The sequence below is a fragment of the Populus trichocarpa genome, chromosome 9, assembly GCF_000002775.5.
Source record: "Populus trichocarpa isolate Nisqually-1 chromosome 9, P.trichocarpa_v4.1, whole genome shotgun sequence".
NCBI classification, from domain to species: Eukaryota; Viridiplantae; Streptophyta; class Magnoliopsida; order Malpighiales; family Salicaceae; genus Populus; species Populus trichocarpa.
This window is the reverse complement of record NC_037293.2, coordinates 8,647,479-8,759,439: the sequence shown is the minus strand read 5'-3', so window position 1 is coordinate 8,759,439 and position 111,961 is coordinate 8,647,479. Positions and strand designations below refer to the sequence as shown.

Below are 111,961 nucleotides of genomic sequence, written 5' to 3'. Positions count from 1 at the left end.
TCTAACAAGGTACAAAATCAGCAATCGTAGATTCAGAAAACAAGTAAAAGTATGCAACTACAATAAATTTCAGGGTAACATAATTAAAAGGAGTACATTAATTTAGTCCATTTGTTTCTTATGATTATGTAAGCTAATCGTTTTAATTTTGATAATATAAGTTAGTTCACATCTAAATTTCTCATTCTAAAATAATTCAAATTCTTTTTTTTATTATTATTAATATGTGAGTCCGGATCAGTTTGCGTCCACCTCGACTAATCCCACGAATCCTAAAATTAATTTCAACTTTCTTTTTTTTCTTGTAGCCGGTGAGATTATTTTAGCTAAAAACGAAAAACAATTATTAGATTGCCATGAAATTTCAAACAAGCATAAGAATACAGGCATTCTAGATGAAGTTTTCTAAATTAAAGATATTAATTAGTTATTTTACTAAAAACCAGTTGGGTTAAATAATAATTTAATGCTCAAAATACAGGAGTTCACTGTTTATTCTTCATTTTCACTGATAATACGTATGAGGTAAGGCCATGTCTCCCAGCTGGAAAAAACTACCTTCTGAATCATAAAAAACTTGTATACAGAGAGCATTTTTCTTGTGATAGAAGGTTCTGCTACCTCTGTATTGTTTCATCCCATAAGGTAATGGAAAAGGCACATTAATTATAAATGTGTTTCGAATTATCAAGGACTATATATCCATCACAGTACCGATATGGTCCCAAAAGAACCAGATGGTCTCCTGAGAACTGCGGCCCCTGGAGAGATCAGAAGATAGGCCCCAAAGAAGCAGTGTCAACTGTCTTCCATGGCACATCCATTTCGTGAATCAAGTAATGGTGCTAACATTTCTTCTTATCGTTCCCTTTTATTAAAGTCTCCCCATATGGCATCCAATGAGATACAGAGATCATATTTCCGGTGGTCAACATCTCAGGCAATGCCAAAAATTCACTCCATTTGCAATAAACCATTCCCGAACATGTACAGCCTACTTTAATGTCATAAGACAACCTGACATCGATACAGCAAACATTCAATGAAGCTATTCACAAAATAATTAACACCAATTATGTGGTCCGACCTGTGAATTGATTATCGAACCCAATGTCTTTCACAGTGTTAAGAGGGAACAACTGTTAAATTGTTGTGTTCAATGTTGTGTCCCTTCGATGTCAGCATTGTTGGACTTCATCTAATTTTATTATACGAGAATTACAGAAGTTGGAATCCAAAATAGAAAACGTTGCTCGATATCACCTTGCATTACTCGGTTGAATAGCATCTAGTTTCAGAGCTCTTATGAACTGTTCCATAAACGAACCCATCTAGCATACTAGATGAACTGAGCATAATTTGCTCAAAGCCACGGTGTTTGTTTTGCCAAGTCTGGAGACAGCTACACCGAATAAGCTCTTTAAAAACTAAACAAGGGGGACCTTCATCGATATATAGCTGAAGGAGAGCATAATTTCCCTCTCCACCACACATGTAACTTTCTTGTATTGAGATGCTACATGGGAAGTAGACAAGTAGCATTCAACAGAGGAGTACTGGTAAGATCAGTGTTATGGGTAGCAGCTGGTCCAATGGTAGGTTAAATGAAAAGATAGATGGGTCCGATAGTAACATTCTTTAGGAGGTAAAAAAAATTATTGTCTTAAGCCGTGGAGGTCTTGCTTTTAGGCCTCAGGAGTCTCTTCATATGAACAGTAGAAAAAAACAATAGAATTATTTGACGTCTTCAAGGGCCACGCCTATGTCTCGAATCTGTGGAACTTGGCTGCTGTCCTGCAAGCATGCCTGCTCTTTCAGACAAAGATTTGGGGTATCTTCTGGCAGGCCAGGGGTGACCCAGCTTCTATCATCAGAGTTTTCAAAGGGAGGGAGGGGATTTTAGATGCACCCAAAAGCCAGCTATGAATAAGCCAAACTCCAATGGTCCCTTCTCCCTGTTCCCTTGCCTCTAAACTGTGCATTACTTCTCTCTTGAGTAATTATGCCCACAAATACCTTGACAGCAATACAGGTGGGAGGCTTGGCGCGGGCTTCAAAAACCTCCATTTACACGACGGATAATAACCACCAACCAATATTTTGGTATGTTTGGCAACCAGCAAGTGAAACCATGCAGCTAGTTACCATTGAATTGTGACGTATCCATAGATTTGAATCTTACTAGTGTGAAATTGATCATCTAATTAAAGAATTTGAATCTTATTAGTGTGAAATTGATCATCTAATTAAAGACCCGACTCTAAACAAACTGCATTAATGGTGCTAACCAAACTAGAAAATAGTGTTTGGGGATGATGATATACATATTAGAGGAATCTCCGAGTTGCTCATCCCAACATCCCTGGTTACAGTCCTTTCAGATAGGCTGCTAGTTTAGATATTCTCTTGGTTTGCGGTAGCACCTGAATTAACCTTCTTTTTTTTAACCCTATCTGGCTTCTCCCGTTGTCCGCATCGAATTTATTTTTTAGACATAATTGATAGTACCTTCTCTGCAGAACTATTGAAGATGCAATACTCCGCTCTTCCGTTTCTTGTGATGTGGAGCCCTGCTTGGCCAATATCATCAGGAGCCACCAGTAGCATCTGGTGCTCAATGGTTTTCCCTTCCATGTGACACTGGTAGCTACATACACCTTTCAACAGAGTGACTGTCTATCATGGTTGCTAGCTAATTCAGTACTATGCTAGTACTGAATTAGGTCACTTCCTGCAACTAGATGGGGGGTTAACTGTCCTGTATACATTTCCTTTCAAACGTTCGACCCGTGACTCTACATGATACACAAGTGTACTATGATTCCTAGCTAAGTCGTCGGGATCGCTGTGATCGCACGAGACTGGACGACAAAGAAATTACATCAAGACTGTTGGTTTCGGGTCAACTCGAAGACATTTGCAAGGAGTTGTTGAGATGGCAAATGGGTTAATAAGGTTAACGGACCAAAAATAACAAAATTACTGTAATCGATATAGTGTCGGCCTTTATTTCATGGAAGTTACTTCCTCTGGTATATTCGGAGAACACCCCTGCCAACCGTCATGAGGAATCGTCGTGGAAGTCACAAGAGCCAGTCAGAGGAAAATTTGAAGACCTGAAATGTTCCTGCCCGTTCCTTGCATGTCCCAGTCGGTGATTTTCAGATGAAAACCACATCCGTACTCCAGGCGCCTTAGGGCACCGAAAACAGCATTAGAATTCTATTCAAATGAATCTGTAAACTAAATCAATTTAACCAAAATTTTCATCACCACGCGATAAACTAAACTTCAGCTGGAGGAAATTCTCACGCAGGTTGGTGGGCTATTTCTATTGCTCTACACTTCCTTTCGGTCTCTCTACACATACAATGTCGCCCAGCTTAATCTTAATTGTCATCGATCATCCATAGTCTCAACATCCTTGAAATTTCAAAGTCAGGTACCTACTAGGTATTCCCAGCGCAATGAGGCCAATATATTTGGGTAAACTAAGAAATGATTTGTTGTGGTTACACAAACATAAGCAAGGGATCCACAGATCACAGGATAATTCATGCTAGCACATTGTTGAATATATCCTACGTATGCATGTAGAACATTTTTTAATCCAAGCAAATGAACATCTTAAACTTTTAATCAGAGAGAACAGTGTATGAAACAAAGCAACCTGATCAGGTATGTTGCCTTCTTGCTTCAATTCTATACTATATGAGGCAATACGCATTGATGCATCACCAATATGCATGCAGATTTTTTTCATACTGCTTACCTGTAATGTTTTAAATGAGAAAAAATTGTGCAAAGCAAATTGTCATCCAACAATTTGCCTACCGTATACAATTTCAACATGCCAAATAGAAAAACTATATATATGTTAAGAAGGTCCTCTTTTCACTGCAAGTTCCAAAAAAGCTGGTAGATGTTAATGTCTCATCAAGAAGTACATAACCTAGCAGAAAACAGATTATCATCCATCGGTGCATGACAAGCATGCTGTTAGTACAGCAAATAGAATTGCATAAAAGCAAAGGAAGTAAATTGGTAGTCTAGCCATGACGTGGCATTTACCAGCTCGATCAACCTCCGCGCATGTGAACACCAAGCTCACCAAACTGATCATCGGCTTCAACAGTGTCATCAGAAAGTCGAACAGCATCAAGCTTTTGTTTTAAAATCTCAATAGCATTAAGAACCAACTGAGAAGCCTTGACTGCACCAGTAGATTCCACAGTAAATATGAAACTGTCTTCCTTGGCACGAATATCAATGAGTCCCCGTTTCCCCATAGCTTCTGCTTTCTTAATCACTTCATCATCATAAGTATAGGCCTCAGGATCAACCACTACAACCTAGAAAGGAAATGTTTCAGCAGTAAGCACAACAGTTCGATAGCAGCAGAAAACCAATTCGAATCAACATCAGGTTATCATCATAACTAAAAACAAATAACATATCTGAGTACTTTTAAGTCATAGCTGCTAAAATAACTGCATATTATAGTTGACCAGAGTCAATTTCACAAAAACGCATAATCTCTGTCAATGCCACATTTAGACTTGATAAGTTATTAGGAAATAAATAATCAGTTGTGCTATTTATGAATTGTGATTGGTAAGTTATTAGGAAATAAATAATCAGTTGTGATATTTATGAGTTATGATCAAAATGAACTCAAGAGACTAATTGTGGACAATTGATGAAAGGAAGAGCTGGTCTACAGATGCAATTAATAGCAACTCAACCACCCAATAACTGGCCTTTTCAGCCCAGTGCATGTTGGGAACCTTATGAGCTTGGCTTATAGTTTACCAAGGATATCCTTATCTTTGCATCATAGTTTACTGCATGAGATGGGTTGAATAACACCAATTGAAATCTTAGACACAAGAGTATACTATTTCTACTCTGCACATTTCAGCACCCCTTTGGGCTGGGATAATCTCTTCGCTTGTATCTCAGTTTTTAGTTCAACAGCGCAAGCTCAACAACACACAACAAATACACCATAAGCTTACAGAAAACCAGCAGGGAATCCAAAAAAATGTTGTCAAAGATTGATATCCATCAAGGATTCACATCAATTACGTGTTACAAGCACACATTAGTTGCCATAGGTTTCCACTTAACACTCAAATCTTCCTGAAGATAGTTTTTCAGCATGCACAACCTAGGGCTTCCTATGTAGCATATATCAGCCATATGATCTCAGTGGAATCCACCACTTCTGCAAAACTCTCTCACTTCAAAAGTCATAAAATAATAGTATACCATGTACCAGGTTCAAGGATTCTAACAGAATTGGAAGATCAAAATACAGAACAATCATCATACAACAGAAGAATTTTGCAGGGTTCAATCCAAAGTCTGCATCCTTGGGCATACATGAATTGAATAGATTCATAAAGATGGAAGATAAGTACAGACAAACACCCAAAGTCTCAAACTGAAAACCTTGAGCTGAAAAAAGATGTTCGACATTCAAATCCATTTGCTGTGCCAGAAGCTGTTGCACACACAAATTCAAAAACAAGAATATTCATACTTTCTAACAAAAAGCACTTGTAGAACTTCCCTACTACCTACTCCTGTACCAAGGATACCCTTAGCTGAGTCCCGTAGCATGTGCAAGAAGTCAGAAAACAAGGTGAGAAGCATATGCAGAAACTACCTTTTAACTAAAAGTACCACGTGCCTTTAAGACACATGCATTTGAAGAGGTTGAGAACTAAAGAAAAAAGAAAGAGGATGGTGTTTTTATGGGTAGGCAAAGATAAGAACAGGAAAAACATTCAAACAATTATTTTAGGTAACAGATTCAAGCCTCAACAATGTCCAAGACACTATAAAAAGTTATTGACAGAGACGAAATATATTAGAACATAAAATCAACAACCAACCTGTTGGGTAACTTTGTCAATATCAAAAACTTTGGTAGGACTGCTTTCAATCCAACTTAATTTTTCCTCAAGTGTCAAAGTCTCCATCAAATCTTCATTGATATGAATCTCAGGTTCATACATGAAAGTTACAGTTGCTGCAGGAGACCATTTCGCATGATCTTTCCCAATCCCTTTCCTAGCTATGGCCCTCAGCCTCAGTTCTTGCCCACGGCGCAACTTCACAATAATAATCCCCCTACATAAACACAACCCAAAACAAATACAACAAACTCAGCTCCATTTTTTACAACGTCAAACAGCGCATGAAAGTATTAGTTCATTTCATTCGTTTGTAAATTAGATTCAATACTAAATACTTCACTTTAACAGAAAAAAAATTAAAAATCCAGAGTTTTCCTCTCAAATCATCCAGCTTTTAAGCATATACAAATTAACTGACAAATAAATAAAATTAACAAGAATCGCATTTCCATTTCAACTTACAGCTAAGGAAACAACCACCCAAAAAAAAAAAAAGCATTCCCTAAACCCTGAAAACACAATAAACCTAAGAAGTCCTAACCTTTTTGCCATGCAATAACAAAATTATGAACAACCCATATTTCAATTACATAGTCAACAAAAAAAAAAGAACACGGGTTTCTAACAAAACCCTAACGTTAGCATCAGAAAACCCCACATTACTCTTCAAAAACAACAAAAACTGCCTCTTCTCAGTTTAATAATCAAAACCAACAAACCCCTTAAACCCTAGAATTAAAAAAATCCCCAAAGTACCAAATAAAAACAACAAAAAATACCTCTGCGTCTCTGTATGATCGAAAGGATCATTAGCGTCAGAAGGATCAGAGAAATCAACAGGAATAACGGCATGATCCGAACTGTACAGATCCTTACTGGTAACATCAAGCGTCTGGTCCGTTATACACTTAGCTCTCAAATGAAACTCAACAGAGCAATACTCACACTGGCCGTCACCATCACAAGCGTCACAGTCACGCGAGAATCGCATCCCCATAGCGCGCTCACTGGTGAGAGGAATGAGGCCGAGTCGGTGAGCAATGAACTCGTCGTTTAAGACCGATGAGTTCACTTCGATTTCAACGAGGTCGATTGCGATTGTTGGAACTTCGGCGATCATGACGCGCCTAAGAGCGTTGGCCATTGACGCGTCGGTTTCACGGAGCTCGAATTTTAAGTAGTCATCTTTCATTTCTCGGATTTTGATTTTTGGGAAGCGTTGGTAGGAGACGCTTTCCATTGTTGTGGGTTTTGGAGTTGCCTGTGTGCGTGCGTGAGAGAGAGAGAGAGAGAGAGCACTAATAAACTGAAGAAGAGTGGGTCTCTGTTTCTTATTTGTCTCGTGGGCTGTTGGGTGGGGCTTCAGTTACACTGGGCTTTATTTCTTAGAGAAACTGGGCTTTGATTTTGGGTTTAATTGGCGAAGGCGGCCAGGCCACTGGGGAGGAGTTACTAGATATTCCAACATCAATCTTGGGTTAATTTTAATTTATACGTATTTGAAAGTGTAATAATTTTAATTTATATGTATTTGAAAGTATAATTGTAGTTGCTTCTTAAAATATTTTTTATTTAAAAATATATTAAAATAATATTTTAAAAAAAATCATTTTTGATATCAACATATTAAAATTATCTGAAAACACCAAAAAAATATTAATTTGAAGCAAATAAAAAAATTCATAAAATTTAATTTTTTAAAAAAATACTTTTAAAACACGAAAACAAACAGAACGAGTTTACATTTTATTTATTTTTAAATCCAAATAAGATAAATTCCAAACGGTATCCTTTAAAAAAAATAATAAGAATTTTTTTAAATTCAATTCTTTTAAAATCAAACTGATTTTTATCAAGTTTAACTAGGTTGTATATATATCCGTCCTGTTGATGAAATTTGATCAAATTAAATTTTATTCTAATTTAATTTAAAACTTATTTAAAATCAATTTAACATCAATGACCCGTTAAATAACATTGATTATCTCAATGTTTCTCTTTCTATGTATTCTCATATTGGTATTATTTTAGGTTATCCAACTTGATAGAAAATAGTCTTTTTAATTCCTATAATTTTTAAATTTAATTAAATAAAATCCTTTTAAATAATTTAACAATATCAAATATCCTAAATAAATAAGAAAATCCAAAAACATATTGTATACATTATTTATATTAAAAAATATAAGATAAAAAATGAAAATTTATCCTCTTTTTTTTACATGGTTTACTTTGAAAACAGAGAAAAAACATAAAATATATTTTGAGAATTAAAAAATACAAATGTTAAATTAATAATACCGAACACTAAACTGAGAAGCCATGAACGTAGCTTTTAAACTTTTTAACTATTACAATGGTATAATCATGAACTGATAAAGCAATAATATATTTGATAAAATCAATTGATTGTTCGATTCATTAAAGAAGAAATATCAAATTATTTAATTTTTTAACGAGTTCTGTGATTTAAACTTTCTCTTTATATGAATTTTAGTTGGGTAAATACTTTGCTATTTTTTACGGTTTTTATATTTATAATTTTAAATATAAATATACACATGGTATTATTTAGACTAACTAATAAATTATAAATATTTTATATCACTACTTAAAAACTAAAATAAAAAATTGATATTCTTGTAAGAAACAAAAGTTACGTGCATATGAAAATATTTTACCTCTTTTATCCTTTTAACTTATACCTTCTCTTTTACTTATTTTGAAGGTTAATTATAATTAAGCATGTGTGTGGTTCTTTATTCTTGTAAATGAACCAAAAAATACAACTTATTTATCTCAAATTTAATAGAAAAAATTGAAAATAAATCCTTTGATGTATTACAAAATCACATGAATAATTTAAAAGATGAATCACTACTTAGAAAAAACAAATTATACAATTTAAAAAAAAATAGAAAGAGGATATTAATTAAAAAATAAATTTAGAAAAAACATACTAAAAATTGAAATAACTTTTATGTTTTTTAAATGATTTTTATTTTCAAAATTATTTGCAGGATAATGAAGACCCGTGCTCAACATCCTTTTTAATTAATTATAAGAGACCAAGGAAAGATATACCTTGTTCACAATCAACTTTGATCTACTTATTTTAATTGATTTTTTTTTAAGAAAATCATTTACTTAACATTTGTATTTTAAGAAATTAGATAAAAAAAATGTTTAATTTATAAATGTATGAAAGTCAAACGGAGCATTCTCAACATAGTTATCAAACCCGGCCCGGGGATTGACCCGGTCAAGGGGCCGGGTCTCGGGTTTCATGGGTCAACCCGGATCAATTTAAAAAAAATTAAAAATTTCATATTTCATATGAAAAAAAATCAATGTGAATATAAGCTATACATGTTGTAAATAATGAAGTTTAAAAGAATATTTTAAAAAGTTTTTTATCACACATTAAAAAAATACTATACTATGTTATGCTTTTAAGTTGAAGTATTTAAACAAAAAAAGTTTTTTATCCCACATTAAAAAAAATAACTTTTTTCTTGTGAATATAAAGTATATATATGAAAGGGTTTCAAATCCTATATTGAAAATATATTATTTTAAATTAAAATATTTTAACTAAAATTTTTTTTATCATATATTTAAAAGACATAACTTTTTTATATTGGAAGTGTGAAAAAACTCTTATATTTTAGTTTATTTTTTATTATTATAAACTGTAAAATAAACTTTATACATTTATAATTTTTTTAAATAAAAAAACTAAAATAATTATTTTAATGAATTGAAATAAAAACCCTACACATAGCTTAGACAATTAATCAAGTTATTGATTATAATTCCACGGAATGGATGGGCGTATAAATATATATACACACACACTTATTATATATATTCATTTATATTGCTTTGACATGAATAATTAAATAAATCATTTACTTACCAATAAAAAAGCGTTAACAAGTCAATTGCAAATATAAAATCTATATTACTGTCATACATTACTGTCTCTTCACTTCCCCCCTCTCTCTCTATCTGAAAGGAAAAAAAAGAAAAAAAAATTCAAAGCTAAGCGAGAGAATTCATCAGTTTTTGAAAAAAGATTTAAGAGAAAAAATCGATTTTGATTCGATCAGTCACCATCAGATCCCACCTCCACCAGCGATTGCCATGTCCTCAACAACCACTGCTCAATCCCTTCTTCTCCTCGCCTTTATTTCCCTCCTTCTCCTCTCTCCTGCTCTCACCTTCGACGCAGATCACAGGGTAAACGGAAGATTTGATAGCTCAAACCCTATTTGCTCTGTTTTGTTTCGTTTTGACTCAGGTGTACTCCCCTGAGTCAGTTGTAACTCGCAGATCTCGTTGTTTAGATTTTGTGTGTTTTGTTGCCGAGTTTGACTCAGATCTGTTAATTTTTGCAGGATTTAAATGTTAGGTTGATTGGTGTTCATGGATCGAGTTTTGATTTTGCAAATGGCAGTTGATGCATTACAAATGCCGGGTCTCGTCTGGGTTTGCCTGGGTCGCCCAGGTCATGGGTTGACCCGCCGGGTCGACCGGGTCTTGCCGGTTTTTTACACTTACCGGTCTTTTTCCTAACCCGGACCGGTCCAGCCACCGGGTCGACCCGCCGGGCCGGTTCGGGTTTAATAACTATGATTCTCAACGAATATTTTTAGTTAGTAGCTCTGGGCCAGATCAATGGATTAGAAAAAAGAGCTCAACTTAATGGACCAATAATTAAAATAAATGTACGGGCCTCACAGTAAAAGCCTCCTTAAAGCATAATTTACTGTACTATAATATTTTAAAAATTGTATTTGCACCACGTGTATAAATAGAGTTGAAACTAAAATAAAAACTCAACTAATTCATGTAATATGCAATGATCGGATTTTAAATCACAATTGATGGCAGCATGGAATTACTAGAAAACAGAAAGGAAGAGGATAATATTTTTTTTTTAAAAAAAAGAAAAAAGAATAGGTAAACAACCAAACTGAACTGAAATTAAGAAAGGGAATTTTAACTCGATGTCTGTCTGCAAACTCATATTATATAGTTGCTAACTTTGTTTCGGAGAATTTGTTCCGTTGATGGCTACTTTGTTTCGGAGAATTTGTTCCGTGGATGACTACATTTCTGTCTGACTCTGTTTTGTGCAGGCCGACTTGTCTATTATCCTTGGACTCTATTTTCAACCTTGTCCAGTTTTTGGCATGTCCTTTAATTTGGTTCCGCTCTCATATCAATACAATTTAAGTCCAATGTTGAAGTAATCATGTTCGAGTGTATTGCCACCGAAATTATAAAAAAATAAAAATCAAAGCCCGTTACTTGACCGTCCAGATTTTGGTGCGTGTTTCAACGGGATAAGCATAATAGAGCCAATCCACCAATAAGCTATCTGTTGCGGTGGTTAGTCACCTTGTTGATACTCTGAATTGATATTTACTTGTTTTTTTAAGCATAATAGAGCCAATCCAATGAATTTCGGACTTTCTTAACTCCAAGATCTTATGTCAGATTGTCGGATCAATTGAAACAAATGTTGCAGACAGGTAAAAGACGTTCACAAAGCATACAGCGCTATTAATATTCCTTAGACTTGGATGGATCTAATTTACCTGCGTTCTCTGCACCCTCTGAAAAAGCGTTGGCCTTTATATATGGTTCTTCTGTATTTTGCAGTCCATGCTTAGTTGGAGCCCATAGAATTTTACGACCCAACATGACCATGAACAGAGACCAAAATCTCGAGCACGAAGGAATGAATGAGGATGACGTTTTTTATGCTGAAATTAGAAAGCAGGTTTTGCTTTTGACAGAAGATGAAGATGAAGATTTCCTCCAAACCAGACATCTAAACTCCACAAGTGCTAACAAGCAAAGATTGAAGAGGTTAACAACCACCGTAACCATTGCAGCACAACCAGGAAGCTACTTTAGTTGCTGGGAAAGCGAGAATAGCAGTTCAGTTCCAAAGTGGCTTGGAAGCTTGTGGAGAAATGACAATGCAGGAACTGAGGTTTTTATACCCCAACTTGTCAATCCTAGAACAAGACAAAGATCAGGTATATCCTGCTTAACTCGATGAATGACCAAACTAACTGTCTCGAAGATTTTAATCTTTAAATTGCTCAAGTTTGACAACTGATTTGCAGGTAAGAAGAGAAATGGAAGAAGAACAGTATACAACCAAGTCGAGAGAAAGCAATCATGAATATTTCTCAAGAGGGCTGAAGATACGAAAATATTACTTTGTTCAAATACGTTACATGACTATAAATAATACGTTACGAAAATGCACCAAATTGTACTTCATTCCATTGTCCATCTTAATTCAACTTTTGAGTTTCACTTTATATCCTGCCTCATTAACTCAATTTCAGAAACTTCATGGTGAGCTAAGGCCATCAAAATGTCGAAAATATATTCTATTTCAACATTATTGCTCTGTTTTTGTAAGCCTTGTAACGGGGCTGGCAGCCCTATGAAGTGTTTAGCCATAAAAAAATTTAGAATTATCTCTGCTCGAACTTGCACAACAAATATCTTTCAATGTTCCTGTGGAGATATGTAGTTCTAATAAACAGGTAGATTCTGATAGCAAGTCATTCGATGATGAAGACCCTTGAAAAAGACGAAAATCATTAGAATTTTTATTGAGATTCAACAGAAGAAAATTCAGTTTTAAATTGCCGGAATTTTTTTTTATCAAGACACAATTGATGTCATGAAGCTTTTAAATGTGCAGTACAAGAGGGTTTCTTTTTTATTTTATTTTTGTCCCCAGTGATTTTCAACCTTATTCTTTATATCAATCGTATTAATGCACGCGGCTCATAATTGATTCACAATTAAGCCTATCTCTTGCACACAACTCCTTCACCATCAATCCCACTTGCACATCTCATGCTTGGTAACTCAAGACCCCCCATGTAGCCTGCCCCTTCAAAGCCATTACCACCTCTGAAACGGGCTACAGCACAATCTGGGGTGGATAAGCTTGAAGTCGCAAACTCTTTGTTTCCTCCCATCACAGCCATCTTCGCACCCACATTTACACGACTCACATATCCTGGTCTATATGTTTGGCCCAGCACACCGTCGACTTCGTTACTTAAAGAGTAAAACTTGAAACCAAGATCAAGATGAGCAAAACAATCGTCCTTGGTTATGCCATAATTGTGAATTCTTGAATCCTCTTCAGTTATAGGCACAACCTTTGCTGTGATCTTTAGGAGTCCTTCAACTTCAACTACGACATTATTGCTGTCACTAATTCTAGTGATGGATACCCTTGGCACACTTGTGGATTGCCATTTGGAGCCTTCATTGCCTGGGAAGTTCAGGGGCTCTCCGTCAAAAGCGAGAGAGAGGCGGTCCGCAGAGTCATCCCATGTAGATGCTTTAAGTGCACCAAGGAAGAGTTGGTGTTTGTCGAAGAAGATAGAAATGGACTGGACCCAAGTGAAGTCCCGCGTTAGGTTCTCATTTCGCTTTCCAATGAAATGTGCGTTGATGTGGAGGTTCGGGTCAGATACAAGGCAGAAATCGCGGTCCTTCTTGCCATGGAAGTAGAAGGTAATGCCATCACCACCAATGAAACGAGGGTCTTGGCACACTGCTCCTGGTCTATCACACTCTGCCAAACAGAAAAGCAACTATAATTCGATGATACAATGGATCCCTCGAACCATTTATAAACCAAAAACTTGGCTAAAGAAGCATCATATTTCATCATGTTATGAAATTAAACTAATGGAATTTAAACTTAGATGATTGTGTAAGAATATTAATTGCTTTGAACTACTTACTGCAAACAGGCTTGCAAGTGGCGCAATCAATTTCACATCCACCAGGGCATGCACTGGGACACACATGCTCAGTGTTGTAACATCTGGGGTAGTACTTGTTTTTACACCGGGCTGTCTTGGGTGAGGTAGAAGGAGTCGATGGAGGGGGAGAAGAGGAAGTAGGTGGAGTGGGAGTATGTGGAGATGGAGTAGGAGTTGATGGTGGAGAAGGATTAGATGGTGTTGTAGGAGGTGTTGGAGTAGGTGTAGATGGTGAAGCAGTAGTGTTGGGAGGTGTTGATGAAGATTGAGGCGAAGGCGAAGGTGGAGTGGTAGTAGGAGGTGTTGGAGAAGGTGTGGATTGAGATGGAGGTGAAGGTGAAGAGGGAGTTGTAGTAGGAGGTGTTGGTGAAGGTGAAGATGGAGTGGTGGTAGGAGGTGTTGGAGAAGGTGTGGATTGAGATGGAGGTGAAGGCGAAGTAGGAGTGGTAGTAGGAGGTGTTGGTGAAGGAGTGGATGAAGATGGAGGTGAAGGTGAAGAGGGAGTGGTGGTAGGAGGTGTTGGAGAAGGTGTGGATTGAGATGGAGGTGAAGGTGAAGCAGGAGGTGTTGGTGAAGGTGAAGATGGAGTGGTGGTAGGAGGTGTTGGAGAAGGTGTGGATTGAGATGGAGGTGAAGGCGAAGTGGGAGTGGTAGTAGGAGGTGTTGGTGAAGGAGTGGATGAAGATGGAGGTGAAGGTGAAGAGGGAGTGGTAGTAGGAGGTGTTGGTGAAGGTGAAGATGGAGTGGTGGGAGGAGGTGTTGGAGAAGGTGTGGATTGAGATGGAGGTGAAGGCGAAGTAGGAGTGATAGTAGGAGGTGTTGACCATGGCGGTGAAGATGGAGTGGTGGTAGGAGGTGAGTGTGATGATGGCGAAGATGATGGAGTTGAGGGCGGAGTTACATAAATTGGAGGGGTTTGAGATGGTGGATGATCAGAATTTGGTGGTGGAGGCGTTTTGTGAGATCCTTCAGATTTGTCATGGCCGTTGTCTTCTGGAGGGGAAGGCTTTTTGTTAGAACCTTCAGATTCATCATGATTGCTGTCTTCTGGAGGTGAAGGCTTTTTGTTAGATCCATCATCATGATTGCTGTCTTCTGGAGGTGAAGGCTTTTTGTTAGATCCTTCAGATTCACCACCATCATCGCCGCTATGTTCTGGAGGTGATGGCTTTTCATTAGATCCTTCAGATTCACCACCATCATCGCCGCTCTGTTCTGGAGGTGATGGCTTTTCATTAGATCCTTCAGATTTTGGTGGACCTTTGCCATCAGACTCTGATGGATGAACATTTAGCAACGAACGGGTATGAGATTTTGGGAATTCTAGTGGAAGAAGAGTGAGAGGGTTTGGCAAAGAAATAGAATAGTCTAGGATCGGGCTCGAGTCTCCAACACACATAGGCATGCAAGAGACACATTCGACTATGCAGCCATTATGGCAGAATGAAGGGCAAGTCTGCTCCAGGTTATAGCAATGCCTGTATCTCTTGATCATGCATCTTGCATAACCTGGGGCGCTAGCCATGCCTGATGCATCTGATACAGCGACAAGCATTAGGAGTAAACTTGGCACAAAAAGCAGTTTTGTGAATGGAGTCATTGGTAACTGCAGAACTGTACTCGAGCAAGACCTGAGTTGATTCTTCATAGTTAAAGGCTAGTTTGCTACTTTGGGAATGAAATTGTCATTGATAACAACTCCTTTTATAGTTGTCAAAAACGACCATATATGAGGATTGAGCTAATATCACGTATCATAATTCTTGATCAAGTAAATGTTCGCTTGAGAGTTAATCTTTCACATGGTTCTTCAACAAGTTAAAGTCAGCTCCACCTCCTTTCTGTTTAGTTTATTTTTCCTGTGTAGTTATTTCATACACCTCATCAGTTTATTTGAGCTTCTGTTGCGTTTATCATGAACATAAATAGAATCACTTATCCATGAAGAACGTGAGCAAACTTTCAGCAGATGCTACTCCTCCTTTTAAGAATTGTTCCTTAATCCTTATCGTCGGGTAGAAGGAAGGCTAAGGTGCTAAACCGCACCCCATCATACATGTACGAGGATCCTAAGAGGAAATATTAAAATGTTATTAATGCTTCCATCTTGAAAAGCAAGATATATCTAGCATGCAAAGAAAGATGCTGTAAGAGCTCCTTTCCTTCTCCTGCTCATTACCTGGGTTTCAACGTCACCAGTTAACCTTTACAACCATGCACTGTAGTCCAAAGAAAGCGTTGGAATCACAAGTATTCATGAAATTGATTATCTCTGTTGTTACATAAATTCTGAGTTACTCCTCGCTTTTCAGTGCGTAAGCTGCTATTCAAGTGTAGAGTATTGTTAGCACTTTCATATGTCAATAACCCCATAGACGCTAAAGACTTGATGGGATTCTTGTTTATCTGAAAGTTATTAGAATACCTGGTATATATTAAGCTTTTAACTCGTGGTTTGGATCACGATAATTTGTTGCAGACGAACTTTAAGATCACCTGATCCGCCTCACGCATTCTTATGAGACATTTGAATTGAGTTATGGCTGTTGTTTTTACACGTGCTGTTCAAGTTCAAGGTTGTTGAACGTGCTTGAACCTCACCATAACGAAACAGATCTTCACAGCGTTCAGTTTTGGCTCAGATCTCCATGTAACTTTGAAGGTGTGTTGCAAGTATATGTTATTGATTTACTGAAGAAGTTGAGGCTGATATGGTAACTTACCTTGTAACAAGTATTAATCATAACTTTAGACGTGGATCAGATTTTTCACTGAACATTGTTAAATTATTTTTTGTTTGAAAAAATATTAAATTAATATTTTTTATTTTAAAAAAAATTATATTAATATTTTTTTAGATGATTTTGATATGTTAACATAAAAAATAAAAAAAATAAATAATATCATTTTAATATATTTTTTATTAAAAAACACTTTTAAACACCAGTTTATACTACAATATTAAACACACACTAGGACACATAATTAAAATGGATTATACAAAGCCACAAATTTGATTTTTTTTCACTCAAGTTTTTTTTTTAAAATTTTATCCTTTCAAATTAAAGGTTGATTTGAGATATGGATTTAATAATTTGCTTTAATTAGCTTCGTGCGGGGTTTTACCGGTGTCAAGAAAAAAATCTGACATTCGGTTTATCAATTCGGTAAATTAAAATTTTATTTTATTAATTTAAAACAATTTGAATATTTGAGGATAGAATTTGGAAAAAAAAAATGTTCACAGACTGATTTGAGCAAAAATTAGAAAAGTTGCTGGCCCGCAACGATCCTGATGTAATGTCCCAGACCGTTCTTGGATTCCCATGTGGGCGTGTTAGGATTTATCTCGTGGGTGATATCAAAGACTCTCCCATTACCGTATGCCTCAGCACTCTCTCTTGTCCCATGAACAGGATCATCAGCTGTTGAAAGGGTTGCTAGAGATAGCACGCCAGTGCATAGCAGCAGCAGAAACTGCTAGAATGTTCTCATGTTTTTTATCCAAGGGAGGAATTTGGCTACCAGGGTGCTAATTAAAGTGCAGGCAAAGACACATTACACGTATATATATATATAGATAGGTAGTTGTTTGGACGAATGCACTTAGAGATAAGTCGTGGAGAAGAGCAATTACTGGGTAGACTTCGTCTTCCACCGCAATATCACGTGAGGATCATTATATTCTTTTTATTTATGTGATTTTTGTGTTCATTACCCAGGTTACAGACTTAATCTTCCTAACAATTTTTTTATGCTGAAGGACAAGAATGGGAAATTGATGGAAGTTGCTTTCTTATGAAAGGTCTTGCCTGATAATTTTGCCTTCGGCTTAGATACAGAAATCCAAAACCATAGTTATCATAGTTAGCCAGTTATTGAGAAAAGTTTCATGACTGATGCTGCATATCAGAGTTTTTTTCCAGCTGTCGTTCAATATTGATGCATATGAACATTATCCTGACATCAACATACAAATTCAAAGTTTCACAGTGAACAAGAGAGATGATTCCCTAGGTAATTATTGACTGACAGATATAATGATACTTCACCTTCAAAAATCAAATAACTTGCAACCGTTGAAAAGGATAATTAAATAGCTTACAAGTTACAGAGTTCAAATATCATTTGATAAGAATGCATCTTGCTGGTGATCCATCAGCGTCAAGCATCCTCAGAGGTAAACAATGGACATTATAATGTCCTGGTATAATGTTGTCAAGTTTTAGGCCTTCCACAAGAATGATTTGCTGCAACATTTGTGCACAGTCAATTAGTTTCAGCTTTTGACATAATCTTTAATTTCCATTTTATATCCAGAAAGGAATCCATATTCATGCAAGGCAGTAAGCTGAAAGAGCAGACGGTTATTAAGAGAAAAACAAGTGTTCTCAGAAGTAATTGTAATCAAAATAATTTCTTACTCTTTTTTTCAGAAAAATAAGATGAGGTGGGATTGTATTAACATATGCAGCAGAGGATAAGTAATCAACTCCTGCATTTCATAACAGAAAGACCATCAGTTTTGTAAAATAATGATACAGAGATGTACAGTATCTTACAATGCAGAGAGAATTTGGATACCATAAGCAAAACAGGGGACTAATCTAATCTTACCAACTAGTTTGATGTCTGTGTTCTCAACCAACCATTTTGCCCCGTCCTCCATGAATGCAACATAACTCGAGTCAAATTCCTTTTTATACATAAGCTTCCTGAAATTCGATTAAATCCAATATCTGTAAAGTGCTGTTTCCTTTAGATTTAGCAGCATTTTATGCTATTTGAATCAAACTAATGACAGAAACGAATTAATTTCTATGTTTCTGCTAAATTAGTATAGAAAAGAATCTGCAGAAAACATTTCTGGATTTCGTTATCAGTATTAAAACTTGAGATGCAGAAACTTAATACACGAATTAAGTAAAAAATTACCTGTCAGTATTTAAAGTTCTGAATAGCACACGACGCACTCCCCTTGGAATATTCAAGGACTTCATAACCTCCGCTGATGCAAGAAGCTTGACTTATTATAGCATGATGTATTAAAAAACTATTAAGATAGGTCTTATCAGTCATCATCAATGTAAAAGGCGAGTGGATATTCAAGAATTTCTTTTAAGCAATTCCAAACATTAAAATTGATACATGGGCAAAATCTAACAAGCACTTTGACCTTGTCTAATTAGACATACATGGTTAACTCATTGGCTCTAGAGAAACTAGAATTTTCTAACACACAAACCAATAGTATGGATTGCAGAGTAGAAATGAGTCCAACTTAAACACATACCAGTTATGTTACTATCCCTTGGAACATCAACCAGCAGTGCAGGGCCTGTTGAAGAAAAAGAAACACAACAATGATCGGTGATCTCCAACATGAAATTGCAGGAACTAAGATTGTAAAACACACCTCCAAACCATTATAACCATCCGACTAACACCTTGAAAATCGATATTTAAACACCAGCAATAACACAATATGAGCTAATCTTTAAGGCAAATTTTATTTTCCTAAAATCATCATATAACGTCCTAAGAATATGCTATCGTCTATTTAAGCAATTAAAGTATACAATCAACAAGCAAAAAACAAAGGAAACAGAAGCACGGAGAAATTTGCATTACCATTAAGCACACCCAAGTCAAGTGAATTGACGTTATATCCAGCTTCATAGTATTCCTCGTAGACATGTCCAGGTGCATCAATATGCGTGCCTGTGTGTGTGGACAGCTTAAACTGAGAAGAATTAAGTTTGGAACCGTTCTTCATGCTATCAACAAGCCAAATGAACTGGCCCAGACCGTCCTTGGATTCCCATGTGGGCATGTTAGGATTGATCTCGTGGGTGATATCGAAGATTCTCCCATTACCATACACCTCACGATCTCTGATCTCTCTTCTAGGTTTACGAGCTAGTGAAAGGGTGACTGGAGATAGCAGCAAGCCTAGTAGCATCAGAAGCTGCAATGCCCTCATGGTTTTGTCAAAGGGAGGAATTTTGGCTATCAGAGTTCTTGGTGCTTAGCAAGCAGGTAGATGCACGGGCACATATATATTGACTGTTGGATATTTAGGGCATCATTTTCAAATCAAAATGGTCCATTAATATAGAATCAGATAACGATAACAAGATCTCAAATGGTGAAAGGAAAGATAGGGAAATTGCGGATAAATAATTAAGGTTAAGGGAAATGCTTAGAAAATAGTTGAAAAATGATTAACGGGTGTTTTTATTTGACTCTCTCGTCACTCATCGTCTTCTTTGATGGCTCTGGCTACTTTCTTGATTTATTCGAACTTTGGATCTGCTTCCTTTTGTGATGTGGCAACAATTATCATTGATTGGGATGATAGTCGTAATATAAAATCAACCAATTTAATTATTTTTTTCAACGTTCGGAATTTCTCAAGCGGGTGAATTATCTAATTCATAAACAAAGTTTTCTTACATGTTCTTCTTGACGAGAAACAGTTCCCTCATGGCATTCCGTTACACATACAGCTTCCATAGATTTAACTTACCAGTGGAAAGTTTTCTAGTGTTGATTGCTTTGTTTAATTTGGGAAAATATTTAATTTCCACTCTTAGAGTTCTAATGAAAAATTACTCGTTGGGGTTACAGTGTTATTTACTTGTTAGGGTTCAAACAAGAATTATTGCTAAGTATTATAAAATTAATATTTCAATAAAATTGATGAGTGTCTCTGAAACGTGAAAGTTAAGGCATCTTAGAAAAAGGCAAAACTAATTCAAAGGTATGATTTTATTTTTTTAAGGGAAAAAAAAGATATTGCCGGTTGAAAATTAGTCTCTTGAGATAGAGTTGAGTCATCACAAACACATCGGACGCAAATAAAAAATGTGATGCATGAGATTTTAAAAATAAATATTTTTCTTATTTAATTTTATATTTTTAATTATGATAAACAATGTGATGAGTAGAAAAACAAATATCTTGTATTTAATTTTATATTTTTATTCAGTGTAATTTTCATTATTTGAAGGAAATAGTTTTCCTAGTTTATTTTTTATAGTCAACGTTACAATAACTTTCTAGTATTGTTTTCTATATAAAAGATTATATATTCTTCTAACAAGTAAATTAAAACATAGATTAATATAAATTTAATGTCTTGAATGTCTTTCTATAATTATAATTTTTATGGATTTTAAGAGTTTTAACTTCCATTAAGCTATATTACGCGTCACATTGTTATTTCAACAAATTGCCAGAATATTTTTAAAATTTGGCCCAACAACTCTCTCAACGTAGTTGTTTAGAATGTTACGCTACCAGAATATTAAAATGTATTAAATTAAAATATATAATTATCAATACCACTCGCCTGGTCAAAAAATATATAGAAAAAGTAGTGTATGATTTCACACGGGGCAACTAGGTGTCCATTGAAGTTTAATTAAAGAAAATGTTTGATTGTGTGGTTGTGATTATTTTTTAAAATATTTTTTATTTAAAAATATATGTTAATAATATTTTTTATTTTTTAAAAATTATGTTTTATATTAGCACATCAAAATAATTTAAAAATATTAAAAATATATTAATTTAAAATAAAAATAATTTAAATTTTTTAAAACACAGTGCTAAACGAACCTGGTCAGTTTTCATTCGTTTTCATTGTCAATTCAGTCACGTGCAGCTATGAGAGGTCGCGTTATCTATTTAATTCTCCCATCAAGCACGTGACATTCACATGGTCAAAAAACTGAACTCAAAAACAAAAGTAATAATTGAATTCAATTATTATGTTTGTCTTACTCTTGAATCTAGATCAAAGGGGTTGGTTTTTTTATTTATTTTTATATTATTTTTTTAAAATAAAGTTTATTAGAAATTCAATTCTTAATATTTTTAAATATAATATTTTATTAAAACTTTTGAATTGAATAAAAGTCAAACAAAATACTGTAGGGAAAAAAAATAGTAAATCAGCTCTGAGCAGCCAGCCACAGGCCATGATCTTCTGTTTGGTCCAATCTTATTTTACTCCACCAGCCGACGCCTAGATCACAGTTCATTGCAAGAAATTTAGCAAGTCTCGTGGATTTAGCAAAAACTCAAGCTCGGTTATAAAAGTGAAAAAAAAAAAAAAGGTGCCTGCTTTAGTTCGATCGAAAACTTTCTTTTTATGGAAAAAAAGAAGATGCATTTCACTGGAAGCGTCACATTAATTGTTTATGAGACAGAACCTGAGGGTCTGGGATTTACGCACAAGACACCGGACCCAGAACACATTAATACGAGGCACAACCTATGCTTAAAAAGTAAATGGTCCTGGATTCAAACCCCAAGTGTAAAATCACTCCTCTTTGAGTCCCCGAGTATGATCTGTGAAATTCTCTTATAAATCTAGGTGACGTGGCATAACTTTTTAAAGCCTAGTTTATGCAGGAGTTATTTGAAAAAATAGATATATTTTTTTCATTTTATTTTATTTTTTTATATTATTAAGTTTTCCTAGTTTCTCTTAGAAAGTGACGTATTGTTCTTAGAAATTTTGGTAGTGGAATTCATGATGACATGACCTGCACAAATACATTATATTGGGGATTTACAATGAAACAACCTGCAGAAAAAAATTATGTTAAGGACTCGTAATAAAAATGGACCACACTTAAAAAAATATTCAAGGTGGATCAATGACAGTTTTTTACTAGGGTTTAGTGTGTTTTTAGAAAAATAGATATTTTTTAGTTAATTTTATTTTTTCTTATTCTATATTATTATGTTTTTCTATTTTTTTAATAGTTTTCCTAATCGATTTTTCCTATTCAATATTATTATGCTTTATTTATTCTTACAATAGGAGGATCTCTGACCCCAACAAGTAAATTTGTTTCGCAGGTGCACATAATTTCCAGCAATTACCAAATCTTCCACATCATAGTTCATCGAGGTTTCGTCAAAATAAATTATGATCAATAGAGAAACTGTAACCATGCCAGTGTCACAAATGAAGTCTGAATTAATAACCATGCACATTTATAGAAAGTCTTGGACAATTACAGACGAACACTACAGATAAATACCTTAAGATGTCAGAAACTTATGGTGAAAAATTATCATTTGATGAGAATGCATCTTATTGGAGATGCTTCAGTGCCAAGCAAACCTTCGAGGTAAACAATGGACAGAATATATTCCAGGCTGGATGTCATCAAATCTTGAGCCTCCCACAGGATGATTTAATTTCCAGAAACATAATTAGCATAATAATAATTAATTAATGCTGAAGATTGAGTACTGTTGACACATTTCTTTCCTCAAATCCAAGACCCGTCGTGAATTGAAACTATGATTTTGGTTTTCATTTGAAGGATGTTGAAAATTGAGGTGTAGAACAAAAGGTAGATTAAAAGCTTACCAATTAGCTTAATGCCAGTGTTTTCTACCAACCATTTTGCTCCGTCCAGAGTAAATCCCACGAAGCTCGTGTCAAGCTGATTTTTTAACACAAGTTTTCTTCAGATAATTAAATACTAGCACTGTTCTATTCAGATGTTCAAACACCAAATGCAAAATCCATTTATCGGACCATTATAAAGGTGATGTTTAGTGTAATTTTAAGAACTTGATTTAAGTTATTTTTTAACTTTTAATTCAAAGAAAAGTAAAAAATTATATATCTGGTTAGAAATAACTTTTAACTCCAATCAAAATTTTATCATAAAATTGAGTCAAAATTTTGTTTTAATTAAAAACTTAAATTCTTAACCACATTCTTTCCTTAAAAAAGTTGTTTTGAGTCATTTTTAGTATGCATATTTTAAATTTAAAGTCATTTTAATTCTTTTTTAAATATGTTATTGATGAAAAATATTTTTTAGATGATGACTCATCATCGTTGTAATTCAAAAATCACGTCAAACGAACTCTATATCAACTACTATTATATATGAAAGGCTATTTGATTACCAGTAGCATTAATAATTAATCACAATCATACATAGAACATGCAGTGTATTCGAAGTATAATACCATCTTTATAGCATCTCTCCCGCAGTCAAGAGTCCAAATAGTAGGGCACAGGGGCCAGGTGAATGGTGATCGACTTCTCTTGCACTGTTTTATTCCACTCAGTACCTCCCTGGGGCTGAAATCATTGTTTCCTACAAGAAATCAGGCAGTTTGCATGAACCTAGCAATGAATAAATAAAAAGTAGCAAGTTATTGCATACATTTTACTTGAAAAGGCAGCCATCAATTGTATATATCAAAGAAAAAACGAATCGCAGTCAAATTAAAATGTTAACATGCAGGTGGCACAATGCCTGGATATATATTTCTTTGCGCGGTATATAGATAATCTGTGACAATTATAATCAAGTTTGAAGCTAGTGCTTCAGATACAATAAATTAACTTACAATGAAAAGTTGTCATTTGATGAGAATGCATCGGGTTGGCGATCCTTCAGCACCAAGTATCCTTAGGGGCAAGCAGTGGATAGAATAAACTCCAGGTTGGATGTCATCGAGTTTTAGGCCTTCCACAATGATGATTTCCTGAAACGAGCTAGAATATTCAGGGCTGAATATTGGTGGCCGATGCACTGTTTTCCTTAAATGCAAGAGTCACCGTTTATTGAAACTTATTCTGGGTTCTAGTTGTTGAAGTTAGGAGTGAAATTAGGTCAATTGGCCAGAAAGAAAGGTGCTTTGACATGATCGTTGTCATCTAATCTCTCGACAGTATATCAGTCTCACCCTGCTTTCCAGAAGGACAAGATGGCCTGGAACCACATCACTCCAGGCAGCAACAGCCAAGTAATCGATCCCTACATTGGTCAAGAATATGTGTGCGTATATTTAAGTTTGACAAATATATATATATATATAGCAAAAGAACCAAGTGTTGAATTAAGGAGGCTAACAGCTACCAATAAGCTTAATGTCAGTGTTCTCCACCAGCCATTTTGCTCCGTCCGTGGTAAATCCCACAAAGCTTGTATCAAACTGATTTTTGAACATTAGTCGCCTGAGATTTTTATTTAAAATATTTTCAGTAAAGAAAATAGCTATGATCGAAATCAGCAGTCAGCATATCTGTTCCGGTGGTCTGGGCCCCCAACATACGAGATATTCTTACAGCCTATTGGGTCTCACAATGTTGTCCATGGAAAACACACGACTCTAGTTAAAAGTTTTACCGCTTACCATACACGTATTTTTAAAAAAATATTTACTTTTAATTTGAAAATATATTAAATAGGTTTTTTTATTATTAATATTAACATACCAAAATGATTGAAAAGAATTTAAAAAATATTAATTTAATAATTTTGTAAGATGAATATATTTTTAAAACGCATGTAAATACCAATAAAAACAATGTACTACAAATTAAAATTCATGTTGAGGACAACTACTATAATTTTTGTGAAAATCTGAATTTTTTTTTCAAAATATATAATTTATTTTATATTTTTATATTGTTTTAATGTATTAATATTAAAAATAAATTTTAAAAATTAAAAAATATATATTATTTTAATATATTTTAAAGTAAAAAATATTTTTAAAAGTAAATAATTAATTTTTTAAAAGTAACAAACACTACACAGTAGCCCGACTTTTAAGGCATTAACACCTAGATTGACGCCCTCACAATTAATAAGTTTTTTTATTTTTTTTATTACGGTGTTGGATATTTGGATTCAAACACAATATGATATGACCCGATGAATATAAAGCATCCATCTCGACCCATTGCGTGTGCGCGTGTGTACACGCAAACGTAGAATTACCTGTCGGTATTTTCTGTTCTGAAAAGAACACGACGAACTCCTTTAGGAATACGCAATGACTTCATAACCTCAGCTGTATGAAATAAATTAAGTACCGTTGAGTTTATGCAGGAAAGTAAAAAGCAGGAAATAATCCCAAACAAAAACTATATTGAAAGTTGAAACCATAAAAGGGCCAAAGGAAAGTACATTAAAAAAAACAAACATAAACAAGAAATGTGTTTGTAGCTATAAAATTCATAACTAACTGAAATACATACCAGTTATGTTCGTTCCCCTTGGAACATCAATTAATAGCCCTGGACCTATATATTAAAACAATAGTTAATGTCCAGAAAAACAAAAATAAAAAATAGTTCAACAGCGAAAATTTTTTTCTCTCTGTCTCAGCACTGGCTGTCTAGGACTAAATTGCCCCTGGTTGGGTCTAATATAATCCTTTCAGGTCCAGAAATTCCACTCAAAAGAAACTACTTTAGATATATATCAATTAAATAAAAAGAAAAGGCAAATAAAAAACCAGAAGCAAATCAACTAAACGCCACAATCTTAGTATTTGCTTGTAAAAGAAATTAAAGAATATAATCATTCCTAATGAAATCCTAAAAATCCAAACAAAAAATCCAAGAAACTTATTAACAAGACTTTTGAACTAGATAATCGGTTAATCAATTAATCCTAATAATTTCATTTATTTTTATTAGTCCAAGTGGTTGATAGCTTATACTTGATATTTAGTAGGTTAAGGTGGCATATGGTTGATACCTGTAAAAGATCATCTTTAGTAAAGGTAAGGACTCTCTGATATTTAAATAAATATTTTTTAAAGAGAAAAAATACAATAATATTTTAGAAAGATACTTTGAAAATATATGTGCGTCAAAGAATGAAGATTGTAAACTCTTGTTATGAAAATCTAATTGTGTATTTATAACCTATGAGTCTTGTTCTTTTGGAATTGAAGTATAATTTTACCTTTGTGATATTTAAAATTGTATTGTAAATTATATTCCACTCATTTTATCTACCTAAAAGATGGAGACATAACAGATCATGAAAGATTTTAATACACGTAATAGTGTTAGCAGAATATAAACATGTTTAATTAAATATATTTATTGAGAAATAAATTCACTAATAGTTTATATAAAAATCTAAAAAAATAATGATGTTTGAATATATAGATATAGCAAATCAGGTCATATCCGGTCTACAATAACAAAAATTATCTAGCTCAACATTTAAAAAAAAACACTTATTAGCTTAACAGTGTATTAGGCCAAGCTATCGGGCTTGACAACACTTGTCAAATCTCACGAGCTAGGTCTTGGAGGCACCAAATCTAGATGGTGCTTGGATTTAGCAGGTTCCAAACCTAGGTTGTGCTGGGCCTCATGTATTACCAGACCCATCCACCGGTCTAACACCATCAATCAAATCGTACTGTACTTGGATCTAACCATTGCCAAGACCCAACACGTCTAGAATCGAGACATTGCCGAGCCCGATCTTAACTAAGTAACTTTAACTATACCTAAGCGTGTCTATATTGGGGGCATCTTTATGTTGTTGCAGGCCAGCCCAATGCAGCCAATAATTAAAGAAAATTATATTTGTATGTTTTTCTTGATTTGAAATTTTTAATAAAATATATAAAGATAAAATTTTGTTTAATCAATTACCATTAAGCACTTCAAGGTCAAGAGTGTCCACATCAAACCCAGCATCGAAGTAATGATCATGGTAATGTCCAGGTGCATCAACGTGTGTGCCAGTATGAGTGATCAACTTCATCTCCGATATGTTGGCGGAGGACCCATTCTTCATGCTTTCACGGAGCCACAAGAACTTGCCTAGCCCGTTTTCTTTGGCGAAAACGGCAGGTCGCTCCTGTACTTGTGAGTAATGTCAAATATTCTCCCATCACCATACACTTCACGTCTGATTGGGATAAGTTTACTGTCTTGTGAAGTTGAGACCGAGGTGTCCGTGGTGCCAGGGATGGTGGGGTAAGCGGCGCTGGAGGCTGTGACGGTGGAGAGGAGAGAGAGGAGTAGACCGAGTAGTAACAAGAGGAGAGATGTCATTGATTTGGTTTTGACCATAGATACTCAAAATGTGAGTTGAAAAGTACTGTATCTGAGGAAAGATTAAAATAATAAAACTTGTGGTTGTGGTTGCTTGGTCGGTCCGTGGTTGATATTTCAATGGGTATAGAAGCTTTTTTTTTTTTGGTGCAGATTTATTGTTTTTTTATATCATAAGATATTTTTATGACGTAGTTTTTCTATTTGTACAGCCTTACTCGGTATAAATGAAATGATTCTTTTGCATTCTCACTATTTTTTATTTGAAAAGATTCTATTGTGAAAAATGCATTTTAAGTGTGCTCATTTTATTGACAGTGTGAGAATCATCATGTGATCCTCAAACTATTTCAATTGGAAGGTTTGGGTTGTATATATCATCAAAACCTCTAACTTGGAACCCTTAATTTAGTCATTAATTTTTTTTAATTTTTTTCTAACAAGAATGAAATTTCATTAATGAAGGATATAATGTCCAAATTACTAGCAGAAAGTCTAAAAACAAGGACAATTTGCGATGGAAAGGGCATGAACTCGTAGTCCTTTAAAACCAATAAAGGGCACTATAACAAGTAGTTCATCTAGCCAATCGTGTCAAACTAGAGTCAGTAACACAATGGAGAAGACAGGCAATTCATCTGACCAGGAAGAACAGTAGAAGTAGACCCCATCGGTATATTTTATCACCGTTCTCCACCTCCGTCCACCAAAACACTCTTAATATAATCACCTTGGGAGTGGAGGAATCATCCTTACCATACACGTCGCAGCCCGGCTAACCAAGAAACATGGTGGCTCTGTGATCTCAGGTTCCAAGAGGATTTCAACCTACAAAAACACCATCCAATAGCTGAAATCCATCATTTCTCTCGCGCTCAAATACTGACACCAGTAATTCTAGCGCCGCACTCCTCCAAACAGCTTAACAACCCTCAAGATTTGCCAATAAAAACAGCAAAAGAACTCTAGCCACCACTCTCCATAATAACAACCGCATAGCCTTAAAATTCACATACAAACACAATAATTTCACTTCTCTACTATAAAGCTAGTAGTATACAGTCAGTTTCTCTGCACACTAGATCCATTGATAAGCAAGGAGAAGAGTTACCGAAAGCAAATAAAATAAAAACCATCATCAATCCAAAGTGGCAATTTAAAATATTGGAGAGTACTGTGGGAAAACCTTCACCAAGAAAGGAGCCTGGAGAGGTCGGGGAAGGCCATCCCTAGATGGAGGGATTAAACCCTAGACTATGAAAGACCGAAGGCCTTAGAGAATGATTTTCGACCGGTCCCTCAAGGATAAATTGAAAATGTAAAGAGACTTTTTAAGGACAAAGTTGATGCAATTAAAAGTTTACAAGTAATATATTACATAGAATTTCTAAAATATAAAGATAAAAAATCATTTTCTCTAAATATTTTCTGAGGATTTTGCTACCATGCCATAGTTTAAATGGCATGCGAGTTTTTATTTGAAAAAAAAAAAACATGACCCAAGTTCGTTTCTATTGCCGATTATCTACCCGCGATTGCTGATTAAAAATCTGAAAATTGAAGAAAATGCTATGCTGAGCAGGGAAAATGAAACTAATGGAAATAGGTTTCTGATCACGACAAGGTTTTTTCGAGGGGAAAATATCAGTGGGACTATCAGACATGACAGCTATTTTCTAGTCGTTTAATATTTGCTGTGCAGTAGCTGTCTAAAATTTTATTAAACAATAACCAACCTTTCAGTCTGCCTTACAAGAACACTTAGTTAGGCATCTTTTGAACAGTAAGTATACCTCGACATGGTCTGGCTAGTATATCCATGTCTTTTTAATTTATACTTGGAGTCGTCAACTTCCATGAATTAGTTAGTTTAGTATTGAGCCACACTTATCAAACAACATTCGTGCGAAAATGAGAACACTGTCTTCTAATTGTTTGTTCTGTTGTTCTGTGAAATTGTTCCTCTCTCTCTCGGCCTCAGGTAGCGCCCAAGTCTTCATATGTGGCACCATGTGATTAGTGAATAAATGGGTCTCTTGCACATGCAACCTTGTTCGTGTGTTAAAATCAAGATTTTCACCCTAGTATTTATGATTTATATATCATCGTGTTACTATTATACAAGCCGTTGTACTGCCAAGTGGGGGGCTACCCATATTTTAAAATGATGCTTTGAATATTACAGAGACTTGCATACATCATTTGTTAGAACCGTTAATTCATATTTATAGAGACCTTCGTACGTAACTTCAAATATTGCATTGTATCCACTTGACTCCAGAAAAGTTGTATAGTGGAATATCATTTGCAATATTATATGTATATGAGATATTTTATATTCTCGATGCATATTTACTTAAAAATTTTAATTATACTCCACTTTTGAAAAAAGAAATACTACAAATTATATCACACATGATTTGATATTTCCTAAAAAATACTTAATTAAAAAATAATAAGAATGTAAATGAGATAAAATTTACCCTATATATTAAAATAAAGTTTTGAACAATTACTTACGAGACCTTAAAATGAATTGATCCTGTATAGTAGTCATTTTCCTTGTTTATGTTAAGCAAAAAGCTATACAATATACATTTATAACATGATCTTTTATGTAATCAAACTAAAAATAATTATTAATAAACATGTAGTAAGGAAATTTCATTCAAAGTTTTTATTGTTAAAAAAAAGTTGTGTAATTTCTTTTTTTTTTCTTTACATAATTGATGAACGTGGAATTTACATCTTAAAATGTCCTTAGAAAACTAATCGCAATGCTTGCCTATTTATTAATATATCAAACATTAAATCATCTAGTAGGTGACCTAGTGATAAGAACTTGAAATTATAGGGTTTGTTCCCCCTGTGATCTTAAGTTCGAGCTCTATAGTTGTTAATATGATGATTATTAAAGGTATACATGGTTGTTGACTTCAACGGCTCGTGGAATTAGTCGAGGTGCAAGCAAGCTGACCTGAACAACCACACACACACACATATATATATATATATATATATATATATATATATATATATATATATATATATATATATATATCATACACTAATAAAACTTAATTTGTAGAGATAGATGATAGAGGAAAAGGATCAGTAAGGTGGAGATGGATTTCAACATATAATTGCTATCGTTTTAAACTAATTGCTGACATAAAGTCCTTTTTTTCTCTCGAGAATCTGACGTCAAGTTCTTTGAATGACGAAAACTATGACATGAAACCATGTTTATATGTTTCGAAGTTGTGGGTGTTATCATGGTAACATTAGAAAATGTTAATTGTGTCACTGGAAAACTCGACAATTCCAAATAATTTGTTATGCTCCAAGCCCCAGCAATGCAATTTCTTTGTATTCAAAAAGCCCTGAGCTCAACCAACAAAAAATCACAAATCATGCACTTGGGCATCCTAACAACAGTAAATTCACCCCCACATTATAAATATCTTGATACAAACATGTACCTGTCTGAACATGCACTAACTCCAACTTTTGAAGTGCTCTCCAGCCATACATAAAACTCATAGAAACTCAAATTCCACACGCACAGCCCCCCCAACTTCTCCTCCCTGTCCTCTCGAGTCCCAAAAATCTCTAACCTGCGAAAATGCTGCCTAGCATCCTTCAGCTCCTGCTTACCTTCTCTATTCTTTTCAGCACCAAAAATCTCATAGCTTCGTCTCTCACCTTACCACAAGACATCTCAGCTCTCAAAGCCTTCAGAGCCTCAGTCAAGCCAAGTTCAATCCAACCTTGGTCTTGCCTGGCTTCATGGGACTTCATCGCCGACCCCTGTGCTGTCCCTCGCCGAACCCGCTTCACCTGTGGCATCACCTGTTCCCCTGACTCAACTCGAGTCACACAACTCACTCTTGATTCAGCTGGCTACTCAGGGCGACTCACCCCACTCACTTCCCAACTCACCAGCCTCATTATCCTCGACCTCGCAGATAACAACTTCTTCGGTCCTATCCCCTCCTCCATCTCCTCTCTGATCAACCTCCAAACCCTGACTCTCCGTTCCAACTCGTTCTCCGGCTCGGTCCCTGACTCAATCACCAACCTTAAATCCCTCGAATCTTTAGACCTTTCACATAATTCTTTATCTGGTTATCTCCCAAAAACCATGAATTCAATGTCAAGCTTAAGGAGACTCGACCTTAGTTACAACAAACTAACTGGGTCTTTACCAAAACTACCATATAACTTGCTAGAACTGGCTTTGAAGGCCAATTCTTTGTCTGGATCATTATCAAAATCATCCTTTGACAGCTTAACTCAGTTAGAAGTAGTCGAACTCAGTGAAAACTCGCTCACTGGCACTCTAGAATCTTGGTTCTTTCTCTTACCTGCGCTTCAACAAGTTGATTTAGCCAATAACAGCTTGACACGTCTCGAGATCCCAAAGCCTGCTAACAGTGACCTCGTGGCTGTTGATCTTGGGTTCAATAAAATCGAGGGAAACGCCCCCTTGCATTTTGCTGATTATCCACTGCTGTCATCATTGTCACTAAGATACAACAGCTTACGTGGCACGATCCCATTGGAGTATAGTCGAAAGAAGAGTTTGAGAAGGCTGTTTCTCGATGGGAATTTCTTGATTGGAAAGCCACCACCGGCTTTTTTCGCCGCAGACAGGTCGGTTTCCGGTAGCATAGGGGATAATTGTCTCCAAGCATGTCCAGGTTCGTCTCAGCTGTGCATGCCTTCGCAGAAGCCAAGTTCTATATGCAAGCAAGCTTACGGTGGAAAACCAAGGTCTTAAGGCGTCAGGTTGTTATTTAATATATATATATATATATAGATATAGCGAGAGTAATACTAATGTGTACTGAAAGTTTTTAAAACAGTGAATTAGATATAAAGGTGATGATCATATAATTAGTTATTGATTTTGATTTGTAATAGTTGGGATTTTTCAAGTTAGATTTTCGAAGGTTAATGTCAAATTAATTGATAAAAAATTAAAATGTCAAACTAAGTAAAGGCATTTATTACCTAACCCAATAACTAGACAATGAAATTAGTTAATGATTCTAAAATGGTTCCCTCAATTTCAAGCCAGGGAGTTATAATGTCACATGTGCTTGTCTCAGCAATCTGGCCAGGAAGGGGGGAAACGAAAGGGGTTTTAAATGCAATGCCGACATTGATCACTGTGTTCGTGCTAATTACGTTATGGCATGAATGTAGTTCTTTTGGAAATGAGACTCGCTCGGTTCTAGATTGTTTTCAATTGTTTGACCACCTCGGAAATACCCCTTTTCTACCTTAATACTTTGACAGAGAGGCCATCGGCCTCAAAATTTAATGGCGCACAGGTTTCTCTCTTTGAAAAGATATGAGGGTCAAGTCTCTCTTGCAAAAAGAAAATGAACATGGGTTTTCCAAGTAAACATGGATTATCCAGAGGAACACAAATCACAAATATTCTAATGGAAATTAGCGAAAATGTGAACACGTTTCAGCCGTGTAAAAGGGTATATATTTGGTGGCTGCAGCTTTAAAAGCAGTTCCACCACCTCCATTTTGTTGGATCTATCATCATTACTAGTTTGCAACTGACAAATGTCGGGATAGTTCGGCATATAGCATCAACTACTTTATACTTAACTCGCTTTTTTAAATAATTTTTTTTAAAATATATTTTTATAGTAAAACAAATAAATTAAAAATTAAAAATTTATAAATATATACTATCAAATAAATTGAGAATTATATATATTAATAAAAGAAAAAAAAACATAAATAATAACTAAAGTTTGGGTTGTAGACCAGAGAAAAGTCGTCGAATACAGTTGTTCTGTTTTGGAACGGTCTGGCTGAAGCTGTGTGCATCTGTCGGTGGAGCAACCTGTGCATACACATATACCTTATATGTGTCTTTTTCATTATAATAAATGATCCTTACCAATTAATTGTGCGCTGATGATATTCGTGTTTAACCATTGTAGCCTGTTATGATTTTTATAAATTGATTTCTAATTTATAATTTTAAAAAGTTATAAATATATTTGATTAAAAATAAATCTTGATTTACATTAAAAAATATTATAAAATCGACTCAGAATTTTGATTTAATAAAATGTTAATATTTTTTTTAATTTTTAACTTGTCAAAGGTTTACTACAAAATTGATCGAGATCTTGATTTAATAAAAAAATAAATTTTTTATTTTTTAACTTTTAAATTTAAATTTATCCTTGTTACAAGTTATTTATAACAAAAATAATTTTGTGAGTTTTACCAAACAAAACCTCAAGTTCTTGCGCAAAATCTAAGCATGAGATTTCTACAACAGCAGCTGGTATTGAATAAGAAAGTTGTTAACCATCTACTAATTGAGTTTAAAACTTTAGTAATCTCCCTTTCCGCCCCCCCTTTTCCCAAAACAACACTTACCTCTATGATTAATTAAAAGTTGGTGTGATAAAACGAAAGGAGAGAGGTGGTTACAATGACAACAAAGATGGTGGATTTACCCTCTGCAACATTGTTTGCAAGAGTCCAAGCACACCACCGGACCTTTTACGACTCACCTTTTCTAAAACGACAGCGATATCTTAGTTTCAAGCGCCTGGCCAGGCCCCCAGATGCACATCTCCATGAGATGTATTTTTAAGGAAATATTTTTTAAGAAAGCAATTTAAATGAAATTATAAAAAAACTACAGTTACATCGTAAAGGGGGGCGGGGAGCGATTTCCGGGAAGCGTAGAGAGGGGAAAAGAAATGGCAGTGCATTATTACACGATGAGGTTGGGGGCAGTTCATTGTCAACTTTACCAGCCAGTTGTGAATCACAACAAAAATGCAGGGACCCAACTGTAGGGTCTCCGTTGCTTTTGCAGGTGATAACTTCAGATCTGCTTAAACACTGCTCGGAGGGCTGTTGTTGAAAATGAAAAAAGGCAAAGTACAGTAGCAACCAGGAGAAAAAGAAGAAGAATGATGGGTCATATTCCTATAGGGGTTGTTGCTTATGATTGATTATATATAAGATAATATTGCAAATAATTGATTGAAAACTGTGGCTGCTACGCTTATCATAGTTCATTCTCTTGGATTATTAACAGGAACTCTAAAAGGATTGGTTTTCTTAATCCAGCAATCCACAATAAAATATTTATTTTACTATTAAAAAACAAGTAACACAGCTGCTTCAATAATTTCAGGGAGTTTATTTATCATTATCAAATTTAAAAGTAACAGTTAAGCACTTTCAATTAATTTTTTTTTTTAATTTTACCATTTAATTTTAAATTTGTTAAAAATTTAGCTTATTAACTTGGATCTAAGATTTCACAAGTTGCGTGTTAGGGAGATTAATCTGGGTCTAGAAAATTCACATGAGTTTGCTTTATTTTATTTTTTGTTAATTTTATATTTTTCAGTTTCATCCTTCAACATTTGTTTAATTAGAGATTGAGATCCATTGATTTTTTTTATTTGTTTTATATAGGATGTTTTATTTGCCATCCTTTTTAAATTTATCCTCTACATTTAATTGATCAAATGTAAGCATGAGATGCTCACTTAATTATATTTAAAAAAAAATTATTGGATAGATATAGTTTTATTGGCATTGATAATCATTTAATTAAATAAAGAATTTATTCAAATAAAAAAAATTATTAAACATAACTGAGTAGATGCCTCGTGTTGCTAGATCAAATATTTTGATTCACATCTATCCTTGTCTTTTCTATTTTAATCTTTATTTATTATTAATGATTTTTATATATATATTTACTAACGCAAATAACTCTTATTTTATTAATTAATCACATACATGAGTTTTTTTATTTTTAATTAAGATTTTTTTATGACAAAAACAAATTGGAAAGGTTTGTATATTTTTTTTTTGAAAAATAAAATTATGTGAACTCAACAAATCACGAAAACTCTACGAGTTTTTTTTTCTTCCCCTCGATTTATATATCAGGATTCAAGAAAGTATGATTCGCTTTTATTAATTTCGTCTCCATTTGTTCAGGGTACACCCATTTAATTAAACAAAGTATATATACTGGAATCCAAGATTCGGCGTGAGTCATTCGTTAATTCTTAATTACGTGTTGGTCAACAAGCAACCTGCAGGCAAAAAATCTTAATGCATGTGAACTTTATATATACATATCAAAATCATGAAACGCCAATTGGTTTTCCTAGGAAGAAACTACTGTTGAGCACCGCTGAGCTTAAAACAAGAGGAAATTCTAATTTATTTGCGGGAACATATTGAATATTGAAACGCGGCGTTTTGTTTGGAGGCCTACATGAAAACGGTATAGATTTAAGTTTTCTAGCACGCAATTTCCAATGTAATGAGAAATACCAGTTTGCAAGATGCTTTGGTCCTAACATTCCACAATGGTTAATCTACCTTAATTAATAAAAAGGCCATGTACAATAGATCATCGAAGTGTTGTTTATGTTGCATGCATTATAGATAATAACTAGTTAGTGGCATGCACGTCGCAAGCTCTCCTTTCATTTTTTAAAAAAAGTTGGGTTATAACACTGGCAGAACTCAAGACTATTTAAAGTTAATTTTGGGTCTTACACAGCCAATAATCCAAATGCCACGTATATGTTGGGGTGTGACCAGCCCGCAGGCAGGCACCCCAATGTGTGCAGGGATGTGCCCAGCATTTAGGCAGGAGCCCAAGCACCACGTGTGCGCTTGTTCTACCAACACACATGCAGGCAACTCAAGCGTCATGTGTACGCCGGGGCTGCCCAGAACACCTGCATCTGCTCAAATGCCACGTGTCACCACGTGGTTTTTTTCCGATAGTAATAATAATTTTTTAAAATTTATTAATGATGATAATAATAATATTAATTTTTAATTTTACCTTTCAAATCAAATCTATGGTTGTTTTTCAATATTAAGAATAATGTTTTTTTTCTAATTTAGTAATTATTTTATTAATAATATTAATTATTATAAAAATAATAATATTTATAACACAAAAGATAATATTTTTAATATTAATAATTTTGATTATAGTAAAAATAATAATATTCATAACACAAATAATAATATTTTTAATTCTAAGAATATTTAAAACACAAACAATAATAATTTTTTATATTAAAACTTTGAATTATTATAAAAATAATAATATTATAACACAAATAATAATATCTTTTATATGAATATGTTGAATTATAAGAAAAATAATAATATTTAGAACAAAAATAATAATATTTTTTATATGAATACTTTGTATTATAAAAAAAATATTTACAACGCAAATTATAATATTTTTTATATTAATACTTAGAATTGTTGAATATTTTTAATAATACTGCGTCGCAGGCTCATTTTTTATTTTTATAAAAAAATATCATAAAAATTTATAATATAAATAATAATATGTTTTCAATATTAATAATAATAATATTTTCTCTCAAAATTATTAATTATTTTATTAATAATATTAATAATATTAATTATAATAAAAATAATAATATTTATAAAACAAATAATAATATTTAAAATCCTAAGATTCAGGAACCTTGGGTTTTGATGAAGGATCCAATAGAATTGGGTCCTGACGCAATACTCATTGATCATGGGTCCTGACGCCGGACCCAAACCCTTGGGTCCAGTGTCATGACTCAAGCGCCAAGTGTCCCCAAGTGGGGCGCGGGCATGGCTCCCTCCCAGCGACGCCCGGGCGCCATGTATACGCTGGGGTGCTAGCACCCAGGCAAGCAACCCTAGTGCCCAAGGTTGGGCAGACCGAGCGCCAGGTGTCCGCAGCCTCACAAATGCCCCCACCAAACAGTGCAACCTACAATGAAAGTACTCACAGTGCACAGTACCCGCTCTACAGTACAAAAATAACAGAACAATGAAATTCACAATAAATTCACTTACAGTGAACAGTAGCCCATGCTATCGTGAAATATTGATCAATTTTAGTTATAGTTAACAAATACAATTAAGTTGATGTGGCATAAGTGGAAGAGGCTCTGCTCATTTAAGCTAATTTAAGTTTTTGTAGATTCAATAAAAAAATTTGGGAAAGATTTCTATTTTAATATATGATAGAACCTTGAGGAATTAGTCATGCGCAATAATCTGGAATACCTTAGAGAGAGAAAAAAAAAAAGGAGCTGGAAATGGCAAAATAATCCGATGAAGGCGTTAAAAATTCCAGAGAGAAATTGGAGTTGCGATCTTGGGTTGAAAGGGCCCAGATATCTATCTACCTGATCCATAACTCTTAAAACTAAACCTAATAATCAGCCCATAAACCTAATGGGCCTTTGATGACCATACAACCCGTATCACGTAATTCGGGCGCAATTCTCACGGGTCCGAGGCTACTAACTTGCCTCATCCTCTCTGGGTTTTAGTTTAGTTTTCTGTCTCAGAGACTCGGCAACTTGTGTTCCTTAGTTATATTTATCTTCTGCTAAACTGATAAAACCCTAGACAACTTTAATTTGCTTCCAGACATTAATTTTCTCTAGCGTTCTTTATAATATCTTTAACAACTCTCGAATTGTAACTTCGAACCTTCAGTCATGGGAAAGTCAAGGTGCGTAATTTCCCTTCTTCTTCTTCTTCTTTTTTATTAATGACTGTTGTTCTTTTGATTTTTTTTTATTTTATGTTTGCAGACAAGATGCTGCGTCTAAAGCGGACCGTAAATTCGAGAAGAAGGTTCAGTTCTATAGCAGTGAGTGTTAATTCTCTTTTTTCCTTTTTAATTAACTAATGGTTCCTCTTCTTTTTCCTAGCTCTATCCTCTATTATATTTCTTGTATTTGCTTTTCAATGCAGAGGTCAGAGATGCAGTTGCTGTTTTGACTGCTCAAAAATCTATTACTAAGGTAACCGATTGTAGTTTTCACTTTAGTTGTCTCAGAATAGTATAGTTTTTTCCCGGTTATAATGGGATTTACACGGGTCTAGATTGTGCTTCTGATGCTTGCGTAAATTGCCGAATTCGTAGAAATTATACTCAGAAGTCTTCTATATAACCACGGTATCTCTATTACATAGTTTCAGATGGCTTATCAGTGGAATGTTTCAGTTGTTTGAGTTCTGAAGAAGATTCTTCATGTGCGTTTTTTTATTAGTTGCAATTATGTCCTTTTGATGTTTTTAAATGATGGGGCAGTCTCTAGATCTCTTATTTTCATCGAGGACTACTACTTATGATAACTTGAGAGGTTTGATAAATGTTTGTGCTTGTTTTAATTGGGTTTTTATTCTTGAGCACTGAATGGAATGTATATAACTTGATCTAGTGTTTGCGGCTTTGCAAATTAGTCAACATTGAAAACCTATGTTTCTGCAAATGTCAATTGGAGTTTTTATAGGCTCTTGGTGTCCATGCCTCACTATGGAATGTTCTTCTTTCATTTTTATTGTTGGGATCTTATTAGTTTCTGCCTTATTATATCATGAACTAAACAAACAATTCCTGTTCATTCAGAAGAAAAAGCTTCGGAGCCGACAAAAGAAATTGAAAGCATATGACCTCTCTACCCTCACAGAATTCCTCCCTGAGTTGAAGTCTCCTCAGCAATCAAAACCCACTGCCGAGTTTAAATTGAATTCTAAATCAAGGCAAAAACTAATGTGTGTGCTTCATTTCCTTGTTTGTTATCTCATAGAGATGTTCTTCTTTTCCTTTACGTTATCTTTATTGAATCTGAGCTGTGTGATAACTGGTTTTCTCCTATCAGATTGAAGGAAGGGAAACAATTAAGTATGGTTCTTAACCATCCGGCTTTCCAGGCAGACCCCCTCGGATCCATTCATCAACACTTACTGAGCACACAACCTGTTGCGGAGGAGAAGCCAAAGAAAAAGATGAACAAAAATGGAGGGAAGAAAGTAAAGGGGAAAAAGTCGAAATCCTTAACTACACCTCAGTCTATGGATTTCTGATTTTCTATTTTGATGAGTCGTCATGTCCATATCATATCCTGAAAATTCCTTCTCTCAAAATTTTTGGTTATCGCTGCCCTTGCATGTTTAACTGTGTTGAAACTTGTAATCAAGTGGTCAGTCCTATAGGATGCTCCCTCTCTGGATTGAACCTCCATTTCTGAACTCATTTAACTTAACAATTTGTAATTTGTGGATGCATTTCCTTTTGTTGTAGCCTTCTGCATTATGCCCTGAATAATTACTTTCCAGCTGGAAGTGCAACGATGACACAAATGCATCCGAGCATTCAGATTTTAATGAAAATTGAATGGTCAATCATATTCCTCACTGGCTTCCATTTCTATTTTTGGACCTATTACATTCACAATGGTCATATTTAGGGCACCGAGCTAAATACATTCTGTGGGAATACTGCTTCACAGTGGCTCTTTACAGCGATACTACACTAAAACAGAACATGTACAATGTGCACGAGAAGGTTCTAATGTACTTGATAGATTCTCCTGCCATCTCTTCCTTTTGTAACTGATGAGTCAAAAACAGGAGATTCTGAAATTGCAACTCAAAATAGGTGGGGATGTTACAAGATTCATGTTGAGCGCCCTCTGAACGTGCAATAATTCTGATCTAGCCGATTTGGCAAGGAAGATGATGCTGCAACCTTAAACGTCCCTTCAGTTTTCCTGCAGAAATCGGGAATGATTTCTAATGTTATGCTGCCTTGTTAGAGATATAGTTAGATAGCCAGTCCAGACCTTCGTATAATCCACGTCCTGAAGTGGCAGAAGAGCTTTGAATGTACCTGCAGAAAGTAATCCAAATTACCACCTGTCAAGCTGAGCAATTGTTGGCACGCATGCTACGACAAAGGAGAAATGAGTGAAATGAGAAAAGGAGACAAGCTCCAATCTAAGAACAGGACACATTGACTTGCCAGCGACGCTGTTTAAGAGCAGGTAGTCCAAGCTTATCAGCAACCTCAGAAACAGACATAGCATTCGGAACATCCTGCTTGTTGGCAAAGACAAGCAGGATGGCATCCTTTAGTTCGATCTGCAAAATGAATAGAAAATGTGCACGCTCGTTTAGATTGAACGAGACTACACAGCATATGAAGAATCTCATAGAAAAGGAGTTGCATATATAGGAAATGAAAATCATCTGGATTTCTAAGAATCAGGATCTTTAGTTCATTCTTCTCCTTTTATTTTCTCAATTATCCTTTCGTTGCCTCTCAAAATTGGGAGTTTCTAACACCCAAGAAAAGGAACTTTAATTTTTGATAGATGGATATTACTAACATCAGATAAAATGCGATGTAGCTCATTGCGAGCTTCTGAAATTCTCCCCCTATCATTGCTGTCCACAACAAAGATGAGTCCGTGGGAATTCTGAAAGTAGTATCTCCATAGAGGCCGAATCTGTTTTGCAGCAAATCATTCAAAAAAGACTATAGTTGATGCAAAAAAACATTCAGCAAACTCTCTTCTTTAATTAATAAAATAGCACTAAGCTTGTACCTTTTGTTGTCCTCCTACATCCCATACGGTGAAACTTATATTTTTGTACACCACCGTCTCCACATTAAAACCTGTGCCAAAGCAAATCAAGGCAAATAGGTATGCTAAACAAACTAAGCAAACTCAAAAGTGAAAACCATACTATACATCAAGAGATCAGAAAATGAATCATTCTGTCAAACAAAGAAGCAGCTGCCAACAGAAGATCCTCAAAACACTGCTATATTTTGTTGGAAGTCCGAGGAATAAATGAAACATGAGCAGCAGAATAAGTTGTTTTGAAAAGCTGATTAAAGTATTAAACAAAGGGGATACTGTTTTCTAACATGTGCTGTCTATCTAGTATATACTACTATGCTTCCGGCAGCATTACGAGCAGATTATCAACAGTTGGATTTTCTGGCTGGGAGCACAAGTCTTATGGTCGGCCTAGGCATATGCAGCATTTGAAGGGATAGACAACTGTGAGAGATAGCCAAGAAAGATATTGAATTAAACACCCATTGAAAGATAGATCCAAGCCAGTTTCATCATGGAAAGGGGAGAGTTTATAGGGGTAGATACCAATTGTAGGTACTGTAAGAACAATTTCTCCCAGCTTTAGTTTGTACAGAATGGTTGTTTTCCCAGATGCATCAAGCCCCACCATGAGAATCCTAATTTCAGTCTTCGGAAGGAATCTTCTTGCAAGTCGGGATATGGTTGCGCCCATACTAAAGTTTGTTAAAACCTAAGAAACACAGATGTATCGAGGTAGAAAAAAGTAGTGCTTAATTGTTGCACCGAGGAAGAGATCTTCCAATGATGATAGAAGATGCATGGAACAGTATATGATGAAATATGAAAAGCACTTATGGAAGAGTAAAGAATATAGCAGGAGAGATCTTTTATGCTTATGTAAATAGCTGGCAAGGGATTTTGCATGAAAAAGGCAAAACGAATAAATTCTGAAGAAGTAAGGAATGGAGTTCATTTGCTTTGTTGCTCTTCTATCTGTAGCTGCTGCCATTTCATAGGAAATAACCATATGAGATGAGTGGAGGTGGTTCAGATTCTATTTCCTTGTCATCTGGATGCCGAACAGAATATGTCTGAGCTTTATAAAGACACATATTCACATCTGTTTGCAGCGGACAAGAATAGAATAAAAGAGCCTTTGATAAGCATTGGGAACAGCGCTTCTTTAAGTAAAAAACGTTTATTATCATATAATTGTCCTTGTAACTCGGTCAGTCCAAGATATCCCTTGTATGGAAGCTGATCTGATACCATCAAATAATATCCAGCCAGTTTATTTTCAACTTAAAAGTAAAAACAACGTAATATCTCGGATGAAAATGCTTTGAACGAATAAAGATTGACATGACTTTTACATTTTCAAATATTCAACATTGGAACCAATGAACAAAAAGTGTAACACCAATATCTTCAGAATCACAAGCTTTACAAACACAAAACACAACCCAAGTGTAATCAATTCTCAGAGGCCGATTGGAAGATAAACACAGCTGTCAAAACACCCATCAATCCTGTTACTGCCAAGGCCACCGTAGGCAAGGGGGCTGTGAGTCCAAAATTCTGCAAAAGCAAAATGGACATGGATTTGATAAGCAATTGTTCACGATTACCAATTATTCCATCAATAATTAAATCACGCTTGAATAAATGGGCTCCAAAATTGATAACTGCAATCAGTCATACGTAGCATCAAGCACTTTCTTGGCTCAAGTGCCTAAACCTCTAAGATAAAGCCAAGCTCCATTACATGGGAATCAATTCATAATTACTAGTTGCAGTGTGGAATGTGGTCATCATTGCTGAAGAGTCTGCCAGTGTTTTAACTTAACTTTCATGATCACAAAAGGAAGTTATTTCCTTGGTTTTGAGCAATAGTAGTATTGGATACCATTAGGGAACACTAAATACATTTTATTTCAAAGTTTGATAGTCTAATCAACAAAGTAGAATCATTATCATATAGTATAGGCAATCACAATTTAGTACAAGCTGCATGTCAGAAGTTTTGAAGTCTTACATATTACAGTGTATTAATACTGTGTTGTATAATGAATTATTGACAGGAGGACTGAATGCTTTTTAAAAATGATAGTAAGCCCTATGTTTTTCGAGACATTGAAACTCATAATTAATACATGTCATACCTCCAAAAGTCCCTTTCCTGTAGCTATTTCAACACTAACGACCCCAGCAAAGCCAATCATTGCAAGCCGTCCAATCCATACATCCACACCGCTGCCCTCCTGGGTACTTTTCTCACATCTTACAGAAACAAATGTTGCTCTCCCTGCAGCCTTTTTCTGACGAGAAGTTCTTGATATCACTAAAATAGAAATTGAGTATTAGTTCCCTACACTTTTAAAGTTTCTTTGGTTGCCAATAAGATAAAGGATAAGAAAGGAACATTTGGAACTGCATAGGTACATTCAGCAGTTCGATTAAAAGTTAAAAACTACTCTTGCGGAACGACTTCTTGGCAAAAAAAACACAACAAGAAAAATGGCAAAAACAGACCACATTACGATTTAAATTCAGACAGCCACTAACTTCGCATCCACCCTTAATAACACAACAAAAACCTCATTGCATCTACTGAGGTTCGTTCAAATTTAAAGCTCAAAGCTCACATCTTGTGGATGTCAGGATAATTTCGCTGACTGGGTGAATTATTTCAGATTATCTTGAACATACAGGTAGAAGCAATACATCAAGAAAGCACCAATTTCTTGACTCGGTCACAAACACAAGACAATGATAACTCTACCTGGCTGTTAATTCCCACAAAGCTGTGAATCTAAACCAACAACACCAGGTGTGCTTCCATAAGTACTCTTTAACTTTCTTTTTTCTTTTTTTTCAATCTCTTGCCCAATTAAATTTAAAACCCATTTTGTACTCACTGCGATGGACATCAATAAAAATAAATAAAAAAATGCTGCCTTTTATACTAAATGATGAAGATAGAAGACTGGAACTTTGAACACACAGCTAGCTAAAATAGGGTGCAAATTAAGGAACAAATGCAAAGCAAGTAATTGATGACAAGAGACATGAAACGAATGAAATCCTTACAGAGTGGAGACCCAGTAGCGAAAGCAGTCCCATTTCGTGCAAGACTAGAAGTGGGTAATCGAGAAATGGGAAGGCGGGTTCTTGATGGCCTAACAGCACTAACATCTGCAACATCAACATTTCACAAAGTACATTAAGTTTCATACAACATAAAAACTTGAAGACTAGCACAGAGAAAGGAGAGTGTACCGTGAATGGAGAGGGAGAGAGAAGCAGAGACTTGAGCTAGTGCTGCCATGGTATGGTGATTTTGAGAAGGAGAAAATTTGTGAAGCGCGCCACACTACCTTACTGTAGTAATCTGCTATCCTGCTCTTTAACTTTTAGTGGCGGTTGAAGATGACCAGACATATTTGTGAGACGTGTAACATGGATTGACAAAGTTTGTCGTTGTAGAATTTAACGGCATGTCGTCTTTGTATAGTTCTCATATTCTAGTTACTCATTCTCATGGAAGAATGACACTGTTTGCCAGTGTAATAGTATATTCTCCCGCTATCAATATTTTTTTAAAAAAATATTAAAAATATTAGTGAATATTTTAAATTTTTTTAGCCTAACAATGATATAGACCTAACAGACTTGGATTTAATGGTCATCTTTAGTTAATTTTTTATAAAAAAATATATCATTTATCCTTGAAGTATTTTTAATAATTGTTTTTATAGTTTTTGTTTATTTTTTATATATATAAAAATTAATTATCCTTAAAGTATCATAAACAAAAATTCTAATTAATTTTTTTTATTTTTTTATAAAAAATATTTAAATTATCCTTAAAGTATCATTAACATAAATCCTAATTAACTTTTTAAAATATTTTTGCTATTTTTTATATAAAAAAATTAAACTATCCTTGAAATATCCTAAACATAAATTCTAATTAATTTTTTTTATAAATTTTTTTTATTTTTTATAAAAAAAAATTTAAACTATATCCTAAACAGAAATCTTAATTAATTTTTTTTATTTTATTTTTTATAAGCTCTTAGGTCTGGCGGCCAAGTCATACTTTATAGATTTGGGTTTGGCAACTATGCCAGACCCAAACAAACAGAGAATAAATATGCATTTTAGTTGTCAGAAGAGACAAAGAAAAGAAAAAACACAAACAATCAATCACTAACGTCAATCCAACCATAATATATTTACACGTGCCGCATCATGTGGAAGAGAGCACATTTGCACATCTATCTTGACGACGAATGACCAAATTTAACCACCAGAAGGAGTTTCACACGCCTCTTTAATGGAGCGGGCGCCGTCTATTTGTTGGGGGCGTGTGGAACACGTGCCAGTAGCTCTTTGAATAAACAATAGAAAAGACAACATGACAACACTAAATCGCTCCTTATGGTCCTCTTAATTACACACCATACTCAAGTAAATTTCATTGTCGCAATTCATACTAATTTATGTCTAGAGTTACAATGAAAACCCCACACCATTTAGCTTTTTGGGATTTATGAGGCATTTATTAACACGGTCCAAACCTCATTCTATATTGAAATTTAAATTTTTTTATTTTTTAAAAATTATTTTTTATATTGTTTTAATATACTATGTCAAAAATAAATTTTAAAAAATAAAAAATATTATTTTGATATATTTCAAAGTAAAAAATACTTTGAAAAACAATTATTATCATAATAACAAACACCACGTTATCAACAAAACTTGTAAAAATTGTGTTATAAGGTGAATATAAAAATTTTAAGCATATCAAACTAGAAACGAAAAGATAATTTAACATGAATTCAAATTCAAAGTATATAGAATGGAATTAATATGACATAACAAAAGGCCCCATTTGTTTGTTGGAAAGTAGTTTCCTTTTGAAAAATGAATTCCGGGGAAAGTGAATTCCGGAAAAGTATTTTTCGATGTTTGGTAGTGTAATGAAAAATAAGTTGGAAAACACTTTCTAATGTTTGGTTATGTCATGGAAAATGAGCTGGAAAATAACTTATTAATGTTTTATTTTTCTCAAGTTTATTAAAATAATGAGGAATAAATCTTACAAATTAAAAAGTTGAATGAGAATGAAATTGAAAAAAAATATAATTTCATAGATTATCTCAAATAAAATAAATAATAATCAAAATAATAGAGATCAAATCTAAAAAATTAAAAAAAATGAAAGATGAAGAAATTAAAATAATAATAATAAAAATTTCATAAATTATTTCAAATAAAATAAGTAACAATTAAAATAATGAGGATCAAATTTGATAGATAAAAAATTTCAATAAAAAAAATGATAAGGAAAAAACAAATAGCAATTATAAAAATAAAGAACAAAGTTAATATAAAAATTAAATTTTAAGAGATGAAATTGAAAAATAAATATTCAAAACAAATTATATATGACAATCAAAAGTTTGAGGATCAAATTTGATATAATCAGCAAATAATGACATTTCTAGATTTTTCACAACTTCCGGAAAGTGTTTTTCGCCCAAATTTTCCAGGAAAACACTTTCCTGAAAACCAAGCCAAATTTTCCTTTGACTGAAAAGTGTTTTCCGTTGACCAAATTTTCTAATGGCAAACAAATACAGGAAAGTTTGGAAAATGATTTTCTGAAAACCACTTTCCAGAAAACAAACACAGCCAAAAGGGAAAACATTTTCCTGGAAACCAAACCAAATTTTTCTTTAACTGGAAAGTGTTTTCTGTTGACCGGAAAGTATTTTTCATTGACCAACTTTTTTAATAACAAATAAACACAAGAAAGTTTAGAAAATAATTTTCTAAAAATTACTTTTCAGAAAATAAATATGATTTAAATCCAAACAAGCCCTTTCCTTGTGGACAATAAAATCACTTGCAACGAAAAAAAAAATCCAAATACCGACAAGTCGTTGTATCAGCATGTCTCCTCATTGGATTTTCCACTCCCGTGATGGAATCCTGTCAACAAGCCATTTCGTTTCCATATTATCTAAAAAAAAACAGCTCAAAATCTCTCCCCTCGATGTAACGGGTAATCATTAGCTTTGCACTGAACCAAACACAACCTCTTCCCTTCCCCAATCGTCAAAATCTTGTTCAAAGTATATAGCTTTAATGGCATCCTTCTCAAATGGGACACACCACTTACACATAACAAACCGATTCAAGAAACAATCATTCCATTCTCTATCTTCCACCCATCTATCGTCACTACCTTATAAGTCTTGTCTTGGTTCATCTTTGTGTAAATTAAGAGGTTCAAGAACTCTTGGTAATGAACTACTTGCTAGAGCTGAAGACAAGGCTAAAGGGTCGTCATCATCACCTCCACCTTCTTATCCTTCAAATGAGCAACAAGGTCAACAGCTCAACATCGATAAACAGCTTCAGGTTCTTTTTTATGTTTCATTTTCGTTAAAGTCTCAGTTTTTATGAGGGCCCTTTTACTTGTTTTGCTAGCTGGTGGATTGGAATTTTAGGTTTTGGCATATTATGTATGTGAATTTGGTTTTGTGTGAATGAAGTGCTCTCGGATTACTGGAAAACGAAATTTATAATTTTTTTCCGCCCAGGTTTTGCATTTCTTATGAATGTGTTTGTTTAATCTATTAATATGGGACTGCCATTATTACTGGGAAGTGCTATCGTCATATGTTAATTTTGTCGCGTACAATGAATTTTGCAATGGATAATGAATGGTCTCGTTTTAGCTTATATCTTTAAAGGTAGATGCGGTCTGCAGATTTCTCTTTCTTCGTGGCTAGGCAAGTGGAAAGTTTATTGAAAATGTTCAATGGGCTTTACTTGTACTTGAAATATTGAATGTAGTCTAATTTGTTGCTTTGGATCTATTTTTTTTGTAACACAAGAATCAATATTGTTTTTGTTATTGAAAACGCTGTTATAACTTATTGAAAACGCTGTTATAACTTATCGGTATCTTTTCACATTCAATGCTAACGGTCAGGCTTGTTATTGACCCTTTAGCATGTAATCAGGAGCTGGAACAAATATCTGGATCATGTGACCCTTTGTGCTCACTTGATGAAACAAGCTCCCGAGATTTTGAAGCCAACTACCAGCCAAAAACTGATTTGGTGAAAGCTCTTGCAATTTTTGCTGCAGCTGGAACAGGGGCGGTGGCAATCAACCATTCATGGGTGGCTGCCAATCAGGTTTATCTTTATCTTGTGTACAGGTTTTTTAATTAAATAAAAAATTATCAACATTTGCATCCAGACATATTATGAAAGGTTATATGAAAATGGTAAGCTAGTAGTTTACTTGATGATTTTGCTGAGACAGGATCTTGCTATGGCATTGCTTTTTGGAATAGGATATGCAGGCATTATCTTTGAAGAGTCTCTAGCCTTCAATAAAAGTGGAGTGGGATTATTGATGGCTGTGAGTTTATGGGTAATAAGAAGCATTGGGGTAAGATTTATACTCTTTGCTTATTTACCCAAACTGATTTTGCTTCTATATTTAAGTTCCTTTTTTAATTAGATTCTATATTTAAGTTCCTTTTTTTATCTGAAATGCATGCCTTCTTCATTAAATATTTATAATTATAATCTTGTGCAGGCTCCTTCACCTGATATAGCTGTTTCAGAGCTGACACATGCTTCTGCAGAAGTCAGTGAAATAGTATTTTTCCTGCTTGGTGCAATGACCATTGTAGAGATAGTTGATGCACATCAAGGATTTAAGCTGGTTACAGACAATATAACCACTCGAAAGCCAAGGACTCTTCTTTGGGTGGTTAGTGTTGTATTTCTTCTGTCATGGGCATACTGACAAGTCCTTTGTTTCAAATGTTTGATAGATTAGACATTATTTGATGAGGAGGCAGCTAGTTGCATGATAATTTTTTCTTGTGGTTCAATATCTTACAGTTATATACCAATTCAAAAAATCATTTTTTTTTCCATTTAAGGCAGCGTCTACTCCTCTATTATGTAGTTACTCGAAGGACCAATAGTTATGGTCTAAAATGATTAGTTTTTAGTTCTAATTATTTTTCTGTTTGAAATTTCTCTATTATCCTCATAATTATTGTGTCATGTTTCCATATGAATTGTTTGTGACCAGTAATTGTTGGATCTTGCAGGTTGGTTTTGTGACATTTTTCCTTAGTTCAGTCCTCGACAACCTGACATCTACTATTGTCATGGTTTCTTTATTGAGGAAACTAGTACCTCCATCAGAATACCGCAAGTATGTGCTGGAATTCTTACGAACTTATCCTCTTCCTATTGAGAATATTGTAGAATATAGCTTGATATTAGTCTCTCATCCTGACTTCAATTCCCGGTTTCATATAGCTACCATGATTCGTGGAAAATGTTATTAGATTTTTACTGACTTAGGCAAGTTCTGGATGTTTCCATGTTTAACACCACCTTAACAAAATTAGGATGTGTTTAGTTGTGGCAATTTTTCCAATTTTATAGGAAATTTTCTGAAGATGAATTAATTATGAAAACATGTTCAATAATTAAAATGAGAACTGTTTTCTTTGGGCATATGTGTTTTTTACTTATCTTTCTACAGAGAAATAATTTAGAATAGAGATGTGATGTGCAGGAAAAAAAAACTAGCACACTATTTTCTGAAAGTACACTCCCTTAAAATCTATTCTATTTAGGATGATTAGGATTCTTGTATGAAAAAATTATCAAAAGTTGTAGAAATTTGGATAAGTTTGAACCATTACATTAGATTTAGAATTTGAATAAAGAAGAGACAGACAACTGAGCCTAAAACCCAAACTAGTCGGGGTTGGCTACGTGGATCCTTTTTCCCCTGTGACTAGATGATATTCCAACCGGAAAAGAAAGAGAGTGAAGAAAAGACATGGATGATCCTAGAATGGTGTTGAACCTTGATTTGTCAGAACCTGAATATAGAGTTTCAGCATTTCCAGTAAGAAGAGAAGCCCCTAATGCATCTGCATAATGGCATTGCTTGATAGATTATTGAGATGCCATAGTTAAACGAGAAAAGCTGGGATCTTAATGTACTAGTGATCTTCCCATTCCTTTTCTTTCCATAGAGGGGAAAATGTTGTGTTTACATTCTTACTTCATTGAACTGCCTTTTATTTTTGGGAATTCCTCCTTTTTTTAACTTGGAAAACTTCTTTAGCTCAGTAGAGCTCCATTTACATATATGGGTTGCTTACAGGCTTCTTGGAGCTGTTGTTGTGATTGCAGCAAATGCTGGTGGTGCATGGACTCCAATTGGTGATGTTACAACCACCATGCTATGGATACATGGGCAGATATCCACATTGCCAACCATGAAGGTCTTTTCATTTTCCATTGTCCATCTCCATGATTTGTCTTAATGTATTCCCTAGTATAGAGTTGGATTCAGTGGCAAATAGGCTAAAATGCACCATTGGCAGGGAAATATATCATGCATCAAATGCACACATGATTTACCCTGAAATAGACTGGTTAACTTGAGGGGTCAAATCAAAATGACTGGATAAGTTTTATTCCTTTCTGGTGGACATAATTTTGATACCTCAACAAGGTCTTGTGACGAGAAAAAATGTTTTTCATTTAATCTCATCTTACACTTTTTTTTCTTCCTGAACCAACCTCACATTACATTTTACTTATAGATGGAGAAGCGCTTGGAATTTGTGTTACAATTGATAGATTGACATGCATGTTAATTTAAAGCTTGGAAATGGCATGCCTCAGTTCTTTGAGAAAATTTAACTAAACAAGATCGATTAAAAAACACTTCACCTTTGCTTGCAGGGCTTGCTTGTACCGTCTGCTGTTTCTCTAGCTGTCCCACTGTCTCTATTGTCCCTGACCAGGTACTATTCTTCTTGACGCATTAGAGAAAAATAAGAATTAGAGCTCTGAAAGATTTAGTTTAACTTCACATATTATGGATGACTGAAATGTGTTTCTCATGTTCCATTCAGTGAAGTAAACGGAAAGGGACAGGACTTGCCGAATGTTTTGGCATCTGAGCAGATGGCTCCTCGAGGACAGCTTGTTTTCTCTGTGGGTATTGGAGCTTTAATTTTTGTTCCTGTGTTCAAGGCCCTGACCGGATTGCCTCCTTTCATGGGAATGCTGCTTGGGCTTGGAGTTCTTTGGATTCTCACAGATGCTATTCATTATGGCGAATCAGAAAGGCAAAGGTTAAAAGTACCACAGGCTTTATCGCGGATTGACACTCAAGGAGCCCTTTTCTTCCTTGGAATCCTTTTATCTGTGAGCAGGTATACATGCAAACAATGCATGGATTTTCCGGTTCCATGTTTGTAATTTGTGCTTACAATTTGTCCCGCATTAATTTTACTTTGAATTTTGTGTCCTGCAAGATTTGGGTTTTTGACTGATGTTTCTAAGTTTGATTAGTGACTTGTGTTCTTCTTCATTTTGCAAATACAGTGTTCCGCCTTTCTATATATTTTCTCATGAAAAATCTATAGTGCCACTGGAACTCTGGAAGGTAGAAGGTTGTGGTTTTCTTGGTTATAATAATTTTGAATAATATTTTTTTCGCAGTCTGGAGGCAGCAGGGCTTCTTCGTGAACTAGCAAATTACCTTGATGCACATATTCCAAATTTTGAACTGATTGCAAGTGCAATAGGAGTTGGATCAGCAATTATAGACAATGTTCCACTGGTTGCAGCAACAATGGGAATGTACGATCTCTCCTCTTTCCCGCAAGATCATGAATTTTGGCAGTTAATTGCATTTTGTGCTGGAACTGGTGGTTCCATGCTAGTTATTGGCTCCGCCGCTGGAGTTGCTTTTATGGGGATGGAAAAGGTGGACTTCTTTTGGTACCTGCGGAAGGTATGTTCCGGATGAATGGCATTCCTAGTCAACATATTTTTCTTCTTTTGAGTAAAAGAACTCGTTATCTTCTTTCAGGTGAGTGGTTTTGCTTTTGCTGGTTATGCTGCTGGTATTGCTGCCTATTTAGCTGTTCATAACTTCAGCATCTCCCTACCAACAACTCTAGCAGAGGTTCCTTTCCTCTCAGGTTCATAAACTCTAGTACTCGGGTCTCTGATGGTTCACTGGCTTTAAAGGGATGTGGCCATCCGCATCAGATTAAACTGGTGATAAACCCGAACGGCAAATGGGTTCCCTGATGTTAAAACACTTCTGAGCACTTGAACGAGCGAATATGAATTAGATACGATAAATTGTGTTTTCATTAGATACATGTCGTCGACGGATCACATTATGCTTGCCTTCGACCTGGTAGAAGCCAAAAACATCTTTTGTTCTTTAGAACAATTTCGATTAGATCACACTGAGCATGTGACATCATTTAAATTTCTTTATAAAAAAAAAATGAAATTTTAACCCATGAATTTTGGACTGATTTTTTTTTCCCGTAGGTTAAACGAGTTGGTCTAATTAATCAAAATAATGTTATTATATTTTAAAGTTTTTTTAAAAAATATATTAAAATAATATTTTTTTATTTTTTTAAAAAATTATTTTTAATATAAACATAAAATACAAATAACACCAAGCTAAAATAATATTATAAAAAAAGAAGTTGAAACCATACTAATGACTGATAATATGACAGATCAGAAATATGGCGGTACCATGCAAGTATTATTATGGGCGAAACAATGTCGAGGCAAACCGCAAATCTAAAACGAGAAATAAGCGAGACATAAAACGCATAAGAATCAATAAAACATTTAAGAAACTATTTCATCCATGAAGACATTCAAGATGAAAAGAAAGCTGAATTAAGAGGCATGCTTGCCTCCATAAAGTACATTCACAATCTCAGTCTCAAACCTCTGATTATTCTTTCCCCTCCCCTAAGCTGCCTACTAGGTAACACTCATCAAAATCGGCCACTAGAATGAAGTTTTGCTACCCCTTCGAATAGAATTACTATAAAAAAAAGTAGCAAAATGGCATAGCCACCTATAACTTGAGGAAAACAAACTCTTCAACGGCCGGAATATCACCTATCTTTTTCAAAGTTTCTTTGCTGGGTTGCTCATCAACTCCAATTGCCATGACAGCTTGCTTCCGTGGAGCAATCCTTCCAACACTCATGAAGCTGACATTGACATTCTGCCCTCCTAATACGCTTCCCACCTTGCCAATCATACCAGGCTGATCAACTTGTCGGCAGAGTATAATGCTACCTTCCAAGCTCACATCCACCTCAAAAGATCCAACCCTGGTCAAATGGGGAATTCCATCCTTCACTCGTCCCTCAACCTTAATCTCCCCTGTCTCTGATATGGCACTGGCGAATTTTGATTCCACATTGGCGATTTGAACCTGGATAAAGTCAAGTGGACTCTCAGGAGAACCATCTAGAAGAATGCGTTCTTCACTTATTCTTAGTCCCCTCTGTTTAGCACTGAAATCAGCATTAACCAAGTTCACAAAAACACTGGATATGGGCTCAATCAGACCCTTGGTAATCATGGCACGGAGCACCCTGGTGTCAAGGTCATCGGGAGCCCTAGCAGAAGCATAAGTCACTTTCACATCTTTCACACCACTCCCACCTGACACTAGCTGGACAGCCAGTCTCCCAAGTTTCTCAGCAAGCTCAACAAATGGTTTCAGCTCAGTCAGAACCTGCAAGGGAGTAAAAGCAATGGCAAGGGAAAAGATTGTGTTCCTTAATTTCTTATGACAGCTGTATGAATTAAACAGTGAATTGAATTAAAGATGACCTAAGTTTGTAATAATACCTCAGCAGGCACCATTGGTGCATTGACTGCAGTGGAAGCAAGCTCCCCTTTCAAGGCTCCGACAACAGCTTCTGCTATTTCAATAGCAACCCCTTCCTGCACATTAAACAGGAATTTTGTTTCATACCATGGTAAAGGAAAAAAGCAACATGTTTGTTATTATATGACCAGTAAACACACCTGAGCTTCCATAGTACTAGCACCAAGATGTGGGGTCACAGTGACCCTCTCATGCTGCACCAACTTGCTGTCTTGTGGTGGGGGCTCCACAGTGAAAACATCAAGCGCTGCCTGAGCAACGATCCCAGCATCCAAAGCCCTTACCAGGGCATCTTCATCAATCACTCCTCCACGAGCAACATTGACAATTCTAACTCCTTTCTTCATCTTCACAAAAGTCTCATCATTGAGGATCTTTGCTGTAGCAGGAGTAAGTGGCATGTGCAAGGAGATGAAATCTGCAGTTGCTAAGGCTTCATCAAAGCTCACAAGCTCCACGCCAATTGCACGAGCGCGGTCTGCTGGGGCATATGGATCGTGAGCAATTACATGCATGCCAAGCCCCTTGGCACGCCTAGCAACTTCTGATCCAACCTTACCAAATCCCATGACAGCAAGCGTTTTCCCAACAAGTGACACGCCCACATATTTGTTCCTCTGCCACTTTCCTACATTAATCAAGAAACATTTGAAATAAGTGCTTCTAGACAGTATCAAATCCAATTGTCCCGTTGAAAAAGTTCATACGAATTAACAAAATTTGCACCAGAAACAAATAATAGCATTCATGGAAAAACTCAATAATTGTAATCTTATGATGTCCATTTAATATATCCACTTAACCATAAACTTGTCATAACCATTACGAAAAGATGTTGTGCAGTCAAAGGACATAGTTTAACCATAACTTTCCTTGACCGATATTTAAAGTTATATAATACAAAAGAAACAGCTACCTGACTTATGTCCATGTTTTTATTCGAATCTTCCTTTGAAATTTGTACGACAACAAACAAAATTTACATGTTTCTCTAAAACTCACTATCCTTAAACCCTTCCTAAACCCACCACACCGCTATCTTTCCTGGATATGTAAAATAAACATCTTCAGTTGCGTGCATGTTAAGTATGTTTTGAATCATCAGCTTATTTGATCTTTTAAGAGACTAAAGTATCCATAATAAATCTCTTAAGCATATAAAAAACCACATGCAAACCAGATCTCACCAAGAAAAAAAAAGGATAAGGAAAAAACAAAGCATAACAAACCCAGATCCACCCTTAACCGAGAGTACCTAAAAACAGCATCGCTTCAGAAGGAATGTACTTTTACTTATCAAAGTATCCAAAATCCCAGCTTTTTAATCAAAACCCATATTTTTTAAAACCTTTAACCACTCAACAAACTCAATCAAACACAAAAAATAAAGAAAATGCAAGCAATTGATTACCAGCTTTAACAGAGGCATCAGCCTGAGCAACATTTCTCGCCATAGCAGCCAACAAAGCAATTCCATGTTCAGCAGCAGCAATAGTATTGGCAGTAGGAGCATTGACAACCAAACATCCATGTTCAGTTGCGGCAGCAAGATCAACATTATCAATACCAACACCAGCTCTACCAACAACCTTTAATCTACCGCCAGAAGATTCAAAAACTTCACGACTGACTTTAGTTCCACTACGTACAATAAGGGCATCACAAAGTGAGATCTTGGTACAAAGTTCATCTGGGCTTAGATTGTAAGAACAGTCAACGTTTGCAAAATCTTTCAAAAGGTTTATGCCCGCTTCTCCTAGTTTTTCTGCTACCAAGACTGTTGGTTTTGAGTTTAGGCTTGCGAAGAGGACTATGAAACGTTGTCTGCGTGAGGATGTATGAAGGGGGGAGAAGGTGGGGAGTTTGTTGGTGGAAATGAGAGAGAGGGAGGAGAGATTTTTCTTGGTAATGAGGAGGTTGGAAGCGGCGGTAGGGGTGGTGGCTGCCATTTTGGTGCAGATTGTATAAAGGGAAAGAGGATCTAAGGTGGGATTTTATAGGTGTGGGATTTGGTGAGGGTTTTTTGGGATGTGAAATGCAAAAGGTAGTGCACGCGCGTGAGTGCTTGTGATTGGGGCGGGAGAGAGCGCGAGTACGCGGTGATTGCTGAGAGGGGTTGGGAATTTCATGGAGTGTCGATGAATAGTTTTTTTTAAAAAACAATTAGCACTGGTTAAAAATAAAAACAAAAAATGGTAACAAAAAATTAAGGAACTGCTTTGTTATTGTGGACATGTTTTTTTAAAAAATTAATTATTTTTTATTTTAAATTATATTTTTTATGATTTAAAATATTTTAATATATTAATGTTAAACATAAATTTTAAAAAATAAAAATATATTATTTTTTTATATTTTCAAATAAAAAATACATTAAAAATAATTATTATTATAATACCAAACACTACTTAACACTTATCACATTTAAAGACACCGTGTATGGGTTCCATTAATTATATAATACACGTAGGTGATTTTAATTTTTTAAAAAAATATTATGAGACAATAAATGTTATCCAATATTATCATGTGCTAAGTAGAATGAATTCCCCTGACCAGTAGAAAAACATTGTTAAGGAAATATAGATTAAGGGATGATATTAAGATATGAACGGTTAAATGATCCAATAAAAACAAAATTAAAAGTAAAGGGACCAAATACAACATTAGAGGGTCGTTTCGATGACTGACTGACTAAAAAAAAGAAGTTAGGATCTAAGTAGACAACTAATGCAGTAATTAGTTCTTTGTTTCGTCAGCGGTTAATTTTGTGAAAAGGTTTCAAAAACATCGTCGGTGTAATCAAAAGAGAAAAAAACAAATTCTCCTACTGTTGTGCCGGCATGTTTTTGTTTTAACTATTTTTAGTCGTAAAGAGGAACGAGTGGTGGGTCCAATGGCAAGGAGGCTGCATGTGTGTAAATGAGACGTCACCATTCAAGATTAACACTAAAATCATTCTAATCCTCGTCTTCGTTGTTTGATGTCTGCAGATTTTCTTCTATATTATTACGAAGAAAATTGGATTACAAACACTGAATTAAATTATATTTGTTCCTATTTTAGTAGGAAATAAAAATTAAAATCTAACCTAACTCATTTAATAGAAATAAATATATATTACATTAAAAAATAATATAAAATTATTATTGAAATTTTAATTAGCAATTTCAACTAGTAGTCTAAAGTGTGTTGATTATTTAACAAGTATTAAAATTTTATTAATCAAACAATTATATATTTAAATTTTATTATTTTTATTATATTTTATAAAAATTAAATAAAAAATAATATAAGTTTGTACAAGTTTATCAAGATTAATATACTTATAAAAACCCAATTTGATTCTCGTGTTGAATAAAAAAAAGGGGAAAATTAACAATCAAAATCTGGATTTTATGCCATAAAGTAGAGTGAATCTAGCTGAATAAAAAAACTCGTATCACAGAGAAGTCGAACATGCTCAATGAATGTTATTGAATAATTTAAAGTTAATATTAGTAAAGTTTGAAGATCCAGAGAACGAAGGCCTGTATTATACCAGGAGAATCAAAGACTTTGGAGGATGGTGGGCCCTAACCGCCGTTGGATTTGGGTTGGTGAGACTTTGAACGGATCTGTTATTTACAAACACTGTAGCCCCGGAAGTCTAAAACTAGTGTTCTCTGAGTAGGTGAGCGATTTGGATTGTTAATGACAATACCATGGCTTGCATTGTAACTTGTTTAGTTTGTTTCTCGGTAGCATAGTTTTTCAGACTCGTTTCATAGCATGGTTAAAAATATGTTTGAGTTAGCAGATTATTATATCAATTCATGATATTATTATTATTATTATTATAATTATTATTATTTTACTTATATGGATGTTTAAATCAGCTTACGCGTCCTCACGAATACTATCAATTCATGATATTATCGAGTTAGCTTGCTAGTATTTACTATCAAAACAATAGTATTTTGTTATTTAAAAAAATTATTTAACATTGGCTAGAGTAGATTTAAATTGAATTTTGCCGGGTCAATAAAATCACATACCAATCCATCGGTTTAATATCTTTGAAGTTTTTTTTATATATAACAAGGATAATTTCTTTCGAGAGTACTTATAAAAATCAATTCTACTTAATTCCAGCTCAATAAAAACAAACTCAAAACTCATGAATTGACTTAACCATCGTAGAAAGGTACATTCCAAGAAAAAGAAGAAGCCAAGAAGGGAAGTCCTCTTGATTTGCTGTGACTGCTAGCTCTGCAAAGGCTAGAAAGAGACGTGAGTGAATGTAAGAGATTTTTAAAGGAAAAAGACATTGACTGGAAAAAAAATATCGTTTTTTTTTAACATCAAATTATTATATTTTATTGTAGATTTATATTTTTTTTAAATGAGAAGAATAGAAGAACATTTCACAGCTGGCGGTTCATAATTAGTTAAAATTTATATGTGTTGGCATCTATATATAACACAGGATAAGACCCAATAATACCCCATGATTTTTTAAAAATAAAAAATACCGTGCAAATTAAATTATTGTGTTTATTTATATAAATTTTAGGGTAATGTTAAATCTTTTAACCAAGTGCTCTCGATTATTTCACGATCTACAGTGAGTGACTTTCAAGAAAGGCTCCTGATCTGGTGATTTCAAGTTCTTTTGACATGGTTTTTGAACTGTAATTTTTAATTTTTAATCATAATTTAAAAATTATTTTCCACAAATAACTTATGAAAAAAATGAGTTGAAATAATTTCAAGTTGAGAATATGTTTAATAAAAATAACTCAAAATACTTTTTTTTATAAAATTAATATAATATAATTTATAGTCTATATGTTAAAATTAATTAATTTTTTTTTTTTATTAAATCAAAACTTTCACTCAATTTTACAATAAACTTATAATTTAAGTTAAAAGTTATCTCTAACAAACATACTCATGACTATTCTTTGAATTAAAATCTTAAAAACAACTTAAATCAGTTTTAAAAAATCACATCAAATAAAACCTTAATCATTCATCTTATAAAGAAATATATTATAGCAAAAAACAAAAAAAAATGACCTCTTCCATCCTTGCCAGGTACCCGAAACCGGACCGGGTTATACAATACATGACCCGTACTTGAATCGGTTTTAAAAACTGTGCATGGCGCTGGAGCAAAAATCCATGACCTTCCCTAGTGGGGAGACAGTCTTGAATCGACAAATTTAGGCGTGGGCCCATATCCAATGAAGAATCAGAGACGAGCACACAGGTATACAGCCAATAATGGAACCTGGATTGGGGGTTTTGGTATGATCTGTTAGGCCAGTCTGTATGGCAACAAGGCGTCGAGACATGAAAAATTATTATCTTTTAAGTTATTAATTTTATTTATTATATTTGCCAAAGGATTACAGAAATATATTTTAGGATACAATAAAGCCTTCAAATTTATTGGCAATAACTTCTAAAGGTTTTTTAAAAATTTCTATTTTGTTTTTAATAAACATATTCACAGATTTTGCAGAGAAAAAATAAAAAGAAAAAAAATTGTTTTCTAGTTGATTTTTGTCAATAAATAAAATAATATTCTTTCAGAATAATGTGTTTGTAGAAATTTAAAGGCACACCTCTATATACAAATATGTCTGTAAAATTTAAAAATACATCATTTTCAAATTAAAATAATAACTTGGCAAGAGGTATTATATATAATTAATGAATTAATTTCAAAATTTAATTAATTTAATTAAATATTTCAAATCTTCTCTTAAATATCTAAATTTATTGATTCGGTGTCTCTTATTTTATAAAATACAATAATTTTTTTTTAAATGTGAGATAAATATTTTTTTATTTTACATAATATTCAAGCTATTATAACATGATTTGCCATGAAAACTCAATTTTTTTTGATGGAATAAAACAAGTTCAATTTACCATTCAAATTAAAACAAGTGGTATAAAGTACAACAAAACTCTTTACTTTTTAGTGTGAGATAGAAATCTTTTAGTTTTACTTAATATTCAAGCTATTATAGCATGATCTGCCATGAAAACTCTTTTTTTTTATTTGGAATAAAGACAAGTTGAACTTACAATACAAATTACGAGGAGGGGTGCATGTAATTGTATTACGAAAGATATGATGTTTGAAAATTCAATATGCTCGGTAATAAAGTAATAAAAAATATTTTTTAGTGTTTTAATAGTAAATAATTACATGTTTATATTAATATTTTTTTTTTAATTCACAAAGTTAATGGGTGATGATAAAAAACCTAACACCTATAAAATAATTCTTATTGCTATCATTAACAAGGGATAAATATCCTTATACGATATTAATGATGAATAAATATTCTCTATACATTATTAATAATGGATAAATATCTTTTACATAATATTAATATTAATAAAAATATGATAGGTCATTGATAGATTTTTATACACCCAGTATATAGAAAGATGATTATTTTTTACTATTAATATTTTATATTAAAAACTATAAAAATAAATAAACAATAGCCTTGTTACCCAAAATAAAATCTATAATAATTAGCGGTTTCACATGCATGAGAACCTAGAATGATCCCAAATCTATGAGTGATGGGTAAGGCATCTTGTGAGAGCCATATATGCAGGGCTTAGTGTATAATTGAATTAAAAAATATTAAGTATGACATTTCATCTAATTTATATGTTTTTAGACTCGGCGCGTCTGAATCGAATCTGAAATCATTTGAGATTGACATTCACGTATACTAGGCTATTACCTTGAATTTGATTCTTTATGATGATCCCTCGTAAAAACCATGGACAGTGGTTGCACAGCGTAATCATGGCACGTAGGTTCGCAAGCACAAGCAAGGTGGGAACGCAGGTATACCCCTGAATCACACATTTTAAAACCAGATACAAACCCAGAGTCGCTGGACGTTAACCAAACCGGGGAAGAGCCTACTCAAAGCAGCCCGCACTAGCCCTGATCATCACAAGAAAATAGATTTATAACTAATGGAATTAGACACTCAAGTACGTCGAAATTAAAATATCTACTGAACACAACAGGATTAAGCAATCAATTTTCATTTGGTTCCAATAAAAATTGCTCCATCAGAATCCGGCAATCAGCAAAAACAAAAGGGGTAGAAACAACAAAGAAATCAACAGTACAGTACAGAATCCACTCAAGTCAAACACTGGGCAATCAATTCCCTTTATTTTAAGCAAAGCAAGCAAAGAAGATGCAGAATCCTTGAGGTAAGCATCTGCCAATATGTGGCCCAGCTTAACCTGACTCTCAGTTGTTAATTGAAGATGATCCTCTTTAAGATGCAATCCCTTGGCATCAACGCATACCATATTTGGTAGATTAATCCCTGGTCGTGCTTCTCTCACCTTTTCCACGTACTTACCATCTCCTGATATAATTGCTACCTACAATTTAATCAGAATACACAAATCATCAAAATTCTAATTACCGAAACCCCTTGACAAGACATGATGTAAAGTTAATAATGTAATAAAGCAGTACTTGCCATAATAATTGGAAGTGAAGGTAGACCCAGATCCTCTCTAACATCCTCAATAAGCTTCTCCATGTTCCTCTGGTAAACCTCAGCATCTTGAATATGCGACGTGCCCCTCTCTCCTTGATACCATAAAGTCTGCATTTACCATTTTTAGTGTTAGATGATCATGCATATGAGTTTGTTTGTTCAACTGCTTTTGTGCACAGTTTTAATTTGCCCGAGGATTTTTTAGTCGATATCTAAACAGTGTTGTCTGCAGCAACATAGCAACATGTGATTGGCAATTTGTTAGGGAAAAGGATTTACTCTTGACCGCTCTTTTATAATTTATCCCTTTTCTTTTTGTGGGATGGATGATACTTAAAGTTCTGCCTTGTGCAATTTGCTAAGTTGAAGAAATTAAATTGCCTTTGCAATTTGCCAGGGATTATTTTTGGAAATTCTCCTTTATGGGATATGTTTCGATCAGGGCCACTTGTTTCTTGGACTGGACAGGCTGAAGAAATAATAATAAGGCCTTGAACTCCAATTTTAATTTAAAGAGTGCTCAAATATTTTTTAAATATATTAAAATAATATTTTTTTATTTTTTTAAAAAATATTTTTGATATTAACATATTAAAATATCTAAAAACACCAAAAAAAATTAAATTAAAACAAAAAAAAATAAAAAAAATTTAAATTTATTTAAAAATATTTTTAAAACACCGTAACAAACAAGACCAAAACTTTTTAGTGATTTAATTACTACTCCGTCTGAAAGTTTTCTGAAGAATTTTATTTTCAATCAAATCATTTATACAAAGCCTTTGATCTTCTTCTTCTTCTTCTTCTTCTTGTCTTTCTTTTGCTTTCATAGCTTTTTTCGAGCAAGTCAATTAAAAATCTTTAATGTTATGAAATCCCAATCATCCAAGCCATCCGACACCAACTGCAATCTTCAATTGGACATGTTTGTGATGGAGTATATTTTTTAAAAGTTTTTTTTTAATTAAAAAATATTTTTTTATTTTTAACATTAAAATATTAAACTATTAAAAAAATACAAAAATAATATTAATTTAATATTTCTTTAAAAAAAAAAAAACTTTAAAAAACAATATCTTACTCCGATTGAGATTCGGAATTGCCAAGTACAATAATGAAATTGCAAAGATATAACAATTAACTTAAATTATTCATCATATTATTGCAATCAAACATAACAGGACTTAAAATCGAAATAAGTCTAAGAAATATAATTTATTTATTACGACTGCAAAATCAGTCGTAGACAAATGAAAGGGAACACACTAATCCCATAGGCATAACTTCAGACAACATGAACACAGCACAACACACTGGGAATTGATTCGCCTTGTTTCTTTAAGCAAGGAAAGCAAGCACGTGAAGAACACAAGGTTACTGAGATGCTGCAAAATGTTTGAGGTAGGCATCAGCCAACATGTTGCCCAGCTTGACCTGAGATTCGGTTGTTAGGTGAAGATGATCCTCCTTGAGATCCAACCCCTTGGCATCCACACATACCACATTTGGCAGATTGATGTTTAGCTGTGCTTCTCTTACTTTTTCCATGTAGTTATCATCCAATCCTGATGCGATTGCTACCTACATTACAAAACGTATTTTGCAACTTAATCACGACAATAAATGACTACTTAATAAGACCCTTTCAAAGAATGATGCCAGAAATTAAGAAAATCATAAGTGCTGTAGACCGAACCTGGATGATAGGAAGGGAAGGCAAGCCGAGATCCTCTCTAACATTCTCAATCAGCTTCTTCATGTTCCCCTGGTACGCATCAGCTTCAATCTGGGTGGATGTGTCACTCTCTCCTTGGAACCACAATAAACCCTTAATCTCTCCACCATCTTTCACACTCTCCTTCGCTCTCTTCACCATATTCTCATACAATTCCTCTCCTCGTGCCCACTCTTTAATCGCCGTGCCACCCACCGCACACGGCACCAAACCCACAACCCCGGTGATCCGCTCCCTCACAGCGTTGGCGAACGACATGCCTGGCCCCACCCCACAAGCTTTTTTTGTATCAATATCAGCGTGGATTTGTTCACTTGCCGGTTCCCATTTGAGTTTGGCTGATAAACGGAGGATGTTGGGGTGAGGTTGGCACTCTAGAGGTACCGCCCTGTCCCAAAGCTTCTGGTTGTTGTGGGAGTCTTTGATGACACCGCCGCGACCGGACATATTGCTCTGTCCAGCTAATACGAAAATCGTTTTGGTCGATTGGGCCACTTCTTCCATTTCCAGATGACCAGTGCCTTCGTTTTTCTTTATCTGCTTCAAGAATCGGAGTTGGATCTTCTGGGAAAGGAGGATAACGATACTGAAATAGAGCAGTACGTCATTACATGGAAGGGTGCGGTGATACCGCAGTTACTGTTGTCGTTGAATGTTGTCGATGTCTGGGGTTGCTCGCAGAATCTCAGTGGAAATAAATGCGACGCGCAGGGGGAAAGAGTGGATCTTAATGGGCTAAACAAACTGCTTAGGGTCCAGCTGCAAGTCTCGAGTTATGTCAAAATAGTTTGGGCTTGTTTCTGTGTTTGACTATTAAGCCCAACTGACCCCTCTTGACTAGGAAGTAATAACGAGACTGTCCATCCCCGGGAGGACCATGGCCAAGGGTGTATTTCTCTACTTAATTTCATCGTTACTCGCAATGTTCTGTTAAGAATAGGCATTGTTAATAATGGTGTTTGCGCGGCATATTTATTTTGTAGAAGTCCTTTTTTGTGCTTTCTTTCTTTCTTTCTTTTCTTGAGGTGATCCGGCTCTGTGTTCAATGATAACTATATTTTTTTTCTGTTAAATAACCAATTCAATTCAGTAATTTAAACTGTTAGGTAAGATTTTAATATATGATTTATATTATTTTCTAACATGCTTCCTCAAATAAAAATCATTCAGCTTGAAACTTGCACAGGCCCACATTACCTTGTGCATGATTTTTATCAAATAAATGGGGGTGGTGAGATTCGAACTCGTGACTATTTGGTCATTAAGGCTCTGGTATCATATCAAAGAATCAATTCAACCCAGTAACTTAAACTATTAGATAAGATCTTCATATATGATTTATATTATTCTCTATCATCTTCTACTTTAAAGTGTGAGGATCGAGGGGAGGAGAAATGTACATACATTCATTGAGAAGAAAAGTATAGGTAACCAACGTATTGCTCGGGTGTTAGACTTTTAAATATGCAATTCATCCTAACTAGATATAGCGTGGTATGCGTATTTTATAGCTAGTTTGTTACATGAGTTTTTTTAAAAATAAATTTTATTTTATTTTTTTATGTTATTGATTAATTTTTGATATATTAATATTAAAAATTATTTTTTTAAAAAAATCACAATCACAACATCACTGTAGCACTTAAAAAAAGGACGAGAGTACTTTGAATGGAAGGGGATTGCCTCTCTTTAATTTAGAAATGAGTTAAATCAAAGCTCTCGAATCTTTTGCTTTTCTACGCTTCAAATGTATTATAATTCTAAATACAAGCTTTAGTCATTCATCAATATATGTTGTTGTGTACATGTAACTCTTGAGCAAATATATATTTGTGATATAGTAAATTTATAATCAAAACTATTTACATAATTTAAATCAATAATCTTTTTTTATCAAGTATTTTTCATATTCTCTTTACATTAAACATTTAACTTGTTAACAAGAACACATTGCTTCTATTAGTGACATTGTTTATGTCATGATTAACATAATGATCACATCAAAATAAACATTATAAACTGATTGTTGATTCAATTCTACAAAAGAACTATGATTATATAAAAATAAACCCAATTTGAATATCATATCTATCTCAATTAATAGATTGTCTCGTCTGCTTATGCATTTTAAATGAATTTTCAAAGCTATCCATGGCTCCTCGATTACTTTCTTTGTGTCTCCTTTAGCTCCTCCCTGTAGTCAACTCACATGTTAATTCTACAATTTATCTCTAATATTTTCTATTATTATTTTTAAAATGTTTTTTCAAGAAGATAAAACTTCTAACTCCCCTTCACACAAGTACGTCTTGTTCTATAACTTTTTTCAATCACAATTATTTAATAACTAACCACTCGAAATTATTGGATTTCAATACTAACTAACACGGATAAAAACAAACAAAATGCACAACAAACTCAAGTAATATAAAATTATATTGAATAGAATCACTACATCAAAAATTTAATTTAAATTTTGAATATTGTATATTTTTTTTCTTAGAATAGTACGCGGAAACAATCATATTCATGTTATTCTTGTATATAAACTAAATAAAAAAAAAATTCAAATGTTGAATAATTTCAAATCAAAATAAAAAAAATAAAATTATCAATCATTTCCTATACTAAACAAGAAAACATATCATTTTTTTTTCTAAAAATCCTTCTGCATCATATACTATGTATCACACTAACATTTAAATCCCTTAACATGCAATACCGGTTAAATTGATGGCGCATAACATTGAAATCATAGGATGTGTTCAAAACATTTTAGAAAAAAAAAGAAAAAATAAATTAAATATTAAAAACCGCCAACTTCTTATTTATCTACTACTATAAATTATTTTTAATTTTTTTTATCTACATTGATTTTTTTATAATTTATTTTTAAGAAAATCATTTTTTTTTGCCAGCAATCCCACACTGTTTGTTACAATCATGTACGGCACATAGTCACAAGACAAGCTTCTAAACACAACGCTTATTAAACGACATGCTGTTTATACTTTATATCCAAAAAATCGATTTTTATATACAAGTCTCAAGCAAAGTAGAACTTTCTCGAACTCGTCTATCTCCCTCACTTTCTTAAAAAAAAAAAATAACAATAAAATGCAAACGCTACTCCTGCCGGCGGTTCGCTCTGGCACGGCGTATTCCGCGGCGGTGGGACCAACGCCTCCTCTCGTACACCGCCTAAGTCACCGAGCACTCCCCTCTCCTCCGAATACTCTCTCAACCTCTCATAAATCCACACAACCTCTACCATTATTCTCTTACAGTAGCTCATTATCTAGTTACGATCCTCTCAAGAACGAAACATCAAAACTTTTATCTACCCAAACAAACGCTTCCAATGCAACTGCTCCTGCTTTCAATTCCCAAAACGACGAGGCAGAAAGGGCAAAACTCGCTCAGGTAAAAACCCTCTCTAAATTCTTAGCTTGAAATTTTCTAATTGAAGTTGTTCTTGACTTTGAAGCTCTAATTTACTATCTGGATTTGTTATGTGATTACATCTGCATTATTTGGCAACCCATTTGCGTAGTAAAAGAAAAAAGAGCTATCTCTTACATGGGTATTTTTTTCAAAAGTTATTTTTGTTTTAAGCTCTGATTTCTCTTTGCTTAATTAGGGAAGATTTAAATGGGTTGTTTTGGAAACCCATCTGCGTGTAGAAGAAAAGAGAGCTGATTTTTATATGGGATTTTAATTTTTAAATGTCGGTTTTGTCTTGACCTTTGTATGGTAATTTTTCTGTTTGGCTACTAAGAAAACAAGGGAAATGAAGAGAAATTGATGCAAAACGCAAGTTTCTGATCTTGAGACTCGAGTTCAGAAAAGAGAGGCTGCTTTAAAATGGGTTTCTAAATGTCATTCTAGTTTGCTAATTTTTATGTTTGGTTATTAAGTAAATTTGGGAATTTTTGTCTTGTGAAATGTGAGAATATAGTGAGATTGTTATTATTGTGCATGTGTAGGTGGCAAAGAGATTAGAGAATACATCAAGGTATTTTAAGCGGCTGGGTAATCTAGGATTCTGGGGGCAGCTAATATGTGCTACAGTGGCAGCTGTGATTCTTTCGTTTTCTGTTGTTGTCACTGGGAAGATCCCATCGCCTCCTACTTTTTATGCCACTCTTGGTGGGATTGCAGCTGCATTCATTTCTGTGTTCTGGTCATTTGGGTACATTCGGCTTTCTGAGAAGCTGCGAAAAACTGCTAATGATCCTTCCAAGGTAGGTGTATATAATGTTTTATAATTTTTATAAGCTGGTGCGGACAGTGTTTTTTACTGTGTTATTTCTAGTCATGAACAATGTTATTCTGATCATCCTTAAAAAATGGTTGTTTCCAAGGATTTTGAGCTCAGTCATTGGAAAGGACAGATTACTCATTCAGCCCTTGTCTTTTGGATGCTGAATGAGGTCTTATGTCAAAGTCTTTTATGGATTGAGTTAGAGAGCAACTTGGATGCTGTTTACTTTATGGAAAATTAGGTGTTAAGAGCAGGCGATTATAAATTTATAATCCCACTAAAGAAAGAGAAGTGGAAATTAAAGTTCTCAAATAAGCGACAATGGTAATTACCTGTCACACTATGTTAGAGCAAAGAAAGGGAACCAGCTGTGAGACACTAAGTCTTGATACATAGAGTTCTTGCTAAAATTTATCCTAGGATTGGCCGATTAGTTGATTGATTGACATGGATAATCATGGTCAATATAAGAATTTTATCATGCTCGTTAAACTTGGCCAAAACTACTTTGTTTTATGCTAGTTGCAGTTAGTACAATTTATGCACAATGGAATTGAATGGTTTACATGGTGATCTTATTGTTTATGTATGCCAAAGAATTAATTGGTAATATGGCCTATTCAAGGAAAGGAGCTTTAGGGAAATGGTGAGATTGTCTTCTAATTTCATTTGCAGCAATCTAATGGGAAGTCCGCTCTTGAAGTAAGAACTTAAATGGTTTCACAGTGCCGAGGCATGGGATTTTGTGTAAATGGGCATTCAAATTCAACAAATGTTTTCCCCAATATCTTGTCTCTAAAAGGGAAAGGATGACAGCGGAGCAATTAGAGAATTCAGATCCTTTACATGCTTTACATCTTGAATTGATGTCTGCATATTGTTTCCTTCTTGAATGCATATGACCAGGGAGGTTTATTTTGTAAGGAGAGCATATTGTGTGGCATTTTGATGCAGTCTGACTTGGCATTTTCATTTTTCTGTACTTCCCATCTATCCACGTGATTTTTGTCTTTATTGATGTGACTCATTGGATAATACAAGTAAGATGGACTCTCCATACCGTGAGATGGGATTCTTGAATGCAGGAAGATCATGACACTAGTAAATTGATAATGTTTAGTATTGTTTACTTCTTCATTCGCACAACTGTTCATGCCCATTAAAAGAAACAAAAACAAGAGTAGGGAAGCCATGCTAAACGTGGATCCTGGCTAGGAGAACCTCAAAAGGGTGATGTGGTCAGGATATGGTGCCAGAATTCGACACGTTCTGTTTCTCGAAGGCCCATGTTCACCCGCTACACTACCAGATATATTTTGTATGCCTTATTCTATAATATTTGTTCTATGCTTAGTGTTTCCTTAATTGTTTGTGGTTTTAGGCACCTCCTCGTGCTGATGTTGTGAAAAGCTTGAAAAATGGTATAGTACTGAACCTGTTGGGAATGGGAGCAGCCATTCTTGGCATGCAAGCCACAGTGGGATTGTTGGTTGCAAAGGCTCTAACTTCCTCTGCAAATCCTTATTACCAGCAAATGACTCCTGGTTACAGTCCAGTTCTTGCGCTGGATGTGTTTTTGGTGCAGGTACTCGTTCAGATCCAATTCCAACTTTCAGATATTAAAGTTCTACTAACTACAAGCTCATGAGTGGAGTTGCATATGGAAATCTCGGTTTATCCTGTTATAGAGGCCACCATGGCTTTATCTGTTTTTAACGCACATGCCATTAAAAAAATGAATTGATAACAATTTAAATGATAGTTCTAATAGGTGCCTGTACACACTAGCAAGTAAAAATTTCTTTTTTCCTGTCAAACTATTTGCGTTATTCTATTAACCCAACATCCTGCTAATTTCTCAGCTAAATTAAGGACAAGCAACAAGCAGTTTGGTCCAAGTTATTTGATTTTTGTCTATGCTCACCATTCTGTGTCTCATATGCAGGCGTCAGCAAACACCATCCTTTCGCACTTCCTGGGGCTCGTATTCTCCTTGGAACTCTTGCGCTCAGTGACACTACCACCGTCAGAAAGTCTTCCAGTCTTTAAGGTGGCATAAGTTGTACCGTTTCTTGTCCAGTCAACAGGCGTGTTTTTGTAGCCACAGTTGGAGATTGTGATGTTAAAAATTCCTGCATAATATTTACTCCAAAATGTGTGCATTTCTAAAGGTGATATTTTGTACCCTACCGTCAATGAAATTTAATTGATTCCAAAGCCTCGAGCACTTGATCTCAGGGTATGGATCAATGCTTTCTACTATTTGAGTATAATAATATCCACCAGAATCAGAGTTACAAAGGAGGCTAACACCTGTTTATAAGGTACAGTTGCTAAATAACAGTGAGAATTTTACTCTCTAATGTTTTGGCACTGCTATTTCTTGAAATTTGGACTTGCCTGGTGTCACGGGGTTAATTTTTCGCAACTAAACTTAACCCAATGCGGCAGTCTAGCCCCAACTAGACTCGGCCTTGCCTCAACCTTACCTGGGCTGCCATACTTCTGTTTAACCACAGGCAACCACAATAGAAATATGAAGACGAATGAAAGTAGGATGATCTGCACGACGATACTTGCACTAGTAAAGTATTTCGAAGATGAAACTTCAAAATGCAGATTGAATGAAACGAAAACTGTTGTCCAAGCAACAAGAAAGTTGTTTACGAAGCCAGAAAGATCAAAACACAAAGCAACGCAGTAAAATGACAAACCAAATCTTTAATTACAGTCTCTCATGTAAGAAATCAGCTCTTCAACTTATTGCAAAAGGTTCAAGATAAAAAAAGAGCGATTTGCACAGCAATAACATAAAATTCATTTACGCGACAAAAACAAATACAATGTTCCGACAATACATCCAGTGGCAATCAATAACACATACCAAGAAGCTTTTTAACTCTTCAAAGAAAAGTTTAAAGATAAACTTTCATTAATCAAAGCTAGTTTCCTCCGCCATCGGTGAACATCATCCAGTGGGAATGAAATAGTATAAAATAAAAACAGCAGCAAGGACTGACAAAATTGCAGATCCAGAGGGATACAATGACCTCCTTGCAGAGAAAAAATAATGAAAAATCTAATGTTCTTCATAGAAGGTATTAAGGTCAGTTCTGCTCCTAAAGAGCTACCATGAGTAGCTAATTTTTGTAACTAATATTGACAGCATGCCAACCAAAAAGGCAAAAAAAAAACCCTCAACAGCTTCATATGCTGAAATCCATCTCTAAGCCACGAGTCACTTTCTGCCGAGCAACTTGAAATCCTGTATCCAAAGAGAGTTTTATCATAATTGTTCAAAGAACAAAAACCAGAGAGATAGAGAACAGAATAGACATCAGCGACCGGATCCAGTATGAATTGAGTTGCCAAAATGGTTTTAATTCAGACATTGAAAGGAATATACGGATATCCATTGATCAAATAAAAGTTACAAATGAATGACCAAGATGAAGGTTAGCATGTGCTGAAGAAAGGGTAACTTAAGACATTGATCATACTATGACAATTTAAGACATCTGCCTATCGAGGCTGTCCCTGTAGACATATTTACAGGGAGATCATAGATGATGATGCTGGCCAAAAATTAGAATGAGTGACCAAATGGGATGATGGAAAAATTGGAAAACATAAGTAATGAAGTAATAATAAATCGGAAAAGGAATATATGCAATACAAGAATCTTAAAAGCTTGTGAATCAACATAAGATGAAAATACAAGCCAGGGACCTTCCAACAGTGGGCGCAAGTTTGGAGAACAATATCTGTAATCATACAAATGTTCAACGGGCTCATAAATAATATGCTTGAATGCAAGAATCTTAGAGACCCCTGTATTGGAAAATTTCACCGCAGTCATGCCAATATACCTCTTCATTGCACAATTCATGAAAAATCAATTTCTTATGAAAAATGACATGCCAAGGAAGTCCCAAAGAACACGACAAAAAGAAAAGAAAGAATACCAAGGCAGTCCATTAATTTCTTAACATGTTAAATTACAGGCTAATTTCACCATGGTGACAATTTCAAGCAAGTGTGCCAAGTACATAATTTCAAATCCACACAAAAATGAAATGCAACTCAGACAGGAGAATGAGTATGCTTCTCTCCAATGAGAGTATCCAATGTGTCAAAAATGTAAGGTTAATTTTATAAGAAAGCTAATAGATCCTCATCGTATAAACCACATACTCCCAAGGCCCTTGTCATGAAGGGACCTAATTGCAGCTCATTTATGATGAAGACTGCTAACCTATTAGAGGTAAATTATCAAGTTTTTGTAACAAATACTCTACATGAGCCTTTGTGTACAATATCAGCGAAAACATTATGGTCATTTATCTTTCTACACGAGCCTTCGTCTTGTTGCCTAATCAGTCATTTATCTTTCTACAATATCAGCGAAAACATTATGGTCGCAACAATAATGACATTGACACTGCACCAATGACATTATTAAAATGTCAAACAACATATTAACTGCCACGGCATGCTTTAGCTCCATATAAAAAACACGCCCATAATTTCAGTAACATGTAAACTATTTAGATATAGATTCATAATGCTTGCCAATAAAACAACTCCAACTTTAGTTCAAAATTGATTAACTTTCTTTATATAACGAGAGAGACAGAGGTAGACACTTACCTACTGAGTCTTCTTTTCTTTGTTTGAAGGCAGTGGAATCTTCTTCAAGATGGCATCATCAATTTTCATATACTGTGCTTGAATTATTTTATTGGCTAAACATAGCTTTTCATCAATGGGGTGCTGATACTTGTCATACGCCAAAGGAACTGAGAGAATGAGAAGAACCCCTGCAAATGTAGTCGAATATAATAAATTAATGATTGCCCTCATATTATGGACTAATTAAGAAAAAAGAGAGAGCAGTAAAGAACTCACCAAGGTAGACAAGAGTGAGGAAGTTGCAGAGACTACCAATATAAGATGCTACCCACAAACCAGAAACAAGCTGCAGAACCACATGTGCATCACACATAAATTCCAACCTCTTGCAAGAAAAGATTTTTTTAAAAACAAAATAGCTATATCTTGCACGGAAAGATACATAAAGCTCCTCACCTGAAGGAAAACTTTCAAATTCTTATCAATCACGATTTGGCGTGCAATCGACAATGCATAATTGGAGTACACATGAATCACACCAGCTGCCTTGGCAACAATCTCCTCAGGAATTTCGAAATTTGGAAGTGGAGGTAATGGCCTAAATCACAACTGCTAATCAATATTATCGTTTTCATAAAATCCAAAACCACATATGCACATCATTTTCGATTTTTTCACCCAAAACAGAAAATCCTGGTAAATACCATTAAAATAATAAAAAAAATATCTATGAAATATGTATCTTTGATGTATATGATCCATCGAAAAATTTAAGACAAATCAAAAACAACATTCATAACTAAAATTACGAAATCCGTTACAATTTCACATAAAAAATCAAATAACAAATTAGACAAATAAAATTGAGAGAAGTAAAAAAATAAGTTAGAAAAGGCATAAATTAATTACCGATTGAGAAGGGAAGCAGATTTAGCCCAAGAGAAGAGAATAAAAACAAGAAGGAGCAAGACGTTAGCCACAAACGATAACAAATTGTAACCAGATTTCTCAAATAAGATCCACAGAGTTGTCGCTGACACTAGAACACCAATACTTGCATACCATCTCTTCCATAACAGCACATCAGCCACTACACCAAAAATTAAATTACGAGTTCATATAGCAAATCTATTTGGAATCAAAATGATCGACGAAGGTATGGTTTTAATGCATGTATAATGTATAAAATATACGGATACCTGTGCCGCCACCGAGAGCTTGATGGACGGAGATGCGAAGAGCAGTTACGGGGTCGCCCATTGTGATTGAAGTTGAGGAGTCGACGTGGCTAATTTGATGAGATAACTAAAGAGAGTGGAGCGAGAGACGGAGAGAGGATACAAAAGAAATAACTGACGTGGCCAGCGCAAATTCTTCTACTTCTTAACTAACGTCCAATGAGCACGAAAGTAGAATGGGCCTGGGTCAGCTTGGAATCAGCCCATGGATTGGTCCTCCTTTTCTTTTTCAGTTTTAACTTAAAAAGATGTTAGACATCATTATGTCAATAAAGTAATTTAATTATTTTAAAATTATGACAATGACTAGCGAGCCTCTTGACGAAAGTTTAATGTTATCCCTGAGGTGGTATTAGGTGAGAGGTCGATTGGATTTGGATGTGCAGATCAACCACCACAATAAGAGCACCTACCCGTAGCAGTTAAATACTTCGTTTTTGAGTATCGGATTCCATGGCTGACGACAGAGTACAAATTAATTGCACTCTGATTTTAGCCAGGCGCATTAGGGCCAGTGCCCAAAGGTGCTTGCTGATTTATGTCATCAACACTGTGTTGCAGAGGTTTCATAGCACATTCAAAATTATCGTAGACAAGTAATACAACACCATGCTACTCCTTGTAACATACAGTGCTTTACAAACCTGGTTGGCAATGAAGAAACTCGCTTCGTATGTTTTACACGGCATTTTGATGAAACAACACAATCCACATGACAAGGCCATTTGGGTGGTCCTTCAGCAAGTAATATAGCAAATGAATTCAATCAAAATTAACTCTTTCCTAATCTAATTGCATCTCCCTTTGGAGAGGCACTTCACGAGTGACATGCAAGGGAATCTGACTCGAATAAATTACGAAGTCAGAGCACAACTTCAAAGCTAGTTGAGGTCATTTCCCTAGCTGTCTAAAGATTCTGGCAGGAACCAAGCTTGAATCTAACTTCGGACTAAAAAAATTGGGTAAAAAGCTTGTTATTTTTCTGTTTAATTGCCATCATCAGAGTTCGCTTCATCATCTGAAGATTCTTCTTTCCGGTGCTCCTCAACCACCATTTGGTTCCGTCTTCTTCTCCTTTTTCCTTCGCCTTTTCAAACGCTTTTCACTGTGTGTTCCTCTGCAGCTTTCATTCTTTCCTCCCTTCTCATAGTAAATTCAGCCATTTCCTTTCTTCTCTGGTAGTCTGCATCCATCCTTGCAAGCCTGTCCTGCTCTTTCCGTCTCATTTGCCGATACTGTTGAGACCAAAAAAAATTAATAAGAACAAAATATTGAGTCGCAAATATGCAAATGTATATCCTCACACACACACACACACACATGTTTTGCTGCTTCACAAAATGACATATTTAAATGTTAAACATAGAGCACATGGAAGATACAAAACAACATGGAATTATTTGATAAGTTTAACCAACATGATTCTTCTTTCAATGATACCAAATACAACTTCCATACCATGCATGCAACAACTGATCCTCTATCAAACTCAGTACCCTTCTGAGAAGAAACAATCACATCTAGTAACAGTAACTTTTAACAACTGAATTCTCATATCAATGACTTCAAATAAAAGCCCCTGAACCACAGAAATTTCCTCTGTGAAAAAAAAGAACCTGATATTTGTAATTATTCCCCGGGTTCTTTTGTGTTTATCCTCGTCTTCACTTCACTAAAAGAAAAGAACAGGAAAAAAGAAGAAGAAAAAACTTTTCTTTTTTATGGTTTTTCACTATCAAACCTAGTCAGGATGCAAAACCCTTGTTTGCATCCCTTGGAAGGCAATGATATAATTAAAACCCCACAAAGAGCAAAGTAAAGACCCAAACATGGACAGTTACCAGCAGCAGCAGCAACACGGATACATGAGACCACCACCACCACAACAGCAGCAGCAGCAAGCGCCACAGTTGGCGGTGGATCCTCTGAAGAAACCCAAGCTCCCTCTTCACTAGAACCAACACCATAGACATTTCCCATGTGCGCACATAGCACACACTCTAGGATGTCAGTTTATACCATAACACAAAAAAGTAGCCTAACTATTTGCTTAAAAAGTATAGACAGTCAGCATATCGAATCTCTTTCATTTGATGGTTGCATCTTACAGTGAGGCACTAGGCCACAAGACTACAATGAATAGTATCTTCTATAAACTTCCAAGGTAGACCACCCAAGCAGAAATTCTTCCACCAGCTCAATACCTGGCTCTTCACTTTAATCTTTCATCAATTTAATCCTAAAGAATGCTAGATCATATGCCTTGACTAATACCCCCTTTCACTTTCATTAACACATCATGAAATCACCAACAAATTAATTGTTGTGAGAGATGTCCTGTTCGTTTAAACCTCTGTAGTTCTGCTTTCCTAAATTTATATAAGTGCCAACAAACCATAAATGGCAGGAGAAGACTCCTTTTCAAACAGGAGATTTAAAAAAGGACTTAATACATTACTCGAAGAAAGGCTTTGGACTCAGATCACTACTGCCATTTTGTGACAAGATGTAACCAGTGCTATGATCATGGTGGAAAAGGTTAGCATGAATCCATGCTAGATGCATTCGGTACCAACCCTGCCACCAACTGCTAACTCGATAATGCTAATATCAAGGTTCCAAATCACATTCAGCTTCTACAAAACATACTCATCTAGAAAAATGCAAATCAATTCAGCATCAATCTCTCCTAGTTTCCCTCAAATAAACCCCCTAATCCCCTAATTTTAATCCTGCATTACAATTATTATTCACTCTATCTATTTTAACACCAACAAGAAACACTTAAAAAACTGCAAATTGAAAAAACCAACACTAAACTTTTCGGTTAATAATTTTATAAATTAAAAAAAGGATAAATTACCTGGTAAAAATGACCGGAACCAGAACCAGCAGAACTACCGGAGGTATTGCTAACTCGAACTGGCACGTTCTCAAGTATTCTTCAAAGCTTCACCTCTAGGTCTTCCTCCTCTTCCTTGAGCACAGGCGCCGTGTACTCCACCAACGCCGTCGATCCCGCGCTTGCCGCGAGTGGAAGTGGAGGAATCGCCGGTTTTTTCTTCTCCGGCACAGCTACTACCTGTAATTCACCGTCCTCAGGCCTGCCCGTCGACATTCTGATCCAAAACCCTAATTCCCTGGTTCAGAATTTCTGTTGTTGTTTGAATATCAGTTTAGATGTTATTTTAATTTTAATTAATAAATAACAATTGTTGAAAAAAAATAGATGGATTTAATTTAGTGGCAGTCGCTTGTATCGGAATTCCCAGTTCCGAATTCGGTTTGGTTTTGGAGTAATTTTATGCTGCTCAATCACCAAGCTATATAAAAAAAAATTATTATTATTTTTTTATATAACGAGTCACGATATAAAATATAGGGCAAGAAAAAAAAATTCGAGTATTAATATAGTTTAAAAAAGGTGAGTTAATTTTATTTTTCTCTTGTATATCTACTTATTCATCGTGTAAAATATCAAACAATTATTGACATTTTATTTTGAATACTAGAACCTAAAAAATGTTTAAAACTAGTTTAACAAAAAATGATTAAAATATAAAAAAAAATCAAGTTTTATCAAATTATATCTTGATAACATTTACTCCCGTATTTTTTCTGGATGAAAAAATTCATAATTTTTTTTTGTTTTTTTACTACTGCTATTAATATAAAAAAAAAGATTAAAAAACTCCTCTAAACAAAAAAAAAATCATAAAATTTTTACTCTTGCGTGTATTTTAAATTTTATATTACCGTATATAATTAAATATTAAAAATAATAAAATTATATTACAATTCAGTAAACTATTAAATTGAGCTTTTGTTTTTTTAATTAGAGATCCTTAATTATTTTCCTATGTTATCTCTACTTCTCTAGAGGCAAAAAAACTATATGGTCAAAAAGTAGATAAATTTTTTGTATTTATAACTATATCTATAATATTTGTCTTATGTATTAAAAAGGATGTCTTTAAAATAAATTAATTTGTAAAAATTATAGTACTTATAGCCATGTTAAAATACAGTAGAGCCTTGAATAAAATTTTTGCTCAATGTTATATATATATATATATATATATATATATATATATAGAGAGAGAGAGAGAGAGAGAGAGAGAGAGAGAGATGGTTTTATTCAAAACCTATTCTCATCTAGTATTTTTATTTATTTTCTTATAATTAATTTTAGCATTTTATAAGAAATTATCAATGCATATGCAAGGCATGTGCTAAATATACTTTAAATAGGTGATGATTCCAGGCCAACTGGAATTTTGTATAACGTGAGACTAAAAGGCCCATAAGACGAGGTCCATAGATACAATGCAGAGAGCCGAAGACCATAGACTAAAAGGCCCAGAAGACGAGGTCCATAGATACAATAAAATGCCATGGTGATTAAGGTCTATATGGTGGATTATAGATGGCAATGGGTCGGACAGGGTTCGAGCTTGTCTCCCCAGCTACAGTTTATGTTCTGAACTAGGCTGGGGTGGAATGGATATTGCACAATTTGAAGGGCCAAGTGTCATCTCTGTGTATACTTAGGTGCTGTTACGCATGTATACTCCGGAGTATGGTGATGTATTTATGGTGTTAAAAAACAATAAAGCATGAACATGTTATTGTATCATATTCATCTCGTTATTAGTATTTTAATTTGTTATGTTCCTCTACTGTATTTTCTTGGTTTATCACTATTTTACATGCTCGTGCCACGTTGCAAATAGGATATATATATATATATATATATATATATAAAAGTTATAAAAAAATATTTGATATTATTATTAAACATGGTCTTATGGACCAATCTTGTAATTTTTTGATCCAACTCATTACATAGCCTAAAATTAAAACTAAATTGTGTGGAAGTTGACTCGATGTGATCCATTTGACTTAACTAGTTCAAATATAACTCGGTTGATCGGTAAAAAAATACGAGGAAGAATATAAAAACAAATGATGAAATTAACAGGAAAAAAAACTTCATAACCCAACTTCTCACCTGTCCCAAATTTAAAATTAAATCATGTGAGTTGCCTTGATATGATCTAATCAACTTGATCAGTCAAAGAAAACCTGGTCGACCGATAAAAAAATTATAATAATGAAATTGAGAAAAAAAAGATGAAATTAATAGGAAAAAACTTTCCCATCAAATTACTTGTCCAACTCGAGTTTAAAATCAAATAACATGGTAGTTGTTTCGATGTGATTTAATTAACTTGACAGGTCCTAAAATAACTTGAACATTTATTAAAAAAATATGATGATCTTCTCCAAGTTTTATAGTTGTGTTAGCATAATGTTGGACACAAGGCAATCAATTAAGTTGCCACATTTTAGATTTTGATTTTTTTTATGTCAAGTAACATAAACTTCAAAGAAATAAAAAAAAACACCAAAATAAATATTTAACTACGATAAAAATTACAAAAAAAAATATTTGACCGTATTTTTTATGTTTTCTTCAATTTCTTGCTTTTTGATGATAAAAAAAATATTTCGAGACATAGCAAACAAATTAAGATAGTATTTGGAATCGTAACAGCAATTACTTTTCAAAATATTTTTTATTTAGAAGTACATAAAAATATATATTTTTTCATTTTATTTATGTACTATTTGATTTACCTATCCTTTTATTGTTTATATCCATTAATTCCATAACAATCCAAGCAAAAGTTATTTCCTTTATATTTAGAAGAGGACAAACCTAAAAAAGTATACTCAAATTACAAAGAATGTCTCAATTTTACCACCATACAATTTACAATTTCAGAAATATTCAACTAATTAAAGACTTTTATTTATTCTAAGTATCTAATTAATATAACATTATACTCAAATTTCAAAACATGCTTTAATCAACCAGAACACAAACAACCACCAAAATGACTGATACTCATAAAAAAAAAAAAATCAAATATAAAGGATGATGCATACTGTATATATTCATATTTACAAAAAGAATCGTATTTTATTTCTTAATTAAAAAGTCAACGCCGTTTTTGAGGTTTTTAATGTAACCACCACATCGTTTTAGGCTCTTTATAATAGTAATGAATTTATTGTGAAAAGCACTCTCCTAATATCCTATTTCTGCTCGATTAAATAATCAATCAAGATAAATGCATGATTTACTTCTCATGTGCATTTGAGATCGTTTTAAAAAAATATTAATTTTTCTTTTAATCGGTATAAGTATTCTCGGATTAACTTTTATGTTAATAGAGAATAAATCTTTTTTTAATGATATAAGAACATGCCTTGTACATGAACTTAGTATATTTACAAAAACTTAATAAATATCGTGGATGTTGGTTTAAGAACTTGAACTTAAAATCAACAGCCCCCGTTGCGTGTGGAAATTCCTTTTTATTTCCGTACCATAAGTTTTTAGGAACCCTAGGTTATTTATTTTGGGATTTTCTCTATTTGGATTCAAATTAAATCAAAATAACAGTAAAAAAACAAATATTTATCCTTACCTTACGAATTTACCCAAGGATTAAGGGTGTTTTCTTGATGGTGATTTTTTTTTCTTCCTCTTTTTACCTCTGTTTCAGCCGGCCTTTGTGCCCTTCATCACCACATTTTTATGGTTTTGTATTATCCAATCACTTTTCTCTCGTATAGTTTTGAAACTAGGTCCGGCGGGTTGACTTGGATCCGGCCGACCCAAAGCTAGAACTGGGCCGGGTTGAAAAAAAACAGGAAAAGAAAAAACCCGGTGTGACCCGGCAAGACCCGGTCAAAAACTCGGTTGCAACCCGTTGACTTTTTTTTTACTAAAAACGATGTCATTTTATTTTTATTTTTTTAAAAAAATTGACCCGGGCAACTCTGTCAAAACTTGAAATCCAAGTCTTGGACTAAACCGGGTTTAAAAACTATGCATATAAGTGTTTAGTGCATGTAATATGTAAAAGGTTTTTGGGTGTGAAATGTGTACAAGAGAGGGAGGTCGATTCTTTTTTTTTTTTTTTTTTTTGTTGTGCTAACCGAGTGAGAGGGAGAAGAAAAGATATAAGTTTTCTTCAAGGTATTTATACTTTCTCGTAAAGTGAAGTGGCGGTAGGTCATGTTTGGTTAATGTCAAAAACAATTCCTAGTATCTTCATCTTTTTATATATATTTTGGTCCTTTATCATGTAATTGATTGACATCTCCCCCATCATTCTCACTTTTATAGCATACATGCTAATTTCTAATTTCCACTCCTTTAAAAGGGTAAATAGACTCTTATAAACAAATTTTATTTATTTTAATTTAGTTTATAAGTTTTAAACAATTTTATTCTTCGAATAAATTTCAACTCAGGGTTTATAATAAATAAGTAAATCAACATTGTACCAGAAAACAAAATAAACAACAAAATTTATGTATGATATATACATGTCCAATCGGTATTGTTTGAGAATGTAATGTGGTGTGATTAAAACTATATTTTATCTCAATTATAATTTTAAAATAATTAATTAATTAATACATATCATAATTTTGAATGAATTTTACTAAAAAATCTTAACCAATCAATACACATCATAGTTTTATACGAGTTACAATTAAAACTCACTCTTAAAACCTTGATTAATCAGCATATTAATTATAGCTTTTTTTTAATTTGATTTTTTAATCAATAAATCTGTAACCAAAAAAAAAATTACAAGATGCAAACGCCCGCTTACCCACTGCTTTTCTATACCGAAGGTCTTCAAAAACTATTTTTCTAACACCTCGATCTGCGTTTTTTTTTCTTTTTCCAACAATATCACCCTTAACTTTCTCAGCCACATGAATACAAATTCAAAGTGGAATCAATTAATCACCGGCTTGAGACATTCAAGCATCATCATCACTCTCGATTACAATCAAGATAGCAACATGTGCAATGCTTGGGAAAAGCAAGATCTGTTTTTATTTATTTATTTATTTAACTGGTAGGAAGACATGTTTAATCAGCAAGGGAAACATCCTCTATCCTTCCCTACCATGTAAATATCGTTTTTATAGTTGTTTCTATGTCTTATACCCCACTGTCCAACGCACTTTAATTTAAAAAATGAGAGCATACCTATCTGCAATTGCTTATATTGTTTATATATGCGAGATGGGTACAGTTTTGTTGACTGCAATGTGTCTTCTATCTAGGGAGCTGATGTTCAATATATATATATGGCCACGGGTGATCATATATATTTAATTGGTAAAAATAAAAATTGCAAGTTGATATTAATTGCATAAATAAAATCCCCGTCTTGATTCTTTTCCGACAATTTGCAATGAGTGCAGCAACATGTGAGAGCCCAGAGAAAGGAACACCCACCATTTTGTTCTGAGAATGAAACATCCTTGATTATTCGTTTACACGTGCATATTGCTTGTATGATAATCTAGTTATATCATTGTCCGTAATCCGATGCACTTTGCAATGAAAATACATCTCACTTTATGCAATAAGATTACGATTTCCATCATCGAGCTATGCATCAATCGTCCATTAATTGTCCAGCTCTTCTCCATGTTCATCGGTGCTGCAGCTGGAAATTGTTTGTAGTGGCTTGTGCAATGCTCCTAGGCATTGAATATACAATGCCCTTTATAGCCTCCTCGTGCTTCCTTCCACATTCGGTGACATTAGGATTAATTTACTGTAAATGTCAATGAATTCCACATATAATCGATAGCAAGTCAGTTGATCTCAAAGGGCATTTATATATTTCTGCTGATATTTCAAGCAATTTAAACCTGATATACATTTTACGGTGCATGCAGTGACGCGATAACTTGTTTTTGATTTGTTAACAAAAACAACTATACAAAGCAGAAACTCAATTTTGCATAATCTAAACGGTGGTTAATAAATTATGCAATTGCGTGAGAGTTTACTTTTTTTTTTTTTTCTTTTTGGGTTAGCTTTTATTATTCCCTGGGCGAGTCTGGAGTACTCGTTAGGTGCAGCCAGGATGGAAAAGGTTGGTATCATTGAGGAGCCCGTTGCGTACAAGGTTATCGAATTCCTTTACTTTGGAATCTTTTTTTTTTACGAAAAAGAATCAAGTAACTAATATTGTGTTAGATGTGAGCAATTCGACTTTAAGGCAGTGTGGAAAATTCGTGGCTTGCTTGGGAATCTCACCTTCTTGAAGATCACTTCTCACAAATGAACCATGTAGAATCACTCACATATTTACTCAATAATCCCTTGTACCAAAGAAGAAGAAGAAGCAATAATAATAATAATCCATTTACCTACCAGTTAGCCGTTGCTTGTAACACAAGATCAAATAACAATAACGGATTGCATTAATTATCATGACATAGAATCAATTTCATTTATCCTATTAACCGACCTTTTGAATACTCTTGAGGGATTGAAATAATAGTCAAGGAGATATGTGTTTTCTTTCTTGATTGTTGGAATATTTAGATTCTAGAGCCATTATCAATAAATTTTATTAGATTAGTCTGAATATAAACAAATTAATATTAAGGATGCATCCTTACTATGGTTGGATAAAGATTTTTAGTTTTGATTTACACCAAATTAACTAGCTCAAAGATATATACCTCTTAATATAAATATATATATAAAAAACTTATAATTAAAATATTATTTGATTTTGTACCCAACACTTAGTACAATAGTTGTCAGATTTAATTTAATTTAAGTCACGAGTTTATTGCATAAAATATTTTAATATAAAAAATAAGAGTTAGGCTAATCTTCAATCAAATTTAAAATAAAACTCGACTCAAATTAATTATGCTTAGAATTGACAAATAACTAAATCACCTCGCTAAATCCTAAGTCAAGTAGGTTCAATAACTATGCTTACTATTCACATAATAAATGTCATTCTTATGGAGTAAAGCAGTGCTAGTTTAGACTTTTTTTTTCTGGTTTTAATGTTAGGATTTAGAAGATATGCAAAGAGATCAAGTTTTTTTTTAGAAGATGGTCTGTATATTTGTGTATTAAAAAAATAGCTTTTGTTTTTAAATGTTAATTTAATATATATATATATATATTTAATATATTTAATATGTTTATACTTTATATAAAAAAAATAAAAAATACTTTAATATATTTTTAAACAAAAAAAATATTTTCAGGCACGTTACGGAACAAACAATTAACCCGACCCACTGTTGGTTTATTACAAATCACTATGGAGGAGTACCAGAAAGTCACAGTATGTTTTGTCCACCTAAGTGCACGTGTAGCATGGCACGGTGAACTTAACAGTGATAATCAGATTTCAATGTTAGTAATTCCGTTAAATAATATTCTGTTGAGTCGGTGACCGCTTCGTGTCGGTGACAGGAAGAGCCGTTAGCATGTCCATGATGTGTCAGGTTGGCAGTCTGGACTGTCAATTTGTCAGTAATCATCGCCTCTCCAATTTTTTTTGTCGTTTTCTCCACGTCATCACTTCCGTGCACCCTTACTAACTACACAACCAAACAATACCTAAAAGACGAACAATCAAAATCCCTTACGTAATGCCCTCCAGCCTGTCTAGTCAAACTTATCCTCTTAACCGCCAATATTCGCCCTTTAATTTCTCGTGATATTTTACACTTTCAACTCCTCTTCTTCTCCCTTCTAGACTAATTTCCATAACTAATCTTTTGCCCCATTTGACGAGTGTATTTTTCCCCTACAAAATAAAGGCAATTTCATTTTATTTCCTCAATTTTTTTTTCAAACTAGACATTCTTTTTCCATATAGGATTACACTTGTTTATATTATTTTTTTCTGAAAAAATATCTCAAAGTATATGTATATAATAAAATAAGTTTCCAATATATACCAATTTTATTATTATAAAATGATTGAATTGTCAATTTATTATTCTAAAATTGATTTTTATTCAAATTAACATAAACATTTATATGTATGATTTATAATCATATTTGACGATGTCTCAACAAATCCAAGTAGTTTAGGAATATGGCTCCCGAGTTGAATAATCGGTTAATCAATTAGTCATAACAATCTCATTAATTATCTGTAGTTAAGGTGGTTGATAGCTTATACTTGGTGATCGGTAAACTAATGTGGCTTGTGACTATCGCATGCAAAAGGTTACCTTTGGTGGAGGTGAAAACTCTCCGATGATAAAGTTATTAACTTTATAGAGAGAGAAGATGCAATAATATAATGGAGAGAGATGCTCCGAAAATATGTATGCAGTAAAGATTGTAATATATTGTGAACATTTGTTTTGAAGGTCTCATGATGTATTTATAGCCAATTAGTCTTTTTTTTTTGTGAAGATGAGGGTCTGAAGTGTAATTTTATCATTTGAGATATTTTGAGTTGTATTCTACTCATAACAATACATATCGGATCAGTATAAAATATTGAGGGACTTGTATGGGTCCTCGAAAAAATTATCTGGTGAGTGTTGGGCTCGGACAAGGTGCTAGAGCCAATGAGGAACGAAAGTGGGTTCAGGTATGCAGTTGAGACCCAAACATGTTGAGTTTGGGCGTGACAGCCCGAGTCCACGAAGGATGAAAGTGGGTTCGAGCGTGGTGTCTAGACCCAAACACGCTGGGATTGGACGTAAGAGCCCGAGCTTATAAATGGTGAAAATAGATCCAGGCACGTTGTTTGGACCTAAACACGTCGAGATTAGGAGTGGCAGCCCAAGCCTACGAGGGATGAAAATGGGTTCAAACGCGCTGGTTGAACCCAAGCATGTTGGGCTCGGGGCGCACTCTTGAGCTTGAGCATGTTGGGCTCAAGCGTGGAAACCCTAGCCCACATGGGTGCAGGCGCAGCAACAAGAGTGTTGTGTATATCACACCCACGGTGGGCGTGCGCCCGAGCCCATGATCTATAAGGAGTAGGGCACGGGCTACCACGCTCGAGCCCAATCTCTTTAGACTCCATGATGTATTTTAGGCTCGGGATACTAAACTCAAGCCTAAGAGCTGTTCTCGTGGGGCTTATTTTGGCGGAATTTTTTAGTCTGTTTTGGAAGGTTTTTTGAGTTCATTTTATTTGTATCCATCAATATTAAAAATAAAAGTTGTAACAAATAAGGAGGGACAAGGAAAATAGAAGGAACAAGGAGGAAAGAGGTTTCCATACATGGAGAAATATGGTTTCATATGATTTTTCTTAAATAATTTTTTAATTACTTGTCACATATTCTATATATGACTGGTATATTTGATGCTTAATTAATTTAGATTAAAAAAAAAATAACAGGAAAATAGATTAAAAACTCAATTATGTTATAAGAATAATTAAGTTATAAGAATAATTAAATTAAAAACTCACTCTCCAATTAACTCAATTAAGAATACAAGGAAATATTAAAAGCTCACTTTGCAAACTAAAAACTACAGAATGAAAGTCAAAAATCAGAAATATTGTTTTTCAAGTTTATTTTGATTTCTTTCTCTTGTCGTTTTTATATATTTATTATTCTTGATGATTAAATTTGTTCTTCCAAGAGGCATATTAAAAGTTGTAGTTTCTCTCAAAATAAAAAAAAGGAGTGCCCTAAAAAGCATTCTAATTCTTTTTTCACACGAGACACCTCTCGGTGTATTGAATAATTTTCTTTATTTTCAATTGATAATTTTTCTCCCTCTTATGCCTTTGAAAATAGATAGATAAGAATATTATTTCAAATTCATTAATATCGTATGCACTGGTTTTTCAATACTTGTACAATGAATAGATTTGTCGTTTTTTTAAAATTCTTTTTTTGTTTTGATCAAAGATCCGAATTTAATTGTTAAATAGATAATTTATCATTTCCTGAAATTTATCTTCGGAATCACAAATCCAAATCTTGTTGTTATTTATTATGATGATTGATAGGAAGAATAAAAATGCCATTTCTTGAAATTTCCTTTCTTTTTTGTTTTTGAAATTTCTCTTTTACGATGATAAAAAAATCTATATTTGTTTATCATTTACAGTCATTCACAAAAAGAATAGAATTATTATTTTTTAAAATATCTTATTTGTTTGAATAAAAATCTCAATTTCAACTATTGTTTCACGAAACAAAAATATTTATAAAAACATTTTTTATTTTGATCTACAATTGTTTTAATATATTTACTAAAATGAAATATTATTTTATATGCCACCGTTGTTTTTTTGTTTTGGTTATATAATTCAATTTTAAACTAGATTTTGGTTACCATATTCAAAGAAATATTACCATGGAATGAAATAAATGACTAATAGTTTCTTTATTTATTTTATATAAAAAAACACTTTAAATGACAAGTATCATAGAGACCTTTTAATTTTATTAATGAGATTTATACAACTACAACTAGCCACGCAGCAAACGCCAATACCAAACAGGAAACAACCCATTAAAAGGAGTTATCAGTTATGGTAACTACCGCGAGAAAATTAAAATCCTTCAAATTCCTAAACCTGCCGAGTTTATCCTGTTAGATTCTCAGTAATCCGAGGACCTACGTGGCAGTTATACAGTTGTATAATTAAAACCGGTAACTGAAAAATTCCAGTATCCGCTTTCTCTATATCCACGTATTTCCCTTAACCGGTTTAATCACTTCTCCTAACCCATCCTTATAAAGTCCCGCTTCCTCCTCCCCCTCCTATTCAACACAGAGAACCTCTCTATTTTAAAACCATCGTCTCATCGCCTTTAGGGTTTTTGATGGATAATAATCGGGTTAAGGGACCATGGAGCCCGGAAGAAGACGATCTGCTGAAGCATTTGGTGATAAAACATGGGCCGCGTAACTGGACGATGATAGCAAGAGCAGTACCGGGCCGATCCGGGAAATCCTGCAGGTTACGATGGTGTAATCAGCTGTCACCGGAGGTGGAGCACAGAGCGTTTACACGCGAAGAAGATGAGATCATCATCAATGCTCATGCCAAGTATGGTAATAAATGGGCTACCATAGCAAGACTCCTCGATGGACGTACGGACAACGCAATCAAAAATCATTGGAACTCCACGTTAAAGAGGAAATACGCGGACTTGATTGAGAATGATGGAACGGTTAATGAAGATGGAGTGAAGGAGAAATCTGCTAAAACGGGGTCGTCGTCTTCGGTTCACAAGAGGGCTAGTACTCCTTCGGGATCTGACGTCAGTGATGCTGGGTTGCCGGTGACGTCATCTATGCTGGCAAGCGAAAACATGCCAGTTGTAGAAACTGGAATTAGCAACGACGACGTCGGCGTTTCGACTGAACTTACGTTGTCTACTCTGGGGATGGAGTCTGGACAGTTGGGGAGAGATGGGGTTGGTACTAAAGAATTGTTTACCGGAGATGTTGAGAAAACGATGACGTTTGCGCCGGAGTTGTTAGCAGTTATGCAGGAGATGATTAGAAAGGAAGTGAGCATCTATATGGTCGGGATTGGGAAGAAAAGTAGTGGCTAATTAGGAATATTAATGGAAATAAGATTAATTATGGGATTAGTTAACAAATTAATGGGTTGTTAAGTGAGAAGATTAAAGATTGGATGGACCAATCATACGTGTGTTGAGAGGTTAGGAAGGTTTGAGGTTTGTCAAGAGGGTATGACAGAAGCTGTTTGGTTTCTGGTTTTGTTTCGTCGGGCGTGAGAAAAAAAAAATCTAGATGTAGGGAAAGAAAGGTTTAGATCACAGCAGTGGTTTTACTCATTTGGTGAAAGTAAAAAATCACTGATGATTTACTGGAAATTTATTTGTTTCTTATTTAGCATCTTCTTTTTTCTGCTTCTGAGCTCGCAATAGTTTTGAATTTCAAAGATGTACAAAAATACTGCCCTTCTGGTATGCTGGTCCTGCTGATTAAGATATCACTGGTTTTGAATTTAAACTGCTGGATAAAATATATGCCTCAGAAATTTCTCCTAGAAAACTTATAGGAAAATACATTTAATTAATATATATATATAAATATATAAACTGATTGAGAAATTTAAAGTATGTTCGGGGGTATCTAGAAATTAAAAAAAAAAAAAACAGTGATTTTTTAAACGATTGTCTTCTTTTAATTTTTAATTATGAGAGTAAGCGGTGCATCCTGGGACGTTTGGGTACTATGGCTGTACAATTTTGGATAGTAATGCCGATTGTCTGGATAGTGTTGATATGGCGGTTGGTGACATTGCACCAGAAACACAGCTAATTGGCCAGGATAAATTCCTGTTCTTGTCCCGTCTAATGTGCCCAGAATTTTGCTTAGTTCTGCTGCGTGGCTGTAGCAGTATCCCATTTATTGGCCCAAGGCCTTGAATATTTTTTATTGTTTGATTGAATACAAAATTATTTAGTGCCGGGGTCACTGGTTAATTGATAAATCAAGACAGTCTTGCAGGATTTTTTTATGTTTTGACTAAATAAAAAGGTCACTAATATTTCTAATGATTATGTATATATTTTGTAAATGTCCTCTGAAACAAGGAAACATGTTTGTTCATGGTTTTTTTGCCTAGCGATGTTGGCAAGAACTAGAATTGATGAGAAATTTGACACCGACTGAATTTTTAGTTTGTTTTCAATGCTAGATGAGAAAATACTCACAAAAATATCAGTCATCTTATAAGCAACATGGACTCAGAGGAATGTGAGGGAGTGAAGCAATGAAATGTCAACAGTTTATTGTGTAATACATGGGGCTCTTGTGTTTTTGGAACCCTAGAGAGCTCAGTTCAAAATCTTTCAATGAAACAAAGATGACAGGAGCCTGATACTTAAGTGATATCACAAATGTAAGGTGGATGTTGAATTGTCAACGAAAACTGGGTTTGTTATCAAAGATCATGAAGGATCTATTAACTACTGGGTGTGGTTGCAGGGCAATAAAGGGGCTATAAATAATCTCCAAAAATTGATGATGAAGCTTTAGCATTAAAAGGATGAGTTCTTGAAAGATTACTTGGATTGGATTACACAAATACCATATTGGAACCAGATGCTACATGCTTAGTTAGTTGATGATTACCTGTCTGTTTATACCAATCAAACAAAGTATAGTCTTGTCGTTAAAGATTGTCGGGCTATACTTGATATGTAATTATTAATTTAAAAATATCACCGATTCTTAAAAATATATAATCCTCATGATTATCCCATCAACCTAGCAACTTTTTTCTTCTGAACATGCTTTCAGAGTTGGTTTCAACTTGTAAGAAATTCAACAAAATTGATTATAACACAGGGAAGAAGTGGATTTGAATGTCGTATCATAAAACAAAAATCTACCTCAATGGGTAGAAAAGCAAAATAAAAAACCCAAAAGGCCGAAAAAAAGCCACAATCATTTCTCCGAAGCTTCGAGCCAAAGCCCAGTGTAAAAGCCGCGTCAAGAGTTAAAGCCTTGGCCCAGTTCCCACTTCCTCCTTTTGGCGAGAGAGAGAGAAGACTACCTGCAGAAAGCGGAGTCGTCGTCGTTTTTACGTCTCTTGTTCTCACCATCTCCACAGAAGGCTGTGAGAAGTTCTGCGCAGATCTCCAATCAAGCAGGCAAAAAAAAAAAAAAAACCTGAACTGAAATCACCAAGAAGAAGCAAATCATCAAACATATTAAAAAGAAAAAAAAGATGTTGCCTACAACATCGAGAGGGCGTGCATCATCGTCCTCCACTTCTCGAGCTAACTCCTCCACTTTCCCTCAGTACCTCCGTCGAATCATCAAGGTCCTCTCCTCTCCTCTCTCTAGATCTCACTTCCATCTTAACCTTTCTCTTCGCTCGTTTTCATTTTTACCCCATCCATTCATTAACATTTTTAATTTCACCTTTGAATTTATTAATTTCTTTCACAAATTGTAATTTCCCCTGCAATGTGTAATTTCCGGTTGTGATTGAAATCGGATGTAATGACGTTTGCTTCATTCACAAGTCTTAAACCATACTTGGCACTTGTTCTTATGAATTAATTATTTTTCATTTTTTTGAGGGGCAAGTTTTGATATCTAATTGCGAGTTTAGGAGGATTCATTCTTTAGTTTATGGTGCTTATCAATGTTAGAGAGAAATGCGTGCATCTATCCTAGACTATTGATGTTGCTATTTTCTTCGATGGTGCCTAAAATTAAGTGTGGGTTGCTGCGGCATTTACAAACCCTTGTGTTTTTGCAGTGGCAGCAAATGGACGTTGAATACACTTTCTGGCAAATGCTTCACTTGTGCACCTCACCAAAAGTCGTGTAAGAATTATTTCACTTGAACATTCCTCGTCATTGTCCTTGCTATTTGCTATTATGTTATCTTTTATCGGTGCATAATTGCCAAGATGAGTGTTGCATCGGTAAGAGTTTGCAGCATTGAGACTGTTATACTGCTTTTTTTTTATTTGCCGCAAAACCCGCATGTAGAAGGGGAAAACTTTACTTACAACGCTGGTTCAGATTTTGGATCAAGTGTGTATAATTGTTTTGTTTACTTTCTAGTTGGCAAGTTTCTAATTGAGTTATTGCATTTTGCATGTTGACTTTACATTATACAATGGATGCAGCTATCAGCACACTAAGTATCACAAACGTAAGTTCGTCTCCAACTGAAGAATCTTGTATTTTTTCATCCGATGGTTGATGAAGATAAATTGTATCTTGCTGTGCTAAGTGGTTATTTTGAAATCAATAAATCTTATTGATTTTTCTTTAAATGTTTTTATTTTTAGTTATATTTTAGTTCTTAATTCATAGTCCTAAGATTATACGATCTCTGTTTCGATTGAAAACCAGTGGTTGTTTTTTATGCACCAAATGTTTCAAATGCAATATTGCCAGGCTTGGATTGTATATTTGATCATGTTTATGGTTTGAATTTTACCTATGCACTCATTGGAGGTCTAGAGCTATGAAATTTTCTATAGAAAATCACATGCAAAAACTTTTAATTTGCTTTTATTGGTTTCAGAAACTAAGAATCAATGGGCACGTGACGACCCTGCTTTTGTTGTAATCTGCAGCCTCCTTTTGGTAGTTGCAGCTTTGGCTTATTGTGCCGCGTAAGTTTCCTGCCTTTAACAACCTCTCAAGATTGACTGTCATAGCGATGATAGGAATAATGAATAATTTTCACATTCTTGTCTATTTTTTCATGATAATTGAATGCGTTTAAAGTTTAAACTTGCAGTTGTTAATTACGAGTATGCATGATGAGTCAATGCTTCCAAGTCTAGTAATGTTGCATGTGCATGATTAGGCTGCATTTTGTATGTCTAACTTCTTCAAAGTTAGCTTTGTCATGGCCAAACCCTTAAGTGCAATTTGTTTTTTATCCCTTTTTTACTGTTAGACTATTTTTCTTTCTATTGCTGTATTCAACGAGTTCTTTGAGTGTTCCCTCTAGTTTAAATCTTTGTTGGTCTCTTCTTTTCATTTCAGGTATGACCACAGTGCCGGACATGCTGTTTTTGTAGTTATTTCCGTGTTATTTTTTCATTTTTTAATTTCAGGAGCTGGTCTGGCTACATGTTGTTGGTAAGAACCTCTGTCCACATGATAGTAATATGGTGCTTATCTTGTTTTTCAGCTCTCCCCTTATTTGAATGCCCCTAATGATGGATTAAATTACCATGTAAATGCGAAGTTGGCACTTTAATAAATAGATCTTGTTTATCTTAAAAAAAACTCTGCATTTTAATTTTTGCTGCCAATGCCACAAGCCTTGCACATGACATGATATTTAATTGTTGAAAATTATATGCTGCCAATTGAAGCAGGTGAAAGAATGATATTCACATATTTGTTACTGCAATGGAGAAATTGAGAGATTCTGTACCATTAGTGATTATAAGGGTTTCTGCATAGTTAGATAATTGAAGTACTTGTTCTAACATCTGTTTTAAAGTCTTCATTCTCCAAAATATTGTTTTACCATCTGGAGATGACATACTTGCCTTAGTGATGCTTTCCCTTTTTGTGAGAATTTAATCCTAAATTAAGAAACTAACTCTGAATTTCTTTCATTGATGCTTCATTTTTTCCATCGTCATTCATAATTAGATCTTTCACCTCTTGATTTCCTTCCAATGCTTGTGTGATTAGAGCTTGCACATATGTGCTACACTAAGCTGGCATGATAGCAATTCCCTTTTTTTCATTTCCATACAGGTTCCTAACTAATGCATACCTTCGGGAGGAGGCTCCAAATAGTCATGTTGTTGAGCAACGGGTTGAATGGCAAGTCTAGAATCTTCTGCTCTTGGTTGTTTATAAACTATGTTTTTAACAACTGTATGCATGCAAATTGTTGTTTGGAAATCATTATAGATTCTTGGCCATGTCCGTCTCTGATGTTTCATAGATGGTCTTTATCTCAGTTGCATATTCCTCATTGATAACACTTAGTGCTGACCCTGTTTTTTTATTCTGCTTTCTGGTTGAAGGCTGTATGCATTTGATGTGCACTGCAATTCTTTCTTCCCAATGTTTGTCATGCTTTATGGTGAGTGCTATGCGAATATGTGTTTCAGCTTTTGATTGTCAACCTCAGTTTATGTCAGAAAAGTTTACTGATGTCTTGGTTTGGTTGCAGTTATACATTATTTTCTGTCACCTCTTTTGGTTGCCCATGGGTTCATACCTGTATTGCTGTCAAACCTGCTGTTCATGGTGGCAGCCTCGTACTATCATTACCTCAACTTTTTAGGCTATGATGGTGAGCTGATTTTTCATAGTATCTGATTAACTACTTTCATGAGCAGGGTTTTTTTTTTTTTTTTTTTGGTGTGTGCGTGTGTGTGTACACTATCCTTGAAAAGGAGATCACTAGTATGTGAATAATTAGAGATAACTCAAAGGCTTGGATGGACTGAGGTCCATGTCATTACCTCGATTAAGTGTTTTGAGCAGCGTTTTTAGACAGAATGGACTTGAATGTGAAACCTGGTTGCCTTAAAGTGCCATCTCATCGCCGTCTTATTTAGGGCATCTACCTATTCTTGATCTAAGCCTGAGTTGGACTTTATTGACATGGTCAGACTGGTCATCAAGGTGGAAACCCTCCTTGTTGATGTCAGGGTTCCACCTTATTGTCTCAAAAATTCATTGTTGCATACTATCTTAGAGCCTTGAACCAAGGCTTGGGGAATTAAAGTACTCAAACACTGCTATTAAACACAATGGCACTGTTGCCAAGAGTGTTAAATGTAATCACATCATGTGTTTTTTTTTAGAAATAAATTACACGAGATATTTTAAGCACTTGCAATAGTAAATCGCACATGTGTTGTGCATGAATGAGAGGAGTTAAAAGATAGAAATTAAAAATTGCAGTTGCTTAACTTTTTTGCATGAAATAACAGGTTTATGTGCACGTGAATGACATTTAGGATATAGGTTTAGAACATGTTTGGGAACGCGGTGCAAACCGCGTTCCCAAAAAATTTAATTTTTTTTTTTGTTAAAATTTAATATGGTTTGTACGTTTTGGATCGTTTTGATGTGCTGATGTTAAAAATGATTTTTAAAAAATAAAAAAAATCATTGGCATGCATTTCGGCACAAAAAGTTATTTGAAAAGCAACCGCTACCACACTGCCAAACATCCTTTTAGTTGAATGAGTTGACACAAAGATCTGTGGCATGTTTCTCCTCCAGTGTAATCCTGGATGAAGTTCTGACACCTCGCCTCTGTTCTTTCTGGTTTAACATTGGGTCAGTTTTTGAAACATTGGATTTAAGTGGGAGGAGCTCCCTGCCAGAAATCCAGCTTTTCCACTTCCAGAGAAAAAGAAAGTTGTATTGAAGCCTTTCTTTGTCAATGATGAGTAATAGAAGGTTTTGTTTGGATATAGCTCCAAACTTGGGTGGCTATTGAAATGTTTTGCAGTAATGACACAGCTGCTGATCACCTTGATCAATTAAGATACTGATAACATGTTTATTTACTGCAGTGTTACCCTTTCTGGAGAGAACAACATTTTTCCTCTATCCAATTGGTGTTGTCATTGTCCTGTCTCCTATTTGTAAGTTCCTAAACACAATTTCTGACTTCACCTTCGTATCGGGTTGTTTTGTATATCAACCTCTTAGTTCTTTCAACTTTGCAGTGATTTTAAGTGGCTTCAATCCTTCGAGATATTTTATGAATGTGTACTTTAGTCAAAGGGTGTGATTTACTAAGCTAACACTTCGGATGGCACACATATGAGATGGGGGGAATAGTTCAGAGACCGCATCAACTATGAGATGGCCAAATTTTTTTCACATACATGTAGTAAAACTGAGGGGAGGATTGCAAAATGAAAATCTTTGTAGCTTTATTGTAGTCTTTTTCCCAATTCAAGTGGAAATCAAACCAATTCAAGTCAGGCAAGAAGCGTTTTTTATAGTCAATATCATTGTTCCAGTGGATGTGTTTTCCATGGTCTTTTATTTGAAAAGTGAATATGATAATCCCTTGTCTCGTTGGAAATTGTATGCTTCTTCTTCATTCAAAAAACAGAAGCCGAGTATCTGCAATGTTATCATCAAAATGGATTCAGAACTGTAATCGCCAATTCTTTTGGTGCTGACATTCATGATGAATGTTACTGTGATTAGTAGCCACAATTGTTTTCACTTTTAAACCAGTTGCTTTGTGCCATTAATTCTTATAAACAAGGCTTGGAATATATTTGAGTGCAGAAGATTACACGGCGAACTCGGCTTTTGATTCTCAATCTTAACCACACAAACAATGATCCTCATTAAGATACCACTAGTAGCTTGTATAGAAAATAGCCCTGGAAGATGTTCCATCCAACTAGTAGTGAATTGCTTGATATTAGCCTGTTAGCAATGGTCATCCGGGATTCCGGGGAAGGGGATGCGCGACATTTAGCTACACTCCTTGTATCTGTAAAATCAGTCATCAGCCATGACAATCGTTTTAACTGTTTGCGTGCATTCATTCATAAGGTTTGATTTATGTGCTTTCTGTTAGGTGAAAACTTTCTTGAAACGACATTACACGCGGCAAGATGTTAGCTGTAGTGACAGTTCTGTCGATCATGATTAATTTGTCCACGTGCAATACCTTTTCCCACGTGGAATATATTCCAGGACATCTAAAAACCATACCGGGAAGAGCAAGGAATCATGTGTGAAAAGGGGTTCTATACACGTGGCATCTAAGTTTTGACTGATGACTTAAAGTCGTGGTTTCGGCCTCGACGAGGCCGTGAGGATAAGGTCCATGTCACTGTCGCTTCCACCCAGACTTCAGTTTTTCAAGTAGCACATGTAAGCAAAAAGAAAAAAAAAATAAGCACAGTTGAAAAAATAATTACAAAAATAGTATATTGATGAGTCATGTTATTAAGAATAACACAGTTATATAGATTATGTTTGTAATGCAATTCAATAGATTATGCTGTTAAGAATAATTTACTAATATCATTTTATTCCAAGTTTTTTTATATATATATATGTATAATTATTAGTTAATCACTAAATTAAGGAGTCCAATTAAAATTTAAATCAACTACAACTAATTATTTTCATTGATAATTATTATAATTAATAATAATAAATGACGTTAATAAAGTAGTAGTTTTTTTTTTATCATTCATTGGTTTAATTATTAAATTTTAAAAAATTAATAAAAAAATATATTAAATCCCAATTCCATTGTATCACTGAACTAAACATGTGTTGTGTGTAAAAAAAAAAGAAAAAGATTTTTGCTAAAAGGGCTATTCGTTGAGCTTTTGATGTTTCGAACATTTTGTGTACAATATTCAAAATTTCAATACCATTTTGAAGCAATTTCATATCTTACTGCAGAAAAACCCATTTTAAAGCCAATACTTTTACATCTCTTCAAATATATTTGAGTAATTGCCTTAAGTGATCTGCTTTATATCAAGATTTACTCGTGACGTTATCAATTAGGGTTTAAATTAAAAAAAAAATCATAAAAAATAATTTTTGATCAGTATTCAATTTGGATATTAATAACGTGCTTAAGTTTTTATTGGAGAAAATTGGCTTGAAATACCCATGGTGTCAAGGTTAAAAAAAAAAAAAAAAGGTAGAAATAAAGTTAGATGTATATCGGTGGTTTCATCTCTTTTTTCTTACCTAACATAGTCAAGGATAGCAACCAAATGACAGTGACATGGCATAAACAGGCGAACTAGTTAGGCCACCTACGTACGACTTCTTTGACAACTCAATGTAGTTTAGTCAGATGGTGTTGTTTGGATTTTGGAAATGTTATTATAATTATTTTTTAAAATAATTTTTGTTTGAAAATATATTAAAATAATTTATTTTTTATTGTTTTAAAATTATTTTTATATCAGTTCGTTAAATTAATCTAAAAATATCAAAAAAATAATAATTTATAATAAAAAAATAATTTAATTTTTTTAAAAAATATTTTTAAAACATTAAAAAAAAATCATATCGTAAAATTCAGATCAATGATTACCCAACTTGGTAACTGGATTGCTAATTTTACTGGTCCAGCAACCGCCCAAGCTGGGCTTAAGTATATCATTAGGTTCATTTTCAGTTTTCACCGTCTGCCCTTCTCTTTTCTTGATTCCCCGAGCTTCTTTTCCTCTTCGCTGTTTTCCTTCAAGCTCCTGCCCACGCACCAAAAAACTATTCTTTTAAGGTTCCTTTTCCTTCTAATCAGACTGGCTGGTTGAAAATCAATCAGCATATGAGAAAAAAAAGAGGAGCATTCTTCTATAAGAGACCACAATGTAGTTGCAACCGGCCTCATCCCTAACTAATACAACTTCATCTCCGGTCCCCACAAGAAAATCAAGTCCGAACCTTATCTTTCTTAATTAAAATTCTCTTAAACTTTTCATTCTCGAGCTGCTTTTTGTTCACGAACGATTAATGCGGCTGCGGCTGCGGCTGCGGTATGTCAGATGCACAGACTGCCCCATATAGTGGTAGTCATTCTTCTTTGCTAGCTTATATAGTGCATGATTGTTTCTAGTCATTGAAGATGTTTTGATGTCCTTTAAGGGTGAGCTTCCAAATTCCTTGAGAATTTGGAAGAATACGATCCGAGGTCTTTACATCACAAACCACAAATTAGAAAGATTGTCAGATATCCAAATGTTCAACAAATAAGGCTTACCTTATGCGACAAGATGTTTTCAGAAAGTTGGTCATCTTTCATTGGCCACAAGAGATTAGTTTTATGGGACAGATCACCAGATGCACAGCGCATTCAATTACAAGGTAACGCATACCCATTAATGAAAATAAAAAAAACAACTCAACTTTTTCTTTATTTTAAAAGCAAAGACAGACGGTCACATTTGATCCACAAAACACATCACTCGAAAATAAAGTCACGTCTGAAACAGGTATCAATGTATATCGCGTTTTTTCGAAGATGAATAGTATTGTTGTTCAGGGAATAAGCTTGCTACCAGCAACATCGACAACGAATCTATATCTCACATCATTTTTCTCAAGCCTCTCGAATGCTGTGTTGATATAATCCATTTTGATCACTTCAATCATGGAGGCCAATCCCTTTTCCTTGCAGAACTCAAGCATCTCCTCTGTCTCCTTCATGCTCCCTATGAAGCTCCCGGTGATTGACTTTCTCCCTACACAAAATTGCAAGAGAAGAAAAGCACCCTCATCAGGGATTGTGGATTATAGCAAAAATTTCCCAGGTTTATACTCAATTGAAAATTAAGTAGAGAATACATAACTAATCTTCAAAGCAAATAGAGGGACACTCACCAAGCATAACCATAGGCGTAACAAACTGCAATGGGGCATTAATAACACCCATCAAGATCAGCTTGCCATCAAGCTTCAATAGAGAAAGGTAAGGCTCGAGAGGGTGAACCACAGGCACAGTATCGATGATATAGTCAAGTTGATCAGCAGCTTTTTGCATGCTTTCCACATCCGAGCTGACCAAGTATTCATCAGCACCAAGATGTTCCATAGCCTCCTCCCGCTTCTTGTCAGAAGAACTAATCACAGTTACGTGGTGTCCCATTGCCTTTGCTATCTTCACCCCCATGTGCCCTACTCCTCCAAGTCCTAAAATCCCTCCTCTTAGCCCACTCTGTTTCAGTCCAAAGTGTTTAAGAGGGCTGTAAACTGTCAATCCAGCGCACAATAGCGGCGCTGCTTGTTCTGGTGACATCCCATCAGGAATTCTCACCACAAACCTAAGGAAAGAATCAAAGATTATCAAAACAGGCACGAGTTTTGCTTAATCAATTAATTGAGCAAGAAAATGCACGTCAATCGAAAAAGGTTTTCTGTTTTATTTTGGATTAGAAGAGGGTTTTTCTAGTGCGGGAATAAAATTTTTGGACCTACCAAACTCAATTACTGCATTCCAATTCACTATCTAATACATGGCTAATTAAATGCAGAAAGAACTAATTGGTTATTTGTGCATAAAAATTCATATGGGTTGAAATAATGCTTCTCCACAGTAAGAAAAAGTTCCAAATTGGAATTCTTTGACAAAGAACCATGTACGAGGAACAGTAAAAAAATGAGAAACTTTCGGTCATAATGAAGTCCAAAATCAAGAAAACTAGATATTACCAGGCTAATAACAAAAGCAAGTAATTACGAACTTAAAAGGGCTTAAAATGTTTTGATGGTTACTTTTGATCGACAACCATGGATTCAGCAAAGCCTCCTTGGGTGGGTTTGCCATCAGTGTAGACATCATTGTAAGACCAGATTTTCTTGTTGCAGTATTGCTCAATCTCTGATTTGCATGGATGACAATTCTTGCAGCTTCCAACGATGACTCCAACACCGACAACATCTCCAACTTTGAACTTTGTCACATCTGATCCCACCTCAACAACCTCACCAACCACTTCATGGCTATAGATCACACCAAAATACCAATAAAGATCATTAAAGAAAAAGGAAAGCTAAAAAGAAGATAAATAAAAGAAACATGGAGAGCAGTATATAAATATTGTGTGCGTGTTCGTTGTGTTTTTGCCATCTTGGGGAAAACAAAAGAGGGTTTTTTTATTATAAGTACCCAGGGACCATAGGATAGTGTGACATGCCAAGATCATTTTTGATTTGGTGGATATCGGTATGGCAAACTCCACAGCTGATAACCTTGATAAAAACATCTTCTGGCCCTGTATCTCTGCAACCAAGAAAAGAAGAAGAAGAAAAATTAGAGTTTAGAGGCGTAACATTAGTGCTTGTAACTACACATGGAATATACATACTAGAACCATATGTCAGATAAAGAGACAGATTCAAGAATATTTACCTGAGACTATAGGTGTAAGGAGCGAGATGCCCAGTTGAGTCTGTTGCTGCCCATCCTACAATTTTTCTCTCTGTTTCAAGGCTACCCATTTTCTTGAAACAATGAGGCTAAGAGAGAGAGATGGAGTTTCTGTGGAGAGTTGAAGAATTATAAGCCACTATGGATGAGTATATATACAAAAGCACAATAAAGAATGGCAAAGGTTACTTGGCAACAAAAAAGACAAGGACAGCTCCGCATATTTTACGGGTGGTGGTAGGTGAAATGTGATGGAGTGGCGCCATCCTCTGCTTCCACAACCATGGGTCATTTCTTCAAAGTTGAAAATCAAGTGAACATTGTCCACATGATCAAAACATTGGTGGGGCCTCAGTAGTATCGATGGTCCTGATTAACTCATGGTTCTTGGGAAACAAAAGGGAACATAATAGTTAAGAACACTGAATCTGTGATGAGGTTTGGAGCATCATGTATACGTCACTAATTAAGTATTTCATGAAAGGAATATCTTAATTTCCATGGTGGTTACACAGTTGCCTAATTATATTATTTGCTTAATTGACGTAGTTGGTGGTGAGTGGCGACAATATACCCTTGGTATTTACTGGATTGTTGTGCCGTCGACTGAAATTTTTTTAAACATGAAAAAAGAAATTTAAGAGAAGATTATATTTTAAAAAAAAGTAAGAAAAAATTAATGTTTTGATTAAATTTTAATTAATTTAATAATATGATGAAAAAAATAAGGTAACAATAATAACAAATAAAAAAATTATTTTGGGTAAAGCTGGACTAACACGTGAAACCCATGACCTAGACATGAGATATATCTAGATTACATGTTTATCATGTTTCCTACGTCATCAATTCAAGATAATTCAATAAAAAAAATAAATTTATGATAAAAACAAAACAAGAAACAAATATAAATCAAAATATTTAATATCGTAATATGGGTAATTTATCCGATTATGTATAATGAATTTGTTTATTAAAATATTTTTATAATAAAAATCGATTCACGTGGAAAATTTATTGAATATAATAAAAGGAAAGATATTGTAAGGTTGCACATATTAAAAATATTATAAAAAAATAAACATTTTTAATTTTTAAAGTAAGTTTAATATATGTAAAATATATATATAAAAAATTATAGATGAATTAAACACACCAAATATAATAATAAAAAATTAATATTTAAAAAATGATAAATAAGCAAGAAAAATTATGGAGAAGAACCTTATTAGACTAATCAATGGCCTCTAAAAACCACAAAAAAATGCCTCAAAACCTAAATCAACTCAAAACCAAAAGTCTTCCCGATCGAGCTCAAATCTATTTAGACACTTTCAATGTAAAAATAAAAACACTTAGGCCCCGTTTGTTTGCTGGAAAGTAGTTTCTTTTTGGAAAGTAAATTATTTTCCGATGTTTGGTAGTGTAATAGAAAATAAGTTAGAAAACATTTTCTAGTGTTTGGTTATGTCATGGAAAATGAGCTGAAAAATAATTTATTAATGTTTTATTTTTTTAAGTTTATTAAAATAACGAGGAACAAATCTTACAAATTAAAAAAGTTAAATGGGAATGAAATTGAAAAAAAAATATAATTCCATAAATTATCTCAAATAAAATAAATAATAATCAAAATAATAGAGATCAAATCTAAAAAATAAAAAAAATTAAAAGATGAAGAAATTAAAATAATAATAATTAACATTTCATAAATTATTTCAAATAAAATAAGTAACAATCAAAAGAATGAAGACCAAATTTGATAGATAACAAATTTCAATTAAAAAATGATAAGGGAAAAGCAAATAACAATTATAAGGACCAAAATTAATATAAAAATTAAATTCTAATGGATGAAATTGAAAAACAAATATTCAAAATAAAATATATACAACAATCAAAAGTTTGAGGACCAAATTTGATATAATCAACAAATAATATGACATTTCTAATTTTTTCACAACTTTCGGAAAATGTTTTCCGCCCAAAATAAAAGAAAAACACTTTTCTGGAAACCAAACCAAATTTTCCTTTAACTGGAAAGTGTTTTCCGTTGACCAACTTTTCTAATGACAAACAAACATAGGAAAGTTTGGAGAGTGGTTTCCGGGAAACCAGTTTCCGGAAAACAAACACAACCTTAATTCAAATTTCTTTAATCAGAACCATTTGACATAAAGAAATTAATTATTTTAGTGGTTAGAATCGTCGCTAACGACAACTTTCTCTTTCTACGCTAGAATTTGGTGAGTTCTTCTCTCTCCTCCAACCAAAAAAGAACTGAAATTGAGAAAAATAAAGTTTGGTATCAAAATTGATTTTTTAAAAATTAAAAGAACCGATTAATGTAAAAGCTAAAAAAGATAGAGGACTAAAATAAAATTTTTATATAAATTTTAAATCCATCATTTATTTTACTTGATTTTTTCATTTCAGTCCTTTACCTTTCAATCCAACATCATCTTCTAAAAAAATATGCAATGAAGTGCTAATTTGAGTTTAAAAAAACAAAATTGTTTAAAATAAAAATTTAAAAATCAAATTGATTTTTTTTTAAAAAATAACCACTCCAATTCATAATTATATGTGGAATGACAAACAATAATAACACTACAATACAAGCATTAACTCTTTTAGTTTCTTTTAATTAATAAACTATACGCAACCGAAGCAATCGAGCAAGGGGGGCAATAAACCACCACTTGGGATTATACTAGTCCGAGTTATTTGGGTATTTTTATTTTAAAAAGTCAAAGAGAAAGGGTGGATATTAAATTTGATGGCCGACGACAATGATGAAGATGAAATTATCTATTTATTCATATATTACTTGGAGGATACTATACTACCAAGTACCGTCCTCCTCGCATGATCCAAAGAATTTCCTCGCCTCGCCGTTATCAATAAACCGGAGGGTTTATTTAGATTTGTGCTGATCATATATGATTCCCGTTATTATATCGTCGTTTGAACTTTGCAGTCCTTTTCATGGGCATGGCGACCTGTTCTTAGGGTTGGAGCCTGTCCGAATACGGAATCCCTTTTTAATAATATCCTCTCGTATTTCATATAATATTAGGGTTGGAGGATTCAAACCTTAATTCCAAGCTTTAATGCCAGAGTTGCAACCTCAAATTGTTTATCATCTCGATTTTTTTTCTGGATAAGGTTGCATTAACGTTCCTGTAAGACATTTTAGCAGTGACAGCCCGTGACTTTGCTGTTGCGTTTCTGCAAGACACCCCAGAAGTCGCTCGAGAAGCTTAATTTATGCATGCTTCACACGGGCATATGCTTTTAATTAACTGACCCGCAATGAGTGGCTCGATCACATGAGTTGAGTAATGTTTCCAGTCTTGTAGAATTATTTAGCTAATATGTTTGTGAGATTTGTTAAATTAGGTTTTGAAAATTTCATAATTCATAGTTAAATAATCTAAAATCCTAGTCTTCAAAATTTCTCTATAAATTATGCTACTGTAAAATAAATCTGGCATTGCCATTGTACATAAAAGGCATGCATGGTGATGATGGTGCTCCGCCATGCCACCTCTTATGACTTGTAAAACTCTATAAATCAAGCAAGGATACGGAAGATATACTACCAGCAATACAAGACATTCGCAAATTTAATCAGCAATGCTGTTCGTCCTGTTTTACCATGAAAATCGCAGTCAATTGTTGTTTGGTTATTTATTTTTGTTTTTTTTGGAACAATCATGATATTTTATGTTATATTTGTTTTTTAAAAAGTGGTTTTTGATAAATTACTTTTTAAATTTTTAAATTTTCCTGTGTTTGTTTGCCATTAAAAAAGTTGATCAACGAAAAATACTTTCCAGTCAAAGAAAAATTTGGCTTGATTTCTAGAAAAATGTTTTCCTGAAAAATTTAGACGGAAAATATTTTTTGAAAGTTGTGAAAAAATTAGAAATGTCATATTATTTGCTGATTATATCAAATTTGGTCCTTAAACTTTTGATTGCCATATATATTTTGTTTTGAATATTTATTTTTCAATTTCATCTCTTAAAATTTAATTTTTATATTAACTTTGGTTCTTATTTTTATAATTGTTATTTGTTTTCCCTTATTATTTTTTTATTGAAATTTTTTATTTATCAAATTTGATCTTCATTCTTTTGATTGTTACTTATTTTATTTTAAATAATTTATGAAATGTTAATTATTATTATTTTAATTTCTTTATTTTTTATTTTTTTATTTTTTAGATTTGATCTCTATTATTTTGATTATTATTTATTTTATTTGAGATACTTTATGAAATTTTTTTTTTTTCAATTTCATTCTCATTTAATTTTTTAATTTGTAAGATTTGTTCCTCATTATTTTAATAAACTTGAGAAAAATAAAATATTAATAAATTATTTTTCATCTTATTTTTCATGATATAACCAAATACTATAAAGTGTTTTCCAACTTATTTTTTATTACACTACCAAATATTAAAAAATAATTTATTTTTTTAAAATTTAATTTTTAAAAAATATTATTTTTCAACAAACAAATTAAATAAGCGTTCTTTCAGTCCAGATTTCTTATTATGTTTGACTTGATAGGGAAGACAGGGGCATCAAATGTCAGCAGCCCAGCGTCTCGGGCACCTGCCTTTTCATACTTGGAATTTCGGGAACACAAAAAGGAATGGCTCAACTTCCTTGATTTGCTTCCAATCTTTCTAAAGCAGTGACACCCACCCACTACTCTGACAATTCCTGAAGAAGCAGAGACTTGGTTTCCTTTCGCTTTATTGGGAGACTCTAAAATGCCACCACCTCGGCAGACCATGCTCTGCTAATCGGCTCATGTTTTGATTTGTTCGTCTTACTATGCGAAAGGATTAAAAGTCAGAAATGGAAGCTTTCACATGAGAAAATTTATGCTCTAACTTCTAGAGTGAGAAATTGTGCACAACAAAGGAGCTACTGTGATCCATGCGTCGACATCTTCAAATTTCTGTGCTCCACATAATTACAATGGGAAACTGGGATAATCTTTTGCTCGAATAAGAGTCCGATGAAGCTAACTTCCAAAGTGATTCATCGAGCCCCCATTGACTTTCATGCAATGGTCATGATATTTTTAGGAAATTGTTTTACATTAAGACTAAGAAAGTATACGGTCATTTATTTATATTTAAAATTACTTTTTCAAATGCTTTTAGCATGTAAAGATATTAATTTGGCAATTTTTTTAAAAATAATTTTAATGTACCATGAAAACATCAATATATATATGTACTATAAAAAAAATTAAATTTGATATTTTTTTTAATTTTTAATACACCTTTACAAAAATACAAGTATAGTAAATACAAACTAAATTATCTTTAATGAGATATTTTTGTATATTAAAATTAGAAAATTTATGAAAATCTTATTTGTTGCGGCATGTGAAGAGAGGTGGGAAGGAAAACCTGACTGTACCTAAACCATCATATCAAGTATTTCTTTTTAAAAAAAATCCAAGATTAAATAACAATGAGTGAAAGGAAAGGAGAAGACCATATCAGGAAAAGATTAAAAAAAAAATAATAATCTTTTGTTACATGTCTGCTTAAAGAAGCCATCTCTTGCTTGGCTTTTGTGGTTAGTGGGATGTGACTTGAAAAATCATAGCCCCCACCATCCATCCTCACCCTCTGTATCTCTTTTCTTTATTTTTATTTTTATCATTATCATAATCATAATCATAATCATTATCTTCGCATGCCTGCCACCAAGCCACCAGCGCCACCTGCTCAAGATGGCTTGGTTAAGGGAGGCCACTACTCCACCATTTCACATCCTCCGTCTAAATCATGATGAGATCATGTCAACTAAACCGAAAAAGACTTTGATATAGTGCTACTTAACGACTTCACTGAGGAGGACCTTGAAAATCAACTCCCCTTGCATATTTTATTTCTCGAACCCATCTCTACGGCCACCCCATATGTTCATACCCCTGCTTCTCCGATAGAATAACTAATATGCTGACCAACAAGGAGGCCGAGCATCGCATTTTCTTGTCGTCGGTCCAACCCCGGCTGTGTATATGTCAAACAATTTCCATAATTATTCAGGTCTGTGCTGTTACCGCTACGTCTAGAAAAAGCAAAATAAAAAAAAAAATATTACAGGGATTGGTCGAGATAAGGTGATTAAAAAATTGATCAAGCAGCAGCAGTTGCATGCAAGGAAGCAAACGATACCATGAAGATGCAAAATGTCATAATCTAATCAAGTGTACAACCCATGACATGAAGCAATCCTATTTTATTTGGAGGTTTAGAAAAGTCTTTCATAATTGCATTTGTAAAAGCAACATCTTACAGATGCATGAAAGAGCCATGCTGGGATATGATCCAACAAACCATCCTGGTTTAGAGCACCAGTCAGCAAGACAGCAGGTTCCTATTTATATTGCAAGTGGCATTATATTAATGTTGATGTTGATGCTGGGAAAGGAGAAGGTTTGGCAACTTAGCACTCATTGGAAAGTTAAACATGTGCTTCTTCTAACCTCAAGAAAATGCTGTAAAACAGCAGATATATATTACCTTTTCTCTTCAGACAAAAGAAAATTATATTAAGCGTTGACAAGAATCACAAAAGCTCGATGGAGAATAAGATCTCCTCAAAGAAAAGAGACCAGAAGAAAGAGTCGAGATAAAACAGCCCGATCCTGCCAAATATCTGCCAAGGAAACACGCTTAAAAGCGCACCGAAAGCATGGCTCCGCAAGGAAGAGCAGAAAGTGTTTTACCCCATAACAATGTCTTAAGCGTGCCTAAATTTTGGTTTCTAATATATGCACCTAGTCATAGAGCTGCGCACAAGTAGACGACTTTAGAAAAATTCTTCTGTGATTTAAGCTTCAGAAATTGATAACATTTATATATATTCTAACAGGTTAATCAGCGCACAAATCGAACTATTTTCCCATTATTAACACTGATTAACCTATAGTTTAAAATCATTCATTTGATGAAACTTATGATGACAGAGAGTCGGTGCCGCCTTTGAACTTGCCAATGAAATCTCGAGCAATTGTCTTCGATAGACCCTTCAAAGAACAAATTATCAACACCTAATTCAGCATAAGGAGAAAGAGATGCAAAAAGGTTGTCCCACTTGGTGTCGATGCTTTCTTTCAAAAACCTGTTGTATATGTACACCAAACCTCTCTATGTTCTCCTATTTCCTCCCTTTACTTGGTCACAATCGAAATGGGGCTTTCTCCAAGCTTTTAACCCTTAATAGAAACTTCTCTGCCTGCCCGCCCGCCGGGGCCCTCAAGGGATAGGCGTGGAAGAAGAGGACTTCTGTACATGACCAACTGTAAACCTCGTTAGGTTATATGAACTACAACGAGGAACCTTGTATAACAGGAAAGGAAGTTTGGAACATGATTTCAATTGGTGCTTTACAAAACCCTCATCCTCCCAAAACAGAAAGATTTTCTCTTGAACAGAAGTACTGTTTCATACACAGTTTGATTCTAAAAATTACAAATATTGCCAGAGGATTATAACAGTCATGCATTTTTTTTAAAAAAATTCAAACTAATTGCTTATGCTTATGCTTTGCTTTAATTGGGGAGTCTGATCCCTAGAATTACTCCAGAACCAAGAAAGGATTTTCAATTTATAAATTATATAGCTAGGAACATAGATCTTGGTGTGTTTGGCGATGCATCTGCGAGCGCTTCAGCGAAGTGTCTTTTGGCTGAAAAAACATTGATGCATTTTTGGATGCTTTTTGATGGTTTTAAATTTTTATTAGGAAGATGCCAAAAGGAACGAAAACAAAAGAAAAGGCATTTCAGCCAAAAACACTTTGCAAACGCTTAGCCAAAATCAAACATTATCTACCAGTATTTATTCAACTGTTGGCATCTCTTCGTTCATTGAATATTATTCTCCTCTCCTGCATCAATCAGAACATAACTCAAGAAATCTGACCTCAATGGCATTTTCCTAGATGCTTTAATATCATTTGCATCCCACTCTGCAACACGTTCGATAATTCTTTACAGAAATAAATGCATTCCCTGGCTGTCACAACCTGTCATTTCAGCAATTACCTCCTGCTGGAAACCAAACCAACTTCCCTTGCAAGAAAAACGATTCTCCCTGATATTATGTGCTGAATGCCTGACTCCTTGGCCAGACTACTTCCTTATCCCCACCAAAATCTGCTTTCAGCAGTAATAGGAGAGAGATGCATCTCATTAGGCTTTCAGTTTCAGTACTTGCCACCAACTTCAGGAAAAAAAGAGAGAAGGGAAACCCCAAATTAGAGATGACTGGTTCAACATCCATTCATCAAAGCTTGACGAGACAACCTACTGTGATGATTTTTCACCTCTTTCTCTCTATCTCTCTCTCGCTCACTATTTGACCTCAAACGTTGGCACATTATAGATGAAGATCCCAAAGCTTACAAGATTCTTAACTGATTCATGGTCTCAAAATATCCCAACTTTTTTTCATATAAGGAGGTAAAGGAGCATCAAACTTGAGGCTAGCCAATTGTGAGAAGTCATAGTCTGAAGATAATTGCACATCTTGCAAAGCTTTAGATACATCGGGTAAAACCATTTGTTTGCAGTGGAGATGTAGGCGGGGGTGCTTTTCAGAGATACTACCACTATCCAAATCAAGGGCGAAAGGGAGTATTTTCTCACTTAGGGACTTATCATTTGAGTTATCTTCAATATTAGACCATTGCAACTGTTTCCAATTCCTGTGAGCTTGCCATGCGTATTTGTAGTCTCCAACTATTGGCGTCCCCAATACTTCAGCACAGTGTACACGGAGCTGTGATGGTGACCAGAAATGGTTGAAAGAAATCAGTGACATCGAAAGTGAGCACGAGTAAGAGGACAGAGTTACAGGCAGACATCATAAATCAAGATATGTGTTGATTCTGCTTCATACCTGATGCTTTCTACCAGTGAGAGGGGACAGCTCCAACCATGTGAAGCCTGCATTAAGCCACAGATTAAGACTATGAACTAAAAATTACACAAACAACTAAGAATGAGCACCCAGAAGATCCAAAATTCTCAAATAAATATTCTATTGGAATTAACCCAAGGAAAATGGAGAAAACAGACACAAGACATAAAAGACTAAAAACAATCCAGGACAAGCACAAGAAACAGTAAGTGGAATTTTCTTTGGCTGGCAAGATTATGCTCTCATCAAATGCTTTAAAAGAGAGATATAATAAGTTCAGTGAATTTCTAGCAAACAAGGTCATGCTCTCCTCCTTGGTGTAACTCCTAAAAACCATCCTACATCTTTCTACAATTTCCAGCAAACAAACAGCACAACTAGCAGCAAAATGCTCACTAATACTCCCTAAACAACTTCCCACACGTACCTAATCAATCCTACAACAATTAACTACCAAAGTTTCAGCCTGAAACCCCCTAAAACACTGCCCGCATACCGTTCACAGCCCCCTAAAATTCAGAACCAGAACATCCATTAATTACACATTCATTAAATGCTAGCATTAGAGATATATGGCTCTTAGACAAATTCAGTTAAAGAGATTTGCCCAGAGATCATGTTTAACTACATATTTGAGCAGAAAAGAAGATATTCATGAATGATTTCTGTGTACAATGATCAATTTGGATATCAATGAAATACCTAAATCAGGTTAAATGTATAAATGATTGGTAGCTTATTTAGTTGAACGTAACATCTAATGGGTCGGTTTAATTCTTTTCACTAGCAAATTATCAATAGAAAAGAAAAAAACATGTGTGTCAAAATAAATCTCATCTTCCTGACACATTACATCATCAAGCTATATTGATACAAAACTAGACATGTATTATTAAAAAATTCACATGTAATGGATGTGACAGAGAAGTTACGTGCTAACCATGAGATGATTCAATTACTCTGTACTGTGTAACTGCATGCTGAGAAGACAAGTTTTGTGAATTCTCAACCACTGTTATTCGATCAGATTTTCCATTGTCCACAACCACCTACGAGCAATCAGAGCACAAAGATTTTCAATATGATAATGAAAAAAACCAAAGGCTTCTGATTAATGGTGTTAAGCATTAAACTCATTCTAACCTTTCCCAATGGTGCTGAAATTAATCCCTTTGGACGTCTTGGAGAACCAATGACAAGTGCCCAGTATTTTCTTTGCAGGATTCTTCTTTTGTTACCCACGTCCTTAAAAGAGAAGATAAATATTGTTAGCCTGAAACTGGGATGGACTTAACAATTTTCCACTTCTAAAGGGCATTTATAGACTAAGATAAGGAGAGTAGAGACAGGAAATGCAATACAGTAGACAATACATCATTTGATGCTGCAAGAGTTTTCTCCCGGAAGATGGCATGCAAAACTGTCGCACTTGTTTGTGTCCTTCCCATCACCAAGATACCACTGCAATCTCTGTCAAGTCTATGAACCTGATAAACACAATGATTTCACGGAAATATTTGTCGTAAGGCAACATATGAACAAAAGGGGAGAGCACTCTGCTTAGCTAACTGCTACAAGGATATGAAGACCACTAACTTTTACACAACGTAAAAAATACTTCACTAACTATATCATTTTTACTCCATGCTGCTTTCTGGGAAATGGCCTCAGATCAGTTACATGAAATATTCAATAGAACACATGCTTTTATGACGGCCACAAGGAATATTTTTAGCAAGTAGAGTGTACCTGAACAAGAAGTGGTTCTGGAGTAACTGAAATTAAACAGCATCAATTCACCAGAAACTCACCAGCCGTGGGGGTTCTGAGTAGTCAGAACTAAAGCAACTAGCTGACAATTCATCTAAACTTCTTTTGATGCCAATGCCACCCTGTCCAGAGTAATTTAAGACAAACAAAGTTAAACTTTTACCGCTACTGATCCAACACAACATAAAGAAGCCCTGGAGGAGCAGACATTCTCTAGGTCACCTGAACAGGCATTCCGGGAGGTTTATTGACAACAATGATTGCAGCATCCTAACAACAAAAAAGCGTGTTGGGTCCACATATGGAAATAAGAAGAATATATTTTTGACAAAACAGCAGAGTTTATGTCAATAACCTTATACAGCTCAAGGCCACGAATAAAGTTTATTTCTTCTTCATTGCAATGACAGTCTTGTTTCTCAGCAGGTAACACTTTGACACTAATAGGAAGAAAAATTCTATCTCCTACATCCATCGAATCCTTAGCTGCCACCTTTCAGTAATTTCAAATATCAAAGACAGCAATCATAACCAAACAATATAAAAAACAAACAATTCTTTTAATGCATTCCTAAAATGAAAATCAAACAGTCCTAATCATGAGAAATGCTATTTTAAAATTTTAATCAAATCCACTAGGGTAATTTCTTACTCTTTTCAGCCGATGTTCCTGTCCTTGATCACCAAGATTACAACTTTCCATGACAGGGGACTCTCTTCGTACCTGTAACCACACACACCATGACAAATCAGTCATCCTCCACTTAGCCTTTTATTTAAGTTGTTTCAAATTACAATTCAGTTTCAGTAACAAAGAGCTTTCTGAAAAAAAAATCCAAAAATTAAAACATTTCAGCTACCGTTGAACACTACTAATTGACTACAACATTCATAAACATGTAAAGATTGAAAATTTAAGTCCACAGCCATTGTTTCTTAAGGTCAAATTCTGGGGGGGGGGGGGGGGAACACAGATGCGTATTAAAAGCTTAAGAAAGAAAACCTCAAACCTGTCTTAAGCGAAACAGCTTTTGTACAAGGTTTCTAGGGAGTTCAGGGCAACAACGAAGTACCCACTTAAGCGCTGTCGTTTCAGAAGCTGATTTTGCGGGGATTCTTGCAGAAAGCGCTATTCCCAAAACGCTGCCATTGATAGTCGAAGTGTAAGGAGGTAAAGTGAACCATTTCCCTCTCTTGTCATTCTCATAATGATTTTGGCTTTTGGTGTTGGTGGTGTACCGAGATTGGAGTACGCGGACGGTTGAGATGGACGGTTTGGTTGCATGGAGTGAGGAGATTGACCGTGATGGTTGGAGGAGGACACGGCCGAGGAGCGTGGCGTACACCATCATCATGCGAATTCGTGGTTTTTGGTGGTTTGATTGGGGGAGGGGAGAGGAAGGGTTTTAATATACAAATGGGCTTGGGCTCTGTTGATTCTTTTTAGAAAACTGGTCTAAGCCTTGTAAGGATCCAAAAACACCCACCAGAACTAAATAAGGATTAAGAGTTAGCTATTTAAGAGCCCATTTGTCTTGTGGCCGCAACCATTGTACTCTAATTCCCCCCTTTTTCTTTTTTAAAATAAATAATAGTTTTCGGGTATTTTATTAAGAAGAAATTTTATAGTTCTCGGTTACTTTAGATTTTATATTTTTTTTCATTTTTTCATTTTTTTAAAAAAATTAATTGACAATATGTTTTTTGTTG

The 111,961-nt window shown here is 34.3% G+C and overlaps 16 protein-coding genes, 1 long non-coding RNA gene and 2 pseudogenes across 22 annotated transcripts; 7 read left to right on the top strand and 12 right to left on the bottom strand.

The window, feature by feature from the left end:
* Positions 1-3,851: 3,851 nt before the first annotated feature.
* On the bottom strand, positions 3,852-7,229 carry LOC7490057 (DNA-directed RNA polymerases II, IV and V subunit 3). Of its 2 annotated transcripts, XM_024607944.2 has the most exons (4): positions 6,704-7,229; positions 5,901-6,138; positions 4,072-4,352; positions 3,852-3,952 (listed from the first exon to the last, which is right to left on the bottom strand). In XM_024607944.2, the coding sequence occupies exons 1-3, from the start codon at positions 7,162-7,164 to the stop codon at positions 4,080-4,082; spliced, it is 972 nt and encodes a 323-aa protein (XP_024463712.2). In that variant the 5' UTR covers positions 7,165-7,229; the 3' UTR covers positions 3,852-3,952; positions 4,072-4,079. The 2 variants fall into 2 exon arrangements, with proteins under 2 accessions (XP_024463712.2, XP_002313865.4); XM_002313829.4 differs by having other exon boundaries at positions 3,852-4,352.
* A 2,481-nt stretch (positions 7,230-9,710) lies between these two features.
* On the top strand, positions 9,711-10,844 carry LOC127905790 (uncharacterized). The gene is made up of 2 exons (XR_008060143.1): positions 9,711-10,166; positions 10,325-10,844. It is a non-coding gene; the product is annotated as an uncharacterized LOC127905790 (long non-coding RNA).
* Positions 10,845-12,131: 1,287 nt separating this feature from the next.
* Positions 12,132-15,365, bottom strand: LOC7490058 (uncharacterized). Its single transcript, XM_002313830.4, has 2 exons — positions 13,724-15,365; positions 12,132-13,551 (listed from the first exon to the last, which is right to left on the bottom strand). Exons 1-2 carry the CDS (start codon positions 15,342-15,344, stop codon positions 12,770-12,772), a joined length of 2,403 nt encoding a protein of 800 aa, XP_002313866.4. The 5' UTR covers positions 15,345-15,365; the 3' UTR covers positions 12,132-12,769.
* Positions 15,366-17,632: 2,267 nt separating this feature from the next.
* On the bottom strand, positions 17,633-20,000 carry LOC7457549 (cyclase-like protein 2). 2 transcript variants are annotated; one of them, XM_024608280.2, is made up of 6 exons: positions 19,376-19,990; positions 19,038-19,082; positions 18,680-18,752; positions 18,362-18,459; positions 18,169-18,239; positions 17,633-17,994 (listed from the first exon to the last, which is right to left on the bottom strand). In XM_024608280.2, exons 1-6 carry the CDS (start codon positions 19,725-19,727, stop codon positions 17,869-17,871), a joined length of 765 nt encoding a protein of 254 aa, XP_024464048.1. In that variant the 5' UTR covers positions 19,728-19,990; the 3' UTR covers positions 17,633-17,868. The 2 variants fall into 2 exon arrangements, with proteins under 2 accessions (XP_024464048.1, XP_052311885.1); XM_052455925.1 differs by lacking the exon at positions 19,038-19,082 and having other exon boundaries at positions 19,376-20,000.
* A 3,618-nt stretch (positions 20,001-23,618) lies between these two features.
* Positions 23,619-27,662, bottom strand: LOC18102099 (cyclase-like protein 2; annotated as a pseudogene).
* A 3,408-nt stretch (positions 27,663-31,070) lies between these two features.
* Positions 31,071-32,593, top strand: LOC7457551 (probable LRR receptor-like serine/threonine-protein kinase IRK). The gene has a single exon (XM_024608166.2). It carries the CDS (start codon positions 31,231-31,233, stop codon positions 32,386-32,388), a length of 1,158 nt encoding a protein of 385 aa, XP_024463934.2. The 5' UTR covers positions 31,071-31,230; the 3' UTR covers positions 32,389-32,593.
* A 5,399-nt stretch (positions 32,594-37,992) lies between these two features.
* LOC7490059 (uncharacterized) lies at positions 37,993-39,758 on the top strand. The gene is made up of 5 exons (XM_002313106.4): positions 37,993-38,181; positions 38,264-38,322; positions 38,427-38,476; positions 39,085-39,230; positions 39,338-39,758. The coding sequence occupies exons 1-5, from the start codon at positions 38,168-38,170 to the stop codon at positions 39,540-39,542; spliced, it is 474 nt and encodes a 157-aa protein (XP_002313142.3). The 5' UTR covers positions 37,993-38,167; the 3' UTR covers positions 39,543-39,758.
* Positions 39,759-39,848: 90 nt separating this feature from the next.
* Positions 39,849-44,539, bottom strand: LOC7490060 (ADP-ribosylation factor 2). Its single transcript, XM_024608778.2, has 9 exons — positions 44,345-44,539; positions 44,156-44,260; positions 43,228-43,406; positions 42,542-42,643; positions 41,630-41,795; positions 41,066-41,136; positions 40,847-40,966; positions 40,480-40,598; positions 39,849-40,347 (listed from the first exon to the last, which is right to left on the bottom strand). The coding sequence occupies exons 1-9, from the start codon at positions 44,391-44,393 to the stop codon at positions 40,257-40,259; spliced, it is 1,002 nt and encodes a 333-aa protein (XP_024464546.2). The 5' UTR covers positions 44,394-44,539; the 3' UTR covers positions 39,849-40,256.
* Positions 44,540-47,019: 2,480 nt separating this feature from the next.
* Positions 47,020-52,402, top strand: LOC7457553 (sodium/proton antiporter 1). Of its 3 annotated transcripts, none has more exons than XM_002313107.4 (10): positions 47,020-47,500; positions 48,109-48,285; positions 48,416-48,544; positions 48,695-48,871; positions 49,221-49,327; positions 50,297-50,417; positions 50,884-50,945; positions 51,057-51,359; positions 51,649-51,943; positions 52,022-52,402. In XM_002313107.4, exons 1-10 carry the CDS (start codon positions 47,225-47,227, stop codon positions 52,139-52,141), a joined length of 1,767 nt encoding a protein of 588 aa, XP_002313143.2. In that variant the 5' UTR covers positions 47,020-47,224; the 3' UTR covers positions 52,142-52,402. The 3 variants fall into 3 exon arrangements, with proteins under 3 accessions (XP_002313143.2, XP_024463700.1, XP_024463701.1); XM_024607932.2 differs by having other exon boundaries at positions 47,243-47,500; positions 48,078-48,285; XM_024607933.2 differs by having other exon boundaries at positions 47,353-47,500; positions 48,098-48,285.
* Positions 52,403-52,800: 398 nt separating this feature from the next.
* LOC7490061 (D-3-phosphoglycerate dehydrogenase 1, chloroplastic) lies at positions 52,801-55,865 on the bottom strand. The gene is made up of 4 exons (XM_002313834.4): positions 55,287-55,865; positions 54,016-54,503; positions 53,836-53,931; positions 52,801-53,719 (listed from the first exon to the last, which is right to left on the bottom strand). The coding sequence occupies exons 1-4, from the start codon at positions 55,822-55,824 to the stop codon at positions 53,048-53,050; spliced, it is 1,794 nt and encodes a 597-aa protein (XP_002313870.2). The 5' UTR covers positions 55,825-55,865; the 3' UTR covers positions 52,801-53,047.
* A 5,107-nt stretch (positions 55,866-60,972) lies between these two features.
* LOC127905789 (probable carbohydrate esterase At4g34215) lies at positions 60,973-61,693 on the bottom strand. The gene is made up of 2 exons (XM_052455924.1): positions 61,395-61,693; positions 60,973-61,293 (listed from the first exon to the last, which is right to left on the bottom strand). Exons 1-2 carry the CDS (start codon positions 61,531-61,533, stop codon positions 60,974-60,976), a joined length of 459 nt encoding a protein of 152 aa, XP_052311884.1. The 5' UTR covers positions 61,534-61,693; the 3' UTR covers position 60,973.
* Positions 61,694-62,556: 863 nt separating this feature from the next.
* On the bottom strand, positions 62,557-63,850 carry LOC7457555 (probable carbohydrate esterase At4g34215). The gene is made up of 2 exons (XM_006379121.3): positions 63,116-63,850; positions 62,557-63,000 (listed from the first exon to the last, which is right to left on the bottom strand). Exons 1-2 carry the CDS (start codon positions 63,656-63,658, stop codon positions 62,794-62,796), a joined length of 750 nt encoding a protein of 249 aa, XP_006379183.3. The 5' UTR covers positions 63,659-63,850; the 3' UTR covers positions 62,557-62,793.
* A 2,350-nt stretch (positions 63,851-66,200) lies between these two features.
* LOC7457556 (protein TIC 21, chloroplastic) lies at positions 66,201-69,680 on the top strand. The gene is made up of 4 exons (XM_002313108.3): positions 66,201-66,577; positions 67,141-67,398; positions 68,800-69,003; positions 69,364-69,680. The coding sequence occupies exons 1-4, from the start codon at positions 66,272-66,274 to the stop codon at positions 69,475-69,477; spliced, it is 882 nt and encodes a 293-aa protein (XP_002313144.2). The 5' UTR covers positions 66,201-66,271; the 3' UTR covers positions 69,478-69,680.
* Positions 69,681-70,320: 640 nt separating this feature from the next.
* Positions 70,321-73,415, bottom strand: LOC7490062 (reticulon-like protein B11). Its single transcript, XM_002313837.4, has 6 exons — positions 73,250-73,415; positions 72,960-73,140; positions 72,507-72,648; positions 72,327-72,396; positions 72,069-72,238; positions 70,321-70,683 (listed from the first exon to the last, which is right to left on the bottom strand). Exons 1-5 carry the CDS (start codon positions 73,308-73,310, stop codon positions 72,069-72,071), a joined length of 624 nt encoding a protein of 207 aa, XP_002313873.3. The 5' UTR covers positions 73,311-73,415; the 3' UTR covers positions 70,321-70,683.
* Positions 73,416-73,888: 473 nt separating this feature from the next.
* Positions 73,889-76,608, bottom strand: LOC18102098 (uncharacterized; annotated as a pseudogene).
* Positions 76,609-86,847: 10,239 nt separating this feature from the next.
* Positions 86,848-88,010, top strand: LOC7457558 (transcription factor MYB73). The gene has a single exon (XM_002313109.4). It carries the CDS (start codon positions 86,969-86,971, stop codon positions 87,704-87,706), a length of 738 nt encoding a protein of 245 aa, XP_002313145.2. The 5' UTR covers positions 86,848-86,968; the 3' UTR covers positions 87,707-88,010.
* A 1,666-nt stretch (positions 88,011-89,676) lies between these two features.
* On the top strand, positions 89,677-94,758 carry LOC18102097 (uncharacterized). Its single transcript, XM_006379119.3, has 10 exons — positions 89,677-89,952; positions 90,397-90,464; positions 90,773-90,798; positions 91,177-91,267; positions 91,647-91,742; positions 92,376-92,444; positions 92,651-92,709; positions 92,800-92,922; positions 94,160-94,231; positions 94,316-94,758. Exons 1-10 carry the CDS (start codon positions 89,857-89,859, stop codon positions 94,378-94,380), a joined length of 765 nt encoding a protein of 254 aa, XP_006379181.1. The 5' UTR covers positions 89,677-89,856; the 3' UTR covers positions 94,381-94,758.
* A 2,608-nt stretch (positions 94,759-97,366) lies between these two features.
* LOC7490064 (probable cinnamyl alcohol dehydrogenase) lies at positions 97,367-99,672 on the bottom strand. Its single transcript, XM_002313839.4, has 5 exons — positions 99,499-99,672; positions 99,256-99,369; positions 98,862-99,089; positions 97,971-98,410; positions 97,367-97,831 (listed from the first exon to the last, which is right to left on the bottom strand). The coding sequence occupies exons 1-5, from the start codon at positions 99,585-99,587 to the stop codon at positions 97,629-97,631; spliced, it is 1,074 nt and encodes a 357-aa protein (XP_002313875.1). The 5' UTR covers positions 99,588-99,672; the 3' UTR covers positions 97,367-97,628.
* Positions 99,673-107,367: 7,695 nt separating this feature from the next.
* On the bottom strand, positions 107,368-111,650 carry LOC7457559 (RNA pseudouridine synthase 4, mitochondrial). 2 transcript variants are annotated; one of them, XM_024608223.2, is made up of 10 exons: positions 111,262-111,650; positions 110,904-110,975; positions 110,607-110,744; positions 110,474-110,521; positions 110,293-110,373; positions 109,843-109,968; positions 109,625-109,726; positions 109,422-109,530; positions 108,461-108,507; positions 107,368-108,340 (listed from the first exon to the last, which is right to left on the bottom strand). In XM_024608223.2, the coding sequence occupies exons 1-10, from the start codon at positions 111,604-111,606 to the stop codon at positions 107,981-107,983; spliced, it is 1,428 nt and encodes a 475-aa protein (XP_024463991.1). In that variant the 5' UTR covers positions 111,607-111,650; the 3' UTR covers positions 107,368-107,980. The 2 variants fall into 2 exon arrangements, with proteins under 2 accessions (XP_024463991.1, XP_024463992.1); XM_024608224.2 differs by having other exon boundaries at positions 109,855-109,968; positions 111,262-111,649.
* Positions 111,651-111,961: the final 311 nt, after the last annotated feature.

Bases quoted from the DNA above. Each gene is read 5' to 3' on its own strand.
- LOC7490057 (XM_002313829.4), bottom strand. From the start codon at position 7,164: ATGGAAAGCGTCTCCTACCAACGCTTCCCAAAAATCAAAATCCGAGAA. The intron at 6,139-6,703 runs GTATTTTTTGTT...GTGTTTATGTAG, and splicing joins GATCATACAGAGACGCAGAG to GGGGATTATTATTGTGAAGT. The intron at 4,353-5,900 runs GTTGGTTGTTGA...TTTCCTTTCTAG, and splicing joins TTGACAAAGTTACCCAACAG to GTTGTAGTGGTTGATCCTGA.
- LOC7490058 (XM_002313830.4), bottom strand. From the start codon at position 15,344: ATGACTCCATTCACAAAACTGCTTTTTGTGCCAAGTTTACTCCTAATG. The intron at 13,552-13,723 runs GTAAGTAGTTCA...TCTGTTTGGCAG, and splicing joins CACTTGCAAGCCTGTTTGCA to AGTGTGATAGACCAGGAGCA.
- LOC7457549 (XM_024608280.2), bottom strand. From the start codon at position 19,727: ATGAGGGCATTGCAGCTTCTGATGCTACTAGGCTTGCTGCTATCTCCA. The intron at 18,460-18,679 runs GTAATTTTTTAC...ATCGAATTTCAG, and splicing joins AGAACTTTAAATACTGACAG to GAAGCTTATGTATAAAAAGG. The intron at 18,240-18,361 runs GTAAGATTAGAT...TATGAAATGCAG, and splicing joins CACAGACATCAAACTAGTTG to GAGTTGATTACTTATCCTCT.
- LOC7457551 (XM_024608166.2), top strand. From the start codon at position 31,231: ATGCTGCCTAGCATCCTTCAGCTCCTGCTTACCTTCTCTATTCTTTTC.
- LOC7490059 (XM_002313106.4), top strand. The intron at 38,323-38,426 runs GTGAGTGTTAAT...TTTTCAATGCAG, and splicing joins GAAGGTTCAGTTCTATAGCA to AGGTCAGAGATGCAGTTGCT. The intron at 39,231-39,337 runs GTGTGTGCTTCA...TTCTCCTATCAG, and splicing joins AAATCAAGGCAAAAACTAAT to ATTGAAGGAAGGGAAACAAT.
- LOC7490060 (XM_024608778.2), bottom strand. From the start codon at position 44,393: ATGGCAGCACTAGCTCAAGTCTCTGCTTCTCTCTCCCTCTCCATTCAC. The intron at 41,796-42,541 runs TGATTACACTTG...TGTGTTTCTTAG, and splicing joins TCCAATCGGCCTCTGAGAAT to GTTTTAACAAACTTTAGTAT. The intron at 40,967-41,065 runs GTACAAGCTTAG...GCTGCAAAACAG, and splicing joins ATGTAGGAGGACAACAAAAG to ATTCGGCCTCTATGGAGATA.
- LOC7457553 (XM_002313107.4), top strand. From the start codon at position 47,225: ATGGCATCCTTCTCAAATGGGACACACCACTTACACATAACAAACCGA. The intron at 48,545-48,694 runs GTAAGATTTATA...AATCTTGTGCAG, and splicing joins GGGTAATAAGAAGCATTGGG to GCTCCTTCACCTGATATAGC. The intron at 48,872-49,220 runs GTTAGTGTTGTA...TGGATCTTGCAG, and splicing joins CAAGGACTCTTCTTTGGGTG to GTTGGTTTTGTGACATTTTT.
- LOC7490061 (XM_002313834.4), bottom strand. From the start codon at position 55,824: ATGGCAGCCACCACCCCTACCGCCGCTTCCAACCTCCTCATTACCAAG. The intron at 54,504-55,286 runs GTAATCAATTGC...TGATTAATGTAG, and splicing joins TGATGCCTCTGTTAAAGCTG to GAAAGTGGCAGAGGAACAAA. The intron at 53,932-54,015 runs GTGTGTTTACTG...TTTAATGTGCAG, and splicing joins CTAGTACTATGGAAGCTCAG to GAAGGGGTTGCTATTGAAAT.
- LOC127905789 (XM_052455924.1), bottom strand. From the start codon at position 61,533: ATGCAGACTTTATGGTATCAAGGAGAGAGGGGCACGTCGCATATTCAA. The intron at 61,294-61,394 runs GTACTGCTTTAT...AATTGTAGGTAG, and splicing joins ACTTCCAATTATTATGGCAA to CAATTATATCAGGAGATGGT.
- LOC7457555 (XM_006379121.3), bottom strand. From the start codon at position 63,658: ATGGAAGAAGTGGCCCAATCGACCAAAACGATTTTCGTATTAGCTGGA. The intron at 63,001-63,115 runs GTTCGGTCTACA...TTTGTAATGTAG, and splicing joins CTTCCCTTCCTATCATCCAG to GTAGCAATCGCATCAGGATT.
- LOC7457556 (XM_002313108.3), top strand. From the start codon at position 66,272: ATGCAAACGCTACTCCTGCCGGCGGTTCGCTCTGGCACGGCGTATTCC. The intron at 66,578-67,140 runs GTAAAAACCCTC...GTGCATGTGTAG, and splicing joins AAAGGGCAAAACTCGCTCAG to GTGGCAAAGAGATTAGAGAA. The intron at 67,399-68,799 runs GTAGGTGTATAT...TTGTGGTTTTAG, and splicing joins CTGCTAATGATCCTTCCAAG to GCACCTCCTCGTGCTGATGT.
- LOC7490062 (XM_002313837.4), bottom strand. From the start codon at position 73,310: ATGGGCGACCCCGTAACTGCTCTTCGCATCTCCGTCCATCAAGCTCTC. The intron at 72,649-72,959 runs GTAATTAATTTA...GTTGTGATTTAG, and splicing joins TCTGCTTCCCTTCTCAATCG to GCCATTACCTCCACTTCCAA. The intron at 72,397-72,506 runs GTGAGGAGCTTT...GTGGTTCTGCAG, and splicing joins ATTTGAAAGTTTTCCTTCAG to CTTGTTTCTGGTTTGTGGGT.
- LOC7457558 (XM_002313109.4), top strand. From the start codon at position 86,969: ATGGATAATAATCGGGTTAAGGGACCATGGAGCCCGGAAGAAGACGAT.
- LOC18102097 (XM_006379119.3), top strand. From the start codon at position 89,857: ATGTTGCCTACAACATCGAGAGGGCGTGCATCATCGTCCTCCACTTCT. The intron at 91,743-92,375 runs GTAAGAACCTCT...ATTTCCATACAG, and splicing joins GGTCTGGCTACATGTTGTTG to GTTCCTAACTAATGCATACC. The intron at 92,710-92,799 runs GTGAGTGCTATG...GTTTGGTTGCAG, and splicing joins AATGTTTGTCATGCTTTATG to TTATACATTATTTTCTGTCA.
- LOC7490064 (XM_002313839.4), bottom strand. From the start codon at position 99,587: ATGGGTAGCCTTGAAACAGAGAGAAAAATTGTAGGATGGGCAGCAACA. The intron at 99,370-99,498 runs GTAAATATTCTT...TCTTGGTTGCAG, and splicing joins CCTTACACCTATAGTCTCAG to AGATACAGGGCCAGAAGATG. The intron at 98,411-98,861 runs GTAACCATCAAA...TTCTTTCCTTAG, and splicing joins TCCATGGTTGTCGATCAAAA to GTTTGTGGTGAGAATTCCTG.
- LOC7457559 (XM_024608223.2), bottom strand. From the start codon at position 111,606: ATGATGATGGTGTACGCCACGCTCCTCGGCCGTGTCCTCCTCCAACCA. The intron at 110,745-110,903 runs GTAAGAAATTAC...AATTACTGAAAG, and splicing joins AGGAACATCGGCTGAAAAGA to GTGGCAGCTAAGGATTCGAT. The intron at 109,531-109,624 runs GTTAGAATGAGT...GATTGCTCGTAG, and splicing joins TTTCAGCACCATTGGGAAAG to GTGGTTGTGGACAATGGAAA.